Source organism: Oreochromis niloticus, linkage group LG22, assembly GCF_001858045.2.
Source record: "Oreochromis niloticus isolate F11D_XX linkage group LG22, O_niloticus_UMD_NMBU, whole genome shotgun sequence".
Taxonomy (NCBI): Eukaryota; Metazoa; Chordata; class Actinopteri; order Cichliformes; family Cichlidae; genus Oreochromis; species Oreochromis niloticus.
Genome location: NC_031985.2, coordinates 18,004,053 through 18,148,231, shown reverse-complemented (window position 1 = coordinate 18,148,231; position 144,179 = coordinate 18,004,053). Strand labels below are relative to the sequence as shown.

Sequence of the window (144,179 nt, the reverse complement as noted above, 5' to 3'; positions counted from 1 at the left end):
TATATTTTTGGGGGGCTATGACCGAAGTTTGACCCTGTAATTCCCTTCTCCTCTTCCTTCTGAAACAGTCATGACTAATGCTTTAAATCTGGGAGTGAAAACATTCTCAGAGGGATGCATGGCAGGCTTTAAATGGGCGCCTGTCTCCGCGCGCGTGTGTGTGTGCCCCGGCGTGTTTGTGTGTGTAGGTGTGTGACTAACCTTTGTCATGATGATGGAATCGCAGACTGAGCTCTTCTCTTCGGCTGTGACCATACGAGCTCTCCAGCTCGGCAGCCGAATAGTCGTCCAGCTTGACTTTCTTCACTAAGAAAGACCGAGGCATGATGGCTCCTACACTTGCACGACAAACACAGGCTTTTCTATCCCACTTCAGTCTAAACTCACAACCTATGAAACCCCGATCAGCTGATTTTTATTTTAACCGTGTAATTTTATTTATTTATTTTTAATTCATCCACTAACGCTACGCTTGCTCCCTTCCGTCAAACAGCTTGGAAAAGTGGAGACATGGCTTTTAAAGATCAAAGAAACCGAGCTCTCCTCGTGTGCTTCTGCATGTTTACCACACATAATATTAATTTATTATTATTATTTATTTTGCTGTGGTTTGTCAAATACAGGCTATGTCTGCAAGTAATAGCCGGATCTCCTGGAGAAAGCGGTCTGTTTTCATCCCGTTAACTTGCCACTGGAAGACCTGTGGAGTCCTAAAGGCTCAAAAATAAAAGAATATAAGTCAGTTTCTGTATGGCTGCTCCGTTAAAAACGTCCCTCGTGCTGTGCCGTGCTTAAATCCGTTGCTTCTAAAAGAAAGATTATGGTCTCGTTCTAATAAACCGCTGGTCTTCAGCACGCGGACAGCTCCCAACAAACACTTCCTAACGTCCAGGCTCGTGCTTTCAGCACCGGACAGCTCCTCCCGTCGCAAGACTCTATCCTCCCCCCGTCTTTTTTTTTTTGTTTTGTTTTACACAGCCAAGCCGCTACTGCCCCTTCAGCTCCAGAGGGAAAGGAGATAAACAGAAAGGCGAAACGAGCAGTTTTAAGGGGTCTGTCTGCTCAAAAGTGGCAATCCAAACACGGGTGAGTCAACGACTTGACGATTTTTGACCAAAAAACAAACAAACAAACAAATAAACAAACATTTGGGTGCCGGTCAAAGAAGCGGCAAGGAGTATGGCAGCAGAGTTGCAGCGCTTGGTTAAAGGTCGGGACAGTTTAGTCCAAGAAACCTCTCGAGACCTTCGCAGGACTTCAAACCCCAGCTCGAATATCACAGACTCAGCCAAAACGTCATCACAGTTCATTTAAAATAAGTAAATAAAAATAAAATATTGCTCAAATTTGTTTTAAAAACTGCGGCTGGAAGACCAGAACAGCTCTTCTCCGGTCGCTAACTCTTCGTTTCACTCTCTCTCCTCTCTCTCTCCTCTCTCTCTCTTTCTCTCCACTCCTCGCGCGTGCGGAGCTGCGGCTCTCTGTAGTGCACGGGATCAGCTGTTGCGGCTTTATAGGGCGCGAGAAGGAGGGGGTAGGTGAGGTTTGGGAGGGGGAAGCTAAATTTTATTCATCAGGAGAAGAAAAAGAAAAAAAAGAGCATCTTGTCTTGTTGGACCAACAGCAGCGGTGCTCTGTGATAGCCGGGGAGGGTTTTATTTCGATAGTTTCTTGTGCTTGCCCACTCTCACACTCTGATTATGACAGTGAAAGATGTTTGGTTGGATGCACGGATGGGTGGATTATTCCATAAACTGGAAATCAAAGATTGCATCTAGGTAGACAGGAAAGTGCTTAGAAATCTGATTTTTCTTTTCAATCTGTTACACTGTGTTGTTTCTATAGATAATCTTTTGCTTTTGCATGTTAAGCTCATGACGTATAAAAATGTTATGTTATAAAAAGTTCAGTAACTGTTGCTTTAAGGGGAAACCTTTTGTGCCCGCCTGATTTGTAGTCCTTCCTAGGGACCGAAAACCATCAAACCAACGGCTCAACTCCAACTTCTAATGTAGCACCGCACACAGGTCAACGCTTTTACGCTGCGATCAACCAATCAAGCTCCTCTTATGCAAATCAGCACTCCTCTTGACCAATCAGAACCTAGGCGCATAAATCCATAGTCAGCATTAGCCAATGAGTTTGGTTAATGCAGCTGAGGTGAAGGTGTTTTTACTGAATGGTCTTTCAGAGAGACAGAGAAATAGACGGACCTTTTTTTTTAAATACCATGCAAACAGACTTTTCCCTCCAGCTACCAGGCAGAAACAGACTTGCATATATACACACATTGTCATGCAAAGCCCTTCCCCATTCATACACACGCAGGCAGGCTGGCAGGAGGGATGATGGCGTATGATGTAATTCAGTGACGTGTGCATTTATGTAAGTTCTCTTTGGTGAGGTCCTTGGAGTTAACCTATTTTTAAAGTTCATTGATAAATGTTTAAAGGAGACAGAGAGGGTATGTCCTGTGGGTGTGAAAGAGCGTGTCTATTTTAAAACACAGTACAGTATGTGTAAATATGTGTGGATCAAAGTGCAGCAGCATATTCATCAGTGGCCTCAGGATCTATGTGTTGCATAAAAGAGGTTTCTTGCTCATATTTAAGATTTTACAACATTAAATACAAAGAGTAATAGCACGTGTCTGACTATGTAATCTGAGGCTCTGAAAGTATGAAGAATTTCTTAAATAAATCACATTTTTAGTAAAAAACTAACCTATTGATGTTGCACTGAATGAAGTGAGACTCATCACCCATCTTCTTGTGCAGCTCTCAGCCTCTTTTAGTTTCCATCTCATTGTTTTATTGTATTCTGCCCCCCCCCCCCACACACACACACACACACTGTATGTACAAACTGTCTTACATGAAGCATTTCCAGCAGTCACTCTGTGACAAGCCCTTTGTTTGTTTCAGCAAATGCTCCTAAAATGATGCATATTTATCCTCAAGTGACAAAGCCCTCTAGCAGCCATAGAAATGATGACCTGTCATTTGTGCGAATATGTGTAAATCAGCTAACAATGTAATACAGCAATACAGAGCCTGCACAGAGAGGAGGTTGGGTGGATGGATGGGTTAATAAAACAGGAGAGACTGCTGCTGCTCACTTTCAGTTTAAACAAACAGCTTCTCAAACCTCAAAATTGAGGATTGAGAAAACATTTTATAATATGACATTTTCTCATCAATCTCTTCTAGGTACATTGATGAGGAAACCTCAGAACTTGCCAGAGCGCTTTCTCATGACTCCAACAATACGCCTGGCAAGTCTGAAGTATAGCAGTGGCTTCCTTAATTTATCAGCAGGAGAAAGTGAGTAAAGTTATATTCTTCAGAATCGGTTTAAAGAAATTGGGTGGGCTGTACTACTCACCACTATAATTTTAAACTTCTTCAATATTATATTAGTTTTGGAACACTGGGTAAAATATAAGGGCAAAATGCAAACATTTGCAATTATAATAAACTCATATTTTGTTCATAACCAAACATAGAAAACATAGTAAATGTTTAAACTGAGAACATATAACATTTAATTTTAATTTTAATTTTAATTTTTTGGGGACAGGGACAAGAAAATGCTAGAAAAATAAGTGGTGGTAAAAATAAGCAGAGAGAGGAACATTTGGCGTATTAGGTTAACTGGCAGCAGGTAAGTAACATGACTGGGTATAAAAAAAAAGAGTTTCTCAGAAGTTAAGATTGAGAGGAAAATAAACTACAATTTCAGTAATGTTTCTCAAGGAAAAATTGACCTTGAATATCCTATTATGTACTGTAATATATCATCTACAGTACATAATGTTGTCAAAAGATTTTGAGCATCTGGAGAAATCACTGTGCTAAACATGGCCCTGTCCAAACTTTTTTTGAGATGCATGTCTTACTATCTATATTTTATTCCTGCAAAGTTGGTGTGGAGCACCCACACTTTTCTTGTGCACTGCAAAGACAATAACGGGCCCTTTTTCTTTATTCTACTTTCAAATTCAAAATTGATCAGTAAGTTTTCAAAGTTCTATGGTGAATAAAATATTGGTTTTAGAAATTTGCAAACTGTTGCATGCTGTTTTTAGTTGCACTTTATTTACAGTGTCCCAGCATTTTTGGACTCGTAATACACAGTAACTCATAGCTGCACTTGCTGATAGTAGAGCCATATTGTCAGCATACTGTCAGGTGCACAGCTTCCTACTTGTTGAGCATTTTATCTTTCTCTTTTATAAAATGCTTCATCACTGGAGAGAAAGTTTCAGATTCATAAAAAGCAAGACGATCCAAGGAAAAGAAAGCATTCAGTACATATGTGTCAGCGGACCTGTAAGTGTATTTCTCTGTGTCTTTCCGTGCTGATCAGTGACACGCACTGCCCATTTTGTCCCATCTGTTTTTGTGATGGTGAAATTGTCCACTCCTCGTTATTTTCCCTGCTAGCCACGAGTGCAGCTATACTGCTGAGTTCAGCGAAATATGTCTGTGTATATGTGTGTGTGTGTGTGTGCAGAGGCTGTGGGGACATGTGGAGACTGGAGACTCATTAGCATAATAATAGACTCGGATGCATGTAGACAGGCAGGCGTTGTGCATGCATGTGTGTGTGTCTGTGTGCGTGTGTCGGCGAGTTTGCGAGTCCTGTCAGAAAACACAATTGTAGGGTCCTTGTTGACTTTCCATTCCTCTGTCTTTTAAAGAGCTATTTAAATGACAGGGTTTTAAATAAAACTCCATTCAAATAGAGGGGTTTTACATATAAAGCAATATCCAGATGAAAGGGTTTGTAAACAAAAACTGACAGAGAGAGATACAACGCAGGAGGGAGGAAAGAAAACAGAAGGAGGGGGGAAAACAGAAAAACAAAGAGAGAGAGAAAGAGAGGGGAAAAAATAAATAGAGACACATCTTATAGAGGACAAATGGAAGGTCAAATGGGGTTTGAATGTAAAGAAAGAGGGAAGGGGAGCAGCAGAGAGGCAGCTCACAGTGAGCAGATAAAGGTAGTGATGGATGACACTGACGTTGGCTTCAACCAGCACAAATTTGTAGCATTAGCCTAAATCTAGTTGTGCATTTAATTATCTTTTTCTAATAGTACGCTGAGCAAGACTGCTGGGTCTGCTTGTATCGTGCTGGTATTGTGGAATTAAACTCATAAAGGGCAATAATCACAAAACGTAAAGGGGCCACATGAAGATATGGCAAATATGTTGTCATTACTTTTCAAAGTACCTGTATGCGCATTGTCTGATTACATCTTTCCTCCCATAACAGTCATTTTTTATTCTACATGAAATAAATGATCGTTTCATCTACTTTTTTGGGGTAATTTTCCACCACCTTTGAAAAAGCTTAGTTTAGGCACCTCGGTATTGTTAGGTCTTGTTCTCCTTTAAAAATCGAAGCCTTTGTTAAAGTTGGTTGGTATCCATCCTTGTTTGGGGGAAAAATAAAAATACATAATAACAGGCATTTGAGCTAAAGAGATGGCATCATTTCTGTCACGGGGGGGTCTCTCAGTCTGAGGCACTCCACTAGAGGAGTGAATACATTTTTCACAAAAGCTATTCCCTTGTTTGGTGCTTAGATGATAGCGGTGGAGAACACTGTCTAAAGGCTGACACTTCCTCTAATGCAAACAAGCACACAGTCGTTCAGAGTTGTGTGCATGCGTTACTTGTACACCTGTAAGAACTGTGAGTGCGACGTTGACATGCTTTTTGTTTTCCGCTTCGAGCCTGCCTCCAAGGGAGCTGGTTCAATTTATCAGCTTGTTTAACTCTCAGATCCAATTTTTATGTAATTTGGGAGTTGTGCACGCCGGCTTATTCGTGACCCACTGTTACCCATAACACCCTTGTCTTCATAAATTCCTTTGTAGCTTCAGAGTACACCCCCAAGGGGTCCAGAGATAGATCTGAGGGGTCTCAAGATGATTAAAGGAATAAAAAAGAAAAATATCTGTAATATTTCTCTGTCTTTTTCTTACATTTCTGTCTATTTTCTGTCCTGGAATCTCGACAACATTTCCTTGTCTGTTGAGCTGCTCAGATCTTATGACTGCACAAGCTCTGGTTTAAGGAGTTGCAAACCAGCAGCTCGAATCAGTGTAACCCTGTACAATACAATGATGACTGAGTACCACAGAGGCCGTTTGTCATGTTCAGAGCATTAACATGTGTGTGGCACACAGTCTGACAAAAGAAAATACAACAGAAGTACAAAGACCAGCAGATACCTGGCTATCATGACAAAACATAAAAGAAAGGAACTGAAAATCATCTGTAAGCCCATCATGTCCATGTCACTGATACATATATGGCCCTGCATGTGTGCTATGAATATGTATGTTGTATGTATAAGATGTGACCCTCAACATTAATATGTATTGGGCGGTAATGAGGCGAATGGACAGATCAGATGGTTCCCTTTTTAACTGGTCACATGTGGCTCATTAGGGTAGGGCCACACCGAGCACCTGATACCCTCAAGATGACTACCGCACCCCAAGAATTATTTTATGTCATTTTTGTTTTGTTTAGGGAAAAGAGCGGAGCCAAAAGAGAGTTGAGGGGAGAAGTCAAAATTCAGACCAGAAGTCATCTGCTTGAGTGGCCAAGAGGTGCAAAGCAGTAGGGTGAAGTTCATATGTGAATGATAGTGTCCTGGAGCAATGCTTTCTTCAAGCCACAGCTCCTATAATTGACCCTGACCTTTGACCTATTTGTGAACAGGAAAAATCATAAAACATCCTTATTTTCCCAAGAAGATTTATCATCACACGTCACCAGCTTAGTGCAAAGAAACCAAATTACTTGCAGTGTTAGGTAACTGATATCATATTTGCAAACAGCTCCTTTTATAAATAAAGCTGCCAGTCAAATCTGATAAAAACTGCTTTAAACCCTACTTGGCCCCAAAGTAGGGTTGTCTGAGCACCATGTTTGCGTCTTCTATAATAAACAAATCTGTCATTATAGAGGGTGTTGTGTCAATATAGAAAAATGATTCTAGACTTATGGTGTTATCAGGAAACTGATTTGGGGGGTGGGTGGGGGGCTGACAATCTTTAAACTACACTACACTACACTCAGTAAAAATAAATAGGAGTTGTCTGTCTGTGAGTGAAAACAGAAATGATGGAAAGTACAGATTAAATATAATGCTAAATAACTAAAAGCTGCTAGTTTAGGCTGAACAGTGGGGGAGAGACACTTGAATAACTTCCATTAGTGTGACATTATTTTTGTATACTTTGATATTTAACCTTAGTTAACGTTTGGCCATGGTACAGCCACGTCAAGCACAAGTAACTGGGATTCAGAGTCAAGGCATTGATTGTCGATTTGTTAGCATAGCAAGCAGGCAGAGTAAAAATTAGTGTTTACAATATTAACACTTCATAAGCAGTCAGCCTGGTAACATAATGGTGATGAACGCTGGTGAATTTTTGCCCAGGGCCCGAACAGCCTCTAGAATGGCCTGTACAAATGAGCGACAAAAGTCACTGTTTCCCAGCGCAACATGCTGCATGTTACGTTTCCCAGTCCAAAACAAAAGGCCATGTGTATTTAATACATGCTGACACCAGTAAAGCAGGTATGAGAATATTGGCCTCAGCACAAAACCAGTGCTGAGTATATATAAATATATATATATATTACTATAAATAAATAACTTGCTGATGGATAAAAATGTCTTTAGATGCATATAAACAGACTTGCTATGAGGCTGATACTGTGAACTCAACAGCTTAAAAGAATACACTTCCATTTCCTGACCTCTTTTTTTTTTTTAGTTGGAGCCTTCTCTAAGCCATCCTGTGGTGGCAAATTCAATTATACTGGTTAAAAATGTGATAAAATTGTAGTTTCAATAAAACCAATAATACTGCAATATTTGTATCCATGACGACAGAAAACCAATCCAGTCCAAATCTGGGAAATTTGTCTCTGCCTTGATTGTGCAAGGACTGATATTAAACTGGGAATCACATTACCCTTAATGAATCCCATGCTGCATTTGAAAACTTTCTAATATTTGAGAATTATCTTACTCATTGGTTTTTAGTACCAGCTACAACAGCAGAAAACGCAGATCTCCAGTGAAGCTTTTAAACACTCAAACCCCAACTTTCTACTGCATTTAAATTCCTCCACAAATGACCCTAAAACGAAAAATCATAGTAATGCTGTTAAAATAACTGTTCAAAAAACAACTCATGTTGCAACTGCTGTGATGGCAAAGCTTCAGTTAGGTTTAGTCATTTGGTTAATCTTAAATTGTCTAACCTGCTAGAAGCAAGGACTGGCTCAGAATATCAACATTATCATGGCTGATGGTACCTGATGGTACCTGATGAGGGTTTTTACCCTCGAACTGGACAATCACCCTGTTCTCTTGAACTAAATCTCTGAGACTGTCACGGCGGGGTACACCGGTGTGTTTTGTTGATTGGACCCAGAAGCAGACACTGAGAGAGGAGTTGCAGGCAAAACAAAAGGCGAGCCTTTATTTTGGCTGAGGGCACATGAAAAAAATAAGCAAACAGAGAAAACTATGAAAAAACATGAAATACTATGAAACATTATGACTGTGACTGTGATGTGGATAACAGACGACCTGACAAAGACATACAGAAAACATAGGACTTGAATACACACAGGAGGTGAACAGGGGGAAGTGGGAACACATGGGGGAAACAGCTGACTGACATGAACCTAATGACGGGACAGGGGAAGTTAAATTAAATACAATGAACAAAGAACACAAGACTCCTTCAAAATAAAACAGGAAACATGGAGAAAAATACAATAAACAACGAAATAAAACTACAATACACACAACACTGGGTCGCAGACCCAGTACCATGACAGAGACAGGGTGAGGTTTAATTGAGCAAGTCTCTCATGGTTGTCTTTGTCTTTACTCAATTCAATGCAAAGTCCCAAATTTGTCAACCATGCTTTCATGTTCTCCCCACTCAGACTTTGTGACTCTGGCTGCAGCACCTGATTTCTTCCTTTGCTTCTGTCATAGTGACCTTTCCCATTAGAGGGCTCTGTCACTTGAACACAAATCCACTGAATATTCTGACTGTGAACTGGGAATGGACTTCAGCATTCGGCACAGAGCTCTGTGAGCACAGAGGACACGCCCGCCCATTACGTAAACCTTCTGTGCGAGATGGGAAGCCAATGAAACAAATAATGGATTAAAGGGAAGGGGAAATGAACAAAACAGTGCTTGTAGAAGGTAGCATAGTGCTGCAGTGGTTGGACTACTGGTCTGAGTCTCTTGGTTGACTGTTCGCTTTCTGGTTCTCTCTGTGGGTTTCCTCTGGGTACTCTAGCTTCCTCCTGCACTACAAAAGGATACATGTTAGGTCAGGGATGTCGGTCTCATTTTACACTGTGGGCCACATGCAGCCCACTTTGATCTTAAGAAGGCTGGACCAGTAAAGCTCCCCTTTCTGACAGTTTAAAGAACTTTAAGTAAACATTTAAACTCTGAGATATTGTAATAGAAGAAAAAGAATGCAATTTCAGCATAACCTCAATTTTTGCACATGATACAGAAATGCTTTTGTAGTAAGTGAAAGAAATCTGTTTCTAATACTGTTTAAACTGTAAGAAATAAATGTGTAAAATTAGAGGAACTTAGAGAAAGTTCTGGTAGCTCATTTCTCAGACTTTCTTTTAATTATAAAACAGAACATTTCTGTGAATTCACAGAAAATTGACTTTAAAAAAACAAAAAATTCTTCTATAGTAGATGATGGAAAAAGATCAACTTTTTTTAAATTACCTATTTAAATTGTTGAATTATGAATGACCATGATTGAGGTCTTCATCAGTTGAAAAGTTGCAAAATGTAGGAAAATACAATTAAAGTTCACAAATTTATCTTTTCTTTAATTTTTTCAAAAACAGCCAGTGAGCCTGATTGGAGTCTTTTCCTGGCATATTCTGGTTTCCAGGCCTTTTGTTGACCACCCTTGTGTTAGAATAACTATCAATCTTATACAGGCCATGGCTGTGAGGTAGATAAAGAACTTGAAGTGTATAGAATAAAGTGCTTTTTAAATATAAGTTTAAATGTGAGTAGAAAAGCACTATATAATGGTTCTGCCGGAGGTTTTTCCTTCCCACTGTCACCAAGTGTTTGTTCATAGATGGTGGTCTGATTGTTGGGTTTTATCTGTACCAGTGTGGGGTCTTTATCTTACAATGAACACAACTTGACTCAGTAGACACTTTCCAGGTGACTTTATGGGCTTAATCACAGGTTTAGAGTTAATTACAAATACTGGGTATGCTTAGTCAGAGGTTTGTGTCCTCGGTTTCACAGTCAGATCTACCCCTCACTCGCCCGTTTCAATACACCAAGACATCAACAGCGAAAACAGTCAAACCTTCATAACGGGACTTCACAAACCAGTCATTGATGTTATAGTGTATACATCCATCTTGTATACCATTTATAGTTAAAATGGCTTTTTGCAGACAGTGAATGAAGCAAGGGTCCACAGCAAACTACAATTTGAATAACTGTGTTTCTGTAGAGGGAATCATGCAACGCCTCTAGAGTAAAAATGAAAAAATAAAACACAACAATGGCATGTAATATGATCTCTGCACAAACAGCCACTGAGATTGTTTTTTTAAGGGAGGACAGTCTCAGTCATGGCTAACAGAAGAGACCACAGTAGATTTCAGTTGGTATGAAATGTCACCGTGATCCAATATTTTTGAAAAATGTTGAGTAACTTCCTGAAACAAGTGCAAGTAAGAAACAGAAGAAACAATACTGGAAGCAATTATATATTTATATCTAATACAATTAATAGTAGTGTATAAGGGATGATTATAAAGACAAACTGTGAGGCTTGTATGAGAAAGAGATGCATCTGTTACAGTATAACACCACCTTCACGTCCTTCACTTAATATTTCAAGCCTTGGCAATAAAAGAAGAGAAAGTGCAGCTCTCTGTCAGAGAAAAGAATGAACAGCAGAAAATTGAATTACTTTGAACTGTATCAAAGTTTTCTAGCAGCAGTAAGGATTTTGAACAATCTTCTCATTTTTCAAGTCTTTGAACAACTGTGTTTCTTGGATTTTCTGTGTGTCTCAGGTCTCTGCAATTTCATCTTATCTCTTTACACTAAATTGAATTTGCCATTAGACAATGATCCGAACGCCTAATGATATCACTGATCCCTCTCCCCAGCATAATACAGATTCCGACAATTTTTTTCCAGCTTGTCATGGGCAGCTCAGCATGCAAATGAAAAGTTACACGCTGGTACTGCCCTGCTATGAAAGCCTGATATTGTATAAATTTTAATTATAAGCCACCAAAACTGCTTCTTTTTTCTTTTTTTACTGGAAGCTGTACATGCAAATATGTTTCAAGCATAAAGCAGCTGCCTGCTGGAAACAGGGTGGCATCACATGAAGAAAGCTTCTTTATGAAACATCATTTTAACATTTACTTGTGTTTTGTTCCTTTCGGGGTGTGAAAACTACATTTATAAACACAAGTCTGGGGCAACACATTTAGACAGACAGGTTTATGAGTCATTAATTCAAACACAGACGGCTTATTAACCAGTCTGCGTTCACAGCTGGCTCACACCTGATACCTTCAATGGCCCCCAGACACCTTTAACTGTGTGTGTGTGTGTGTGTGTGTGTGTGTGTGTGTGTGTGTGTTGGTGTTTGGTTCTGAGGTGTGGTAAAATGATTAAAGATGCTTTTACTGTTTCCTCCCTGGTACCACTGGAGTCGGAGCATTCAGATGCATTTTAAACAGTGAAAAAATACTTAATGTTTGCTTTATTTCTGCAGTTATTACTTATATTATATTATATGTATGTTAGATATATTACTTGTGTTAATAAGAATCTATTTCCTTGCGAGTCATAATGCATCTGTGTTGATCTGATGATTCATTGTGCTGCCAATTGGCCCTTTAGTTACACGACTGTGTATTAGTTGAACACCTAGCCCTGCGTCACATCATACACTATTTTACATGTTCATGTACTAAGGAAACTGCAAGATGCCGTTTGACTCATTCCAGTGTAAGCTGCTCCACAGGCACATACTCCAACAATCCTCATATGGCGTTGTGAAAAATCCAAAAGAAAAACATTTTAAGTATTTATACATTTTAGAGAAGAAATTATTTGCTGAGGCCAGTGGGCATCACAAATGCAACTCCATCTTCAGCCACTGTGCTCAACCCATTCTTACACCCAGGGTGTCAATATTGGCCTGGCACAAAGTGTCCTCGGGCATCAGCATCATGATGTTCAGAAATTATTAAACACTGAGAGCAAGTAATACAGTGACATTAAGAAGGCTACTTTAATGCAACATTCACAGTAGGACAAACACAGTTAAGCAACAGCCAGGTGTACTCACCTACATTTCCTCAAACCTGCCGTTAGGCTTGCACGTGTGATGATGGTTTATGTAACACATCATTTCAGGACAGTAACAGACCAGTTCACCATCCTTTCTCTGCACACATCGAAACCAAACCTTGCCTCTCTAACTTGGTCTCCAAATTGCTCAGCCTGACCTGTAACTTCTGATGTACTCATTTCAGATCCTTCCACCTCCAGCTCAGCCTCCTGTCTTTTTGTTAGCGCCACAATCTTCACACTCTACATCATAGTAGGTCTCACTACCATCTTCTAATCCTTCTTGCTGCTATCATTCTTTCACAAATCACCACTGACTCTTATCTCCACCCAGTCCACCCTTTGTGCATGCTCCTCTTCACCTCTCTTGTGCACTGTCTATTGAAGTCAGCTTTTGACCTCAGGTATTTAGATTCATCCACTTTTATTTATTTATTTATTCATTTATTTATTTATCTTATCTGTATCTTGCATGTTCAGCTTTACATCTACTGACCTTCATTCTTCTTCTCTCCAGAGAAGAATACCTTCACAACTCCAGGTTTACTTCCACCAGCGCTCTACTCTCATTACAGATCACAGTGTCATCTGCAAACATCATAGTCCACAGAGACTGATGCCAACCTTCATCTGTCAGCCTGTCCATCACCATCGCTAATAAGAAGGGGCTCAGAGCCGATCCCTGATGTAATCCCACCCCAACTTTGAACCCATCTGTCACTCCCACTGCACACCTCACCACTGTATTGCTGTCCTCATACATGTCCCACACCACCATTACATACTTCTCTGCTACTCCTGACTTTGGCCCACAAACTTTATTCCTCTGTTGTTACTACAGCTCTGCTCATTCTCCAAGATTGTGTTAAATAATCTGGTTAAAAAGTCCACTGCTGTCTCTCCTAGACATCTCCGCACCTCCCCAAGGATGTCATCTGGACAACTGCTGCTGTAGCCCATCTGCTTCAAGGTTTGATATGTTGTATGTTGAGCGATGCTTTTCTGCATACCTTGGTTGGAATGAGTGATTACTTTGAGTTACCGTTGGCTTCCTATCACTGCGAAACTCTGATCTCTGGCATCAACAATGCATTTATGCCCAGAGAAGTGCCGCTCACTGGATATTTTCTCTTATATTGATACAAATTTACAAATAAGTAGCTTTTGCAGGTGAAGTGTTAAAAAAAACCTTGTATGTTTGTGTCTTTGTGGCTGGGATGAATGCAACCAGGAGCAGCAGTGATCAATTTCCTGTCAAATTAAGACATCTTCAAAGCGTTTTCTCACAAAGTCAGGTTTATTTAATGTCACATCTTCAGCATTCAAAGAAAACAAGATAAGTGAGTGAAAATCAGCTAAAATTAGAGAGCTGACAGTTTTTACAGTCTGTCATGTACTTGAGATGGAAAGATGTTTAACTTTGATGTTTGCAAACTGATCCACCTCTGATTTGAAGCCACGTGCACATCAATTTTAGGTCAGCACGCCGTACTTGATATGGGGAAAACAGACATTTTCACATGATGCTCAACGTGTCTGTCTTTGAACAATTTGCCTCCGTTTGCCAAATGTGAAAACATTACACCTAAAGCTAGTTATTTAAAACGTCTCTCATTTTGTGCAACAACTCAGCAGAGAGAAGATTTTCATGGGGTTAATTGGGTCTTGGGACACACACACGCGCACATACACACCACCAAATCCTCTTAGCTTTATAATGAAGGAAGTAGAGATGGGTAGAGGGAAAAAGAAGAAGGGAGAGAGAGAGAGAGAAACGCGGTGAAAGGAGAGAGGGAGGAAGAGGAGGGAGAGATGAGAGAAAAGAGGGGGAGAGGCAGAGATGCAGGTCAAGATAAAAGGATAAACACGGGGATAGAAAAAAGGAGGGAGATGCTGTGATGGAAGCAACAGAGAAATATGAGACGGAGGAAAAAGTTGAAGGGGTGACAGTTAAGAGTGGATTGTAAAATAACAATGCTTTGTTGCCATGGAAACAAACATTTTTATCAGCCCAAGAGGCAAGGAAGTAACCTGCTTGTTAAACCTCCTGTGCTATCTTGTTAAGCTGTTGTTGTGTTTGTGTGAGCAACAGTATATTTGCAGTCGCGGCATTCCCTAATGAAACACTGTGGGCACACGCCTAGCTTCGCTCTGTTTTGTTGTCCCCCCCCCCAAAGATTTATATATTAATTACTGTTTTCCTTCTCAAATGAATGTGTGAGATTTGGATATGAGTATGTTGTCTCTAAATAAATAAATATAAAATACAAGTCTTGTTTAGGACACACAGTGGATTAAAGAAGTTGGAGAACTCTTGTTTTTCATTACAAATTCAACTCTCCTGCCACGTTTCGCCTTCATTACTATGGATTGTTATAATCCAACTAAGACTGGAGAATTTTATCCACAAAGTCTTTTACAGCTCTGACCCGAAAACACAAAAATAAAATAGGCTGAGGGGTTTTTGTTGTCTGAGATCAAAACGAGCAATGCAAAAGTCACAGGCAGCCAAAAACACACACAGACTTGGTTTTTAGGAAGCTGCACAGTCTTGAGAGGATTATTCTAACTTTTCTTAAGCATATAATCAAGTGTTCACCCAACACAATATTCAAACATTTTTTAAGAATCATCACAAAAGATTATTGGATGAGATAGAAAAGTCAATGTATCGATAAAAAGCAAATGATTTTTGGTGAACAGGCTGAAGGAGGTCACTCAGGCAAGGAGGTGTTACAATTATATGTAAGCAGAGTAAAAAAAGAGTTTAAAAAAAATGGGATGTTGGCACAGATTTTAACACTACTACCACAAAGTACAACAAAGAAAAATATGTCTGTCTTAACCCTCCGGGGAGCACTGTGATCTCAGACAAAATGTTCAAATCAGGTCAGGTCATATCAGCAGCTCACATACCTCCTTTCATGCTAATTTCGATCATCCCTTTTGAGCACAAAGCAGTGTCAACAAAAAGATCCAATCTAAGTCCTGCACCTGATGATTTGAAGGCAGACTGACAGCTGATGGCCTCTAAACCAAATCTGAGCTGCAGGAGAATCAGCCGTTTTCAGGCTGTGCGAACATACAGTGAAAATCAAATCACCCATCACAGGTTTTCAATCACTTTGTTCCGTCTTTGTGCTACTGAGTGCCACATCTCTCACTGTTTTATGTTTCATTAAAGTTATAATCCCAAAGATTTTATTATACGTATCACTATTTTGGCATTATTTGTAGTCAGCTTTTCTCAATATTGTAAATGTATCATTGCTTGAGGCAGAGTCCACTATTCCAAGGCTGGTGTTGAATTAAGGAAAGCTCATTTATCTCAATAATAGTCTAAAATAAAAGTCTCCATATTTATCATTTTCCCTCTACATCCATATTAGAGCTGCAGTACCAAAGCCCCACATTTCCTACGACCAACAGATGTGCAGTGTGCAGTAACTAAAGTCGAGCCGATAAATACTTCGAACAAGATCAACCGCTCATTCAGTCAAAGCCAAATGTCAGTTTTATACCATCCCAACCAACAGCCATTGAGTCACTTGGGGAATAAAAGTGTCCCAGTACATTGTGCATCTGTAGGGTAACCAAATAGCAACCTCCAGGGCTGAAAAATGAAGCCAGCATGCAAGTGCCGGAACATGCAGTTCCTCTTGTGGCCACTTGAGGCTGTCTCCAAAGCAAGAATCCTCGTAACAACTATCTTTTACTTTTCTGTTTTGTTTATATTGAGGGATTTTTTTATGTGTGTGTATAACAGGATACTGGAGTTTAGGACTTGGCTGCTTTGATTAAAAGGTGTGCCAACTTAGGCAGCTAGAGCCGATCTGTATCTGCTGGATTTCTAATTCACACCAACTATGATGTTTTTCTAAACCTGACCAACTAGTTTTTAATCCCTAAAATTGAGGTATTCTTAATTTTATGCACTGGTCACTATAAAATATAAAAATAGGTACAAATTATAAAAGTAATCAAGTCCTTTGTAGTGCCTAAACCTAACCCAGTTGTTCTCTAACTTACTTCTAAACTGCAACCAAGCTGTTGGTAATCCCTACACTTAGCCAACCAATAATTGCTTAATTAATGACATACTTATAAAAGATTATTAAAAAACTATGCGTGAAACTCTGTCATATTTATGACTTAAACTTGTGTGAGCAACAAAATGGTTTTTTTTCCTTTTAAAAGGGGAAAATATTCATTTTGTGTACATGGACACTAATCAATACATGTGATGAAAAGTTATGTTCAGGGACTTGAAAATAGTGTTGGGAAATTGGTATTTAGGAACAAGAACAAACTGTAAAGTTTATGTCCGGAAACTCAAATCAGTAGATTAAATTTAGTGACTATATTTCACAAACTGCAGTGTCGTCTAATATGAGTCACTGACCTGGCCTTCTCCACTGTGTTTTGTGCTGTTTGTGGTTTTTATTGGAATTATCTGTCAATAACACAGTACAGGACATCCAAGAAGTTTGTGCTTTTGGTGAGTGAATATCTAGTAGTTTATTGGCCTGGCTTAGCACTAATTATCCGAGATTTGTATTTGTGGATTTTATTGGTACCGTTTATTGATGCAGCTTGCTAAGAAAGGCTCCCAAAACACAACGCTGCATGGGGCAAATCGCTAACACTGAAGCCTTAAAGTGTTTAGTTGTGGTTCAAAGGCAATGTATGATGTCACATATGATCGATGGGTGGCACTAACAAACTCAAAGTTGCTGGGTGGTTTTTTTTCTTCATTTTTTAATAGATTTGACTGATGATTCTATAAATGCAGTTTTTATTTTTCTGTGACCATTAAGATTGCAGTTATTACTCTCTCCAATATCCTTTCAAATTGGGGCCTGGTGCTGTTGACCATAATTAGAAGCCCAGGGGCGTTACTGGCAACACCATTACTGACGATCCTGAATGAGATCTTTGCCATAAGGACTTTGCAGAGAAAGTTACAGACAGGGCAGATAGAAGACTTTAAAAATAATTTGGGGTCATACACAAGGCTTGAAAAGTGACTCATCCACACAGAATGATATGATGCAGATGACAGAGTCGTAATATATTCTGTTGTTGTCAATGTCAATTTATTTATAGGGAATTTTAATCTCATATGCAATATAGTGGGTGGATTATTGCACAAAAATGTCTTGGTCAGCTAAGACAGTAAACAGATCAGAGGAGGATATCATATAGAATTTTGGCACAAATACACACACACAGGACAATCGTTCACACTCATTTTTTCCTCATTTCCAGTGAACCTCTTTTTCCCACTGAGTAATACTGCTGATTCCTTTGTCACAGAGTTGCAGAGCCATGCAGTTATTCCACTGAGTTATATCCTCAGCCACTCTCGCAGAGGGCAGCTGCCTCATATCTTGGTTTCCTTCACACAGAAAAAGATGAAAGGAGGAAGTTATGTGTCCAATCAACAGAAACCACACAGACCTCACTGACCGCTTTTCAAAAAGTCCAGACTGGCTGATAAGAGATAGAAGGCTTTGATATCATTATGAAATCAAATAATCTTTTAATTTTTATCATTTTCTTTATACATCAGGGCATAAAAATTGTGTTTCTTTGCCCATGGAAAAGTGAAGAAAAGAGGATTTTAAAAAAAAAATTCTATCTTAAAGATAGGGAGATATTTCTGCCTCTTATTTTCTCTTATTCAACTTTTCATTAAGTGTATAACTGTGTTTTTATACTCACAGATGTCCCTGCTCACTTTTCTGATTGTCAAAAAAAATGTCCAACAAAAGAAGCATCTCTGTTAGATAGATAATGAAACTGCCTAAATAGACTGACTCACTCCATCTGTGTTCATGTGTGTGTGCATGTGTTAAAGGACGCAGGGGGAACAAAGGATTTCCATGACACAAGGGGCCCAGGACAGCACCGAAGGTGGGGGAAGGGGGGAGCTGATATAGGATAAATTAGGAAAAGGGAGCCTAGTAGAGCCGCGGACGGACTTTGGAGGAGTCAAGACAACAGAAGAGGGGATCAGAGGATAAATGAGGAATAAATGACAGGGAAGTTTTAGAAAGACATGCTTTAATGGTTTTAGAGTTGAGTACTTTTGAGGGATTTTTTTTTCTTAGCCCAGACTCATTCAGCTCCGTCTGAAAGCTCAGAGGAAGTCTGGTTAAGTCAGCTTAGGTCAGCTCAGTTAATGGGAGGCCGTGCTGAAGCCAGTGTGGAGAAGTTAACTGAATTTGGGGTGTAAAAAGTCAGCTTCAGCAACCAAAGTCACTCTGACCTTTTTGCTCCATGCAAATGTTTAATCCTAGTCTGAAATGTTGTGCAAAGGACTTTTGTTCTCCACACTGTAGCTCCAAAGGTGAATTAACAAGTAAACAAGTATAATTTTTGACAGCTACTTTGAATTTTAGCCCACAATTGTTATATAGGACCGTAGAGTGACACCTGAGCAAATAATACAACATAATTTCTTAATTATTCAATTCCAATTAGTCTTAAAAATGAACACTGTGATTTACACTGCAGCAACAAATGCTCAGCTCTTTATTGGAAAATAATCTTTACTGGTGGATGTTTTATTTGGTTAAAGCATTTTTCTGCTGCGTGTTTCCAATGTGGTTTGATGTTTTTATTCTGTTGTGTCGAGCTGAAGTAGAGCTTTTCCATGTTGTCACGCTTTTCTAGAAAATGCTTTGTAAAAATCTGGTTTGATGGTTGATTATCAGCGCACACCCAGACGTCTGTTGTTCCCCCAACAATAGACTACCACCACCAGCCCCTCTGCATGTGTGTGTGCGTGGGTTGGTGTGTGCGAGTGTGTGGGTGTTAATCATGCAGCTCTTATCAGCGACCGTCAGACCTGCAGAGACTCCGATGTGCTCCCTGCTGATAGCTGCACACGCAGAGGTCTCCTCCTCCCTTGGGGTTTTAAATAGAGAACTAATAGACCTCAGCTTGGAAAATAAAAGCTGAAGATCATTACCAGGCAAGAACGACAACTCGGCGGAACAGTAACTAGAGTAGCAAACAGCTGATGATACACTGGCCTCTTGACGCACAATCACTGAGTGGGAAGGAGCCGAGAAAGACACCGCTGCACTGAACGCCTCCAATCGACAGTAACCGTGATTTCCACAAATTTGCTGCAATGTCTAATGAAAACTTGCTTCATCAAGCAGAGGATCTCGGCTTCTTTTTCAACCTATCATTTGCATACATTTGATAAAAATAGAGAAAAAGATGGCTCGGAAGGTTTGGAGTTTGGTAATCATAACGAAATATCTATAAATCCAGAAGCGCTTCTCTGATATTAAAGAACATACATTCATTTGATAGTTAAAAACATCCAAAAGATCCAGATTTGTGGATGTATTTAGCAAGACTTTCATGCATCATATCTGATTTGCAACCTGAGGAAAAAAGGGGGTCACACAGAGTCGACTCTGTATGAAACACGTCCTGTAACTCATGACTGTGACTCTAATTTCAGCTTTGATGTTGAGAGAAAGAGACACAGAGACCGGGTGAAAAGATAAAATCAATCATTAGAGTCTATTCACTCTGTCTCTATGGTGCCAATGGAAAGGATCTAAATCTGCTGACACATGCACACAGAAAGAGAGAGTGGGAGCTTTAATGAACAGTCAGGGGAGTCCATCGCCCCTTTCCTTTTCACATTTAGACTCTTGATTGGCCGAGACCTCTGACCATAAAGGTCAAAAGGTCAAAACCGTGACCCTAAGTCTGTCTTGAGTGTGTGTGTGCGTGTGTGAACATGAAGACCAAAGGCGAGCTTCAATATTTGGATAGAAAATTTGAAGTCAAACACTCAGGAGAGGTTACGCTAAATTTCTATGAATAAACATGCTTTAAGTGGGCAGTGTGAGTTGGGGGGTCAGCGGCATGTGAACTCAAGGCCTTTTTGAATGTGTGTGAACTTCAATCTGCAGATGACAGCTCGTTAACTCAGAGAGATTTGACCGCCAAGCTCAATCTTGTGCTTTCTTTTCCCATCCCCCCCTCTGCCCTGCTCCGCAGCAACAAGGTCAAACACAGAGGCAGAGGAGGGAGGTGTGAAACAGTCCGGAGAGGTGCACTGATCCTTTGCTCATAATAATAAAACACTTATAGGTGCATGTAAATGCACATGAATGCGATGACGGATTTAAGAGTCTGTTTATATCTATAGACGCTTCAGTTATAAAAGCGACTCTAAAGCTGCCTGTTGTTTCCTCTTTACTCCTTTTTCACTAATCAGCAGTTTATGAAACCCTGCGGAGTAATGTGAGACGCTCCTTAAAAAAGCCACAGGGAACCAGAAACAGCAGAAACGTACACTGATGGCAAAAGACACTTTTTTTTTTATATAAAGTATGCATCACATTCTGAGTTCAAAATTAACCAATTTATGTTGTTATCTGATAGCTATTTCCATGTTTTAAAAAACTAATTATAATTACATAATGATAATTTTGATCACTTCATTAAATATTATCCACAAAGGCTGGAACAGCCGGCGTAGCCCTGAGGTAGTCAGGGGCTTAGTGGGGTTTTCTGGCTAACATTCTCTGGACAGGCTACAGTAGCTGGGAAATCATTACATAAAACTCATTACCTGCAGATATTAAAGTGGATGAAACTGATAATTTTTAATTCAAGTTGGAATGATTTTTGAAGGTATCAGTCACATGAATAATATGTTTCTCGATAAGGTCTTCCTTTATTTTATTTTATTGTATTTTATTTTTTTGAAAACAAAAAAAATTGTTAGCGACCAAGCAAGTTTCTGGAATCACCAGTCAGTTTTTGCCATCCACAAGTCAAAATTTCTGATTATTAATTTAAAATTTTGATGTAATTCCTTAAAATTTCAGGTTCTCAATTTCAAGATATTTTTCTCAGGATATTGAGTATTAAAGGTAAAACTTTGAGATCGTAAACTCACAGTTTTGAGATAATAAACAGAAATTTTGGCTTATGAAGAACTTGTTTTGTCAGTGACATAAACAAGCTTCGATACAATGAGGTTGATAAAGCTGTTTCCCCTGTTTCCGCTTATACTTCTACTTTGATTGCACACAGTTACACAACATTACAGCTTTATTAATACTACAGTCACACTAAGGGAAATGGTGGTTGGAGACCAAAGCAGCCATGCGCAATGAACTTGCAAACTTGTTTCCTTTGAAATCATTGCATCAAAGACTGGGGTCAGGTCTGTGACCACTCACAGTTAGTTGCCATTTTTAAAGCAACTGGAACTAAAACTGCACTTTTAATTCCGATAGATGTTCCTGTTTACTGTGCTGACCATTTGGTTATGATGTTCCATGTATGCCCTGTCTGCTAGCATCTTTCACCCTTCTGTTATGTGCTGGATTGTCTCAGGGGCATCTTTACACAGACTGCACCTGGGCTCTTCGAGCAATCATTAGCCACCTCCTCTACATGGATGACATCAAGCTGTATGCCAAGAGTGAAAGAGACATCGATTCACTGATCCACACCAGAAGGATCTACAGCAGCGACATCGTCATTCAGACTGGAGAAGTGTAGTTGGATGGTAACAAAGACAGAAAAAGTACTGAGGGGATTGCACTACCAGAAGGCAACATTGCAGCCATAGTACCAAATAGGCCGGTAGGAAAGCTGCAACCACCAGCTACCTGCAGAGGGTCAGGCAAGTCCTGAGAAGTCAGCTGAATGGAAAAAGATCAAGAACAAGATTCTGGTTATCAATGCCAGATGTGGGGAATGCCAAACAGCTAAAACAAGACAGTGAGACAAAGGAAGTAAAACTAAATACATGACACAGGAGACAGGGAACAAATACAAAGGGAGTAAGTGAACAGAGAGCAGGGAGATGAAGGCTTGACAGTATGATACAGGATAGTACAGGGTACAGGGATAAACTAAAATATAAGAAATCGAAAATAATAACTTCAAGAAACAAAAAAAAACATCTAGTTCTCAAATAGTAAAATTCACAGTAAAGAAATAAATAAATAAAACACAAAACAGGAGTTAAACCATTGAGGTATGAACAGAAAGTCAAAATGCTTGGTTTTATATGGAAGTTTAAACAGACGATGGTGTCTTATTTCTCTTCATTGTTCCTCTAGTAAAAATACGTTTTGTAAAGCAGTAATTCTTGGCGGGAATTTGAAACAGGAAACTTTGAAATCCTCTTATTATTATTTTTTATCTTCCTTTGTCAATCTTCAGTCTCCAACCTGCTTACAGTTACAATTCAGAGTAACCTCCAAAAAGTCAATGAAGCTGAATCAAATGACCAATTATTACTACCCAACCAGCTCACCTGCACAAAATCCAACTTTGACTACAACTTGAGGCAACTGGTTGCTGGTTGTGTTTTCATGCTGCTGCACAGTGTGCTCGTTTGTAATGCTCTACTGTATTTTTAAAAACAGGCAGTTGAGAACGCAGGTGCTGCACTTCAGAGAGACAAAATAAAAAAACAAACCAAAATAAGACTAAAACTCAATCCTGCTGGTAGTGAGCATTATTATCTGACAAATACTTGAGGCATTATTAATAAAATCTCATCACACCCTAACTTCTTATCATTTCACTCATTTCTTCATTATCTCCGGCAAATGTGACAGTAATTGTGGGGTGCAGGAGCACATGTCAGCAGCGGATACTACCTGCAGTGAGAAGAAAAGGATGACAAAGAAGAGAGATTAGGCAGGAGAAAATTCTGGAGGTCACAACCCAAATTTAAATACCGAACTGAGTTCTTTTAGTTCCAATCTTTGGTTTAAAAATTAATCAGCCAAAAGCAGGAGTGAATGACAGAATGAAATAATAATCAAATAGTGGGGAAAACGGATGAAAAACAGCACACAGACAGAGTGAGGTAAAGAACTGGGCCAAGCAGGGATCAGCTTCATACCGAGATCACAGACATGGAGCGCTGTCTTCCTATCTCTTATTTCTTCTGTATGTTTACCTCCCCTGCTCCATCTTTACTTCCATCACTGTCTGATTTTTTTTCCTCGTCTGAATCTTTCTGTCTCAGCTTGTCTCAGAGAGAGAGAAAAGGAAAGATAAAAGATAAGGCAGAGAGATAGTGCTTTAAAAAAAAACAGGCTGTTGGAAGAGAGAGGAGGCAGGAGAAAATGCAAACAGATGTTTTATGGGAAGGTCAATGAAAGGAACAATGGCCTCTGCAGGCTTTAGACAGAGCAATAAGGTCAAAGACAGAAAGCTCACACCCTGATCAATAAACATCCACCAAACAACTTTTTCCCCACTGCCTTAAATTGAAAACGGTTTTTCAAATAAATCTAGCGATCTAACTTGATTGCTTGGGTGTGTTTGACTGGGAATTATTTTTAAAATGATGACTAAGAGAGCAAGAGGACATATTTACTGTACACATCGTTTATATGTAAAGAAAAGCAATGTTTTTATCTGCCTCCAGGTATAATGAAAGCTGTCTGTATTGTTAAAGTCCTTCTAAAGTTTCTAAATTGTGGGATGTAACAAATATCAATGTAACATTAACAACTGACAGCATGTCACATAAACCAAAAAAGATGTTTGTAGGAAAGGGGTTTGAATATTATATCAAACCCCTTGTTTCCTTTATGCTGTTGTTTGTCCTGTTTCTTAATCCCTGCCTGAGAGAAGACAGAAGTCATTATACGCAAAGCTTCCTGCCACAGCCACTCAGTCTAATGAAGACTTTGAAAACTTTTTGTCCTTTTCTGTTGGAAATCAGAGTTAATATTAATCCCTCTGTTTTTTCTTCTGTCCCATGTCTCAGCTGGCCATCAATCTCAGAGAAACTCTCAATGCTTTTTTCCAGGACTATCATTAAAAGATCTCATTAGTATGGTTGATAGCTTAAAACCTTTCCTTTGCCCACTTGATATTTTACCAACATCTTTATTCAAGAAGGTTTTCCACAACATTGGGCCACATGTGCTAACAATAATCAACAGTTCACTGATTACCTGCTGTTATTCATTGTCTTTTAAGAAAGGCTGATCCTTCCCTTCCTGGCTTTCATTTCAAAGATTTTAGAAAAACGTCTTGGGCAAAAAAAAACTAATTGATTTTAATTTACATTTTTTAATAATTTCATTCAAAAACATAACTTTTAAATATGGAGAGTGAAACATTTCAAGCCTTTTTGTTTTAATTTTGATGATCATGTCTTACAGCTCATGAAAATCAGAAATTGTAGTCATAGTGGTATTAGATGGCCTCTTTAGTGACTGAGACACCAGTGGGAAGGGTTATGGTTATTTTAAGATTTCAGGAAGTGAATGAAAGTCATTGTAATGTCCTCTGTAGTAACAGAAGAAACTGTGTGTGTGTGAGAGAGATAGAGAGAGGCAGGGGGGGGCAGGCGTTTGGAGATCATGACAAAAAATAACATCCACACACTTAGATATATACACAGGAAAAGGGGGAATGAGAAGTGCAATCTTCTCCAATCAAGATGTTATTGATTTGCTGCTTGATTTCTCTCTTTCTCACTCTCTCTCTCTGTCGCTTGCTCTCCCTCTCCCATCAGCACCTGGCTCTTGTCACAGTAGGACACTGAGGCTCAGTAGCAGCAGAGACAGATATTTACACATCATTATCTTTCCATCTTACATGCGTGCACACACACTTTTTCTTTTGAAATACACACACTCAAACTCTCTCGCTCTCTCTTGCCTGGTCATTGGCTGTGAAACCAAACACAAACAGATGTTTTCTGCTCCCTCCTGCTCTTCAATCATGATTAGCTCCTTCTCAAGAGCCACAACAGCCGCACGTTTAAGTCTTTCATTTGAGATTTTTACAGCATCCACTGTAAAAAAACAAAAAAAGAATCATTTTAAACGTGAATATAATGGCACAAACAGAGCATAACATCCAGATATTTTCTGTTTCATTTCAACAATGCTATGAATGCCATCTCCATGTATAGAAAAAATGTACATTTAACATTAGGATTTGATGTGCACTATTATGAAAGCTAGTTTATGATGAAAAAATATGCACACAATGGTTTGTTGTTTGTTTGTCTTTTTCTTGGTCTTACCACTCGGGTTATTACAATAATCTGTAATATTTCAAAAAGCTGAAAAATGGCACATTTTCTCAGCATCGATTATTCTTTCATTTCTATGTAAGGATGTTCACTGATACCCAAAAATTGAGGAATTTTAAGTTACAGAATTTAAATATAGAATAAGTCTCAAGTCACCCCTCAATTTTGTTTTCCCTGAGATAGATGTCCTCGTAATATTTTAAAGTCTTGAGCAACAGTTCTCAAGTTTTTCTGAAGGTCTTTCAACGTTTTTCTTTGAACACTGGCTACTTTTTTACATATTTCCAAGACAGTATGTCTATACAAACCCTTTCACAAGAATGTTTTTTGTTCATTAAACCACTTAACAGTAACCTATGAATCACTCAAGCATAAAAAGGCATCTAACACAACACAAAAACATATCATTTGTTCTGTTTCTTTAGTGGAATCTATGGAAAATGCCAAAGATGACACAGCTTGACAAGCATGAAATAACATTTTTACATCAACAATGTAATTCTCAAAGATCTACCCACTAAAGACATGCACATCTCTACATGGTGTGAGGACAAAAAACAACTGAGGACACTGGACAAGTGGAGAACAAAAGAAGTGGCAGGCCTAAAAAAAAGCTATTTACAGCAGATGAACAGTATCTAAAAGCCATGTCCTTAAGAAATAGGGAAAAAGCCCAGCAAAGACCTGATACAGAACCTGAGCGAAGCTACTGATCCATCGGCTGTTCACTGAAGCCCCATCAGAAATGGTCTCAGTGGAAGGGTGGCTGTTAGGAAGCCACCTTTCTGTTAGGAAACGGGGAAGAAGCTGAGGTATTGAAAATCAGCAGCAACAGGTCTTATGGAGTAATGAATCCAAATTTTACATTTTGGTTCAAATCATCAACATGTACGGAGTTCAGGAGAGAAGACAGCAAACTGGAAAGTGCCTGAGAGACCAGAACAAAAGGCAGCCTCCATCCAAAGAATAACTTTGAATGTCCTTCAAGAAGAATACTTAAAGAAATTACAAGAAAGCTTGACTAAGAGAGTTCAGGCTGTGTTCAAGAATAAAAGTGGTCATACCCAATATAGATTTTCAAGCTACTTACAATTTTACATACTCTGCTTTTATCTTGAATAAAAGCAGAATATGTAAAGTTGCACACGTTGCCTACATCTGTTTCCTCTTTTCTTTGCAAAATATAAAGAAATGAGAGGTGGCTCAAAATCTTTGATTGCCCAAAAGACTGAGATTTTTCAGTTTTTCTGGAGCTTGTAAATCATTTTGTCAAATTGTAATCCTTATTTTTAAAGCACAATTTCAAGTATTCTTGTGTCTTTAGTGGTTTTTGATCCACTGACTCACAAAATCTGCTTGCAGGCTGTCAGAAAAACAGCTAAAGGCATCACAAGGGATTCCCCAGATGTATGTGTATGCATGCATGTGTGCATGTGTGTGTGCATGTGTGTGTGCGTGTGTGTGTGTGTCTATAGCCGTATGTTAATCAATGCCGTTAATGTAGCAATGAATTAGTAGTTTAGATGTCACGGGATGCTTAACACAGCTGATCCTTACCAGGCACCAACACACACAAACACACACACACTCTGCCCACAGGACCCCGTGGGACCACAGGCGGACATTGTATAGTAGGCTAATTATCCCAAATTGCTAAAGTAGTAGGGAGAGCCTGCGTGTGTGTGTGAATGTGTGTGAATGCGGGTGTGTGCATGCACGCACTCACAGCTGCTCCTGGTGTCAAGCCATTGATAGATGAGAGATAGAGAGAGTGTTCATTTACTGCTCGGAGGCACACACACACACACCTGACTGCTCATTTATTGGTCTAACAGATTGGTCTTTTGTTGCTCGGTCGCTGGTTCATGCTGCAAGAACTGCTGAAGTTCAGACTACGATGCTCCGGGGAAAATGCACCCTGTTGTCAAGCGTAAATGCCTTAAATGCTGCAGCTAGACCTCCTATGAAATTTGTGTTCATAATTAGGAAATAATAGGCATAATAAGATGTAGTTTGACGAGGAACAGACGCAGGGGAGAGCGCCAGGAAGCATGTGTTGGATGGATAAATATGATCGCCTTCAGCTCCAACAACGAGAACTCCCGATCCACTCACAGTAGCGTTGCTGTCGTGGGGAAAGTTTTCACTTTTTGCAGAAGTTTGTTTCAATTAACAACAGCCAAACTTTTATCTGTGGTTATTAAATGATAAGAATGGAAATATTCTAAATTCAATCAACATTCAATCATTTTTAAGATCTTTGTCTTCAGTAGAAACTAATGAACGTGGTGCACATGGGCCGGGACTTGCTGTTGCCCCTTTCACGTGTTTTTGAGACAAGCTTAAGTTGACTTCACCTTATCGATGCGATATATTGGCATTTTTGGGGTCATTGAGGCATGTAAATTTGGGGTATTTAGGAGCATCTTAGCCATTTGCAGGATCCTATACAGCCCATAAGCATTACTTATAACCAGGTTTTTGTAATCTTCGAGCCAAATGCTTTTCATGCTGCAGGATATTTTCTCATTTGTTACACTACCACAAATAACAATTGTGAAAAATTAGCAGGAAAGCTGGTGGCAGAGCTTTTGAGCGTCGCTCAGTGTTAGGCAAATAAAATAAATGGTTTGGTGGAAGCAAGAGACCTGACATCATTATGATCTATCCAACCATAAAAGCACAAAATATAAGAAATAATAACAGAGCACGTTATACGAAAAACAATTTTGTTTTACATTTTTTAAGTTATATATACAATTTAATTTTTTCAGTATGCGCAAGTTGCCATTTTTTCCTTTTCTTTTGGTACATTAAAACGATAAGCCATATCCTCTAAACCTCTATAGCTTTTCAAAGCATAAGTTATGATTATGCTTTAATCGGTAAGTTATACATATTTTAATATCTCAGATAGATTGAGAGATAGAGATAGCCCTTTGTCTTCTTCCCAAGAGACCATTTGTCCCTCCTTTCTTCTCTTTCATCCAGCCATCCTGCTCATTCCTCCGTCCCTCCATCTTTTCGATATTGATGAAGTGACAGGGCCACAGAATGAAAGACACCACCTCATCTGGTTTAAATTACCTCCTAACCACACACACACCTGCACCAGCTCCACCAGCTGTGCGTGGCGGTAGGCGTGGAGGGAGGGGTGAGTGCCTCTGGGATAGGTGGCGAGGGAACGCCCATGACCCCAGCCATACAGATAAACACACACATACATACACACACACACACACACAACAGGAAGAGAGCAACAGAGCGGTTGGGGTGTGAAATGAGCTGTAAGGCAGAGGGGATATTAAGCTGCCACATGTGCTCTGTTTACTATTCTCTAATTAACCCCCAGGCTGTCTTATAGACTACACACACAGAGACACACATACACACACCTTATCTTGTCTGCAAAAAACTGGCTTTGGTGTCATGCAGCCTGAACATTATCAACACTGATATTGCTCTGCACCACAGACACATTTAAAACGAGATAACTAGAGGCACCAAAGACTCTGTGTGAGCATATTAAACATAGTTACCTGCCCGCTGACTGTACATAAAGGATAAGCAGAGATGCTACACACCAAGTTTGACTTGTCACAAGCTTAGCAGCGGGATGAAGTTGTGAAAAAGTAAGTACACTCCACGGTTCAGTAGCTTGTAGAATCACCTTTAGCAGCAATAATTTGAATTCATCATTTTCTGTATTACTTTATCAGTCTCTCACATCATTATGGGGAAATTTTGATCCACTCTTCCTTACAACATTGGCTCTGTTTAATGAAGTATGCAGGCATTCATTTATACAAAGCTCTCTTAAGGTTCCACAAAGCATTTCCATCAGATTGAGGTCTGGGCTATTACAACACCTTGATTCTTTTCTTTTTCAGTCATCCTGTTGTAGATTTGCAACTGTGCTTGGGATCATTGTCCTGTTGTATGACTTAGTTTCTACTAAGCTTTAGCTGTGAGATGGCCTCACCTTTGACTCGTACTTAGTGACTGCTAGGATCCCATGTCCTGGGGCTACAAAGGCAGCCTAAATCCTCACCATCCACCACTGTTTTAGTTACTGTTTCTCTGAACATCGCATGGTCTGACCTCGAGGTGAGTTCAGTGGGACATCCAGTCCGGGGAAGACTGGGAAGTAAACTGCCAAAACTGATTTTATAGAAGTGCTCAGACTTACTGTTGTTCAGTTAATCAAGCCTGTTTGATTAGCACCACTTTACTGCCACTTACCCACTTAAACCCCATAGAAGCAGTAAGAGTGTACAGAGATTTTCAGAGGACTGGATATAAAAGTGCCTGTCGCCTTAACACAGCTGGGATAGGCTCCAGCCACTCCGACCCTGAATTGGATGGATGAGAAAGTCTTGTGAAAACTTTTTGACTATAAGAGCTGGATTCATTCATTCATCTGAATGGTAAACACTCTTTAGAAGAATAAGATTGAAAAAGCTTTCTCACTTTGTTTGGTTCTGTGTCGAGCGGTCCACCACAAATGGACTGACCCTGCCTGTTCTCACACCCACTGACTTTATGCTGGCGTGACATTATCTTTGTAAAGGTATTCTCTAAGTTTATTTAAGAAATTTAAGTTGTGTAAATGTCAGATCTTCATAGTCTAATATTTAATCATATAAAATATTAAAAATAGACCACAGGGGCATTTTACAGTTTTATTTTGTCTTCTGAAACTGGGGACAGAAAATTCAGCTCTCTATACTGTTAGAAAGGATGTGGTTAAAACCAAAAATCCAGGCATTAAAAGTTGTTATACTAGATTTGAGTGAAAATACACAAAATTTCTCATGTATGTGCACAATTGTTATGGAGTAAAATAATAAGAAACAAAAGGTTATCTGGACTTGAAATTTTTCTCTCCCTGTGAATATATGAGCGTGTTTATTTGTGTTTAGGCTATGATGTCACCTATAATGCAATCAGCTGTCAACACTAATGCACTCACACGCTCTAACAGAGTTAGTCAAAGAAGAGAAGAGAAAGTGGGTGGACACTTGCTGCGTTGCAAGCGTTGGAAAATGAGCGGTTTCTTAATAGAATTCACCATGGTGTCCTTTCCTAAGGTGTCACACACTGATACATACACACTGAACACAGGAAAACACACACACACAAACAGAGGGCTGAAATTGAGCAAGTCTAATTGAAAAGAGCCAAGCAGAGAGTAATCTGATAGCTGCAGTTTGGCCTGAAGGGGGAGGAAGAGAGAGAAGTGGGGTGGGCAGGCGATAAGAGATCGGGTGAGGTGACAGGCAGAGAATGAGAGAAAGACAAAAGGAATATCCAGGTTATTAACCTTAAAGTCTGCCTAACTCACACTGAAATAAATGTCAGTTTGTATATTCCCAATAGGCTCATCAGAATCTGTAGCTGTTTCTGGCATGTAGATATATTTACATGTAATATAAAAATGTTTTATCCACTGACTTCTCCTGTATTTCAAATTTTATGTAGTTTAAATCCATGAAATGTGACATCAGAGGAGAATTATAATTGTGACGCATGCATCTCAGGGCACTGCAAATAAAGCATGGATGTACATGCATTACTAATGACCTCAGTCTGTCACACTAAGTACCAAAGTCCCAGTTACTCAGTGTTTTAGTGTACTAGTGGCTCTCTGGACCAAACTGTAGTGTTAAAAACTCTTATTATACTATTGGGTTACAAAGGCTTTGACTTTTTATTTGATGTCTTTTTATTTATCTCTTTGTATGCTGAGAAAGTCATTGAATAAATAATTAGTGTTTCAAGTAATAAACAGTCTGCTTGGTTTTCTATTGAAAAACCAACACACACAACCTTTGTTCATACCCTGAACAATTTCACCATCCGACCACACTTAAAGAACGTTCATCAGAAAGAATCATCAAGAATCAAAAGGCTATTTTTTTAAGTAATGGCATAGAAACTTATGGTGAATTTGAAAGTATATGACTGAATTAAAGTTTTACATACAAAACTTACAATGTTCACAAATGCTCAGTGTGTCCCTCTCTGTCATGGTCTGGGGTCTTTGGCCCAGTATTTTGAGGTTTGTTCTGAGCTTGTTATTTCTTGGAAAGTATAAGATAATTTAGGCTCTAGTTCCTGAGTATGTTATTTCTTTAGTGCCTCTGAGTTTGTTATTTATAGTTCTTGATTTCTTACTTTGTTATGTTCATTCTCTTTTTGTGTCCATTGCGTTTTAGTCTTACCCTTGTCTTAGTCTTGTCCTCACTGTGTCCTTGTTTATTTTACCTCCAGTCTCCCCAGTCGTGTCCCTGTGGCTATCTGCATTCCCTGTCTTGCCTGTTAATTCATTACACCTGCAATCCTGGTTGCTGTGTTAATCTGAGTCTCAGTTTGTGTTACTTCCTGGTTTATTTTGTTAGTCCTCTGATTTGTGTGCATATGTTCAGTTTTGCTTCCCCTGTCTCGTTAGTCAGATTTAGTTCACCTGTGTTCTCCCTATCTCCCTGATTACCCCGTGTGTGTGTGTTTAAGCCTCTGATGATGTGTTCCCTTGAGTCCAGCATTAAAGTGGTTTTAATTTAGTTTTGCATCCAAGTCCTGCATTTGGGTCCTAACCTGCCTGCTCCACAGTATCATGTGACGATGCTTGTCCAACACTTTTGCGAGCATGTCTGGAGTCACTGCAGCCACAATTGTTGAAACTCATGAATCCCCTCTTTCGAACGGTACACGATTTTGATTGGTGCCGGAAAACGACTGCAGAATTAAAGCACTTTAAAATCCGATAATTCCTTTTGATACACCATGCACTTTATATATTTTTTACCCCTCGTTTGTTTTGTTTTTCTTTTACTGTTTTATTGCATTAAATTGCATTACGTGTTCTTCATCCTAACTTTTCCCTCTGAGGACAAACGAGGTTCTGCTTGGCTTGAATTGACCTGACCCGTCTGTGCAGCTGTCACTTTTGCTGTGCTGACTCAAACAGAGCTGTGAGTATTTCCTCGGGCCTTTCACATTTGTTTCATGGTGCTGTAGCTTGTCCATCTAATCAAACTCTGACTGGCAGCTTGTATACAGTACTCTAAGTTATTGATCAAAGCTACATGAGAATAGAATCATTCATAGAATCATTTCTACATTTTTGAAGAGCCTACAAAGGAAAAAACTACAACTGGTGATTGCCAAAAGTTTGTAAATAACTATTCCTAATTTATAAATGCTGACTAAAAAATTTAAAATCCTTCTCCTCAAATACAAAGTCTTGAATAATCAGGTTTTATCTTCTCTTAAAGACCTCATAGTATCATGTCGCTCAAATAGAGCACTTCACTCTCAGCCCGATTCTGCTGGAACTTTCTTCCTATTAAAAGGGAGTTTTTCCTTCCTGCTGTTGTCAAATTCTTGCAATTCTGTTGTGATTTTGCAGTATATAAATAAATAAATAATTGATTGACAGAGGCAACATGATCAACTCTTCTTTGAATGTATAGCACATCTCATTGCAATAGGAAACTCGATTCAGTCCTGTTCCCGATCTTCAAAGCAACCGTTGCAAAGGCAACAAGATCACAAGTTCATTGCGCACAGTGTAATAATTTTGGTCATGCACGGTCACCACGGTTTTCCCCAAGTGTGACTGTAGCATAAAAGGAGCCACTAGCTGTAATGGTCAAAGCTGGTTGACATATAGCTATTTCACATATTCATACACTTTTTATTCCATTAAGTTCAGTTTTTCTGGGCTTTCTTAACCATGAGGATGAAATGATGAGAATTAGGGGTCTTTTAATTTTTTAGATCATCTTTGAACATGTGTTCAATATCTAACCATGTATTTAGCATCTTTTGAGAAGAGAAAAAAAGATATATCGATAATAATAATTTTCTATAACCTGTTTGTGGAGACTGAAAAAAGGAAACGTTTAAAGATTTTAAAACAAGAAAGGAGTCAGATATTGGGATAAAGACGTAAGATTACCACTTAATTTTTTTTTTCTTGCAGCCTCACTGTTGCATTTGATTTAGATTTGGCTTTAATCTGCACTTCTGATGATATTTTCTCCTTTAGTCTGAGTGTATTTCAGCACCATGATAAAACAGAGGGGAGTGCAGAGAAAAAGTAGAGTGCTGCATAATATCCCCTTTGTCCTGCCCACACACACAGACATAATAACACGGACATGCAAAGTTCGGACAGCAGCACGGACTAATGACAGGTAAGAGTAATTTGTGTTACTCAGACATAACAACAGCAAGGACATGAAGTGAAATGTATTAGAACCCAAACAAAGGCCACGTACGTACACGCACACACACCAGCGCGGTCTTTGTCTCGTTTCCACCGTCTTAACTCTCACATGTAATTAGCCTCACTCTCTCTGTCTGTCGCAGATACCGATAGCACACAGGAGGGGGTCAGCGTTTGTGTGTGCGTGCGTGTAGCTGGGTGGGTATTGGGACACGGGGGTCCCAGCGTCTCAAGGGACAGGTTATGACAAATAAGATTAATGTGTCCCCTATTTCCAGACTGGTGCACTGGCCTCTGTTGTGCTCTCACACACACACTCACGTCATAAAAAACACACATACACGCCTCCCTGATAGCTTTTTCTCTCAGGAGAGGGTCCATATGGGGACCAGAGGAGGGTGGGAGTGTCGTGCCACGCTAGGACGTCACCTCCTCTCCTTTTCTTTGTTGTCACATAAAAGTGAGGGACAATTGTATTTAAAGAATCTCATTTTGTCAATAACAACATATGTCTTTTGAGATTGTGTCTCAATTTATCCTTATATCAAAGTTATGAACAAAGAAATCAGAGCTTTAATCAAATAAATGCGTGTATGCAAACAGTCTCTGTGTGGTAAAGTCCAGGAATACAAAGTAAGGCAAAAAGTAGGAAAAAAGACTTGTTTGTTCGGACCACGAAGAAACAAAACTCTAAACTCAGATTTGGATGGCTAGCTGTTTTTTTCCTTTTAATGTCATGAAGGTGTAAAAAAAATAAAACCTCTCTGTGGACTATTAAAGAAAAAAGCGTTAAGTAATGAAATTGCCACAAAATACAAAATAAAGATTTTTTTCATTTCCTCTCCATTCACTGGTCCCACATTTCACCATATTTACATGAAAGGATTACAGGTTTTACTTCTTTTTTTTTTTAGGTAATTGCTATTTTCAATATTAGGTGAAACTTTCTTTAAGCTCTGTGAGACAGTTTATTAAAGGCCGCAGGCTGTAGCTTTTTGGGATGATGGCACACATGCATGTAGGAGACTATGGAAGCAATAGTTCAGTGATACTTGCACACTTTAAAATGGAGTGAATGCATTAAAGAGCTGTTTGGTGATTTAACGGATACGTTATATAAAATTATGAATCTTTGCCTCGTTTGAAAACTCTTTATTTGCATCTTTGTCTCTTGAGTGGTGTTGGGGTCGTAACTCAAAAGAAAAAGTAACAAGTTACACATCTCTCGTTACTTTTATGAAAGTAATGCTGTATGCTACTTAAAAACTCACTGGAGAAAGTATTTTCTCACACTACTTATTACGCTACTTTTGTTACTCGATGGCCGAAACATATTGTCCCATAATTACAAGTTAACAATATAAATATGAGGCTACAGTTCGACACACCAATAAATCCCTGTCCTAATGAGGGCAAACATGCGGTCATTCTTTTAATTTTTACAAACAAAATGATGCAAAATTTGTAAACAGTTTCTACTATAGAAACATGTGATGGTGGCAATGGAGTCTGCAATGCTGCAACCCCTTCCCAAAGAGGAAGTAAAAACTTGCGACTAAGTTCTTAGTCAATTAAACGAGGAATATAATGAGACTAACCCACTAGTCTAAAACTAAGAAACGGTCATATACAAAGTTAAATATGAGAACCATTTAATGCACAATGTCAAAAACTCAATAAAGAAAGGCATTTGAAACCACTAACCATCTTCTTCAACAATGAATCATGCCACGTTACTTTGTGTCTGTCACATCATGCATCATGAAAATTGCATACTGTACTCCAAACAGATCAATGAAGAAGAAAAAAAAGTAAATTTTGTTGTTAAAAATATGTTACCACAAAATTATGTTCACATAATCTTAACAAATTAAAACTTAACATCGGAAAAACTAATAAATTGTACCAAAGAAGTTTGACGCATTGTGCCATGCATTAGGAATGATATACTCGGCTCGAAAATTCATGACAGCCACTCCAATAAATGTTCAAGTCTAATAAAAAAAAACAATAAAGGTGGTGTGTAGAAAAGCCTTTGTAATGCAATTAATTGTAACTAGTGTAATTATTGAATTTATTTTCATTACTGCAAAACGTAATGTGATTACAGTAGTGCGTTACTCTGGAACATTTTGTACCCAACACTGAAGTGTAGCAACAGCAAGTGTGAACATGTGTTGTGACGGCACCTGTCAACATGCTGTGTCACAGTTTAACTCCTTCAGTACAAGAGCCGATCTGAGTTCAGTGCTATTAATGCTGTCAGTATGTCAGCAATCATGCTGATGTCCTCTGTCGAGTGTCGAGACAAAGCTATATATCCACACATACATATACACACACGAACACACCCTCCCTGAGCCTTTTTCACCCTTTGACCTCAGCTCTCTTGGCCCACCATGCTTGAGTGGTCATTAGATTTCACCAAGACAAAGGAATAAAATCTCTCTGTGTCAGAGGCACACACGAGAGATGGATAGAAAGAGAAAGCGAGGCACAATGTGAATTTATATGCATGGAAAATTTCCATAAGGTTGATGAACCTTGCCGCTCCCAGAAAACAATTAAAGTTAAATAAATATTACATGCAAAGACACCACTGAATCCAGACACAGGCGGTTAGACCAAGATTATTTTCTAAATGCAGTAATTTCATTTTATTAGCAAACAATTCTATATTGCCAGCCAGATGATGCTCAATGACTAAAAACTGGTGGGGAGATAAACTCCTGGCAGATGTAGATGTATGGGAAACACACCAAGAAGTCTTGTGGTTATTAACACTCAGTGTGAAGCTAATGGAGGAACATTGTCAGCTGAGATGATGATTTTTTTAAGCATTTCTCCTGATGTAAAACAAGGTGTTAAACTTTTTCATATGGAGACATAGAGTCCCAGAGATATTTCTTATTACTCCTTACAGTGAGTGAAGTACTGATACGATAGGCAATTTTTACAGTATGTAATAGCAGGAAAGGCACAGGTTTATTAATGGTTGTTCTCATTCCTGGGGAGTAAAATAATGTAGTTTTGTTATTATAGTTTGTTGGAAGTAGTGCTCCAGTGGGGTGCTGTATACTTGCAAATACAAGCACATTGTATTTGAAAATAAATAAAGCATAAATAAAAGGTCATCTATCTTATCAAGCATATTAATATTTAGAAATATTCAGAAGCATTCAATTTATAAAAAGAAGAAAAAAGTGAATTCCTTTTGATCATTTCTTTTAAGTCTGAAGTCATAAATACTAAGTCAAAGTCAAGTTGGGTCTTTTACAAATGTTAGTCTAAAAAATCCCCAAATGTGCCATTCAAACCTGGACATAAGTTATCCTCCATTCCTGAGCTACATTTTATCACGGAAAGCTTGGGAATTTGTAAAAACACAATGGTTCTATACCAAGTTTAGGGACCAACAACATGGTGTTGTTAATTGTCATTAATTCTAATGGTTTTGCAAATTACATTTTCCAATTAGAGGGCAGCATGGTGGCATGATGGTTAGCACTGTCACTTACTTGTTGGAATCCATCATCTGCCCAGAAGTTTCCATGTTATTCCCTTGTCTGTGTGGGTTCCCTCCGGGTACTCTGCTTTCTCCCACAGTCCAAAGACATGCAGTTTGTGGGGTTAGGTTAACTGGTGATTCTAAATTGTCCATATGTGTGAAGGTGAGTGTGAATGCTTGTCTGTCTCTCTGTGACGGCCCTGTGATACCCTGGACACTCTGTCAACACTATGGCTGCTGGGATTGGCTCCAGCTTATCCCAGCAGCAGAGAGACAGAGACTGCATGTCCAAGAGTTGAAAAGATTTTTTTTTAAAGAAAAATCATCCCTTTCTTAAAGACTATGGTTCCCGTCTTTATGTACCAGGGAAGAGTTCGTCCTTTAGTTGAACCTGAGATTCTGGAGGAACCATGCAGATTTTGTTCATATCACCTCTGGGATATTAGAGGTCTGGGATTGAGTATGTTTTGTGTACCGTACTTGGAGAAGGCATTTGACCAGGCGTCCTACGGGGTGGGGGGCATCAGGTCTCTTGCACAACAAGTCAGACACTTGTTCCCAGTGAGGACTGGTCTCTGCCAGGGTTTCCCTGTGTCACAGATTCTGTTCATAATTTTCATGAATGGAAAGCCAAGGGCTCCTGTTTAAGTGGTCCCAGGTTCTCAGTTTTTCTTTTTGGTTTGTTTGTTTGTTCCTCTGGCTGGTTTCATCAAGCCATGACCTCCTGCTTGCACTGATTTGCTGTGATTTGCAGCTGAGTGTGAAACAATTGAGAGGCGAATTAGCACCTCCAAGTCTGAGGCAATGGTTCTGGGCTATAACAGGGTGCAGTACCAAATCTTTGAAAAACTGATTTCTTCCCTCAATATTTTTTGAATCGGATTAATATTGTTTTTTTATTTATTTATTAACGCTTGTAATAAAGTTTTCCAGTTAATAGACAAGTTGGTCACACAGTAGAAAAGTGGAATTGAACAGCATTAAAAAGTTTTATGTTAACACTGTTACTGTGAAGTCTTCTGTTTTCCTGCATAAGTCTCACCTCACTGTTCAAAGTTCAGCCTTTGTTTGGTTGTGTGCATTTGTGTGATTTCAGTCTGCGTGTGTGTGTGTGTTTCTGTCTGTATATGAACAACTGTGTGTGTGTATGTGTGTGTGTGTGTGTGTGTGTGTGTGTCAGCCCCAGAGGTATAATCTTTTCCCCTTGTACTCCCGCTGTGCGCCTCTCTCCCCGAGATCTGAGCTGTACCCCCGACTGAGACAATGAGTGTGTGTGTGTGTGTGTGTGTGTGTGTGTGTGTGTGTGTGTGTTGTGTCCTCTGAGTGTGTGCATGCCGCTGAAACCCAGGAGGCACGCACACCATGGGAGCTCTTGACACACATGCCTGAGGGCTTCTGAGGGAGCAAAAAAAGAGCAATGAATGGATAGAAAAATATAGTTTTAAAAAAATCCATCAAACTTGATCTGTGGGTGAGGGTGAGAGTTTAATTGCTGTGTTTTTTGTCAGAAGAAGAAGAAGAAGAGGCAGGCTTTAGTTGAGACACCATAGAAACACTAAAAAGATGTCATGAAACAAAGAACAAGTGGAGAAAACAGATGACGCCCAATCAACAGTTTTTGAGATAATTGGATTAATATGAAGAAAAATTAATGATCTGGCGTGTGAAGTTTTTGTGTGTCTTATCTGTGCACAGCTGACACAAAAACAGATCTATATAGAAAGAAAGAAAGAAAATCCTCTGGGGTAGGAAAGACGGAGAGAAGACATTCCTCCTCTCTGTCCCGGTCTGAAACTAATTGGTCCAGGATTAGAGGAGATTATATATAAAAAAAAATAAATAAAAAAATACACAAAAATCATACAAAGGCCTCCACAGGTCTAGTTACCATGGCAATAGTCTGCTGTGCAACAGTGCAAAAGCAACAGGGAGAAAAAGAAAAACCAGTTGCTGTCTTGATTACCAGAATGACACAGTTACAAACCAGTGGTTTATTTAGATGAACAGTGAAGCTCATTAGGTAGTGAACATGTGGCTTTGCTGCAAGACTTTTAAGAACTTTAACAGCCTGTTGACACCTGCTGATGTAGAAATAGGAATGAAGCGTTTATAATGCTTTTTATGCCACTTAGTGCTTATCTTGGAGAATCTGCAGGAGAAAAAAAACAAGTCAGTTGTCAAGCAGGTAAAGACACAGAGCTAGGCATCATTCAGAGAGAAACCAAAGCTGGTGTAGAATCAGACTGGAGAGGCAATGTGCAGCTGTGGGGATACTCACAAGCCCCTTGCTGATTACTGAGTTCATTTCAGAGGTGTGAGAGGGTTTCCCCTGTAAGACTGTATTTTACTGGGCTTCTAAGCTAAGCAGGAACTGTCTTTAGCAAACACCATGTTTGAGGATGAGGTGGTTTATGAGTGTATTGGTACCAGAGCATCAGAGAGCTGTTTCCTGGTCCAGGAAAAAGAAACTGGGAGGATTTCCAGTTGGCTTCAAGTGCAAAAGTAAAAAGCCAATAATAACATAAACAAATAGCAAACAAATCCAAAGCCAAAAGTGCCTTACACAAAGTTCCCAAATGGTAGACAAGCCTGCACTACAACCATCTCCACCAGTCCTGCTTCCTAATTTGGATTTTTTTTTTTTTTTTTTTTACATTCTAAATTACACAATCAACCAAGCCCACTTAATTTTCTTAAAATTCCTTCAAAATTAGGTAAGGAGAATGAGATTCCAACACTCAGTGAAATACAAGTATTTATTTCTTGGTAAATTACACTTTTGAATCATTATAAAATGTTGTTTCACAGAATTACACATGCTTGTTTTATTGATAGAGTTGGGTTACCTAATCTTACCCAGTGGTACCAATGATACCAGTACCCACTGGTACTGGTATAACTTTAAATGTAAGCAAGTAAAATTTATTTATATAGTATACAGTATTTTACAATACAGAATAAAATTCTATAAATGAAATGGAGTAAAGAGATGTCAGTGTCATCTAGCATAGTGGGGTGGAGGGTCTGTTTCTCTAATGACAACTTATCCAGCACGATAATTAATTACCTGAAGAAGATGTCGATGCAGCTGTCGATATCTCACTAAAAGTTTAATCATTCACAGGTTTAACTTCTTATACCCTGGCAGCATACATGCTAAAGTTAGCTGCAGGTCCTTTAGTGAATTCTACTTTCAGGTGATAAAAACCAGCACGCTCTTTAGCTTGTAGATCTATTTCATGTTTCAGCAGGTGTTTCCTCAGATTAGATGTGTTGCCAAGGGCAGCTTTGCAATTTGCATGAGAAAGGTTGAAGAGAGCGTTGTCTGTGTTAAGTTTTTAAAAGTGTAGCTACCTTAAAAAGTACATAGTTCAGTACCTAACCCTATTTACCGGTAGTTTCACAAGCTACCAAAGCAAACCCCTGAGTTGTTTAAATCAGGGCTGTCTTCATTGTCTACAGCTGCAAGCTCCAGCATTGTATTAAGAGAAGATATAGAAATGGAATAAGCTATTCTACACATATGTCAAACTATTTTTTTAATTAGTTCTCAAAGCCCAACAGTGAATGTGGTTATGTAGTACAGTATGAATACTAATGCAGGCAAAATAAATGGATAACAACAAAATGTGTTGATTTACATTGAAGCTGTTTTATGTTCCTTGTAAATAATAACTAAACTAAAATAAATCAAACTATAAATGAGATGAGTCATGACATATTAGAGAAAACAAATAGAAAAATCTGTTATGCCCTAATATGGCCAAATGCACAAAATGTTTTTGACAACAAATAACTGCACACATACCAAATACATGATAGTTTTTAGAGTAAGTGCTGCCATATAAATCAAATTTAATTGGGAGAAACCTCGTTTCTTTTTTCTCAAGCCAATGCACATTGCAACAAAGCGTTAAAAAATTCTCATGATACACAAAATTTGCAATCACTGGTATTAAGAAAAAAAAAGCTTACATGACTTTGTTGCAATTCACTAAGGCAGGGGTTTGGAGGGAAACACAAAACTCCATCACCAGGAGACACTAGAAGCAAGAATACTTCCCAAAAGTGTTAAACTCTAATTATTCACTGAGGCATCCTGTTGTTACAACACCTAAGAACATCTGCTGTTAATTAAAAACAGGCTTCTACATTTTAAAAAGCAGCTGATATTCTGTCTGATTACGGTTGCTGTTTATAGATCTCAGGTAAAATCCTGACGTGCGATGCTTCAGGCCTCAAAACCAGCTTTGTTTAGGCATTTCAGTGGTTGAACAAAGGCTTTTAGCGTGTCAGCTGTTGTTTTTTCCTTTGGTGTCACAACATCGGTTTGTCTGTGAAATGCACTCGACTCTGAGGCAGCAAGCTTTTCTCCCTGTCAGTCTTAAAAGATGATCAGACTTACTGAGACATCAGTTTTCTCTGTTTTCCGTTTTCCTTTGTTGTTTCTGAAATCTATTCATTAATCTTTACAGAGGATTTGAACACAGCTCTTGTACCTGGAGAAAGAAGATAAACCGTTTTACCTCCAAAACAACAAGAAACTTTAAGCTATTGTTTTTGAAACATGACTGATTTTATCACTCATTAACTGATTAAGAACTAGAAAGTCTGTGTGGATTTTTGACCTCCAGAAACGGTGTGGTGCAGTGCTTTTATGAGTGGTTCCCCATTTTATTTAGATATGCTTATACAATCATGAAGCATGAAGATGCATATCCCTTTAACTCAATATGAATAAGCGCTGGGTGGCTGCAAGTGCGCATGAACAGTATGGGCAACCAGCCTTGACAGAGGGGCATTTGGCTCAAGTCAATTTGTGATTTCGAATTGATGCCAATACAGAAAACTCAGAATAACAAATGTACAGCCATAAAAAAGTATTTGCCCTCTTCCCGATTACTCCATTTCTTCATACAAATGTTATTGTTAGGAAAAGATAACACAATAAAGAAACAAAGATAAACACAATCTAAATACAAAATTAGGTTTTTCATTTCATTTATTAAGGGAAGAAAAGGCCCATCTCTGAACCAATGTGAAAAAGTAATAGTCCACCTCTGAATGGCTCTAAAACACAAAATGAAGGTGTGAAAGTGGCCTCGTCACTAAGTCTGCACTTAAATCACACTGATATTTAAAACAATTCTGCAAAGAAAAGTGGGCCCAAATTCCTCAACAGTCATGTGAAAGACTCATTGCCAGTTAATGCAAATGCTACATTGCAGTTCTTGTTGCCAGGAGTGGCACAACCAGTTATTAGGTTTACGGGGCAATTACTTTTTCACATAAGGCCTCTGGTTATCTTTATTTGTCAAGGTTTCACCAAGAGGACTTAAATGCAGGATACAAATGAGAAGGATTTAATAAATAAACTCAGGGTTACACAACAATGAAAGTTCACCAGGGATATTCTCATCAATATCATCAATATGTTCAGCTCAGACAGGTACTACTGTAACCTCAGGTAAGTCAGGTAAGTCCTTCTTTCTTTTTTAGCTCTTCAGTCCTTTCCACAGGCTCCACCTCCAGTTTTTCAGTTTCCAGAGAGTGCGTTTGAAGTGGGTTAGCCACAGCAAACAAAATTCCCTACAAAGGAGGAGGAGACAAGCTGGAAAGTACGGGTACAGAATTGCAGGGCAAGCAGATTATTAATAAAAACTGCAACGCAGCCTGAGATACACTACCACACTGAGGAGGATAACAGCCTGGCAATGAGAGCCTGGTTGAAGTACTACCAGTGATTGAGACGGACTGGATGACACCCACTCATGGTAGGGAGTGGTTAGTTCCACCCACATGCTCATCCACACTGACAAAGGAGTAAAAAGAGAGAGCGGAAGAAAGAAGGCAAGTCCATACCTGGAGGACATGGGGGACTCCTATAGCAACACCGTGATGAGTGATTTTCTGTCTTGCTTACTGTATTTACTGCATGTGGGTCATGTTCACTAAATGACTCGTGAAGCTGCACCCAGAGACTAACAGCAGATTTAAACGACTTATTTCCAGATAACTTAACGATAAACACTATCAATGAAAACAGGTAATGGGCAGAAGCTAGTTCTAAGCATGAAGAAGACACTAATGATCACTAATGAGGAGATAAGTAAAAAGGTGTCGCAGCTGAGGCTCGGGAAAATCAGACACTTTAGTTTTAGTTTAGAGCTAATCTTACATGTTTCTATAATATCATGAAGAACAATTATAGGCATTTCATGGGATTTAAAGACTTTAATTGGCAATGAGTCCCACCCTTATTCTTCATAACTGTGGCAGGTCTGTATTATATCCTGGATACCAGCTTGAGGGCCTAATCCTGTTTGCAGTTGATTTCTGCATGATCAGGTCATAGTGGCTTCTGCTTGTCTAATCACTTTTTCAGGTCTGCACATAGATTTTCCTGGCCATGGATGTAGAATGTTAATTTAATACTCTTCTGCAATGCTGGAAAATTCTCACCAAATTCCCCTGGATTTTCCAGATTCCCCAGATCACTGGAAGAAGTTAGTCCTTTGGGACATTTTTAGTGTGGTTAGTCCTTAAAAAAGGGAGTGGGCAAGCTGAAGCTAATCAGCTGTGTCAACTTGGTGCACTGATAAGGGGGAATGGATCGCCATTGATCAGGATTTGGTCCAAAAGCAAGGGTCAGCACTGTAAATATGAACTCTTTCCTTCCTTATTTGCACATAAAGACTTTGAAACTTGTAAAATAGAAACACTTGTGCCACTGCAAAAATGTCTGGTCATGACTGTAGTCGTTTCTTAGTTTATTAGTCTTTGTTTTCCTCTGATTACATAACAAAATAATTTAATCAACACAGACACACACACTCTTTCACGCACACACAGACACCTGGTCGTTTCCTCTCTTGATCAGCCAGATGTTAGTGTTGAGGCTGCGATGTAAAATCAAGTGTGAGAAATGTTTTTAATTATCTGGCCACCTGGACGGGGTTGTACAATGCTCACGCATGCACACCCACGCAAACGCACGCACACACATTTGCATACAATGCCACCATGTTTTGATGTACATGGATGTGTCTCATATAACCTTTCGCTTTCCTCGTGAAAAGATGTGGATTTTACTCGCAGAATAAAACCTGTCAATCTTGTCTTGTGATGTGCAAAGACCTCTTGAGGATAGAGCATTAGGCAAACACACACACACACGGTTCCAGGTAACAGATGTTGTCCGTCTTTTAATTAAAGTCAACAAATTAAGACATTGTACTCGCTCACTGCTGCAGAAACAGGCCCCAGACAGTCACGCACACACATTTCTGTCTTCTTCACATTATTCTGTAATTGGCTGGAGGCAAATATTGCAGTTTGCTTAGAAACTCTGTTCACTTTTAATTATTATTCAAGGGCTGCAGCAGACACTCTGGCAGTCTTACAGGCTGATTTCTGACTTTAGACTGGTTTAAAACTTGTACAGAGTGCTTTTGCAAGCACGGGATTGAGTAACACACTCAATCATGATATTGCATCATTAATGAATCTGTGCACTTGTTGTGGTTTTGTACTATATGGCTGTTTGATCATGGTCAAATAAGTTGTATTAAAATTATATATGATACATACTCTACATACATGGGTTATGGTGCCTTCTATCTCCCTCTTCTTTGAGATTTTTGGGGCACCCGTTTGACAAGAGTCATCTGCCCTGGGACAACCTTGGGATTCCCTAAAGGTTCAGGAAGGGGATGTCTGGAATACTCTTTTTAGCCTTCTGCCTCTGAGACCTGACCAAAAAATAGAAATGGATGGATGGACGACACAACTTGATGTGAAAGTGTCACAGCAAACAGTGTTTATTGTGTAGGCAATAGTCAAAATAATATCAAGGATTTATGAAAGCATTAGAGGTCATTTTAGGAAAATATATAATATTAAATTATTCATGCTCCAAATTTATTAAAATCTTAGAATGAAATCATCAAGTCGAAAGAAAATGACCTTTAAAACCAAATATACATTCACCATCCACTTTGTTAGGTATATCTGTTATGCAGATAATTAAAGCAAATATAAAATCAGCCAATCACATGTCAGCAATTCAGTGCATTTAGGCATGTAGGCATGGTGAAACTGAGCATGAGATCGAAAAGAAAGGTGATTTAAGTCAGTCTGAAATTCACTACACAATCATCTGCAAGGTTTATAGACAAAATATCAAGTAAGGTGCAGTTCTCAAGGAGAAAATACCTCATTGATGCCAGAGGTCAGAGAAAAAAGGTTAAACTGCCGATAAAAAGGCAACAGTATCTCAAATAATCACTCATTACAATCAAGGGATACAGAAGAGCATTTATGAACACACACACAAATGTTGGAGCAGTTGCCACTCCTGTCAGCTGAGAAACAGGTTATTCACATCATGGATGTGCAGCCGACAAATCTGCAGCAACAGTGTGATGCTATTATAATAATATGGACCAAATTTTCTGAGGACTGTTTCCAGCACCTTGTTGAATGTGTGCCATGAACAATTAAGATGGTTCTGAGGGTCAAATGTGGCTCCATCTGACAAAGAGCAAGGTGGGAATGTGTGGAAAGTGTGGGAAAGGTCATCAGTCCAGTAATAAAGTGAGAAAACACTTGAATCCTTACCTGAATCTAATGTAAAATCACCCAGTTGATCTAACTTACATTATGTGGGACTATAGAAGGAAGAAAGCCCACACAAGCACAGAGAGAAGATACCAAGGCATCAAAGAAATTCCCCCAGCTGACCAAAAGGTTTGAACTACCAGAAAAAAACCCAACAGTGACAAAAGAAAAGATAGCTTCAAGGACAATTTTCTTCTTGCTTAAATGCAGCTTAATATTCTTTTGGGTGCATTCTAGTCTCCTTTGTTTTTCTTTGTATCAGACAGAAATGAGTTAATGTGCAGAGTATGCAGTGTGGATGAATGTAGAAAGGCATATGGTCTGCGACACACCACACCAGCAGGAATGCACCAGCGAACCTTCCAGTTTCCTCCCCTCTTTGTCCCTGACATGAGATCAGTCAAATGTTAAGATGTTTCATCGCTGCTTTGTTCACCCCAGTGTCTGATCTTAAAAGCGTGCTTCCTACAGAAAGGCAGTGACTGTTTGCAACTCATCCAAAAAGTCCACGTCAAAGTCAGCACACAATTTAAGACTTTATTGTTCAGTCTATAACAATTAGTAACAGCAGCAAAAGAATCAAGTTTTACATAAGAATCAACCTTTTACCCGATTTCTTTCTCTTTTTTTAATCATTTAACCAAAGAAATCTTTCAATTTCTGAAGGAAAGTCTTTTCTTCACCATTGCAGAGTGTTTTCTGACAACAGGAGAAGGTGAAGTCGGGGAGGGAGTATCTGACAGCCAGAGTCATGAAGTCACAGTCTGCATACCGCAAACATTCAGTGTAGGTCTTGCCTGAGGTGAGGCAGTGCGAGGTCAGTATTGTCAGATTAACAAATACATACAACTGTGAATTTTGATTAGAAATAACAGGCACAATAGCCAATTTTAACAGAAAACTAATAAAACTTTGAAAAGAAGCATTTTCCAAATAGAATCTGTGCAGAAAATACATTTTCTTACTTTATAATAAATTGAATTTGTTAATAATTCAAATGAAGTTTTTCAATATTGCTGAAATTTAGTGAAACACAAACAAAATAATGTAAAAACCAGAATTGTTTTTGTGTTTGTTTGCTGATTGTTGTGCATCACCTCGCTGAAGAGTTTAATAATCATATATAAAGCAGAGCATTTTTTAATGTCAGTGGATTACTGTTATTATTATCATTACTGTTAAGAGCAATGTGTCACAGTTTAATGAAAAATGCATTCTTCACCTTATTAGGTAATCCCTTCATTCCATAATAAGTTGTTTAACACGCTCCAGAACAATGCTTACCACCACTGGTGAGTTTGAGGCAGGCGTCCTTCCCCTGGGTACACTCCTGCTTGGCTGCACAGTTCTGGGAGGACCCACCCGGGCAGGAGTAACACTGCAGCGAGAGGCCTGAAGAGGAGTTGCGAGTTCACGTTGTTTAGGTTTAGATTAGATTTAGATTTAGTCAGTGGTTGGGAATTTTATTTATTTATTTTTAATGGTTTTAAAGGATACTCAAGCCTGAGAACAAGCTTTAAGAAAAGACCTCTAAAACAGCTCAAATATTTTTCATAATGATAAAATGCAAAATACTTTTAAACAGAGTGTCTATGGAGGGCCATGAGTGCCAAAATGAATTAAATAAATACATCATTAAATAATGAATAAGATGTGTCAGCATGAAAACTGGAAATAATTAATTCACTAATTATATGATTAATTAAATCTGGCATTAATTGATTAAAAATGGAAATAAATAATGTCTTAAATGTTATCAATAAATGAACTGATATTTATTTAATTAATTAATTACACATTAAATTATTGGATGATGTATTTATTTAAATTCATTTTGGCATACTTTGGCCCTCTGTAATTGGCAACCCCCAGGTCTTATATATAAAACTACCGCTAATGTGCCAAAAACTGCAGTTTCTCTAATGAGCACTAGGCTGTCTCAAAAAGGGAGTGAATCCCAGGGTCTCTCATGTTAATGTTATAGTTTTTTTTTTTTGGTTTTTTTTAAAACATGCCTGCAGACTCAAAGTTAAGAGTGTGGGTCCTTTGACTGACAGCACAAGCACCTGCACCTCATTCATCCGTTCACACACACATTCATACATGTGCTTTTTTCTATATCTAAGCCTTTTGTCTAACATACACACACACTCACACACAAGGTTCAGTATCTTTTTCAAGGATACCTCAATGATACCCCAACATGCATTTGGAGTAGCTGGGGATCAAACCACCAACCTTCCAACTGGTAAATGACCTGTGGTACCTCTTATGTGTTGCATTCATACAGTCTATGGATGTGGCTTTCTAACTAAGTTTAGCTGGATTTATCTCTTGTCTAAATATGGCCACTTTGGGCTCCTGAAAATCAACATGAAGAGAGCCCTAAAGGAAAGTGAAGGCATTTAAACAAGTGACATGAAGGTTGGCACCCCAAATTGCCCCAAAATGCATTAATCGGTTTACGAGTGTGTCCTTGATAGTAAGGAAGTGCTTCAAGGCAGAGAATAAAGTGTTAAACCTAAACTAAAATACACAAACCTACTCTGGAAATTAAGTGACACTAAACTGATAATTCTGGTGTGTTCACACTGATTACATGACTTTGGACGGAGCCCTGTTTGCTGTTTCTGCAGGAAAGCAAATGAGTTTCAACACACATTTCAACACATTTTAAACTTTTTCTTTAAGGCAAAGGCAAAATAAAAGTCTCATGGACTGTAAAAATCTGAAAAACATGTGCAGTAGCCTCATGTTTGCTATATTTCATTAATATTTTCGGAACTTGTCAATAAAAGAAACCCCCCAAAAATAAAGAAAAAAATAGCAATCCAACTTTGCACAAAGCAAACTGCATGTCCAGAGACATGAATTAATATTTATAGTGTGAAGTGGAGGCACATGACATGACAGCAGAACATGCAAACTGCACAGTGATCTGCTAAAAATGTTCCCTCAGGCTGATAATCTCTGTGACTTAGCCCCACTTGGCTGCACTTTTTAGGAAAAAAATAAAATAAAAGAGTTCCTTTTTTTCCCCTTACCAAATCCAAACATGGCAAAGCTGACAGCTAGGCAAAACACCACAGAGCTCCTCATCGTGATTGAAAGGACTGTCACGTCTGAAAACCAAAACAAAAAGCAGAGTTTCCAGCATTGTCACGCCGAGATAAGAGGCAGGGATTTGACTTTGTGCAAATAAAAAAAATGGATAACACGTTCAGGGACTCGAAACAGACACACACACAAAAGAGAAATCGTCACCTCATCTCGTTCTGCAAGTTTGCAGTTCGGACAAGATTTGGGGTATTTTTAATGAAACAAGTCTCCCTGATTTCGGTTCACACTCACTGACTTTACATATTTTTTTTGTTATTTTATCAAAGAAAATTAAAAATAGGTAACAAAATTTTAAGTAATACCAGAAGAAGCTAAAGAGGATAAAACAACAGACAGAAATCAGTTTTAAAAGAATTCAACTGTGAGTACATTAGACATTTTAAAATTATTTCTACCTCGTTATTTTTATCACAAATCCCTGCAGCCACTCACCTGTGAATGTGAAGGAAATGATTCAGCCTGTGAGACGCGAGGAGCTTTTTGTAACAGCACCAACAGAAAAAAGTAAACAACCCATTTGTTTGGTTTCAGAGTCCAGACGTCTGAAATGTTGACCAACATACCGAAGAGTTTATGTAACGGAGATCAATTATTAATAGATTTTAACTTGAAGCTATTATATTTTTCTTGTTGCTTTAGGTGATTTATGCCTGATTTTTCATCTACATGCACAATTTAAAGAATAAAGGTAGGTCAATAACGTTTATTTCGCTGATTATTGATGGCATGCTTAGTGGAAGTAGTACTATTCACATTCAGGTCGACCTTTTTATAATTTATTTTCTTCTTTTGTTCCTGTGGTCATGTGGATATCTTACTACTTACTGCTTCCATAGGAACAGATAATCAAATGCACTTGATTAATTGATCATCAGTGTATAATAGCAAAAGATTTGGCAGTTTGCTGGTCTGGAACATTCAGGTGAGTGTTCAAACAATACAACAACATTTACCGAGGTAGACGTTTCAGCAAATTCACCCCTAGGTCAGACTCCAGAGGCCTTGTTTAACATCTTAAATGTAGAGTATGCTACCAGGATACTTCTCTCTAAGAAAGAACAAAGCAGCACGACTTGGGTTTGCAAAGATACGTATGAGCAAACTACAATACTTCTGGATGTTTAATGCACAGAATCCAAATGAAGAAACCCAAAAACACCACATCAACTGTTAAGCACGGTGGTGGAGGCATGATGATTAGGGCTTGTTGCGGTCATTGAGCCAACCATTTGACTTTGTATACCAAAGTATTCTAAAGTCAAATATGAGGCCATCTGTCTGACACCTGAAGCTCTGCCGAAACTGGATCATGCAAGAGCACAGTAGCAAATCTATAACAGAATGGCTGAGTGAGAAAACAGTCAAGGTGTCACAATGTTCCAGTTAAAGTCCAGACGTGGCTTCCACTCCAGATATGTTTTTTGCAGTATATTGAAAAAGTTATATTTTGATTTAACCTGTAGAGACCAGAGCACTTGTTTGGGATGGATGGCATGCAAAAGGTCTATACTGAACAGAAGGAAGAAAAGCCAAACATATGTCCCTGAAGAATAAAAAAAAAAGAAACAGAAAATTAAAATTAAAATTGGACTTTATCAGTGATATGTGAGACTTTTTCAACTCACACTCAGTGCAAAGACTATAAAAGAAAACTAGTTCTCGTTTTGTCCATTTTTCTACACCCATTAATTCACTTTTTATACCAGTAACTGTTAAAATTGTTCTCAACTGCCAGGTTAACCTGCACTTGACCCATGATGAGAGTCTCCCCTTGCTTCTTTATTGCCACTGGATAAAAACCAGGCTTTATAAAAGTGTGTGTCTCATAGCGTTAACTTTTTAAAACCACAGACGATCAAAATGTGAGACATATTTTTTTAACATGTGCAGTGCATGACGTGGACACTCTATAAGAGGTAGGGAAAATTAAATGTAAGGGCTTAACAGATGAGATATAAAGCAAAGGATATTAGTGAAACAAGTAGAGGAATACTTAAGAACAATAAGAAAAAATGGTGAAAGTTAATCAGTGTGTGGACATTGTTTACAGTGGTTGCAACATAAAAGCAACAGCAGGCAGACTTTTATCCAGTTCATAACACAGCGCCTGTGCCTGAAAGGTGAGCTATGCTGTGAGCTGGAAAACTGTTATTGCTGCAAGATTTGCCCTCAGAGTCAGAGAGGTGTAATATCTCTGTCCATCAAAGGGAGCGAAGACTCAGCACATTTCAGCTGAGGGAAAATGAACCTGTGTAAACTTTTACTGCGTTTATGACAAATGTCATCTGCAGAAGAAAAACAAACAGAAGATGTGAATGACGGCTAACTTTAAATGGAATCGAAAAGATTACATGAGCAAAAGTTATACTTTATATATATGTGTGTGTGTGTGTGTGTGTGTGTGTGTGTGTGTGTGTGTGTGTGTTTGAGAGACAGAGAGAGAGAGAAATTCATAAATCTTAACTGACTTAAATTTGACTGATCTCCTGTTCAAAATCATCTTCTCCTGCATTCCTGGACCATGTTCAGCACAGATGCTATTTTTAGATATCTCACTGGTAGTCCTGTTCTGTCTTTTTCTCTCCTTCCTAGCGTCTTCCCAGCTCGGGGTCCGCTGCGTGTCTTCTCCATTTCCATCGATCTTGGGTGTCCTCTGGGGTGAGAGCCACTGTGCGCATGTCTTCGGTGATTGCGTCCATCCACCACTTCTTCGGCCTTCCGCGCGGTCGGCGGCCTCCAGGGTCGAGTCGGAGGGCTGTTCTTGACACCGAATTCTCCTCACTGCGCATGACGTGTCCATACCACCATAGGCGCACTTCCCTCATCTTCTTTTCCATTGGGGCAAGTCAGAGTCGTTTTTGAACAGCTTCATTCGTCACACGATGCAGCCGGGTCAAGCCCACCATCCACCCGAGCATCTTCATCTCCATAGCACTGATGATCTGCTCGTGTTTCTTAGTGGCTGGCCAGCATTCTGCTCCATCTAGGGCCACTGGCCGTATGACTGTCTTGTAGATCTTATGATGATGGACTATCTTCTTTGGCCTGCTCCGTCTTTGAGCAGATAGCCTTTGTGTATTTCTCACGTTGCTCCGGCGAGGAGGGACGCCCTATCATGTTTTTTTAAAGAGGTGGACAAAGTTACACTCAGGCAAATCTGGCAAGTGAAACAGGTGGTGAGCTAAGCCAAGGCTTTGTTTGAGTGTCAAAAGACATTGTCCCTCGGGTTTGTCAAAACATTATATCAGAACTCCACCTTGATCTTCTTCCTCTGGGGAATGGATTCATGGTGTACAACAATGTGGATGTTGACCAACATGCTCCTGGTCTCGCTGGCTGATATGCTGGAATGCTTGGAAAATGTGGACACTTCAACTGAAAAGTGCCTTCATCACCAGATAGATAGATAGATAGATAGATAGATAGATAGTTTGGCATAATACATAATTTACAGACATAATTTCAATATTACAGTCAAGAAAAAAATCTAAGGAGAATAAGGAATGCGCCTTTCTAAAATTAGACTGAAATGATACCTTGAGTTCCTGCAATTTTTGTAACCTCAGTAGGATTTCGCTCTTTCAGAAGAATAAGCTTGGCAGTAATAACTTTTTTATTGTGAAAAATTTCCCAAAGTCTCACTGTGCCACAGTTCTGCATTGCTGCCCAGAAACTATTCTCCATTATTCTCTGTTCCACAAATATTTCACTCATTACCATGAATACAAGTGAAGACCCACTCCATTCTACCCCACCTTCTTTTCAGCCTATGTTTGTGGCAGTTTGTTTGTTTGTTTGTTTGTTTTTGTTTTTGAGAGAAGGTGTGGCTTGTTTCCAATCATCAGCACTGGCAACAGGCGTGCCCAATGAGCCAGAGCTCTACAAAAGCCTTCATAGCTTAGTTTCTGTGTGAGAACCTTTTAAGGATTCCAGTTGCTGTTTGGTTTGTTTTCTTGCGCTAAACAACATTGCATACAGTATCTTTGCACTCATGCACTCACTCACGCCACTAATACTAATGACTGATGGTTAGTTTAAGGTCTTTCTTTGTTTCTTTAACCCTCTGGACTTGGCTAATGCACTGGCACAGTCAAATCAATCAATTTAAAGTGACGTAGCAGCTTCGCTGAATTTCTATTTCAGCTTGTGTCGAATGTGCAGACTTCAAACTATAAACCAGTTTTTATTCCTAACAATGCAGTTATGTGGACTTTATTGACAGTTTGATGTTCCTACAAACATTTGTGAAAGAACGGGCCACTCTCAGGAGCTTAGTGAATTCCAGCGCTGTAATGTGATTGGATGCCACCTGTGAAACAAGTCCAGTCATGACATTTCCTCACTACTAAATATTCCACAGTCAACAGTCAGTGGTATTATAACAAACTGAAATGATTGGGAACAACAGCAGCAAAACCACGAAGTGGTGGGCCACGAAAAATCACAGAGCGAGTTTAGCGGATACTGAGGTGCAAAGGTTGCCAACTTTCCCCAAAGTCAATTGCTACATACCTGCAAACTGAATGTAGCCTTCATATTAGCTCAGGAACAGTGCATAGAGAGCTTCATAGAATTGGTTTCCATGGCCAAGCAGCTACATCCAAGTCTTGTAAAGCCTGTTGCTACTGGACTCTCTGGATGGACAAGTCTGGGTTTAGCCATTGCCAGGAGAACAGTACTTCTAGGAAAGTTTGATGCAGCAGGGATTATAGTGTAGGGCTGTTTTTCAGGAGTTGGGCCCGGCTTCTTGTTTCCCATGAAAGGAACTCCAAAGAAAATTTTGGACAATTGTATGCACCCAACTTTGTGGGAACAGTTCCTGTTCTAACATGACTGTGCACCGGTGCACAAAGCTAGGTCCATCAAGACATGTATGAGAGAGTTTGGTGTGGGAGAAATTGACTGGCCTGCAAAGACTCCTGACTTCAACTCGACAGAACACCTTTGGGATAAATTAGAGCGGAGACTACTAGCCAGGTCTTCTCGTCCAACCTCGGTGTTGGACCTCATAAATGCACTTCTGAAAGAATTCCGATAAACACACTCTTAAACCTTGAGGAAAGCTTTCCCAGAGGAATTGAAGCCATTATAGCTGCAAAGGGTCGACATGATATTAAAGCCCTTGGTTTAAGAATGGGATGTCACGTAATTTCATATATGTAAAGGCAGACGAGCAAATACTTTTGGTAATATAGTGTGTGATGATTTAGACTTTTTAAATAGGAATTTGCATGTCTCCCTTTTGCTTTGGCAGTATCGTCCGACTTGTGACACACAACCAGAGGGTCAGACTGAAAGTCTCCAGCAACACCTGCTAGACTAACATAAGCTGTTCATGGAGCTCTTGGAAATGAGACACATGTTTTATTTAGTATTTCAATGACTCATTGAAAAGCTTCAAGCAATATTCTGGTGCAGTTTGGAATATTTATGTGCAATGTTGACAGGATTTACTGGCTGAATCAGTTTTATTTTATTTATTTTTAGACCACAGCCAACTAAGATTTTTTGCATTTTAATCAGTAGTAACTGGGCTGGTACTCACATAGCCCTTCTCTACCCTTACTGCGCTCTTTAAAACTACCAGCCAGTACTTCCAGAACCATCTCCATCTTATTTTTTGTTTGTTTTATTTGTTTGTTTTTATAACCCACATGCAGTGTTTTGGTTCTTTTGATTTTTAATGGTGTTAATAAGGAAGCAAAACCTTTGGCTATGAAATCAATACCCAACTGGGTACCAATTCAAGTTACAACTCAACCTGAGATCTGATTTAGACCCATCATCTAAACGAGATCAAACCTTAAATCCCCTTCAAACATATATTTTCATGCTGTTTTTTTCTGTGAATGAAAAGTGCCAGGGGAGCTGTGTGTTATTATGAAATTTTCACTCTCTGAAATGACTCGGCCTCCCAACGCTGTCAGCACTGACACAGGTTTTATGTCAATAAACATTCAATCAGGAATGAAACTCTCCTTCGGCTGTTATGAGTTTTTTATTCCTGGATTCATATTAGGTCCCCTTTCTTCCTCCTCTCCCTCTCTCTCTCTGCTGGAGGCGTAAAATCAGAGTTCAGAGCCAAACTCACTCGCACGCACCACAAGCATGAAATCAAAGTTTGTGTTACAGTTTTTCCTCCCTCTGTATTTTCTTTAATGGCCTGCACCTTTTGGAATCAATTTCGTCCTGCGCGCTTGAAGGAGAGAGATCATTTCACTGTGAATAATATATAACATTATATTATAGTCTGCAACAAAAGTTTAGCATAATAAAACTTTGCAAGCTGAGTCTTTACCGACCGGCATGTAATGATAATCAAACAAAAGGGAGGATTTTATGTGGGAACGCAGGAGGAGTTTGACTTATAATTGTGTAACATTTTCCCAGAAGGAAGCTCAGTGTTTTCTTACAGAGGTTTAAGCATCACCTCCTGAGATCAACACGACTTTCCTTTGCCATTGCAGCTATTTAGGCTAATGACTGACTGTCCTGCTGCTCATTACTTTTTTGTCTCAGGCCCAGCTAAAGGCTGGTGTAATGAGGCAAACCAGAGCCTTCATTTGTATCTGTGGTGGCCTCGGCCTTCAGTGAGGTTTTGTGTGTGTGTATGTGTGTGCTTCAGCTCACCTAAAGTCAATGTTTAATTCAAGGTAAACAGAATTTTGTCCTTATTTAATGCGTGTTGGGAAAACTACTGAACCTTGTTTTTCATTTTCATACAACAGCTGTATTTCTGCAGCTGGGATATATGGTTCTTTTCTAATCTCTATGAAAAAGATTTGGCTTATAAATATGTTAAATCTGTGGACCAACAGACAAGATTTTTGTAGAAAGCTCTTAGTTTTTTATTTAAAGTCCGCTTTCCAATCAATGTGCTACTGAAAACATGTTTCAACATTTTTCTTGCATTTAGGTTAATGCTGAGAGCAAGAGATGGATGGTATTTTAGGAAATGTAACAGCTAACCATTAGCTATGGTCAGACTGATGAAGATTTACCTTTTTCTTAGCTTTATCAAATTTACCTCAATAAGTAAATGATGACAGGCGGATGAAATCCGAAATCTTGGCTCAGATATCTGCAGTCTGCACTGACAGAGCTAAAGAAAAATCAGGCCATTGACCCCAGAGGTAAAGCTTAATTTGTACTTGAGTGTTGAATCTATTTAGAGTCTGCAATGTAGCCTACGGTGATTGATGCTGTTGCAGGTATTTACACTTTGCCCTGGCATGCGTGTGTTTCTCTGCAGTTGGGTGTAGAGTTTGTTTCTTCAAGTTGATCCATTGTCTTGTAGTTGATTCAAAAAATGGCAACTGAAGAAATAGTGGCTGGAACTGAGCAAGAGAAACAAAAGTACCAAACAAGCCAATCACAGTTATTGTGGCCTGCGTCAACACAACTTGTAGTAACATTTGTGGGGAGATCCACATCAGGTTACGGCATGAGATTTTAGAAGGGTTTGATTTTACAACCACACAGTACAAAAGACAGACATGGCTACTGTGACGACATGAGCATTTTCATTGCCACATTGGTGTTTTGAAACCAGATTTTTGATTACTTACCTAATGGCATGTCAATCACATGTCATTAGCCAATGAGCAGACTCATCATCAATGACAACCTTCCAAAATAACCCTCTTTCTAAAACACAGCTGCTTTCACATAGGCTTAAATAGGGTTTGTGCAGTTATACATATAGCCTCATGGTGGCCATTAAAAAGAATGTAGCTTTAACACACTTGCATGTTGGCATAGACTGAAAGTAGTTGCTTAAATCAGCAGACTATTTGATGGGTCGCCAGATTAGGTTTATACCATTACAGTTATGCCATAGCTGGGAGGTGAGTTTATCCACCTTTCTTAAATACTGAAACATATTTTAAAACAAATTTCAAAATATGGAAATATTTCAAGAACTAATGGATTAATTTAGGTTTTGCACAGATTCCCAGAACATGAAACCTAAAGACCAAATTAAATATTGCATCTCAGATGGGTTTATGTTAAATGTGCCGCTGGATTGAGTAGAGTGATGAAAATATGCCAGCAACTGAGTTTATACAGCCAGTGTTTTTTCTGCACAAAGTCCAAAGATGAGAATATTTAAATGGTTAAGTGGTATTTCTGAACTGGCCGTGGATATTAGATAAGTTGCATAAAACAAACTGCTGATTGAGTATGGTCTGTAGTGTAAACTGCTTTGTTTGGTCACTACAAATAAAAAGCCCAACTTTCCACAGAAGGGAAACCTGTGTGATTGTCTTACAATAAAAGAACAGATTTTTCTTTTTGTCCTAGCAGTTTGTCCTACATTTACACTGCAGTGTTAAATATATGCAGATGTTACCTTTAAATTGGTGCAAACTTGGCACCCTGGGTACCCAAAGAATTTAACACAGTAAAAATGTGTATTTTAACCTAAACAACTAAACGAAGTGATGCACCTAAGCCTAAACTGAACTGCAGGGCAAAACTGCTTAAACAGGGTCTGAAAGTAAAGCTTAAACACCATAAATAGACATCATGAACTCCAGGCTGCCCAGTTAGAAACTGGGAATGCTCTTGTCAGCATTTGCCTCTTAAAGTGGGTGACTTTTCATCAAACAGTTCACGGAGGTGGTTTATATATTTATTTCTATATTTATTCAATTTCAAGCACATTATTTTCATCTGTAGTCCCTGCGTGAAGGCCCATATTTAATTAGGTAAGTAAACATTTGAAAAAAAAAGCGCAGGAGTGAAAGTAAACTCTCTAGTCTCCTGCACAGATAGTATTACTGGTTAGCCAGGGTCATTATTGCTACCACACAGGACTGAAAGAAGCATTTAAAAGCTGCTCCGCGTTTAAAATACCTCCAGTGGGGCTGGCACTGATAGCACTGTACCCAGTGGGCTTATCACTGAAGTTCCTCCATCTCTTGATTGTTCATGGAGTAATAAGTGGGTTTCCAAAGTACTTCAAACAACCCAGCCAGTGTTATTTAATCTGTCACAGTTGGTGGTGTTTATTCTGAATATGCTGTATTCTCATTATTATTTTTTAAGACAAACTACAAAATTCTGTACAAATATCAGCATTAAACTGACTTGTAAATCATTACATTTAGCTGAAAATAACCCTCACCCACTCTTTTCTTATTGTATAAAACAAACCTTTTGCTCTTTCTCCTCTTTTCTCCATCCATTGACGGAGTTTTGTTTAATATTCTTTGTTCTCCTTACACCTCCCACCTCTTTTCTCCAGTCGACCACCATTTCTCTCTGTCTTCCTCTCATTTACCAGTCCACTGAGTTAAATATGGGAAAAACCAAACCAATCAGGCCATGACATGGTTATTATTTTTAAGCACTGTTTTTTTTAGTTCTCTCTCTTTCTCTCTTGCTTTATATCACTCATTAGCATTCTTTCACTTTTTCCCTTCTTCCATCTCTCTTTTATTCTCTCTCTCAGTAAGTATTCCATTTCTGCAAGGTTGAAGAATTTAAGCACCAAAAGATTTAAAAATCATTAACATTTCATCAGTGCACTTTTTTCATAACATGCATAAGAAGTTCCAAATGAAAAATGTTTGACAAGAATTTCTAAATACATAGAGATTAAATATATATATATATATATAACTACAGCCAGGGAGTGAAGCACACAGATCTCAGGTAAGCTATGATTACTGAATACTTGGCAGTGATTTCACAAGTTCAGTAAGGAGAAAAAAAGTAAATGATAGAACAAAAAAAAGCATTCCTTAGAAATTTTAGTCCATATTGGTATGATAGCATCACCCAGTTGCTGCTGCGCATCCATGATTTGAATCTCCTGTTTCACTACATCGTAAAGGTCCTCTGTTGGACGGGGATCTGAAGACTGGGGAAGTTATTTGAGTAGAGTGAACTCAATTTCAGGGTCAAGAAACCAATTTGAGATCATTTGAGTTTTTTAAAAATTATTTCTTATTCTGCTGGCAGCAGAAATCAGAAGATGGGTACACTGTGGCCATAAAGGGACAGATATGGTCAACAGTAATATTCAGGTAGGCTGTGGTGTTAAAAATACCGAACTTTTACCCGCCTAACCCAACTGGAAAATATCCCCCACATCATGCCAGGTTCTTACCATTGCACCACCACTAGCAGCCTGATCAATGTATCCAGTTGTCACAAAGCAGGATAGATCTGCGCCTTCATGTTGTTTACTCCAAATTCTCACCTTACAAATCAAGAAAATATTGGACATCTTCTGCTGTCCAGTTTTGGTGAACCTGTGTGACTGTAGCCTCAGTTTCTTGTTCTTAAGTGACAGAATTAGACAGCGACATTACGAAGCAAAATTTTAAACCAGCAATCATCTACCTTAGAAACATGAACAGATAGAAACGGAGCCTTCGGCCTGAATTCCTCATCAGTTTGTTATGTGTTAAAGTTTAGGGTCCTGTTGCTGGGCTGCTCACTCAGCTTTAACATCACTCTGGCTTCTTGGCTACCTTAGCATTAGCATGCTGTCTGTGCTGGCAAAGAGCTGCAGTTATGTTAGCATAATCCAGATGTTTCTATCCTGGATGTAGTTTTCATTTTACCATCATGCTTTCATAAATTTGTGCAATATTGAGAAGAGTTATGTCCACGCTGCAGAGTGAGCCACTATTTTCCTCCTGCACACAAACTAAAATCAGCAGAGTGTAGCTAAAGTAGAACTGATAATCGGGGCTGAAAGGCAAGCAGACTAATAATTCCAAGGAGTTGAACTAGTAGGAACTTGGTTCTCGTTGCCCATCCCTAGTAGTGAGACCTGCTAAGATGTATGGTTTGGAGACGGTGCCACTGACGAAAAGACAGGAGCCAAGGTGAAGGTGCTCAGATCTCAATTGGGAGCGAACAGAATGAGCAGAATTAGAAATGAGAACATCAGAGGGATGGCTCAGGTTGAGCAGTTTGGAGACAAAGTTAGAGAGGAAAGGCTGAGATGGTTTGGACATGTGCAGAGGAGGAATAGTGGATATATAGGACTAAAGGTGTTGAAGATAGAGCTGCCAGGCACGAGCAAAAGAGGAGACTTCAGAGAAGGTTAATGGATATAGTGCTGAGGGTTGATGTAAATCACGCTAGGGACAAGGTGAGAGGAGATGATCTCCTAAAGAAAGATTCCCTTTTTATTAACAATGACAACTCAACGCACTCCAACTTAAAAAAAGAAAGCAGACTAAGTGAACATCAGCATTTTAACAAAAGATGTGCAGAGCTAATAATAAGAGAATGAGAGCATAATATATGAATGCCAATATATTGCTTTTTTAGCAATAGGATTTCTGTCATGGGATGTGCCTCTTGCCATAGATCTGTATTCAGTTTTATTTTCTTACTTTGCTCAATTCCTCTAAATGTTGCATGCATGCAGTTAAATCACTTTCTTTGTTTTTGTGCACTGGTGTTTGTAAGACACACTTACACACAGCGATGCCCGAACACCAAGAAAGGACACTCAGACACTCGTTCATTCACCTGGATCCCGGAGGACAGCTGTTCTCAACTTGCGGTCATTTCCAGGACACTGACAATTAAGTGGTGCAACTACCCTTTAATTAGAACTAGGAATAAATAGCGTCCTCATTAAGGACATAATTAACTCAATCAATGAACGTTAAAGAGCACCGAAACACCAATTAAACTCCATATACACTGTATGTACAGGACCAGAATGGGATATGTGTGTGTTTTGGTGTGTGTGTGTGTGTGTGTGTGTGTGTGTGTGTGTGAGAGAGAGAGAGAGAGAGAGAGAGAGAGAGAGAGAGAAAGAAACTTGGAAGAAACCTGAGGGTTAAACTGAAAAATGCATAAGGGGAGTTAGAGAGAGAGAGACCCTCATTGGTAATATAATTATCTAAAGTGACCTGAGTGTCCATGCATGTAGGACATACCTGCTCTGTGTCTGTCTGCAACTCTGTATTTTTACTTTCTCTCCTCCATTGTTCCTCCAGACAGTAACTCCCTCCTCCCTTAACTATCAGTCTCCACCTATTTGTTCTGCTGTTCCCTTAATCATGCCTCCATCTCTCCACTTTAATGCAAATATCAAAATGAAGTGAGCAAAATCATAAAAACTTTGACAGAAATGAATTTCAATTAAAAACAAAAAGCTTAGGACTTCTCTGAAATCATGTTCTGCTACGAAAAATATATATATAAGTAAATAAATAAAACGAGGGGATGCATGTGCTGATTGTGTCTGATTAATTAGTCATTTTTGTTGTGTTAACAGTTACGGCTTTGAGACATGATTACTTTACAGATGAAGAGAAAACCACCTCACCTTCAGCCTTTACTGAGAAAATAGAACATGAAACTCACCAGGGTAAAAGGCAAACACTGAAAGAGTGGGAAAGCAGCGATGTAGTGATTATAATCTGCTTGAAGGAACACAGTGGATTTTAGCATGAAGTTTTTATACTGTATGTTAAAGTAAAGTAAGTGGTTGATTGGAGCACACAGCATGTGAGCACTGTTACATCAGTTTAATGTCTCTGTGGCTCTGAAGGAGATTTCAAAGCTTTAAAATGTTTAAACTGCACCACCTGGGGTGGAGTGGGGGTCAAGAATGGCTTATATTATGGGCTAAAAGTCATGTTATACATTCTGAAAAAGAAACACACCCTCTTTCAATTCTAAGGTTTTATAAATGTGGAGACAATAAAAAGCATCTGATCCTTACCAGGTTCTAAAATGAGGTAGACATAACTCGGATAAATAACAGCCTATGTCACGTTATGCTGTGTCATTAAGTATTTGAGAAAAACATTAAGCCAAAATGCAGAAACCGTGTGTGAAAAACTAAGCGCACACCATGATTTAACAGCTGTAGAGCCACATTTAGCAGCAATAACTTGAACTTGTATCGTAAATGTTGACACACAATTGTAATAATTGTTTTCTGTAGAACTTTATCTGTGTCTCACGTTGTTGTGGAGGAATTTTGGTTGTTTTAGTTTTATTGTGCCAAATTATAATAACAGTCACCTCAAGGTTCTTTATATTGTAGGGTAAAGATCCTACAATAATACAAAGAAAACCTCAACAATCCGATGAGTTCTTATGAGCAAGCACTTGGAAACAGTGGAAAGGAAAAACTGCCTTTTGATAGGATGAAACTTCCAGTAGATCCAGGAACAGGAAGGGGCAGCCATCTGCCGTGACAGGTTGGGGGTGAGGCTCTAATAGATATAGATAGATATAGATATGCACCCTTCTTTAAACTATTCCTTCAGTTCACTGAGATTAGTGATGGGCTTTAAATTGTGTCTTTATAACCCTTCCCACCTGGCTGCTGCTTAGACTCTTATCATGTACGCCTGATTGCCACAGTCTTCTACCTCCTACTTCAGAATCTCACAGGATCAAAATGACCTGATGAACTCTCAGTGATGTCCTTGATGAATTAAGAAGAGAGAGAAGTGCAGTGAATGGTCTCGGTAGAGGAGATGAGATTCTTTCTCTTTCTTATCCCTACATTTTAACTCCATGGGAAGGATGTACAGCTCAGTGGGAAATTGTCTTGGGAGATTACTATTGTGTGTGTGGGTGTGTGTGTGAGTGTACATGTGTGTGTGGATTACTAGTGTTTGGTATTTATTTCCAGAGCACCGGAAAGCTCTGTTTGACTTTTTCACAACAGGAGGTCTTGCTTCAATCGCATGCCCCCTGTGCATGTGTGTCTGTGCTGGTGTTTATTGCGTGTGCTCCAGCATTTGTCCACTTGTAACATGCACGTACTGTTCGTACTAGCCGTCTTGCGACCAGCGGGTTTGTGCTTGTCCGTATGCATGTGTGTGTTTGCATGCATCATGATCATATGTGTGTGCGTGCGTGTGTATGTGTGGGTGTGTGTGTCGTCCAGGGAACATATAACTGGATTAGCCGTCATGCTTTTATTTCTGTAATGGAAACATCAGCCTGGGAAAGAAAGTAGGGCTGAGGCCAGGCAGACAGAAAGAGAGAGAGAGATCGCTGTAAGTAATGTACTTATACTGCAAGAGGAAATTCTTTATCCAAGACGACCCTCAGCTTTGAGTTTGCTTCAGATCACAGCGTTAAACCGAAAGCCTCGCGTTAAAGAGTCTTTCAACCCAGAACCACAAACTACTACAAAACAGCATCTTAACAGTGAGAGTTTGAAATTAAGCTGAGCAGTTATGATACAATTGCTCTATTAAGGAGTGTTTCTTTGTTTGTTTGTTTGTTTGTTTGTTTGTTTTACATAAAGCAACAATAAAGCAAGATAATGCTACCAAGATTCATGATTTTTTAAAATATTTTTATATTTTGAATATTATAAAATACATATACATATATATGTATATATATATATATATACATATATATATATATATATACATATATATGTATATATACATATATATGTATATATATATATATATATATATATATATATATATATATACATAGACATATATATATATATATATATATATATATACATATATATGTATATATATATATCAAACCTAGAAGGGAAAAATAATATTTTATTATTGCCAATCGTTATGAGACTATTTTATTTATTTATTTATTTATTTATTTATTGTTCAGTACATTAAGTGTTTGCAATATTACACATTTTGTGTAGTTTTTCCTCTCTACACCACCACAGTGGATTTAAAATCACACAATGAATTTGTGGTCGAAGTTCAGACTTTCAGCTTTAATTCAGTAGGTTTAACACAAGTGTTACAGTAACAGACGGTACAAACCACTGGTTACAATCAACAACAAGAAAGTCAGATTCACAGTTCTGCAATAGTATTTAGACAGATGAAGCAAAGATTAACTTGGACCAGAGTGACGGGAAGATAAAACTATCAAGAAGGAGAGCAACACCTCATGATCCGAAGCATTTCACATCATCTTGAAACACGGTGAATGCGATGTTATAGCATGGGCATGTATGGTTGGCAGTGGAACCAGGTCCCTGGTGTTTATTGATAAAGTGAGTCCTGATGACTTCTGAGGTTTGTGAGGCTGTAATCTCTGCTCAGATTCATCCAAATGCTGCAAAAACAACCCAAGAGAATGCCAAGGTAAAGAAATGGGATAATCTTCAATGGCCAAGCCAGTCACCTGATCTCAGCCCAACAGAGCTTATCTGAACGCAGAAAGATCAACAAACAAGCAGCAGCTGAGCAGCAGGAGTGGCAGAGCACCTCAACACAGGACACACAACAGGCTTCAGACGCCAAAGAATATTGCTTTGTCCAAGTATTTTAAATGATCCTTATATCTAATATTATGTTGATTTGTTCAATTATTTATGTGCCTCTAAAAAGGAGAGACTATGTGCAAAATGGTTGCAATTCTTAAACAGTTAATGCTATGTAGTATTTATATTAAACTTATTGAATTAAAGGGTTAAATAAAAATGACGAGAAATCTTTCATTGTCCAAAAATGTTTGGACATAACTGGATTTGACTAAAAGGGACAATCAACCTAACATTGAATTTATTATATGTACATACTGGTGGTTATAAACAATTTCTTTCCTCATTAATTTGCATTTCAGGATTCAATTCAGGATCTGTTTCTGTCTCCATTTCTCCTTTAATTATAAGTTACACTGTTACTGTTTACTTATCTGCATTTCTGTCTTTCGAATATAGTTTTTTTTTTTAAAGGAAAGAGGAGAAGGGAGTGGTTAACAAACATCGTTATGGAAATAATTCAGTTCGTGTTTGAGAAAACGAACAGGGTAATGAGATGTATTTATGCTAGGTGGTAATGTGGTAATGTGCAGCACCCACAAAGTTACTCAGTTACTCACTTGCATGTATGTGTATGTGTGTTAGGTTAATAAAAAAATGAATGTAAGTTAAAGTGATGACGTGTGCGGGGTGGCATAGAGTGTTGCAGTGCTGGACTTGATGAACGTGTGTGCTGAGAACATCTACAGGTTTGTCTGACAGACAACGTAACAGAGAGTGACTCCACGATGGGGGGTTGAGAAAGCAGGTCACTGGACAGTGTGTGGGTTTTGTCAATTAGCAATGGAGGTCACTATGCCTGTGTGTGTGTGTGTGTGTGTGTGTGTGTGTGTGTGTGTGTGTGTGTGTGTGTGTGTGTGTGTGTGTGTGTGTGTGTGTGTGTGTGTGTGTTTGTGTGTATACATATATATATATACAGGGGCAGATGTCCAGGGTCCCATGCCATGGGCGAGCTTGTGTGTGTTGCTGTCTGTTCATGTGTGTGAAGTGATGTGCAGCCAATCAACTCAATCTCCTTCCTTTTCAGTGATTTCTGGGGCCGACAGCGAGTGACTGTTGACATGATTTCAGTTCATGTTTCAGACTTGAAGCAACAGCAGCAAAAGTTGGGATCTGTGACTCTCACTGCCCTCAAAGTAAAAACAAGAACACACACACACAAGGCCACGTTCAAAGAGTAAGAAAGGATTAATAAGATGAGATATTTCTCTGTGTTCTCCTTCTCATTGCTTATTTCAGTCCAAATTTCAACTGCAGCTTATTTGCAGTGCTGCATCAATTCATTTCAGTTTTATTTATATAGTATCAAATCACAACAACAGCTGCTTCAAGGCGCTTTATATTGTAAGGTAAAGACCCTACCGTATAAAAAGAAAACCCACAACAATCACATGACTACAAGAGCAAGCACTTGGTGACAGTGGGAATGAAAAACTGTTTTTAACAGGAAGAGCTTCCAGCAGAACCAGGGTCCTGGATAGCCATCAATCCTCCTATTCCAGCATAACTAAGGGAGGGTTCACAGTCACCTGATCCAGACCTAATTATATTTATCAAAATGGAAAGTTTTAAGGCAAATCTTGAAAGCAGCGCTATCTGTCTCCTGAATCCAAAATGGGAGCTGGTTCCACAGAACAGGAGTCTGAAAGCTGAAGGCTCTGCCTCCCATTCTACTTTTAAATACCCTACAAACTGCAAGTAAGCCTGCAGTTGGAGAACAAATTCATCAAATGGCTAAATATTTTTTTTCTGCAATAATATTTATTTAACAGGGAAAATACATGTAAAGACTGTTATGTTTAAGCAAAATGCAACAGATCCAAGGACAAATGGGACTTTGGTAATGAGCAGATCGTGTCCCTGTTTAAAGCACTCTAATAAAAACATGGATACAAGCACAGTAAACAGCAGCAAACGGTGAATACATTTACAATAATGTGAAATTTCACATCACATCCTAAACAAGAAACAGCCGCCAACAGAACAGCATACAAACATTTTCTTGACTGTACTTCAGCTCATCATGGGAGAAACCCCTGACTGTACATTTTGTATACAGTATATGCATATAACCAGGAGTAGCTGTCTAACTCTGAAGCCATGTATTTTGTTTTATTTTATGTATTTATTTATTTATCTGATATTTATTGAATGACCCTCTGCCTTCCCTGTGCATATCTTCTGTTTTACTCCAGGAGGTGGTCTAATGAGAACGATAAAGTAAATAATTAACTGCTTTGACTAAAATAATAGTTTTTTAAAAAGCTAGGAGGTAGCAGCCTAAATAAAAATGGAACTGGTATAAAAACTGTGATCATTAAAAAAATATTTCACGGTTTTCCTGCAAATGGATTTGCAGCAAATGTTTGAAACTCGTGTTTTGTTGAGATTTTAGACAGAGCATTTGCGCCATCTGGCGGTGATTAGGGGAACATGCTCGCAGAGGAGCGTTAAAATCTACTTGGAGGCCTCTTTGTGTCAGCGTGTTATCAGAGAGTGCTTAATGTTTGCTGATTGCTGCTTTTGAAAAACACAAATGGAAGCATGCGTATGTGGAGATATGCAAATCTACAGTGGGGGTTCCTGCTTTCAGTTGATGCATTCAAATTTTATCTTTTGTCTGGATTTTACTTTGAGTTTTTCTTTTTGTCACTTGCTCAAGAAGACCATGTTGACAGTGGTGAAAAGAAAGTGTACTTTATTGAAGTGAAAGGTAAATTTATAAGCACATGAACATCTGTGGTGATCCAGTTGACAGAAGGAGCAGTTAAGGGTAAACTTGCCTGCAGAAGGAAAATTAATCTAATGTATTGGATTTCACTAAGATATGTGGAAATGTTACTGAAGTGTTACTAAATTCCTTATATCACAAGACATAACTGAGGAAATGGGTGTCCTCAAGCACTCATTTCATTGACCAGTATCTGATGAACATACCATCACAAACCTGTTGAATGTCAGGATGTTTTAGAGTGCAAAATGACATTCATGATGCTTATGTTGAACTTGGTGTACCCGTTCTTGCAAAAGGAATGCCAGGCAGAGTCAGGGAGTCTCTGATTTCTTTGTGGTTTATTCTCGGCCTCAGGACAGGTTGTCACGTCCTGCACTGATGGCAGGTTTTATTGTTAACTCAAGGAGAACACCTGTAAAATGTTGCTCAACTGCAGCAGAGACGAGTGGCGTAAATTAAGATATTTTACAACATTCATGCTTTCCATCTTAAAAGCTTTCATCTTTGCACTTGTCATAAACCTTTTTGCAAAACTACCATGTGTCAGCTCAACATTTGGACCCTATAAACATGCAAACTCTTTAACCTCACTCCCATAGTTTTTATAGCTGACCTTTCAGATCTGTGACCAAGTGTTTCTGCTCATTCTGTGCTACAGAAAAGTATTTGCCCCCTTCCTTTCCTTTCTACATGTGTCAGATCATCAAAAACTTATTCTGTATTAGATAAAGATAACCACAGTAAATACACAAAGCAGTTTTTAAACAATGGTTTCATTTATTAAGAGAAAAACCTGCCTGGCCCTGTGTGGAAAAAGTACTTCCCCCTGCTAACAGACACATTGAATCAAGAAATCACTTAAATAGAGCCTGTCTGATAAAGTGAAGATATCTAAAAGAGCTCAAAGGCGCTTTATATTGTAAGGTAGACCCTACAACAATACATACAGAGAAAAACCCAACAATCATATGAACCCCAATGAGCAAGCACTTTGGCAACAGTGGGAAGGAAAAACTCCCTTTCAACAGAAAGAGACCTGACAGATGACAACTGAAGGCTCTCCCTCCCATTCTACTTTTGAAATACTCTAGGACCCACAAGTAAGACAGCGAAGTGCTCTAATGGGGTGATACGGTACTATAAGGTCATTAAGATAAGATGGGGGCTGGTTATTCAAGACCTTGTATGTGAGGAGAAAGTTTTTGAATTCAATTCTGGATTTAACAGGGAGCCAACGAAGAGAAGGCAATATAGGAAAACTATGTTCTCTCTTTCTAATCCCTGTCAGTACTCTTGCTGCAGCATTTTAGATTAACTGAAGGCTTTCAGGGAGTTTTAAACCTTCCCAGGAGTGGCTGGACTACCAAAATTACTCCAAGAGCGCATCAGTGGCTCATCCAAGAGTTCACAAAAAAAGCCAGGTTTCATGGGTCAACAATAAGAAAGAGACTCAGCCTAAATTCTTGGGAGAGTTCAAAGGTGAAAACCACCACTGATCAAAGAGAACACAAAGGCTCATCTCATATTTGCCAAAAAACATCTTGATGATCCCCAGGACCTTTGGGAAAATATTTGGATGGGTTGAGTCGTGTTATACTTGGTGTGAAACACACAGTATTTCATAAAAAGAACATCAGTCAAACAGTTAAACACAGTGATGGTAGTGTGAGGGTCTGGGGCTGCTTTGCTGCTTCGGAACCTGAACAACAAATTGATGGAACCATGAATTCTGCTCTCTACCAGAAAATCCTGAAAGAGAATGTCCGGTCATCAGATCATGCCCTGAAATTTAAGCACACTTTAGTTACATGGCAGGACAATAATCAGCAAGCCCAGGTTTGAGTGACTCAAAAAAAATAAAAGGAATGTTTGAAGTGACCAAGTCAAAGTCTGACTGAAATTCTTTAGCATAACCTTAAACAGGCTGTGCATGCTTGAAACCCCTCCAGTGTGGCTGAAATAAAACAATTCTGCACATGTGATTGTAGTTCCTGCTGCCGAGGGTGGCACAACCAGTTTTTAGGTTGAGGGGCAATTACTTTATCACACATGACCAGGTAGATGTGGATACCTTTTTTTCTCTGCATCTTGTTTTTACTCGGGTTATCTTTGACTAATATTAAAATTTGTTTGACGATCTGAAACATTTAAATTTTACAATCCTCTGTTTTCAAGCCAACTGTAAGATAAGTTGTTCCACGCATATCTTAGAATGTGCAACAGTCCTGGGGATAATCCCTGACTGACTCCATGATAAGCGATCAGGACTCTGACTGTAATGACTCTGTTTTCTCCTTGTCACTATAGATAGTTGTTTCCGTCTCTGGTCATTTGTTTCGGCTTGCTGTCATGCTGCAGAATTAATCTGGGACCCTGGTGTATATTTAGGTAATTCCCTGAAGCAGGTCAACTCTTTTTACAGCCTGATTTTTCTTTTCCACCTAGTTTAATGTAGAAGTAAAAACTATTTTGAAAAGAGCAGAAATGTGATTCTTTCTTTTTAAGTTTCCTTTGCTAGTTTTTTTTCTCTATTGAGAAAACAAAGGTCTGAAAAAAGATCTCCCAAATGTGAGAAATCTCTTTGTACTTTGGATTAGGAATTCAGTTTTGATGAGTATCTTGGCTGTCTTATTCAGATTTGCCCCTCTAAAATATATTGTGTCTCAATTTGAAATAAAAATGACAATAGCATGCTTTTATTTCACATCTTTGGATCGCTCATAAATGGTCCAGAATGCAGTTGTGAGACTTCTCACCAGCTCCTCTAAAAGAACATGGATTATGTCCTCTTTATACCAGTACCCCATTAAGATTTTACTGAGCTCCTCATGGTCAAATACCTCCTTAAATTAATGGACAAGAGGAAATTGCATTTTTAATTTTGCTGCCTTTAAGTTGTGGAATTTGCTACCATTGAACTTAAGATCTGCGGCCGCTATTTATACCTTTAAAAAGAAGCTTAAGATGAACCTGTGCACACTTGCTTTTAGTTTATGTTTATTTAAAAGGGACAATGCATATTAATTAACATGAGCACTTACATCCATCATATAAATGTGGCAGATTTAGCCACGTTGATTCAATTTCATCAGTAGTCACTGGCAGGTTGATGGCATAACAAATGAGTCAACAAAACCAAACATTCAGAAGCATGTGAACTTAAGTGAAATACAGAAACACATATGAAATAAAGAATAATAATAAATACCCATATACCATATTTAAACACATTAGAATCAATTACCTTCAGTGACATTATTTCACATCAGGACAGCATGTTTGATTATCCAGTAACCACTGTTTTATAGATTTAGAGAAAGAAGTAAAGAATGTTATATTCCTTATTTCTGCGGGTATTGTATTGTACTGTGGGTAAGTATAGCTGATTGCCAAATGCACTTTTCCTGAGGGGTATTTTACAGTCTCCTCTAAAAAATGCTGTGGTAGATACAGCTTAACTTTGATTTTATTTAATGACCTCATTAGAGGAGTCGGGGCCGGTCACTTTTATCTATTTATCCATTTTAATTGTATTGTTATTGTGCTTTATATTGCAGAGCACTTTGTAACTTTTGTTTTTGAAAAGCGCTTTATAAACATATGTTACTGTTTATTTACTTGAAATATTAATTAATTAAGATTTTGTTTACCACTAAGATAAAGGCACCTGACACTGAGTTAAAAAATAAATTCCAGTTTTGTTATGGAAAGGATGTCTGAACATTTAAGCAGGAAACTGTCTATTAAGGGTTTACAAAGTTGGAACGGCCCTTTTTAAAGTATCAAATGGTTTAGTATTTGGTTTGCCAGTATTTTTGCCTGCATAGACAGAAATAGAAACACTTATTTTAAGTAAGATAAATAATAATAATAGCTCTCATATGGTGGTCAGGATTAAAACATCAACATTTTGTATCTTCTTCAGCAGTCAGTGCAAACCAGCCACATAAGCCTTTTATCAAAAAATCCATTTCCTTTACCTGGATTTGTGTTGGTTGAGCCTATCAGCTCCTTTGTGTGATGTGTGATGCCTAAAATAACTTTGGGTTCACTAATATGGGTGAAACCGCTGTTTGGTGTTTTGCTGGTGGTGTGGCGATGCCTGGGAGGCCTGTGGGGTGCCTTTTCTGACCTGTACAGGTAACAGTGGTTATAATAGACAGGTGCAGGACAGCACGAGGCATGTCTCAGCCAATCACAGCCGAGGTCCAGTGAGACTGCAGTGGTTTAAAACTGATAACAGCCGTGAGCTGAGCTCTATGGCTCAATGTGTCTGCAGAAATACCTTGAGACTGTATGAACCTCTGTGTCACACTATTTCTGCATTTTTTTTAGGCTTTTAGTCTTTCCAGATATTTTTTTCTTCAAAGAAAGTTTTAAGATGATTTCCTCTTCGCCGTTTCTTCTGCTGCTTCTCTCCGGGTGGGGTTTGCTCGGTTTTGTGTCGGGTTCCCCCGCTGTGGAGGAAGCTTACGGGGCTGTGGTGAGCATCGTGTCTCCAGGACAGCAGTATCTGACCGGGGAATCCCTTCACTCCCTCTTTAATACACTGGAGAACCGTGTGCAGTGCGGCGAAGTGCCGTGTGAAAAGGTGAGTTTTATTAGGCTAAAGCTGCAACCGAGCTGGAGAGCCTTGAGTCGGGTGCGGTGGAAAAAGGTCGAGGTCCAAAAGCTATTACGCAAGTGATAGATTCGGCTGCTTTCAATTGTAACAAATTTACTAATAATAAAAATAATGTTAAAATAAAAATTTAAATTTTAACATTACTTCTTTTAGATTTAGATTTAAGCACTTATCTGCTGAATAATCATCTGTAAAGTTTACTTACATATTCCAAACTGCTTATTTACTCCTTCTGTAAGAGTGTGCAAAAGTTAACTAAAAGTAAAGTAAGGGTGCTTTCAAATAATGCTGTAAGTACTTTTTTAATCAAAGTGCAGCAAAGCGCAATAAACAGAAAATCCTTAAATCCCTTCAGCATTAAAATAGCACCATTTTTCCACCTTGGCCGGCCAGTTGTTCCGAGCATTTGGTAGTTTCATGATGGGATTTAGGCTCCTATTTGTATTTTTCTATTTAATCCCAGGCTTGTTTAATAAACTGGGCTTGTCAATGGGAATCTTTGAGCTGCTTTTGAAAGGAAAAAATGTCTTAAGTGTAACTTTATTACATAATATTTGCCGTGGATGCACAGAAAAAAAGAAGAAGAAAAAGAAAGAAGTGTCATTTAATTGAACCTAAAAGGAGACAGTAATCTTATGATCATTTACAACATAAAACAGCTATTTGTCGCATTTATGTTTTATAAGTTCAGACCTTTTTCTTTTCTTTCCTCTTCTTTCTTTCTCCTGTGCAGTAAGTTATTAAATAAAGAGTCTCTGGTGGAAGTCTGGCTACTGTAATGCTAAAAGTTTAATGATAAAGTAAGTGAAATAAGCTTTAATCAAGGTTTTATCAAGAAAAACAGTGTTGGACAGCATTTTGCCTTGTATCAATAGGCTTCTTCTTTCAGTCAACAGGAGCCTAAACACCGATCACGGCCTTTAACGGCAGGTGTTTCTCCTGCCTTAGAATTGGCCTTTTTTAAAGGGTGCTGTGTTCACATCCCTATCTGACCATCTAATAAAGATAAAATCTCATTTTTTTTCAGTAAAGGAATCTTCAGCTCATAAAAGCTGGTTTAAAAATAAGTTGTTACAGTGCTGGTGATTTTTCTCCAGCGTTGGCTAAAAGCTCTCTTAGGGGGCACCAAAAATTAAGCAGGAAAAAAAAAACCCAGGCTGGCTGAAACAATTACTCTTCGGTTTCAAGTTCAGTGTGTTAGCACTAATCCATGCTTATTTTATAAGTGTTGCTGTTACTCAAAGTATTTGCAGGCAACTTAGACAAAACCACTTTATCAGTGAGTGAGAGCGAAGTCCTTGGACTTCTTAGATGTCAGCTGAAAACAGCATGAATGTGCAGTGCATGCCTGATAAATGTCCGCTATCAGACAGCTGTGGCAGCCACCAGTGAATGATGGATGAAATAAAAGGGATGAGAAAACTGTAAATGTCATTGTAGGTAAATTATTGTTTGTGAGAACTGATGTAAAAGTCTTAGCAGTAGTGACATCGGCTTGCACTGTAGATTATAAGAGGCAAAATGTGAAAGAGGTTCAATATTGACCCACAATAAAAACGTTTCTATTAGTTCGCTGTCTTAGAGTTCATATACAGTGCTGTGAAAACATATTTGTCCCCGTCTGATTTCTTAGCTTTTTGAATATTTGTCAAACTTAGATGTTTCACATAATCCAACTAATTTTAGCATTAAACAAAGAAAACGCAAGTTGATGCAAAATCCATTTTTTAAATGATCATTTTACTTATAGAAGTAAAGCTATCCAAACCGACCTGGTCTTGAGTGAAAGCCTAAGCCTAACTGGTTGTGCCACCCTTCGCAGCAAGAACTAGTCAAGTGTTTGTATTAACTGGAATTGAGTCTTTCACATCTCTGTGGAGGAATTCCACAGGAAGTCCACTCTTATTTGCAGAATTGCTTTAATTTGGCAACATCGGAGGGTTTTCAGGCATCAACGACCTGTTTAAGGTCATGTCAAAGCATCTCAATAAGATTTCAGTCCAGACTTTGACTAGGCCAGTCCAAAACCTCCACTTTGTCTTTTTTTAACCATTCAGAGTTGGACTTGCTGGTTTGATTCTAATCATTGTCCTGCTGCATAACCCAAGTGCTCTTGAGCTTCAGCCCTCTCTAGTAGAGAGCAGACTTCATGAATCCACCATGTTTGACCCCACCCGGAGAGAAACGTTTTAGGAAATCCCTTGTTAGTTTTACACCAATGTAGCGGGAACAGTCCATAGAATATTTTCTCAAAAGTCTTAGGGATCATCAAGATGTTGTTACTGTTTTTAATATGGCAAATGTGAGACGAGTCATTGTGTTCTTTGCTAGTTTTGCTAGTTTTCACTAGCACTAGTTTTCTCCTTGAGCTCTCCCATGGGTGCCATTTTTCCCAGTCTCTTCCTTATTGCTGAATCATAAACTCTGAGCTTAACTGAGACCTGCAGTTCTTTAGATGTTGTTCTGAGTTCTTTTGTGACTTCCCGAATTAGTCGTCGATGTGCTTTTGGAGTAATTTTGCTAGGCCGGTCACTCCTGGAAAGATTCACCATTGTTCCAAGTTTTCTCCATTTGTGGATAATGGCTCTCACTGTGTTTCACTTTAGAAATGTCTTTCTAACCTTTTCCAGGCTGACAGATGTCAATGACTTTGTTTCTCAGCAGTTGCTTTAGATAATGGCATGATGTGCTGCTTTTTTAGATCGTCTAGCCTACTTTAATTTATCAGACAGGTTCTATTTAAGTGATTTCTTCATTCAACAGGTCTACCATTAGGGGTAGACGGGGGCAAATACTTTTTTACAGCATTGCGAAAGGAGAAACACTTTTCATGATACTGTAGGTTCTCTTAGGAGTTATTATTATAATCACAGCAATGTACTGCTTCTATAAGAGTTTAAAGGGCCAGTTCACTCAAAATACAATTTAGTCAACAACAACACATAGTTGGATTTTTGCTTTGTACCAATCTGCTGTAAAATATAGTCGTATGATTCTTTACCATCCAATCAGTCATTCGTGACCCAACTTTTAGGTCAAGATTGGTGGATGTCAGTATTTTATGATATCCACCAATCTTGATGCTTACATCATCTCTAATAAAAGACAATAAAAGTGCTGATATTGTTGAGATTATGGATTAGATTAGATTAGATTATAGGTTTCTGATAATTCTGGATAATTCTGTATAAATGGACCAATAAAGCAATCAATTTATGACCTCTTTGCAGTAGCATCGTTTATGTTCATATACACTTTATTAGATACACCATGCCAGTACCAGATTCGACCCCTTTTAACTCCAGAGCTGTTTTAGCTCATCATAGCACAGATTTAACAAGGAGCTGGAAACATTCCTCTGGGTGTTTGGTCCATATTGACAGCATCACACAGTTGCTGCAGATTTGTAGGCTGCATATTGTTAAAATCTCCCAATTCTTTTGATCTTTGGGCTGAAGGAAGGACAATACTCGGTGTATAAATGCTCAATCAACAATTATTTATTTCCATACAATTTAACACTTATGAGCACAAACCATCCGGATGGGGAGACATGCATGAAGAGGGTCACAGCAAATCTCAGAATGGTGGAGGGTTACTCAGCCTCTTATAGCCTCTAGTGGCCCCCAACTAGTCGTAAAAACCTAAACATTCACATTCTTTCTCTCTTACCCTTCAGCATTAAAATAGCAGGTGACGGCCTTGGCTCCCTGTTTTATCTCCTTCCAACAAGGGTGGGGGTGAAGCTCCCGTGGAATGTGCTCTGTCCTCTCTACTATCTTAACAGCAAGGCCCTAACTCTCTGAACACAATATTCTCTTCATGATTCAGCAGTATGAAATGTCTAGAAACAGTGTTACACATTCAACAGTGTCGAGTAATACAGGTCAATCCAATAGATCTAATGATTTTCACACTCTTTTAAGTCAGAAGTATAATGCAAACTAAACTACATACACATCACACAATCTAGACTAAGGGGTATAATATGACCTACAGCAGTATCATAATTCACCTACTTTGATTACAGATATAAGGTAACATATGATAGCATAATAATCTCACAATTCCCCCTTTTGATCTCTTAAAAAAGAGATCACTTACAACATACACTCCAGTGTTGCAAGGTCCAGTTCTTCTTGGTCCTGAGGCCCTCTGTCCCCCTTTAACGGGTCGACCATACGTGGGATGACCGCTGTGTTTACGCAGTTCAGATGCAAGAAAAACTAGATTTACAACAATAACAGTAGTTACAGTGACACTCCCATCGCTCTCCAGTTCTCCCACAGCTTTATTTTGGTGCTCCAGTTTCCCACCCCCATTTTGGTGCCACCTTATACCTTTCAAATGTACTCAGACTAGAACCTCTGTCCGAGGAGCTTTTAACCTTTATTTTATTGCTGCAGCTACCAGTATCTTCCAGTTGGGTGATTTGCTGCTCCTCTTCCTTCTTTGACCTCAGGGGTTAGACCACCCTTTAGTCGGTGCACAGATCAGGGGATTATTCTGCCCCTATTTTCAAGCAACGATCTGTGTATTTTGGGGTCACAGCCGTGTCCCCCATCTCGAACCTCGTTGGTCCAGTGTTCCTGGATTTTTCGCCAACCCCTTCATGGTTATTGCTGTGCTTCTGGGATCCATCCTCTCGAGGTGACTAGCCGGAGCCCAAACTGCATGACCCTTGACTCCAGTTGCTGTCTTGGCAGTCTCTATGTCTGTCTCTGCTGCGAACGATCGTCATATCTCTGTGACCTCGTCTGGTGTCTGTTCCTTTCTCTGTACGAGACAGAAAACCAAAACACCTCTCTGCCTAGCCTTGATAATCTAATGTTGTTATCCATCGTTCTTCTAGTGATTCAAATTTGGTTTAGAATAACATGTTTAGGACTCTCTGACCCAGGGACTTATTCTAATCATAATCTATGTGTGTGTAAGCGTGTTTGCATCCTCTGCACTCAAAGTCAATACCTACAATATATCAGTCCGGACATCACGCCGAACGAAGCTTATGACCTTCAAAAGACTGAGTGCCAACTCATTATGAGCACATTTGCAATGTGTGTATGAAAATGATTATACCTGCTTATTTTAGTCAAATAAATCAAAAACAAATTAACCATTTTTAATTCTAACACATTATAAACTTAAGTTTTACCATACCTAAATTATTAAACACACAAATAAGGTCATAAAATGTTCATAAAACCATTATTTGATGTTTAAACTCAACTTCCCCCTTTTTGACACACTCCCATGTGTCAATTCACCGGAGCTAGAAAATTAAAAGAAAAGGTTAGTGATATCATATCTCAGAAAGTATCAGAAATTCTTCTCTCGAGTACCGTTGCTCCAGCCTTGTCATCCTGTGTTAGGGAATAAAATCAATTTAATTATCATGTTAGATCTGTTACACTCCTGGCTCCACCCAGAGCCTGCATCCGCCGAACTGCCTATAAACAAAACCTGTATTAATATGAACTTCACATTTGCAACTCCGTTTTTTCCCACTGTTTTTCCCTCATTGTCCACAGCAGGAGAATTTATGTCTTGATTCAGCCATGAATCCAGCTCACCTAATTCATCACTGAGCCCAACCATCACTCGCATCTGATAGTGTGGCACTGCATATTCTTCTCTTAGTGTCACTGTTTTCAATCTGTTAATTAGAGTCCTTAAACATGAAGTAGACTGCGTCCCCAACAAGTCAATACAGCTGTTAATGTGGCTAATTATCAATCTATTACCAATCAATAACAAAATGATAGCTTTTATTTTATGCATACTTTAGTCAACCACTTACCCAGAGGATCTTCAATCCCAGAAAATTCCTTCTCCTCATTTAATAAAGTTTGTCATCCTTCCATGCCCTGGTAACAGGCCCATCCAGAGCTGTATCACTTTGAAATGTACAGGGTGGGCCATTTATATGGATACACCGTAATAACATGGGAATGGTTGGTGATATTAAAGTCCTGTTTGTGGCACATTAGTATATGTGAGGGGGCAAACTCCTCAAGATGGGTGGTGACCATGGTGGCCATTTAGAAGTCGGCCATCTTGGATACAACTTTTGTTTTTTCAATAGGAAGAGGGCCATGTGACACATCAAATTTATTGGTAATGTCACAAGAAAAACAATGGTGTGCTTGGTTTCAACCTAACTTTATTCTTTCATGAGTTATTTACAAGTTTCTGACCACTTATAAAATGTGTTCAATGTGCTGCCCATTGTGTTGGATTGTCAATGCAACCCTCTTCTCCCACTCTTCACACACTGATAGCAACACCGCAGGAGAAATGCCAGCACAGGCATCCAGTATCCATAGTTTCAGGTGCTGTACATCTCGTATCTTCACACCATAGACAATTGCCTTCAGATGACCCCAAAGATAAAAGTCTAAGGGGGTCAGATCGGGAGACCTTGGGGGCCCACGACAACCAATCCACTTTCCAGGAAACTGTTCATCTAGGAATGCTCGGACCTGGCACCCATACTGTGGTGGTGCATCATCTTGCTGGAAAAACTCAGGGAACGTGCCAGCTTCAGTGCATAAAGAGGGAAACACATCATCATGTAGCAATTTCAAATATCCAGTGGCCTTGAGGTTTCCATTGATGAAGAATGGACCCACTATCGTTGTACCCCATATACCACACCAAACCATCACTTTTGTTGTTCCAACAGTCTTGGAGGGATCCATCCAATGTGGGTTAGTGTCAGACCAATAGCGGTGGTTTTGTTTGTTAACTTCACCATTCACATAAAAGTTTGCCTCAACACTGAACAAAATCTTCTGTGTGAACTGAGGGTCCTGTTCCAATTTGTGTTGCCCATTCTGCAAATTCTGTGCGCCGATCTGGGTCATCCTCGTTGAGATGCTGCAGTAGCTGGAGTTTGTAAGGGTGCCATTTGTGAGTAGCTAATATCCGCCGAAGGGATGTTCGACTAATGCCACTCTCCAGTGACATGCGGCGAGTGCTACGCTGTGGGCTCTTGCTGAATGAAGCTAGGACAGCCACTGATGTTTCTTCATTAGTGACAGTTTTCTTGCGTCCACATTTTGGCAAATCCAACACTGAACCAGTTTCACAAAACTTAGCAAGCAGTTTGCTAACTGTAGCATGGGAGATGGGTGGTCTCGTAGGGTGTCTTGCATTGAAATCTGCTGCAATGACCCGGACTGCATTCACCAGATATCAACACAATTTCGATCCGCTCCTCACGTGTTAACCTCTTCGACATGTCAATGGCTGTGAACAAAGAGAAACTTGTAAATAACTCATGAAAGAATAAAGTTAGGTTGAAACCAAGCACATCATTGTTTTTCTTGTGACATTACCAATAAGTTTGATGTGTCACATGGCCCTCTTCCTATTGAAAAAATAAAAGTTGTATCCAAGATGGCCGACTTCTAAATGACACACCTTGGTCACACCAACCCTTTTCCACCCTGAGGATGTCCAACGCCATCCCAGTCTGGACTGTGAAAGGTGACTTTAACGCTGACTGTTCTGACATTCCTGTTTATTACATTTCCTGGTCAGATTAGCCAACCCTTCCATACTAGAATAAACATAATCAACATGGTCAGCATTATATTGAGTGTTATTTCAAAATATTATAGATTCAAACCCTCCATCCTTACGTGGTTTGCCAAATTATGTTTATCCAGAACTCCGTTCTGTCTCTAAGTTTTGGAAAATTTTATGCTTGTTGTCAAAATTTGAAGAATTTTGACCATAAGTAAATTTTATGGTGTTATCACCCCCATCGGGGCTTACCTTTCCCACTTTTGGTGATACTCCTCCCTCGAATATTGGCAATTACCCTCCTTTGGTGGCGAAAAACTGTTGGTGTGGTCAAGTGGGTGCTACAGGAAACAAAAGCTCAGGACAGAACAGCTATCAGTCATGTGCTTCATACAGAATTTGCATATTTTATGATTTCATATTGATCCTCTGAGTGTAATGGTACATATTAATTTGAATTGATCAAAACTAGGTTTTCTTTCTTTACTTTACTCTTGTTCTTTTGCAGTACCACATCCTATCACATGTCCCTGTCGGTTGTATTCTACTTTTAATAATTTACTATTTAATGGGAAAAAACTTCGGTCACGCAGCCCAGTGTCTGTTATTACATAACTCTATTTTGAACATAAAAATTTACCTTTCCCGTTTATTTCACAAATATTGTTTTGATTTTGGCTATTTTCCTCTATGAAATTTAATTGACTTTTTACAGTGGCCTGCTATGGTTAATAGTAACATATTCCAGTCATGAGTGAAATCAAACGTTTTCTCCACTGTAGCATTTGACATTCCCAACAATATAATGTGATACCTTAATCAAAACACAGCTAATAAAACACAATTTTGTTAATGCAAACATCAGTAACTCAAAATTAGGAACCAAAGGGTTAAGTCTCCAGCTCCACACTCTCATGTGAAGCGACACTCTCCCCCTCTGGTCTCTCTTATCCTCCTGCTCCTGCAAAAACAAAACAAAGTGTCCACCCTTCTCTTACAGGCTGGGTGAATTGTTTGTCGACATTTACTAATCCTAAAGTTGGTGCAGTCTTTGTCTCAGTATCAAGTCAGTCCATCACAGTCCAGTCACTTGCATTCATTCACACACATTCATACCAGATATTGCTGATAATGGAGTCTCACACGCGACCTATTCGAGCATCCATCACCAGCAAGATGACGTCATCATTTTAAGGAAAACAATTCCTTGTTATTTTGGACTGGATTGACTCGTGCAATCCTTTTAGACTCAGGACTTAGCCTCTCGTGTGGTCAGTGTCCACTATAAGTGAATTTCTCCCAAGCCCTTTATAATCATGGAGAAGCACACTTTGCAACTATTTTCAGTAAGAATATTTCATAACACTTTAGATTTCAATTTTTCAGGCCTGGTTTAAAGAGCTGATTGTTAAATCATGAACTCACAAAATATCAAAATATCACCACCGGTGGATCACACCTCTCCGATTTTCTTATCTCAGTGCACTGTAACAAAAGCGAACACAAGCGTAACCAATAAAATACTAACAGAATAACACATACTAGGGCCCGTTGCAGACATGTCAAAGCATAAAACCATCTCTCTCTCGCTTAGAGAAAGAAAACAACCCAAACCTCACTAAAAAAAAATCAAACTAGTGCTAAGCAAAACCCAAAAATCAGCCAGAAATTCACAGGAAAGTTTTTGCTTCTCCTGGGACAATATTGTGTGGGAATGAGAACCTCAGGTGGCGTAACACCTTTTGTTCCTCCTTGAATTAAATTTCAATCACAGAAAAGGCGGCGCTCCGAAATAAAACTTACACCGTTAGTTCATCATTTTCACTCTGTGCCACTGTTCCTCATCAGGCTGTGTGAAGCACAGCAAACAATTCAGTCGAGGCCTTGAGCCATAAACAGACATCACGCACAGACATTGTTTTCATAACCAAACTGTTTTAGACCTTGTTCCTTAAATCTACATAAATGCCCTCTGGGTGACATAAAACGCATTTAACCAATAAGTAATCAATGGCTTCTTATAACAAATTCTGTATTTGGATGTTTGTGTGCAGCATTTTGCATATCAGCATAAGCATTTGTTAGCAAAGCATTCTTCATTGCATCAGCATGGGTGTGTGTGTGCGTCACTCCTCATTGCACAAGCGTGTGCATGTGTATGTGTGTGGATCACTTCTCAGTGAAACAGCATTTCGAGTTAGGTATGTCTGTCATTTCTCACTCAATCAACGTGTGCACATGTATTTATGTGTGTACTTCACTTCAAGCAAATAGTGTGTGTGTAAACGTGTGTGTGTGTGTTCATCACTTTCCTGTTCTGGTGTTTTGGGTAAACCACGGCCTGAAGCGTACCCTGGGGTCCTGCCCTCCTCCTTTTCAGTCTGTTTGCGACCATTGCTGCTGCTGTTCAAAGTTCAGTCCGTCCTGGTTCTGACCCCAGCTGGGGCAGTCCTTTCTCCAATGTCCATACTCACTGCAGGTGAAACCTGCATCTTCTTCTGTATTTTGTCCGTTCTGAGGTGCCTTTTGACCTCAGTAGCTCTTTCTGTCTCTGTCATGCCCTTTTCTCTGCTGCCCTATCATCCGTGTTGGTCCGTCACTGTCCTGCACAGTGTTAATGCAGAGTTATCAAGGTCAACATTATGTTGCTCGGCCTCACTTTTCATTCAGGCTTGGCGGGCATCTCGTCACAGCTCTGTCAGCTGAAGCTGTCTGGGAATTTCCCCCGTGTAGTGAAACGGGCCTTAGGTTTAGCGCTCCTCCATCTCAGTTGCATGAGATCGCTTTCCTGCAGCACTGTAGACATTTTCAGGTTGTTGTTGTGGGTCCAGCTGCTGCAGCGTTTGGTCAGGGTCACGTCAAAGATGGTAGAGGGGAGAGCAGGGGTCCAGGTCAGCCTCGGCTTCCAGGGCCGGCAAAGCAGCCTGTAATTAAGCATAAAAAGAAAAAAAAAGAAAAAAGAAAACCAAAACAGACGAACAGGAAAATGATGTTGTGTTGGCTGTGTTACAAAGAGAGGGGAGAAACACCGGGCCGGGCCCTGTGTCAGCCTTCTCTCCCCCTTTTTTTGTTTTTCTCTTTTTTTTCTTTTTTCTCACGATATAATCAACTCATAGCCCACCAAGTTGACAGGACAACATGCACCTGTTCAAATTCTTAAGATCATCTTTAAACTCACCAAGGAGAATTTCCTTCCTTCAGTAAATCACTAGTGTTGTTCAATCAGCAGAAAACATCTCACAATTTGACTCTTAACCACTAAATTTGTTGTTTCATCACTGGTTGGTCATACCAGTCTCTTTATTTTCTTTTTCTTTGAAGTTAAGTTGTTGTCCTGCAACCCAGAGAGTTTATTTGTTAGTAATAGATAAACTTCACCATTTAACAACAGGTGTATGTTAAGTTTCCCTGCCTTAACCTTACTGAAAAAGCTTCACGTGTTAATGAGTGTAAGCTGCTTTTCATTGCGTGTGTGTGCATTTGTAGGCGGGTTAATTTTAACTTTTTTTTTTTTCTCAAACAAGGCGTTTCCTTAAAAGGGTCCTTTCTCTAACATTTCTCTGCTTGTGTGTGTGTTTTTGTTTCACCTTTTGTTGCGGTGCTCCGGACGCCTTCCCAACCTCCACAGGTCCGTTGGCCCCAAATTTCAACCCAATTTTATGTGTTACAGCTTCTCCTAGTTTCTCCTCTAATTCTCTCCTCGCTGCTGTCGGTTCCACAGCTGCTGATTCTTGCTGGGTGTGGTTCCCATTACTATAATTTTGCTGTGCTTGTGGTGGGCGGTTGGTCCAGGTCCATAGCCACCTGTATTAACACACTAAGAGATTTATTTAATATCATTTTCATCACTGTTAAATAGACAAGCAGGCAACACGCCCACCTTTACAGCGCAAACTGCACGCCAGTCTCCCAACACATTCCTCTCTCTGCTTCTCAATAATTCTCCACTCTCCCTTTATTTCTCCTTTCTCTACATCAGATTTAAACCCCAACATATTTCACACCCCTACTCACCTCTTACTATCTTTCTCTCTCCTTTTTTTTTTTTCTTACACCACAGAGTAATACACCCAATTAAGCCCGTCTATCTCTATGTGGCTCCAAATTACCCTCTTTACTCTCTTATTTTAATTTTACACACTCGTCAGGGGACAGGCACAAAGCAATCAACAATTTTAACCACTGAAACGAGGAATTCAACCTTTTTGACTAATATAGAACTCAACCTTGGATCTCAAAATGTGTCTTGTTCTAGTCCAGAATAAATGTAAACCCATGATTACACGGCCGTTTCAGTGTTATTCTGTTATCGTTTGAGGGCCCTCAGCTCTCAGGTGATAAGCCTGGACGCCGCTGGTCCGTATGCCGCGTCCAACGTACGGTGGGGGAGCCAACCCCAGGGCAAAATTAATTTCCACAGGTACACTAGGCATCAACCTTTGATCCTAAAATGTGTCTTTGCTCTAGTGTCCTCCAATTCACACATCAACCGTCACTGTCACCATGTTCATATTTCACACACAGAAACACACAGAGAGCGCGTCTCTCACACAGAAACACACACAGAAACCTCTGAGCTCACCTTTGAAACCCAAGCGCACCACAAGCCAGACTCTATTTCACCTCTATTTCATATGCTAACCTTTGGCCGCGTCTTAGAAATTTTCCCCCTTTTCTTGCAACAGAAGCCAGTCATAGACAAAGTTAAATGTGGAAGGTAACGTGGGCTGCAACTCTAGACTCAACGTAGTATGTTATTAGTTTCTTGTAGTTCCTATGTCACACTGGAATTCAGCCTCAACTTATGATGTTAGTATCTCGTGCCGAAAACCAGACACCGACAATTTAATGTGAAAAATAATTAATTTAAAATGTCCAATATGCACATTTGGCATTTATAATACAACAGGCTGTGCTTACCTATTTATATTTGGACCGGTCCTCTGTTCGCCTCGCCTCACGCTCTCACCACAGGCCAAATCTGCCCCTCCTCAGCACACCAAAGATCCAGGTCACCAGGCACCAAGTTGTTAAAATCTCCCAATTCTTTTGATCTTTGGGCTGAAGGAAGGACAATACTCGGTGTATAAATGCTCAATCAACAATTATTTATTTCCATACAATTTAACACTTATGAGCACAAACCATCCGGATGGGGAGACATGCATGAAGAGGGTCACAGCAAATCTCAAAATGGTGGAGGGTTACTCAGTCTCTTATAGCCTCTAGTGGCCCCCAACTAGTCGTAAAAACCTAAACATTCACATTCTTTCTCTCTTACGGCGCCTAAGTGATGGCCTTGGCTCCCTGTTTTATCTCCTTCCAACAAGGGTGGGGGTGAAGCTCCCGTGGAAGGTGCTCTGTCCTCTCTACTATCAGAACAGCAAGGCCCTAACTCTCTGCACACAATATTCTCTTCATGATTCAGCAGTATGAAATGTCACAGTATGAAGTGTCACATTCAACAGTGTCGAGTATCAATCCAATAGATCTAATGATTTTCACACTCTTTTAATTCAGAAGTATAATGCAAACTAAACTGCATACACATCACACAATCTAGACTAAAGGGTATAATATGACCTACAGCAGTATCATAATTCAACTACTTTGATTACAGATATAAGGTAACATATGATAGCATAATAATCTCACAATATCCAACAAATCTGCTGGACTGAGTTTTGGTGACTGTGGTGGTCGTTTGAGTACAGTGGACTCACTGTTCAAGAAACCACTTTGAGATTATTTAAGCTTTGTCGATGGTGTGTCATGATGTGTGGTTAGAAGATGGATACACTGTGGTTGTAAAGGGATGGAACAATACTCACGTAGGATGTGGGGTTTAAACAATGCTCAGATAGTAATAGGGGGCCCTAAAAATCTCCTATAATATTAAATTACCAGCCACACCTTCAGCCATTGATACAAGTAGGATGGATCAATGCTTTCAAGTTGTTCATTCCAAATTCAAGGGTAGTCAAACAAAGCACTGTTTTTCCAGTCTTCTATCAGGAAGTGTGGCTCCAAGTCTGGTCTTCTGCTGCTTTAGTCAACGTGCTGTGCAGTTAGAGACGCTCTCCTGCATACTTTGGTTGTAATAAGTAGTTATTTGAGTTACCGTTGCCTTCCTGTCAGTTCCAAGGAGTCTGATCATTCTCCTCTGACCTCTGGCATCAACACAGTGTTTTCACCCAGAAAACTTCTGTTCACTCGATATTTTCTCTTTTTCAAACAGTTTCTGAAATACTCCATGCAACATTTAAAGTCACTTCAATCACTTTTCTTCTCTTCTGGTGATCAAATTGTATTTCAGTAGGTCATCTTGACTTGACTTTCTACATGTCTAAATGCATTGAGTTCCTGTAATGGGCTGCACTTGTACCTTCTATAGATAAATTTCATGAGATTGAAATGACTATTTAATCTTTTTATCCCCTCTTTTTACTCTCTGGACACAAAGTGTGATCTTGCAGATGCCGTTCATCAGCTCATAAGCAATCCCGCCGTCCAAAATGAGGAAGAAACAAGAAGAAGCAGAGTAAATGTGGCTGTCACTGTATCTCAGTTCACGGCTCTCGCCTCCGGCTGCGTCCTTTACCTTTCTTCTCCTGGCCTGGTCTGCACAGCGATAAAAACAGGAACATGGGGAGAAGAGACTGAAAATTTCCTGCACAAATTCACACATAATGATCCCCATGAACACAACAGTGAGGCGAACCATGACCACGAACACATAGACGTCCATGGATTAGAAGGTGTCATTCAAGAGCTTCAAAGCCACTACGAGCCCACAGAAAGTGAGGTAAGCACAAGCCAATACTCAACCTTCAGTAAATAGTTAGTATTTATTGCTCTCTTTTAACCAAATTCATTATAAACTGGATAGCGACAAGATAAGAAGAGTGTAAAATATATTGGCCTTCGAGTTTCCAAAAACTTTTTTTTTCCTAAAATATTGGAGCTTTTAATTCACCAGCACACTTCAACTAAAGGAGTCACGAGTAAAACAGCTGGGAAATTAAACACATGCGGGGAGATCCCTTCCCCATTACAGTCACAGTTATGCATTTCTTTTATGCAGTATAACATGAGAAAAAAGTGAGCATGTAGATGTTCACAGATCAAATAACTAGTAAATAACTAATAATAACTAATAAATAAAACACTCTTGCAGGGTGTGTTTTATTTGATTGCTGTGGAAGCTTGCATACAGATTTATATTACAGCTGGGTTTTGCCCTGTATTTAGCCACATCACCATACCACCTGATCATGATTAAAAGTGCTCTTTGTATCTGTTTCATTTTACTGGCTTGATTATGTAATTTATTTATTAGAATAGAATAGTTCACAAAAGCTGGACTTGATGTCGGACTGTAACGTTCAGTGAAAAGTTGCTTTTGTTTTTTCTGATTTACTTCCGTAAGACAAAAGTTTTGTCAGATTTGCAAACATTTAGCTGTGCTTCTTTTTGTATTTTATAGTATGTATGTGCAGTGTTGACAGCATGTTCTAGTAGTTTTATTATTATTATTATTTGTTTTTTATTTTATTTTGTGTTTTCAAATTTATTTATTTTTTTTGTAATTTTATCTAGTGCTGATAGTTTTTCACAGACAGACAGTTTTTACACAACAATGTCCTCATATAACAGAGTTCCCCTCTGTGTAAAATTCTTACATATTAATATTTAACAGACTAAGTTAAGGAAAGTTAATACAACACTAAAAAATCAATAAGGAACAATAACAGTCCATAATAATGGTGGAAAACAATAATGCAGGAAAACAATAATGAATCAGGGAGAGTTGAGTGTTAAGTATATTGCCGGGATTTTCACCTGCCAGCCATATTATTTTACCCACAGACAGGTGAAATTCAAATCTGGCTGGCTGTTTATACAGTCATCATCATCGTGCTAATTTACAGCCTTATATGGTAAATGGTAAATGGCCTGTATTTGTATAGCGCTTTATTTAGTCCCTAAGGACCCCAAAGCGCTTTACACTACATTCAGTCATCCACCCATTCACACACACATTCACACACTGGTGATGGCAAGCTACATTGTAGCCACAGCTGCCCTGGGGTGCACTGACAGAGGCGAGGCTGCCGGACACTGGCGCCACCGGGCCCTCTGACAACCACCAGTAGGCAACGGGTGAAGTGTCTTGCCCAAGGACACAACGACCGAGACTGTCGGAGCCGGGGCTCGAACCGGCAACCTTCCGATTACAAGACAAACTGCCAACTCTTGAGCCACGATGTATCCACATACATACACCCCATCTCATATTTGGTTAAATATCCCTTATCAGGTTGCATCTGCAGATATTTTTGTAGCAATCAAAAGGTTTCTGGCATAATTCAGGCTGGATATTTGACCACTCGTCTTGGCAGAACTGGTAGGCTTCATTTAAATCGGCTTGCTCATGTGGACAGCTGCATATTTTGGTCAAACTTGAAGGTGTGGATTTTGGAGCATGAGCTTTTTTCTTGGTCAGCACCATCCCAGTGATGCTGGGATGTATGTCTTAAAATCTTTCCATCCTGGAAAAATAACACTTCAAAGAAAATGTTAAAAGTCCAAAACTACCATAACATGATGAGTGTATGCATACATCTAAACAACTGTGCAATGAGCATAGGATCATCAGATCTGATAGCCTGGTCTGATGAACCACATTTTGTATTGCTTGATATGAATGGCCCTATTAAAATCCCTTGAATGTGTAAGAGATAGTGATAGCAATAAAAAGGTGTGTTAGCTGATGGACTGGGGAGTGCTTTGCTGGGAAACCTTAGATTCTGGAATTTATGTGGACTTTAATTTTCATATACAACCTATCTGTGGACATTGTTGCACACCACATACTCCCTTTTATGGCAACATTATTTCCCCGATGGCCTCTTTAAGCATGATAATACGCCCTCCCAAATTACAACACCTTTATGTAAACAGTAAAGGCCGCTGAGGGGTCATTTAACAATGAATTTATGGAATACTTAAAAAACAAAGAGAATAAATCTAACAACAATAAAATTGTTAAATATTAGTTTAAAGAAAGGACATGCATTCACACTGTTCAATGTCCACTACAAGGGATTAAAAGGGATTAGCTTATCTAATTTTACAAGCTTTTGTGTTGTGTTTCACTTGTGTGGAGCACAGTCATTAAAACCCTTTGTCCAGTCTCAGTATTCACATGTTGATTCATAAGGACCAAAAAGTAAGGAAGGCTAGTGCAGTTTGAAAATAATCTGTAATGGCTTTAAGAATCTAAGGAAGACCTAGAAAAACAATAACTCCACTCCATGTAGAGTCCATGCTTTGACAATTCAGGCGTCCCATGTGCATTATGTATTAACTGACCATTGCTCAAAAGTGTTCAAAATGTCAACTGTGTTTAAATGTGTCGCCGTTCTAAAACACTCAGCCCGTTTTCTGTTTCTTATCACCATGGTAACTAGAACTGTATAAGCGCTGATGACATCATGGCACAGGTCAACGCATCATCAGGAGACCAGAAACAGGAAGTGGGTGCGGTTTTGGGATATGTGCTGTATCACGCCCTGCAAGGTCACTGCTTCACTGATCAATCCCTGCCTGATGAAAGCTTCTTCGTGAACTACATCATGGAGCAACTCGGCTCAGAAAATTTCACTGTCCTGGGTAAATGTGCATACACACAAAAAACATATGAGCATTAATATATGTGCAATCACTCAAAAACCCACAGCCCGTAAAACACTAAATCTGCAGGGCACTTTACAGGAACTGCTTTATTTATAAATCAGTGATTGTTGTGGTCACTCCTTTGTAGTAACATAGGGAAAATGTAGTGCTATTAGCCTGTTATGTCTTGCTAACAGATAATTATGTGAATCCTGAGGCCATTTTGTTCAGTTACTTTGTGTATGTGTGACTATAGACCTAAAGGCTCTCATGAAGAGCCTGAATATCGGACCTAGCTCGGAGGAAGACCATGGACATGCGCACACAGCAGATGAACACGCCGATCATGATGACGGTGTCCAGAGATGGAGGAAGAGAAGCAGTGACAGTGTTGAGGGACGTGAAAGTAATAACACTTGGGAACAGGTACCAACGTAGAAACACAAGAAAACGCCAATTGGTTGACCTCATCATTTAAATACCAGCAAGGTGTAAGTTATGTAATGGATGTCTGTGCTTTGTTTTTCCCAGCGTTGTTTCTCAGCTGAACAACTGGTCCAGATCTATGGCCTGGCGGAGAATAGCTCAGCCTCCTCCGGTCTGGGTCGGCCTGGCTTGGCTCAGCTCAGCCCTGCGCTTGTCCAGCAGATCCTGAGCGGAGCCTGTGCAGATATTACAGATCCAGAAAAACCAGATGGGCTCTCCAAGGCTGAGAGTAAGTGTCGCTGTGGACTCAAGTAACAAATAGTTCTACAAATTGACAGGTTTGGCATGTCGCAAAGGCTGGGAAACGTGCATTACTTATAGCTAACAGTTGGTCTCTAATGGACATTCCAGGCACTATTTTTTTGGCTGTTTTCACTTGAATGTCACTGCTTGTTGTTTCCTGCACACATATAGACTTGATTCACAAATTTGAATTCTTGATTGTGCCTGAAGAACTTATTTCCAATTGCAGATTTTCAGTTACAACATAAAGGCTGGTAGATGTCAAAGAATATGCACATCCTTTAGGGATTTTCACTTTTTAAGAACACGTAGTAGGAGATATAAAGTGGAAATCTCGAGGGCTGAAAAATGCAGTTTCTCTAGGCTCCTGTTGGTGCCTTTTGGAGCATTTTAAGTAGAGATCTCTGGTTTCTAGCATTTTATTTTTAAGTTACTTAGCAATCATTAGCAGTGCTTAGTGGGTACGAATGCATTCGTACAGTCTTTAGCTGTAACTAAGCTTGCTACCATTAGCTGTTAACTTAGTATTCCACCCTTTTAATTACGGTCACTTCTGTGCTCAAAAAGACTAAGATGGTACTGATGACATTAAAAGAGTTAAGGCTTCAAAATGCATCCACTTTTCAGTGAGCAGAATCACATTTAATATACATGCTATCATTTGTCTCTTTCTCATGTAGGATACCTGTATGCAACCATCGCCAATTTGCTGATAACAGTGATATCCATGTTTGGCATTGTGGTGTTGCTGTGTGCCACCTGTACCAGTGTTTTCCAGATGTGCATCCAGTTTTGCATCAGCCTGGCAGTCGGTTCACTGACTGGAGATGCCCTACTGCACCTGATGCCAACAGTGAGGGATTTTAAAGCTTTTAGAGAGGAATCATAAGGCATTTACTAAAATTGTAATGGGAGATATGCTAGCACAGTGATACTATGTAAAAACTGATTAGTCTTTTCATATATTAACATTAATGATATACTCATGTTGTCTTTCTCCTGCGTTCTTTATGTAGTTTCTGGGTTTGCACGTGCACTCAGACAACGGTGGCAGCAGCGAAGATTCAAGTCACAGTCATGAGGAAGAAACTCCGGACTACATATACAAGATGCTGGTACTGATTGCAGGGATCTACTGCTTTTACCTGATGGAAGTTTCCTTCTCTCTGATCACATATGGTGATAAGCATCACGACCATAAACATCACCATGGGGTAAGAAGAAAACAAGAAAAATCCTCATACAGAACACATTGTGTAATGTGTAATGTTAAACTTGTCATCCATTTACAACCAAAGTTGGTTATAAATATTGTGACAGACACATGTAATGACATTTAAAAACTTTAAAAAATATATATATATCTTTTTAAGTATTTGTCCTTCTTTGTCTCAAGTTCTTTCCTTCTATCTTAGACTTTAGGCCTCATTTCTGAACAGTTTTGCCTCTCTCTCCTTTCAGGAAGAATCTGAGCCTCATCACTGTGACCATGGGAGAGTTTTAGAGATGTATCAACAGGAACAGAAACAAAAAGACAAGTCCACATCCAAAGCAGACCTGGTAAGAGATATGTGGTCATGTGAAAGTTTTCATAAGACTGTGCGGTCATAAGTCCCCACTTTTTGTGCACTTGTACCCCATAATACTATGGCTTAGTAGCCTGTAGGACCACCTTTAGCAGGAATAACTTGAGGTTATCATTTTCTATATGACTTTGTTAGTCTCTCACATCATTGTGGAAAAATCTTGAGTATAGCTTGAGAAAAAGTCAGCTCAAAAGACTGACTGAATTCAGCACCCAGAGTTTAAACTAAATCATCATTAGTTACACGTTGCATAATGCATTTGTTTTAGGTAAGCTGTGAGGACAATGAGAAACCGCTTCCAGAGCCAAAAGAGCGCACCAGAGGTAAGTAAAGTTACATGTAACAAAAAAAAGTTATATCATCAAACAGAGAGAACTGGTTACTATAACTTTGCCTCCTCCTGCGTTCACAGAGCAGCGTCTGCTGCCTTATATGATTACGATCGGTGACACGATCCACAACTTTGCAGACGGATTAGCGCTAGGTGCAGCTTTCGCCCTGTCCTGGAAGTCTGGTCTGGCCACGTCACTGGCTGTACTCTGCCATGAGTTACCGCATGAGCTCGGTAATTATCATACAAAACACAAAAAAAGTGCCTAACCTAATCTTTTTTTTTCAGTATTCATGCATTAAATCACCTTATTTTCCTCCCCAGGTGATTTTGCCATTTTGCTCCACTGTGGCCTGTCTGTCCGCAAGGCCTTAGCTCTAAACATCGCCAGCACCCTGACCTCGTTCATCGGCATGTACATCGCTCTGTCTGTAGCCACTGACCTCGCTACCAAGCAGTGGATAGGTGCCATTACTGCAGGGCTCTTTCTCTACGTGGGACTCGCTGATATGGTGAGTGTTACCTCTCACAAATCTGACTCTTTCACAGAAGCAGCACAATCTGATGACTGTTGTTTAATTATCATCTTCATCCTTTTTTATTGTAGCTGCCCACCATGATCCATGTCAACAACAAGAGACCCTGGCTGACATTTCTGCTGCAGAATGTCGGCCTTTTGACAGGGTGGGGTATTTTGTTGTTGTTATCTCTTTATGAAGAGAAGATAAGTTTTTAATGCACAGTCTGGCAAGTGATCGGTCTCTCTGCGAGCTTATGAGAGTTTATGAATGTTGCTGACAGGTTGCTGTAAGACCTAATTTATACTTGATTAGCGAGATATCATAATTCCTTTCTTAAGGACTTCCTAATGAAGGCACGGTGTACCAGACACACAAAACCCACTTGTGCAATCTGCCAAGGTGAAGAATGTCTCTGCAAACCATTTGTTTCAGCATATTTGTTAGGGATTAGAAAAGAGAGCAAGTGTTAATATTGAAGATTACAAGGAATGTAGTACCACAGATAACCCAGAGACCACAATAACCCGTTAAATTATTTGTGTGTGTTTAGTTAAAAGTTTCTTTTATTTGTTGCACTGATAACGTTTCACTGACAGCAAATACCGGAATGTGCTGCTCTGCTGTATTAGATGGATTTATACAGATTCAGAGTATGTTTTGTGCTTGTGTGCTTTGATCTTAAACCAAATTTGCCAAAGATAAAAGTACAGTAAATAAAGGCTTGTGCAAAAATACCAATTACACACTTGAAATGTAAACCGAAGGGAAATGTGACATTCAACATGTCTTTTTCTAATTCTAAATAAAAAATAATAATATAATTATCTGGATTTTTTTTTTTCATTGGTGGGAAAAATAAGTAAAATATTTTTTCTTTGTACCTTTTAAGAAACTGAAATATTATTACGTACTTGCTGTAGTGGTTTGGGCCTTTTAGGATTTGTGAACTCTTTCTATAAAATCTGGTTTAAGAGTGTCACACTGAGACAGCATATAATGGAAAGTTAAAGAAGTAACCCACAAGAATTCAACCAAACAAAGGGAAATCTCTCTGCTTCCTTCTGTTCTGCTACACAATCCCAAAACATGTAGCCTCTCTTGCATTGGTCCACTTGCACAGCTAAAGAAGGGTGCTCTATAACCAAAATACACAAATAACCAAAATAAATAATAAATGAACACAAAATCAGAGGAAACCTGTTGCTCCTGACAGGAAATAGGCGGCAAGGTGGTTAACACAGTAGGAAGGTCCTGGGTTTGAACCAAGCCAATGGCTGGGGCCAATTAAATGTTCTCCCCCGTGGACCATGTGGCCACTCCACAGTCCACAGTGGTTCTAAATTGCCTGTAGCTGTGAACGTCAACATAAACCATAATGTCTCACTCCATAACCCTCTGAGAGACTTGTGATCTCTCCAGGGTATATCTCGCCTTTTTCCCTATGACAGCTGCCATAGGCTCCAGTTCTTACCCACCATGTATTTTATGAAATTTGAGTTCATATTCTGCATTTTGACCTTTAACCTTTAATAAATCGTTCACCTGTGCTTTTGCATTAGATAAGAAGTTATAAGTGGAGAAGACAGGTCAGGTCTTTAATCTGCGTGAGTGAAGTCATGGAGTTTAGGCGACAACTGCTCTTTATCTCGCTTTATGCTCTAATCTCCTAAACTTAGAGCTCATATGAACATCCTCATTAGGGACAAAGTCCACTGACAACACATCACATGCAGACACAGAAGGATGTTTATTACTTTACACTCCATATGTATGCATGTAAGCATGCAGACTGCCCTCGAGGATGACCAGCCTCTAACTTCCTCTCAGACGCGGTGACGCACTTGATTGTAACAGCTGAGGGTTGTACGCTGATACTTTAAGAACACACTTTAAAAGCAAATTACAGAGCTGCTGACACACACACACACACACACACACACACACACAAAGCTCATCCCCCTGATGTCAGCTTTCCAAACTGGTATCCATAATTTTGAACCCTGACTGAATGTTTTTAGCGATTTTATGAGCCCACGGAGTCCTCTAACCTGATGTGCCAATAAAACACTCAAATTTAATTATGTCTCAGATTGGACCTTTGAGCATCTCATATATTACACTGCACAGTGCATCTTTTACAGTAGTGCTGGAAGACACCAGACAGTTTTACAGGCAGAAAATAAAGACGGGATTATATGGTAACTGAAATAAAAGACCACGTGAAGGAGCTATAAAAGCTGGATCAAATATAAAAACAGGCTTCCACTGTTACTGGAAAGCAATGGGACACATATACGTGTTAATATAAAGGCAGTGGTGAACACGAAGAGCCTTTTTTGCAATTATATTCACATAGGTGAAATTACAGCCATAAGTGTTTAACTGAATGACTGTTATCAAATGGAGATGATGAGTGGAAGACCAGGACAGTCTGAGATCATTACTGTTATTGGCTGAGTGGTCATATGACTAACATGCAAGGAGCTAAAGCATGCGAGTGCTGTCAGTGAGGGCATGTCTGCTACTTAAGCTTCAAACTTCCTCCACAAGGCCAGTAGCGCAGCTGCAAACATGTTGCCTCCTGTAGAAAGAGAAACTGAATGGTTGTAGTTTTAAATTATTAGGTTGGACTCCCTGCTGCCCTCCACACTTTTGTCACACCTACCTTAATTCTTCATGGCTCAAATTCAACAAGATGCTGGAAACATTTCACAGAGTTTTTGGTAGATATAACATGGTAGCATTAACATATATTCTCTTTATTGCACGAGGATGTTACTGTCAGTATCCCTATGTCTTCCACTTCCAGCCGTTTCATTTTGTACAGTTCCTACCAGCTCTTCAAAGTCTGTGTTTTTTTCCTTCTGACCAGATCCAGCTTTTTGCACAATCTTTTCAGCACCCTTAATCTTATCAGCACACTGTGTTTATGTGCTAAAAGTAATAATTTCCTTGTAAGTAAAATCAATTCTGATGTACAATTTCACTACTTATCTACACAAGGCACTTTGTAGAGGGTATAGCAGCCGTGATCGTTTGTCTTGAGAACTGTTTGACCAGAGTCCTTCTGCAATCAAATCTCGTAAACTTGGCGGCCATTTTCAAATTCTGCCAGGTATTTATTGGGCAGGTGTTTCAGAGGTCACACAAAAACTGTATGACTAGAATAAAATAGGATTTTTGACTTTGTTTTTTTAAAGGAGTCGCCCACAGATTTAAATTTAGGATCTCTAAAGTAAAGTGTGTTATGTAAGTATAACGCCTCGCCTGCGTCAGCTAGCTTGCAGGCTTTGCTCCATTTAGCAGGTTGGTTATTTAATGGTAATAGCTTTGCTATCAGTTTGTTATAAGTAGTGCCAAACATTGTGATTCAAATGGCCATTTAATGGGAATAAAATGCTATTATCAGCAGCCTGGTGTCTTCATAATCTTCAACACACACTGAGAGATGATGGGCATTTACTCTGTAATGAGCACCGGCTAAACAGAAAACCTGTCATGCATTCTGTCTCACCTCATTTAACAAATGTATGCCTGGCACTGCGGCATCTTTTAAACCTGAGATCCTACAAGTCACAATTAAAGAATACAGTGTTTGTTTTCATCTTTTGGACCGTTTGACATCGTGTGACAGCTTTTCCATAGAGTGCAGCAGCATGTGGTTCGAGGTATGAAGCCTTTTGGCTAAAGGTAATCTATAAATGGAATACAACTGAGTGCTACAGCCTGGTCAGTATCACCAGAGAAACCTGATGATAATAACCTTATAGTGAAATGCTTTGGCAGTTTTTTAATGCTCAGATAAGATGTTGCTGATGTTTATCCATTAACTGCAGTTGAAGTACTCACTCTCCTGAATTTTAATGTGTTTATTCTGTATCAGCTCATTGGGTGGCTGCTGATTTACTAGGGAGAATAGAAAAAAAGTCTAATTTATATTCAGTTATACTCTGCCAAACCTCTTATTACATTACCTTATCAGTCTATCGTGAAGCTGCCAAAGGCCGTGTTTGATAATGGACAATTTCCTAGGTGTGACCGAGCATTGACACTGTGATTAGCCACTTTCCCAAAAAAGCCCAACTTAACGACATTGTTTTTGTGCGTTTTACACACAGGAATTTATGTCATCACATGGAAGCAAAGTCTATTTAGCTTAATCTTCAAGTGCTGGGTGCTGTGCGAAACTCATACAGAAAAAAAATCACAAATATTTTAAATAAAAATACACCGGACACACTGAAATGCTCAGAGGTTAAAGAACGGCTGTGTCTGAAATTACAGAAAGCTCTGGGAAGACGTCAGAGTGAAACGTGAGAAGTCCCAAAGTTATTTCCACTTGGTTTGTAGAATACAGTCAGAAGAGGATTGAACAATAATTAACCAGGTTTCCAAATACCAAAAAGGTAACTGCACTGATTTGGGGGGAAAAAACAAAAAACTCATTGTAGAATAAATTTTCCACCCTGATGTCAAACAGTCTTCTAGAAAGAGCATTTATAAAAGACCTAAAAGAAACAATCTTAATAACTGATTATAGTGTTGGATTTGTCATATCCTTTTGAAGTGTCAAAAATATTGGTAATAATATTAACTAAAATTTTATAGAATAGAAGTCCGAATGTGTGATCTTTCAAAGCTTTTTGTTCTTCAGCTGGCCAGAGTACGCTCTCTTTGAAGAATGTTCCAGATTGTTGAACTGGCCACTCCTAAAGCCTCTGGTATCAATCCGATAGGTTTATTTTGGTTTTTCAGCATAATGGTCTCCCCCCCTCAAACTCTTTAAGTCACACATTTAAACAGTGAAAAGCTACAAAATACAATTTCAACACTTTTAATCAACTTCACATATTACGTCTGCTTCATTTGTCAGGAAACAGCAAGAGAACAGGTGTCACCTGGCCATTCTCAAATTACTTTTGACCTGCTGGAAAAAGAGTGTGTGTAATTTGTAAACCCCACAAAGGAAAGCTGAACGCCTGCACGTCAATCACATCTTGATTGTTTTGGTTAGTACAGAGGCAAAACTACAAAAACTGCATCTTTTTCGTGCAAGATATCGAGTTAAATCAGGTACGTGCACGGTGGAAGTACAATGAATAAAGAAACCCAAGCACTGCTGGCTCTGTTTCACTTACCTCACTCTAACAAGCACTCTTGAGCTTTCAGCTTGCTTTTTTTTTTTTTTTTTTTAAATTACACCAACACAGATTCACTTGCTCACCAAGTGGTTCATGAGAAGGCCGGTACATCTCTGATGCCTATAGATTAAGCAGCAGGTAGGAAAAATTAAGCTTTAAAAAGAGACTTAAATACTTTACCTTGTTGCTATTTACAGTAAAAACGGTAAAAAAAATAAAAAATTAAACCAAAAACAAGTCCACTAACTAGGTGGACTTGTTTACAGCTGAAAAGCTTTACTCCTCTTCAGGAGACGCACATAAAGTTTTAACAATGGCAATAAAAAACTGGGGAAAAAGGAACACAAGTTCAGAAAGTGGCTCACCTTTTCACTAATCCTCTTAAATTTGGGTCATAATAAATTCCAGTCAAGTAAATAATTGCTTTCTTATCATGCTTAAAATTTTTGTTCAGTAATATTGATGCACACAGAGCACAAAATCCCACACTTTAAGTTTTACTTCCTTATGTCAGTTCATTTCTGGGTCAGGGATTTTTTCCCCTCACCTGTGAGGTTTTATGTTTACTGACCACAGATTTGTTCTCGTCCTGAGATTTTATTTTCTAAATAAATGTATCTCAAAGACCAAGATACAAAAATAGATTTTATTTAGCTTTTGTATACAAACAAATTATGAAACATACGTATAAAAAAATAATAATAATGTTGGACCATCTGGTCGATCACTTGAAGCGAATGATCTCTTGAGTGGCCAGTCTGATGAGCTGGTTGAAGTCAAACTGGATGTACTTCCTCCAGTAACGTCTGTCTTTGCCGTAGGTTTGAGCCGGATAACACGGACTGCCTGAAACACAGATTGGATTAATTTAGCTTTAGTTTATAGAAGTTTTTACTTCAACATCCACAGCTGATGGAGGAAAGGCCAAACAGTGAAATTCATACATGAAAAATTAAGCACACTGTCAACTTCTCCTTAGTTAAATATTAATGTAAAATTACTATTATTAGCTGTGTTTAACTGTGGCTAATAAAAAAAGGAAGGCTAAAGATCAAGGTCTATGATTCTGGAAGGTGCTGGATAAAATTTATTGTAAAAAAAAAAAAAAAAAACGTGCCACCCTAACCTTTTTTCAGGTTGGCAGCCAAAGAATCCCAAAAGATTAAAATAAAATTCAAATGTAGGAAAACGTGAGAGCGATTATCCACGTATCTGCGGTTACTACACTCTTGCATAAATCCAGATTCAGGTTAGTCTCCGTCTGCACAGCTGAAACCCTCATTGAGGTCTGCATAACTTTCTCGTCTACATCACTGCACTGGTGTCCTCTTCAGTATGTTCAGAAGTCAGCTGCCAGAGATCTTACCTGCACTAAGTCCTGGCAACACAACACCCCCACCTGGTCAGATCCTACATCTTCTTTAAAAATCCTTCTCCTCACTTATCAGACCTTCTCCTCTCCTACACCCCATCCCAGACTCCGAATTCCCCAGATAAAGTCCCCACATGAAGGCTTCAGTCCTTATGTGGGGACTGTTCCCCTCTGGGATTTGTAACACCCCAGCTTGCAAGTTGTTAAAATGTCATCTGTTCACAAGGCTTTTTGTGTAAAGAAACTTAGGGTTAAAATCACTTAATTTTCTTTCTGAGAACTTATATAAATTAAAGATAAAAGAGGATAAAAGATTATAAAAGTGTAAGGAGGGAGTTAGACTTTTAAAATAAAGAGTTTATTGGTCAGCTGAGAAGTGAACATGTGATTAGCTGAGCACAGTGGATCTCAAACTGTTTGGCACTTCCAACGCAAGCCATCTCCCGAGCCCCCAAAACTTTTCAGCTCCTTATTTTCTTAGCTATTGATCCCAATTTACAGTTGTAGGGAGGATGGAGCCCATCACAGTACAACATACAGCCTGAACACACTGACAGGTCAACACAAAGGCCTCCCAAAACCTTTTTTTCTCTGTTTTTTTACATAACACATAAGTAATCAACTTAATTTCGTTCCATGCCTTGACAGATAATCTATAGCAACAATTTTCTGATGCTATCTAGCTTAGGTTTGTAAACTTTGAGCTATTAAAATCTCAGCAAAACTGAAAAGTCCTAAATTAGCTCTCTAACGACCTCTAGAGGTTTATAGGTTCACTGCTTTGGAGTTGATGTTCTGACAAACACAAAAAATCTGTGACCAACTATTCACAGCAGACAGGCTTCGGCAGACTTTTTTAAGTTGGATAATTTGGTGCCATTTAAAAGGATGCATTCTGAATATGTGTAAAGGTGAATGTAAACATGCAAACACCTCCAGCATTAAGTACTTCAGTGAGAAAGGTTGGAGAGAAAATTGTTTTGGTCTAAAAACACCTACCTGTGCTTATGCAGGTAAATGTGTGTGTGTGCATGTGTGTCCTCACCTATCCCATGGAAGATACGAGCGACAGCCCTTCCAGAAAACTTCTCGTCACTTCGGTTGGAGAGGAAACTTCTGATGTCGGCTCTGATTTGATCCTCCCAGTCCAACAGCTAAAACATACAGAGGTACGCCGAAATGTTCACAGACTTCACGTTAGCTACAACTCCTGAAAAATTTTCTACGTAATTATTTGTCTTTGTAAAACCTTATATTTGTCGAGCTCCTCGAGGTCAAAAGGTTTGAGAGCGTGGTCTCCGTCCCGCCTCTTATCAAAGTACTCGGACAGAAGGCTTTTTAACTGCAAACTGCGGCTCTCATCCAGATCGTCTATACAGGACAGTATGCTGCAATAGGCAACACTGAAGCACAGCAAACAAAGTCAAACACCAAAGCAGACAGAGGGTAATTACACAGAAAAACAAAAAAAGACAAACGGTCAAAGCTGGCCAATACTGGAAAACAGGCTAGATCTTATTTAAGAATAAGTTTTTGTTTTTTTATTAAATTAATGGATAATCCATAAAATCAGCGGATAATCAAAAAAGCTTACTGTACCTCTTGAAGGCCTTAAAACATGCCGTCAGCTGGTACAGCTGCGTTCTCTCTTGGTCCTGCACTCGTTTATGGAGGAACTGACAGACTCTGTCCATCTCCTCATCGCTCAGGTCGCCATAGGAACGAAAGTAGAACGAAGGACTGGAGAATTCGACGAGAACGCCGCTACGTCCGCCGGCTGAAACAAAAGCATTTTTGACTGATTATTTCTACTGCAGCCCAGCAGGAAATGAAGGGAAACATCCAACAAGCATCTCACAGAACTAAATTTAGACTCAAGGTTAGACCCTAAAACCACAGAGGGACAATCAGACTGTGACACTGACGTTAGAAGGCAACAGGGCATCCCTACACGTATAAGCAAGTTGTACTTTTTAAGAGCTTTTAGTAAAACTTTAAACTCCAAACTACACTTCCAAGGAAAATACATATAAAAAGTCAAATTGTCTTAAGAATGCAAACTGATGTCAGGAAAATGTCAAAGGTAGGTACAGTAAAAGTATCTGGTTTGTTCTCAGAAGGCTAAACACCTTTGAGACACATGTTCAGACAATCGTAACATTTATTCTTTCCTTGTAAATAAACTTGAATGACAGAAGTTTACTGTAAACCGAAGTACAGGCTACCAACGCCTTCTTCTTTATCAACATCAGTGGGCTGTCAGTGAGGCTTAAGCATCAGGGATTTCGTGGGGTTTTAATATCCGTTTTCATTTGGACAGGTTTTCGGGGATGCTAACATGGGTTCAGATTTAGCTATCAAGTTGATCAATTGTCACATATGTCACAAGGCTAAACGCAGCAGCCTGACTTCAACCCCAACCCGAGGCCCCGAGTCTTCCCTCACTCTCCCTTTCTCTGCTTCCCTGTCTCCTCTTCACTTGACTGTCTAACAAAGGTAACAATAATTAAAAGATAGCAGCAGACTGAGAAGATGCATCAAAGCTAACGGTTTCTACATGTATAAAAACAAAAACAAAACAAAAGAAACAACCCTGAAAAAGTTAAACAGACCACAGAGCACAGCCTTAAAGATGCAATGCCGAAATGCCAGACGGGTTAAAAGCAGCAGCAATGTGTGCTGAAAATACTCACAGTGATGTGAGACCCTTCTGAACTGAATTCAAGGCATTTTAATACTTTTTAAGTCCTTCTATTACTAAATGTATTTTAAAGACATTTTCAGACTTTATAAGGGCTAAGAGCCTCCCTGCAACTACCTGTGATCAAGAGTAAACTGGTCCATTTTCCATGGGGACTCCCTGGATTGTTATTGCTGTGAATTAGGGCTGTCACGATTAGTCGACGAGTCACGATTACGTTGACTATCAAAATCGTCGACGACTAATTTAATAGTCGACGCGTCGTTTGAAGCTTTGTAAGATCCCAAAAGACGCAGGAATAAGTAGTAGGATTTAAGAGTGCAATAACGGACTGAAACACAAGATGGCAGCACTTCATGCAGCACTTCATGCAGCACTTCAACCCCGAAGAAGAAGAAGCTGTGTCCCAGAATTCATAGCGTGGCCCTGCTCAGTTTCCAACAATGGCGGCCGCTAGTTAGTTTTAATATTACTCTTATTAATCTTTCTGGGTCACAAAATAAACATTTAACATATTTTCAGGCGAGAATGTAGCTGTGTAAACCTCAAATATCTGCTCAGTTTATCAAGACACCACATATTTTCAAAAGCGCTCCGACGTTTTCGGAGATGTCTGTTACCCACCAGCTCGATAGCTAGCCGGGGTTCAAGGCTCATTGAAGCCAGTGAGAGCACCAGATTCCCGGCAAATCGTTTTCAAACATCACCACCGTCTTTCGCTACTCAGGTTAAACACGATATATAAGTCACTCTGAAAACTTAAAAATGTTATTGTTTGGCTTTTTTCAGTATTTTATTTGTTCCTGAGTAAATCGGTTTGGCTGAGATGAAAGTTATAGTTTTTACACAGCTGAATAAACGTCAAGCAAACAACTGATTATCAGAAGTGTGAGATGGTCGAGAATATACTCCGGTGTCCTGTTATATTTTAGATAGCAAGGAGCAGACGGCTGCGTTTATTAAACTTCACCGAAACAATCTGCAAATTTCACTAAAATTTAATAAACTATCATCTTGTCTTTATTTTTAGTTAGTACGTACCTTAAACACTTAAAGCTGTAAGCTAATGATAGTCATATAAGAGCAGATGCATGCTAGTGCGTTGTACGTCCAACGGATGCATGATCTGATTAGTCGACTAATCGCAAAAATAATCGGTGACTAGTCGACTATCAAAATAATCGTTTGTGGCAGCCCTACTGTGAATGTGTGGATACTAAATCGATACTAAATGAAAAAAAATAAAACATGAACTCATGAACAAACCTCTATCGGTGCTCCACTGCAGCTGCCTGAGTCCTCTCTTCACGAGAGGGAGCTGCCATCCCATAGTGTCCGCGACCTCGACAACATCAAACTCAAGCTGGTCGCACTGCTCCACCCGCTCACCCGCCATCCGCCTCCTGGCCAACACCACAGCGATCGGAGGGCAACTGCGGAGAAGAGACAAGTTTAGGACGTCTTAACAGTAACATTCCAATCACAGACGCACACCTGGCCAACATTGTCATACATTTTAGTGATTTTCTGGAGCTGCCTTGGCCCATCGTAGCAGCTGACTTTGCACACAGACAGAGTGGGGTGGAGGAGCTCCACGAAGCGCTGTGGGTGCAGCTCCAGATAGCAGAGCAGCGTTTCCACACCTGGAAAAAATAAACATTTTTAAAATTTAAAAAACACTAATAGTAAATCATTTTTTAATGTTTTTGTTGTTTGCTGGATTTTAGAGTGTTTCTTGGGAAATTTAGGATGAATTTCTGTAATCTACACGATTTGTTTTCTTCTGTTAAACTAGATAAGAATAAATACAAGTGATTTTATTAGATGGTTTTCTTATTTTAATGCAACGTTTGTTCCAGTTTTGTATCATATTATTTGTTTTCTAAATTAATCTGTTTGAGCGTAATCTGGTGATCAAACTGTTTTGGCTTTACTTCTCCAAAAAGTTGATTCTGTTCATCTGGACGTAGCGTTTTGTTCCTTCAGTGGGTTGGTTTCAGTCATTATGCAAATGTACTGTTTATAAGATTGGGGAAACCTGCAGTCAGCTGAGACTGAAGAAGTCACTTGGATGAGTGACGAAATGTTTCTCCCACAAAACGCTACGTCCAGATGAACAGGATCAATTTTTTGGAGATTTACTTTCCTGGATGATTGAGAATGCATCAAGGTGTTTTGGCTTTAGCTGTTTGGCCTTTTGCTTTCACTGGATTTAGCGCACAAGCCACTAAATAACTTGTGTGGTTGAGATTAGGCTTAAATTGTGTCTTAACCTCAAGTCAGAAATAATTTTTAAAATGTTTAAAGATTTATGCTAATGTGCTTTCCATGTACAAACCAGTCTACATCTGTTCATTTTACTTTGTCTTATCAATCAATGTGATTTTCTTAGTGTACGTTTCCACTCACCTTCCTCCGTAATGTCCAGAGCCTCGACGGTCTCTTGGATGGGAATCGCTCGTTCGTGCGTGTGACAGACTCGCTCCCTGGGCCAATCACTGCTCTCCTCTTCCTGGTCCCTCTCCCGGTTATCTCTCTGGTCTTCTGTCTGTTTTTTCATCTCATCCTCATTTCGTTCCTGTCTTTTATCGTTGTCTTCTCGGATGGCTAGCCCAGCAGAACTGAGATCGGATTCCTTGCAGTAAAAAAAGTCATATTACAAAAAAAATTCATGTACTAAAAAAGTAATTATGAAATTAGCATTTAATTATTTTTTTGTTTTAATTTCTCCATTGTGTGAAGCGATCAGAGACCAGTTCCCACTTTACTTACAGGTGCAGCAGCAGGTTGTGATTCATCTTTGTCTGACATGTCTTGCTGAGCAGAAGAATTCATGCTGCTCTCCTGATCACACACATCCATCACCTCCAACAGCTCAGAGTCTTCAACATCCTACACAAACACACAGACACACAGTTCTTTACTTCATAGAAAGTTTGAGCTCTACAGACAAAGACATTTCTTCAGGCTAAAGCACACTCACAGACAGATGAAGGAGGAGTTACCTTGAAGAGTTCCTGCTGTTTCTGGTGTATCTGTTTACATTTGCATGCTGGGAAAACTTTCTGCACCAGTCTTTTCACCGTATAGTAGTCCACTGTGTCTGCGTAGATATGGCGACGGAGCTCATGGAGGTCTCCGCCCTACAATCACAACACAGAATGACATGATATTATTCATATATGCAATATACACTCACTGGTCACTTTATTAGGTTCACCTGTTCAGCTCCTTGTCAGTTCAAATATCTCATGATCAGACAATCACACTCAACACGACAGCAACTCTATGCATTTTTCGCATGCAGACGTTCAGTTGGAACCTGCTGAAGTTCAAACCGAGCACCAGAATGAAGAAGAAAGATGACTGGTGGTGGTGTAACAGTGTGATACTTTCATGGCACATTTTGGACCTCTCAGTACCCACTGAGAATCATTTAAACACTACAGTCTACATGAGTATTGTTGCTGACCATGTCCATCCCTTTATGACCGGGAGCATCTCAACTCCTCTCTCTTACACTTACACAAACATTTTATTACAAAATGATTGTGCATATGCCAGAAAGTTCATGATTCCTCTTTCTCTCTGGTTTATTTGGGGTCATGTTATGTACACTGACACAGAACCCCCTCAAAGATAATTATTTATAAAGTATTTAGAACAGGATTTGTTTGAAATTCCCAGCTGACATTGAGGAAGTTCATTTCTTAAGCACAGTCAACCATCACAACAAATGTGTACTAAGCCCTTTTTTTTTTTTTCAAGAACTGCGATCCCACCGCATCAATACTGCTTTCTGTAACTACATCATTAATATCAGTAATATCACAATTTTAAGACTCACCTCTGGGTCCAGGAAAAGGTGACAGTGAGCCGGCTCTCCATCTCTTCCTGCCCTCCCAATTTCCTGAACGTAACTCTCAAAGCTCTGTCAATAAGAAAAACAGGATAAGATGGCCCAAAACAGACTAAAAGCGAAAGTTAAAAAAATATTTCATGTATTTTCAAGTCCAGTATGAGGAGACATGAGTCAGGATAGATCCGAGCACTGCCCACCTTAGGCATGTTGTAATGGATGATACCACGGACATCAGATTTATCCAGGCCCATGCCAAATGCCACTGTGGCCACCACGATTCTGAGCTCTCCGCACATGAAGTTGTTCTGCACGCGTCGCCGCTCTGACCCCGACAAGCCGGCGTGGTACGATTCAGCCTGCCATTTCAGCGGTTTACGAATTTTCTTCCGAGCTAAATACATAAAGGACAAAACAACAAAGTCAAGGAGACCGAAGGAAAGAGATTTCACCTGTAATTAATGTCATCTTAAGTTATGTACCACAGATTTCTATAACACAGCATAGGCTCCATATACATATTTCACTTGTTCCCCCGCTGTATCAACTCTCTCCTTACTGGTTTTTAATTAATCAAATTTTTTTTTTTTTTTTTTTTAAAACACTTACCCAGTTCTTTCTTTCTCTGCCCTACTGGGTTGTTTTCTGACTGGCTGCTGCTGGTGCTCTTCTTGTTTTCTTTTAACAGCACCCCTTGAAGGCAGGTTCGGAGAAGTGCCGCCACACGCACCGTCTCCTCTCTTCTGGTGCAGTAGACGATGATCGAGTCAAGACAACCAAACCGATCACCTTTCAATAAGGAGACTAAAGCCTAAAGACGACAATTGCACACATTGCAAAATAACTTTAGTAAGAGAAAGACTCTTGGATCTAGAATTACTGAAAATCCACAAATAAATGTCAGACAAGGACACAAAAACAGTCATTTGACCTGATCCTTTTCTCTATCCGTGGACACAGAAAGATTCAGGTTTGGAGGCACAGCTGCAGATCTGACAGCAATGCCGTCTTGATCACTGATTTCCAGATGTTTAGCGATGTCCAGAGCAGTGGACAGAGTGGCTGTAGCTGTGAGTCCTAGCAAGCATCGTACTCCCAGACGCTCTCGTAACACCTACAAACAAGCACTGTATTAAAGACTTAAAGATATAATCGAGAGTGATACAAAAAAAAAAAAAAAAACTGTAGAAGCCAATTTACATACATTTTATAGAACTTTTTACTTGTTTCAAACTGGAAAGTTCAACACAGTGAGTTGTTTGAACAAGTAGCAGAATTAACATCACTTGTGTTAGAGTATGATGATCTCCAGGAATCATCATCAACCCACCTTGCAGAGTCTTAGGTAGCAGGGTCTGAAGTTGTGGGACCACTCTGAGACACAATGAGCTTCATCTATACAGGCAAAGGCCACAGGAGGGAGCTCCTGAGCAGAAGGAAGACACCCTGAACCTGAACCTCCTCCCCCAACTAGGGCTTCTGGAGAGAGCAGCAGCAGACATACCTGGCCTGACTTCACCTGGAAAAATAGCCAGAAGTGATATAGTCAAGTTTCAAATAAGCATAGAAGTCAATTAATTCATGTCTTAAATTATAAGATAAGGTTCTGTAGAAGTCAGCAAATCACAAGCAGAAAGATGAGGAGGGACAAACTTCACATTTTGGCTTTTTGTGGAGAAAACAGCTGTTACTTCTGTGTGGAGGTGTATGGAGCTGGGACCACATCTGCACCCACCTTGATCTGACTGATTTGAAATTCCAACTATATCTGATTAAAGACCATATATGGATATTTGTATTTAAACTGGCATAAAAAAGGGCATCTGAGTGTCACAGAATACTTATTGCAAAAAATAAAATAAAACTCAGTTCAGCACCAAATACTTATCTGATCCTGGTTTTTTTTTTTCTCACTTTCAAAATCTGTCTGTATGACTAACTATGTGAAACCATTTATTTGCATCCCAGCCAAAGAACTGGGACTGCAGGAGAAGTAAGACTTGCATCTAATGTGATTGGATTCATGGATCCAATAAGAGGCTGTTCATTTTTCAATGACATTAACAAAGAAGCTGTAATCAACGTGGCTCAGTCTCACTCATATCTGATTCTTGATGCACTTCCTTTTACCTTTTCTATCGCTGCTTCTCGCTGTTTCATCGTCATGTTGGAGTGGATACAGGCTGCCTTCAGCTTGGCTGGCAGGCCAGAGAGCTGCACAGAAACACAAAAAGATATTCAGCAAATACATTCTCAACTCTATCATTAGTTTAGAGAAATTAGATTTGCTCTTTGCCTATCTACAGCCAGGTTTACAAGTATTTACCTGGTCGTCCATTAGAGAGACGAGAGGTGATATGACCAAAGTGATGCATTTGGATCTCTGAGCATAGAGGTAAGCTGGGAGCTGGTAGCATAACGATTTGCCCATCCCTGTTGATAGCACTACAAGGGTAGACAGACCTAAAGGTGGAAACACACAAACATGTACAGAGAGATTGTAAATTAGCAAATGAGTGTGTGCAGATGAGCTTATGAGTGTGCACACTACATACCCGACAGGATCCTCATGATGGCTTCCTCCTGTCCTGGTCGAAATGACTGATAGCCAAGATCTCTTAGAGCCGAATAAACATCTTCAGGTGTTTCTAAACATAAAGAGAAAAATCAGTTCTTAGGCCAGTGTACTGTATGTCTATTTTTCAGCTTTCATGAGATCAGTGTGCAGTCGTTACCCTGGACTTTTCCATCCTCTGTGAGCTCATAAAGCGGCTCCATGGGTGGTGGAGGAGGAGGTCGTTCATAATCTGGGCGAATCACATTCAGCAGCACTTCATCTTTACGCTTACTGTCCACTTCCTTTTCCTGATCATGCTGCTCCTCTTTAAAAGTGGATGATGCCACTGGAACACACAAACGCATCAGGGTCAAAACACGCACGACTTAGGAACACAAAACATCTGTATTTGACAGCTTCGTTACTTAAAACAGCTCAAATTTAAGCTCTAAAAATAAATGTGCACAAATTTACATGAACAAAGTGTTAAAAACTTTTTTCCATTAATGAGCAGATTATAGACCTCCAGTCTATGTGTTAGCTGTAGAAAACATAAGGTTAATAACTGTTCTTACTGTAAAGTAAGAACAGTTATTAACAAGACAAAAGATAAAACTAAGTTTCACATAATGTCATTAATATGATGCACAAAGTAAAACTTAAACAGTGCATTTATGACACTGAAACTGTGCAGTCAGGCACAAGCCGACTAGCTCTGTCAGAGAGCTGCATGCAATCAGGTCAACAGATGTACCCTGTGGCTGAGGTTGTAGCGTCCCAGTTGCCCTGGCAACTTCCTCCAGGGTGGGCAATTCAAACGGCTCCTCCTCAGCCGCCTTATCGTCAGCAACAGGAGGTGGAGGGGCTGCAAAACATATCAAAGCTTTTAACAGACCTGTGATGCTGATTTCCAGCTCTGAAACTTTATTTTTGGACTCTACTAGAGTAACTCCATCATCCTTCAGATAAAAGAAATGAAGGGCCTCGCTCAAGCTTTGAAGAGGGCTCTTCTCTCTTTACAGCCACCCTCCCTACAAGTAATCTTTTTGCTAACTGGCTTCCTCTTACTGTGTGTGTGGCTGCTGTGTTGACGATAGTAAGGACTGTCTAGAGCATTCTGAAGGGATAACAGCAAGGGCAGATACGCATTTAATAATATTTATTGTTATTGTTGTTCCTGCATCACCTCGTCCTTTGCAGTCAATAGCCCAGTGTCCGGTCCCTCCACATTTGTAGCAGGTGTCACCCTGTCGACTGAGGCCCCCTCTGAAACCCCCTCTGAAGCCCCCCCATCTTCCTCTGCCAAAATATCCACCACCTCCACCGAAACGCTCTCCCTTCAGCTGGAACTTCTGCATGTACAACTGCAACACCAAGAAGACATTTATGGCACCAAAAAAATATAAGAATGCATTTTTATTACTCAGGATAAAGTTTGTATTATAACATGGACGTGTTATACATGATATAAGCATAAAATCTTTGAGAAAGTGTGCACTTCTTCCCACTCCCTTTTTGATATGTAACCGAAAAAAAAAATTAACTAAAAAAAAAAATTGTGAATTTATACGATTTTGAGTAACTGAAGTAAAGTAACTGAATCATTTTTATTAAAATGCATTTTAGCACTTTGATCTTATTATACAACTTGTAAGAAATAGGCCTTAACTTTGCATGCACAATGATAACCACACACACACACACACACACACAAAACAAGCAAATAAATGTAATATACCTGTCTGCGCAGAGCAATCCCTCTCAGGGCATAGCCTTTGACATGAGATTTCTTCTTCAGGTTTATTTTCACAAAGTTACCCTCGGCTCCTTTTGTGACTCTGTTAAAACAGGAAAAAAAACGCATGTAGAAACCTTTCAAAGACATTCTGCTTTCCTCACATGCACTTTGTCCTACCTGGCTCTAGCAGACTGTGTCCGATAGATTTTGTTAACTCCAAATTCTTCTTCTATGTCTCCAAACAAGTTCTCTTGGGGCATCTGGACAGAAGCAAAGCTACATCAGATAATCTCATATAACCTTAAAATAAGACATACAATGCACCCTCCAAATCCCCCCTTACCTTTTTTGGTCCCTTGGTTTCTTCCCCTCCTTCATCCTCTCCATCACCTTCTCCTTTTTTCTTGCTTCTCTTTTTCTTTCCTGCTCCTCCGTGAGCTGAGCTGGGACTAACGTCAGAGCTCTCCTCTTTCTTTCTACCACCCCTCCGCCTCTTTTTTACTCCTTCTTCTGTAGTGTCTCCCTCCGTGTCACCCACTTCTCGCTGTCTCTTCCTCCCCCTATTTTTTGAAGCTTTAGTTTTTGGACTGCTCTCATTGTCATCATCAGCAGTTATATGTGACGTCTGTCCTCTTTCCATCTCCTCCTGTCCCTTCCTTTTCTCTTTGCCAACCCCTTCTTTTTTGCTTTTTCCAGAGTTTGCAGCACTAGTAGTGACTATTTTATCCCCTGTTACACTCTCAGACTTTTTACCTCTTCCTATTTCTAATGACTCCTGTCTTTCTCTCTCTACATCTATCTCTTCTTTTGCTTCTCTTTCGACTCCTTGCATTTCCCCTTTTAATTTTTCTCCCCTTTCTGCCATCCCTCGTTGCTCCATATTCATCTCCTGGTTGCCTGCTCCAGGCTTCTCCTCTGCTCCCATCTCTCCAAACACCTGACACCTCTCTAGCCACTTCCTGTCAAGAAGGCTCAGCCTGCTGACAGGAGAAGGCCTTGCACCAAGGCCTCTGCCTCCTCTGAAACCTCCATGAATCTGTGGACTTCCGTTAAAGCCAATTACAGTTTCACCACCTGCAGAATCGATACCTCTATTCTGAGTTTTTGATGTTTCAGCATTTTCTTTTACATCTCCTAAAATGCCTTTAGTTTCACTTCCTATAGTTCTAGCTCCTACTTTTGAAGCCCCTAAATTTCGCTCAGGGGATAAGGATGACAACAGGGTGGAGGATCTGATGGGAGAAGGACTTAAAGTAGAGGTAGTGGACTGTGAACTAATGTCTTTGCTAATGCTACAGCTACCAGCAGCATCTGCAGCTTCATCATTGTCCTGTCTGAACGTTTCAAATGGTTGAAACGGCTCGTCAGGCTCTGCTGACTGGAGCGTCTTCGAAGCCAGAGATTCCAGGCAAGGATTCATTCTGTAAGCAAAGACGTGATAACAAGGAGGGCTCACATAAATCATCACAAAGTCACATTATTCAAGCTTTTTAACTAGCTTTTTAAAGTGACACAAGCAAAACAACTACTTAGTAACCGTTTTGCTTGAACACTCAAAAGTAAAAGACGATATTGGATTCTCCGATATCCAAACTGCTCTATTTTGCAATTCATTCATCCTAATAGTAGCTTTAAGCTTTTAGCTTTGAATATACTTAGAAGCTATATATTACTATATTTTTGATAGTTTTTTTTAGCTGCTAAACAAAGGGAATACACCAATGCCAAGAAAAGGATAATAACTATTATCTTCTTCTCTGACTCAAGCAAAACGACTTTGGTCGTAAAGTAAAGTAAATTAGCATCTATGCTCAGAAAATAATTTATTTATCACTGAATAAAACTTGTTATGTGTTAACATGAAATGAAATTCTTTTCCTTGATCTAATTACCTTGGTGAAAAGGGGCTGAATTCAGAGTCAGCGGTTGTGGTCTTGGCAGTGGCAGCAGGAGAAGTTATGCTCTTTGTTCTTATACTTTGTTCATCTTTCAAGGAGTCCAGAGGTAGCCGACCAGGACGGTGCATTTTCTTCAGTGAGACAGGCCTCTCCTTCATTAATAATAAATAAATAACAGCAGAACAAACACATTATCATATAATGGCTACTTTGGTAATTTCCTGATTTCAATATCTCATTAGTTTATTTTATTGTTTTCTGTCCACATGTATCCCCCCACCCCCACCCCCCTTTTAATCCAGGGAAATGAAAAAAATCATTGAAATAATTAGCCTTAAATTCTTTCTATCATTTGCATTATCTTTGTATCACTAAACAACACAACATGTAGCGAAAACGAAATTAAACTGAGTCGCTCAGCAGCTACCGCTGGTTAATGTCATCATCCTCACAGATGGTCATCAACAAGTGAATATTGTCCTTTTGCAGGCAAATCAGTCTTAGCACAACAAGTTGAATTAGGTGTGGTGATTCTCACCTTACTGAGTGAAGCCAAGTTGTTTTTAAGCTTTAGGCCATAATACTGAGAAGACGCCTTCAGACTGTCTCTGTCCTGGGATGTCAGTTTGGGAGATGATACCGGCAGTGCACTGCGGTTCAAGTGGGAACCCCAAGAGTCTGACTCCTTCATAGACAGAGACAGAAAACAAAGCAACAGCCTCACTGAGAGATTTGTTCAGATATGTTAGATATTTATTACATTTGAGATTAAAACACAAACGTTAGACAGCGATGGACACAAACAGAGCCTCTTCATTACCTTTTTGCTGTGAGTATGCCCGTTGGCGGCCTCATGGCTGTTCTCTTTGGCTTGTTTTAAGCTGCGGTATTCTTTATACAAATCTGCAAGGAAGACACACCAAATAAATCATAATCTTCTTCGCTTATTTACACTACAGCTGGACATTCATACTGATAGTGAGCACTCACTTCTGGTCTCCTCTGGAGCCTGATCAATGTCCTCCTGAAAAATGTACCATTCAGCGTTCATAAACAATAATACTAAAACAGGTAGCATGCTAACAAAGCACGTTGTTGTTAACGCTTAACTCACCTTGTTGGGTTTTCTCTTGTGCTCTTTGACAAACCCCTGCTCCCAGTTTTTCAGCAAAACTTTCACGTCATTGTAGCGATCCATGCTGAGGTGGACAGGGCTGTTTTCAAACTGCTGTCGGGCGATTTTCTGTTATAACATTGGCGTTATTGTTCTTTTTTTCAAAAACACTTAGCAGCGTAAGCTTATATGTTTACCCTCTATTAGCTGCTTTTGCTTCTTCTCACTCCAATTAACATCTCTGCGAGTCTGGCAGATGACAAGAAGACATTTTTGTGAAGTATACAGTAACTATCAAAGCTCCTTCCGCCGTGTTGTTTACGATTTTCCCGCGCCGGAAAGTCAGCTTGTGTTGCCAGGTTCTTTCCTGTATCCTCCGATCTCACGAAATTGCTTTTGTGGTGTCAAACGATTGAGTTCAAGTATTTAAAAAAAAAAATCATTAACGATGAAATAAAAAGTATAGCAATGAAACAACAGAGCCTTTAGTACATAGCTGTGAAGCACGTAAATTTATCTTGCAAGACGTCAAATTTCTTAAAACTCGTCACCTCATTTGTCAAGCAGGCACTTCCGCTTAGTTTTGACCCGCCTTCATTAAAGAGACACGGACAGTTTAAAAGGACTCAGCTCTTTGATCTGTGCCTGTATATGGGACAAATTGTAGTGTAAACATGAAATTCGTATAAGATGTGCATTTTGTTATTACAATTGTCAGGACTCCAGGCATTAAAAAAATAATAGTAATAATGAATTACTGTGACGTCTCAAAGCAGACATCAAGTGCTACATGTTTAAGGCTATGTCCACACGTACCCGGGTATTTTTGAAAACGCAGATTTTTCTATGCGTTTGCACCTTTCGTCCACACGTAAACGGCGTTTTCGGTCAGTGAAAACGGAGATTTCTAAAAACTCCGGCCAGGGTGGATATTTTCTAAAACTCCGTTTTTGCATTTACGTGTGGACGAGAAAAACGGAGAAAACGCAGCGTCAAAGGTGTGCGCCTTTTTTGACGTCACAGTGTGCGCCACGTTGTTGTTTCGATGAAATGAATTTCTACAATACTGTTACTGTTAATTGTCCTCTCTGCAGTGTTTAAATGCTTACATATACACACACAGTTACTGTCCCTCCACACATACGACTCGGTTCTGCTTCTATGCCCCAGCTTTGTTTACTATTTCCCACCGAGGCTTCTAGACTTCTGATTGGCCAACATTTCTACAAGGTTAGGAATATAGCGCCACCTGCTGCTTTGGCATGTTCCTAGCAGCGTTTTCCTTCATTTCTGCCTTTACGTGTGGACGGGATTATTTTTTAAAACGAAAACGGAAAATCTCCGTTTTCAAAAATACCCGTGTACGTGTGGACATAGCCTAAGTAACTGAGCCTTGTTTGTTTCACAAGTCGTTTCACCACAGTGGCGAGTTCATTTTTATTATTCATCTATAGCTAATATATCAGACTGAATTAAAGAATATAAAAGAACATATGTCTGAACGTCTTCATAAGTTCTTGTATAATGTTGACAACGCTCTCCTTCCTATTTCATTACTTCATTACAAACAGCTCACCTCCTCTGTGTCCAGAAGAACACAAAACACTGCTTTACCATCAGATCCTGACCACATGCTTAACAACTAGAGTCCAGATAGATAGGCAGATTTATTTTTTGTTTGTTTTTTTTGGGGGGGGGGGTTGTGGACCTTATTGTCACATTGTATGATGAACCATATCTGAGGTCTAACATTATTCCTCCTGCCTGGCAGCTCCATTTCTCATTTCTTCTCTCTCTCTTGCTGCCTTCTAACATGCTTTCCACCTTCTCTTTCCTCTTGTCTTTGGCCAACAGCAGCACAGTTTCCATGGACACCCTACTGGCCAATAGCACCAAGGTGGTTGTTGTTAATCCTAAATGATCCAATATGGAAGTCTCATTATTTATGAGCTGGATATTTCCTGACACAACTATCTCCATCTCCAAATAGTACCAGCCTTTGGTCATGCTGCTATCACTGATGCCTCAATCACATTTGACAGCTTCTAAAATAAGCTTATCAACATTTTACCCTATTATTGTCAGTTATGACGGTAAGCAGTGCACTGTATCAAAAGTAAATCCTGTTACATCATGAAATGACAAGAAAAACAACTCAAATAAAATAAGAAAGACACATTTATTATCAGCAGGGCGTATAAAACCGTTCATTGTGAAAGGTAAACCCACAAAGTTTATGGTCTGACATGAAGGATGAGCATATTTTACACCTGTCATTATGAGACACCATCAAATCACTCCAGCAGAGAGACCTCATGGAAGTATGCTCCCAGCAGCTTGACTCCCTGAATGTAGTTTGATCTGAAAATGGAGAAATAAAGCCATGGTAACAGTTTGCAATTAAAAAGCTCACTTTACCTGTGATTAAGTTTTAGCGTAGAAATAATTTGGAGATGATAAACATGATCCTCTCCTTTTACCGCAATATTTCGTCAGTTTTATCTACTTGTTCCACATTTCAAAAGAAGTGAAACTGTGTGAGCTGTGACCAACCTGTTGATCTTTTCATTCTGAGAGTGAGCTCCATCATCAGAGGACCCTACAGGAAGCAGCATGACATTACGGCCTGTGGCCTCCTGGAAGGTCAGGGTGACCGGGATGCTGCCGCCCTCGCGAGTCAGATCAGGCTCAACCCCGAAGACTACAGCACAGCGAGGAGGATAAGAAAAGAAAAACAGTAAAAATGTAATAATGACAATACTAATAATAACATCCTTGCTGTCCCTGCATAGGTACAACAAAACTGGACACAATCCTATCAGTGAAAATATCTGAAAAAGGCTTAAAAATATGTCCACAAAAATATGCATAAAAGAATGTCCTTGTACCTGTCTTTATGGCCTTTCTCCCTGCCATGTAGTGTGGGTGGTTGAAGTCTGAGACCCAGGCTTTGGCCCCACTGTCCCCTGACACTTTCAGTTTATTGGGGCTTCCCAGTTCAGCAAACTTCTTTTGCAGATGGTTGATGACCTTGAAGAGGGAAAAATAACAGACTTGTTGGAGCTTTAATGTAGAAATAAATTGAAGTTGATCTTTAGCTATTTCCAAGTCCAGGCTGAGATTCATTTACTAAAACCTAACAAAACCTCCTTGTTACTCAGTCATTTGTGATAAAATCATTATGTCTGCTTGATTGTTTGGCCTGGTTTTCTGCAGATGTATTTTAATGCCGTAACCTGGGACTTAGTTTTTTTCTCTGAATAAAATCGTCTGCATTCACTTTATCTCACAAAAAAAAGCATGGCTGAGCAAATCATCTGAGCAACAAACTACCAATAAGTGGCAGAGATACAGAGCGACTTCTGCTACATTGTAACTACTTAATTATAAAAAGATGACTTGGGTTAAGTGAGTGTTATATGTCATCATTGTGACCTATCACAATGTTCACCTGCTTCTTCACTACTTTGGGATCCATGTCAGGCACAAGGCGGATAGAAAACTTGCCGATGACCTTGCGAGGAATAACCGTCTTGGCTCCTGCTTCAGAGAAAGCCCCCTCAATACCATGAAGGGAAAGAGAAGGATATCTCCAACGGTGCATGAGGATTTGCTCCTACGGTGAAAGAAATAAAAAATACTAGGTTCAAAAACTGTGAATGACCCCAAATAATACAGCACATTTCCACCAATGAGTGATGCAAACATAAATAATTTCTTTGCCTTTGTGTCATGCAGCAGCCGGCCAACCCCCACATCTTTACAGTACTCATCCAAGTCAAAGTCGATCTTCTCGTACAGCTTTTGCTCCTCTGCTGTCAGAGGCGCCACACTGTCATAGATCCCAGGAACCAAAATCTTACCCCTTTTGTCAACCAGGGAGCCTGTGCAGGAAGTCACAAACACATGATTAAAACTCTAAACTGGCGTAAAATAAGGTCGGTGAGACTAAAAATCACAATTATCAGCTTCACTTGCCCATAAGTGCGATGAGGTCAGTCATGGCCTCATGAACAGAGCCACCAAACACCCCTGAGTGCAAGTCCTTTTCAGCGCACTCCACCTTGAGGTTGGAACACAAGATGTTATTTTAAAATACACGAAAAGCTCAAGTATGCCCCTCTTATAATGAAGAACTGCATTAAATTAGGATTAGGCTTGTGTGTGCCCGCCCCCAACACTAATCCAACAGGACTTCACCTCAATGAAGAAATAGCAGATTCCTCTCAGACCGTAGGTGATGCAGGGTTTGTTCTTGCCCAGCCAGTAGTTGTCAGAGATGCAGATGTAGTCCACGTCTTTAAAGAAAGTGTCCTTTCTAGAAAACACAAGATCATCCAGACCCTCAGATTCAGATTCCTCCATCCCCTCAAAGCAGAATTTGATGTTGATGGGAAGGTCCTGCAACAAGAAGAGTGATACATAAGAAAAAAACAAAAAATCAGCAGAATAAAATTTGGTCACTGGTTCAAGTTTTTCTCATTTTCTAGAGTTAAAACATATGAAATAATCTTACATTTTTAACAACAAATGATCTGCAAATCAGTGGTGGATGCTCCACACCAACTGTGCCAGAATAAATATAAATAGTAGACAATAGGAATGCATGTTTCACATTTCTCACAATGAGTTTTAATAACAAAGCTGAGCATCAGTCCAGACTAAGGATATGACTGACGATTATATGTGTGATAATTATTATGCAGCTAAAAACTAATACAGTACATTACCCAGCTGGGATTAACTGTTTCCAACTAAACAAGTATTTACTGCAATTTCATTTGAAGATCCAGAGAGCCATAGCAGACTCCACCAACTAAAGACAGATAAGGTTACATTTTTGTACACAGGCCAAAATTATATTTTTAAAATAGTACAAATGACCTGCATATCTTTTTAGAATACGGTGCTGTAGTAGCTATTCTGCTTTATCATCATTGTACAAAAACAAAAGAAAAACCTTAACATTTTAAGTAGCCGTGTACATTTACAGATTCTGAATTATACCATCACACCTCAATATACTCCTGTCACTAATTTCAGTTCAGTGCTCAAACACACCCAACTTAGCATGTTAAGCCACTTCAGGGCTGTTTAGGACACACTAAAATATCATATCATCTTTAAACTATCTGAACTTGAAACACCTTTTGTTGGCCAGCTTAAATCTGGCAGTAACTGTACCTTTCCAATCTTCTGATACGCTTCAATGCAGTTAAACCAGGCCAACACTGGACCCTTATCATCAGTAGATCCTCGTCCATAGAGCTTACCTACCAAAAGAAAACTTTCTTTCAGTTTCAAGGTTCTAATGAGAAGCTATTGGTGTAGAGAAATGTTACTAAGGCTATGTTTATTACATAGTCAGCGCATTGAATTTTGTAGCTCAAAAAACCTACCCAAAGGAACCACAACTTTAGGGAAGCAAAAACATCTAAGTTTGTTTAAATGCAAATGTGTAGGGCAATAATTCAACTCCAGGAATGCTGCAGTGACTTAGTTGTGCAAAAAACAAATGCAGAATCTGTGAAGTAGAGGACCAGTCATGACTCACAAAGGAAAACGTCTCAATTGAACCTTTTTGCCTTTTCACAATCCAAGTGTGTTCCAAAAGCTTCTAATAATACCTTTACTGGTTCAACTTAACCTGAGAAGACTGTTGATAAGAATGCAGTTCTATCAAAAGATGACTGGGCTGGACTTTGGAAACATGCTGCTACCTGTTACTGCAAGCGTTGAGAGCATTTAAATAAGAGATAATGAGAGTTTGATTTTATTTGATTTTTTTCTTTTATTCATGTTGCAGTGAGACATTCTGTCATGTGACCTGCTGAGGTTACCTGAGGCAAGGTGTGAGTGGAGACTGAAGTGCATAAATAGCATCTCAAGTCTGCATTATAGGTGGCTGACAGCTGGCATTGTAATCCACCACCTCCGTTCAACGATGGTCTTTCACGGTGGCAACCTTTAAACAACCTAAAGTGTTGGGGCAAGGTCTCAACTTTAACCTCATATAATGGTAAAGACTTAGATCTTTTCTTTCTTCACACCTTGGCTAATGTGATGACTCACATGATCAACAACCCTCAGAACCACCTGAGAAAAACTATTAGGGGGTAAATACCTGAGACATACAACCATTTGTTTTAGAACTGAAGGAGCCTCTTGGATGAGAGGTGAAACATCTTCACAAACTAAATACAGCCTTCTTTTTTCAAGCTCTCAAGATGCACCTGTGACCTGTTTTGTGTTTCTTATCTTTGCCTGTTAAAAATACATTCACCCAGTGTTCCCAGTCTACATAGTTAAGCTTGTTGATAGCATGGCTTCTCTTAGCTATGCTACCTTACAGGAATTACACACCTCAGTCCACACGTCCTCATCCTGCATTACCTACCTGCTGATAGGTTTTGTTTTTTGTTTTCAGTAATCTCAGTTAAGACCACTAAAACACTGTGTCCTCACCGGGTTATGACAATGTTAGAGCTCATACAAAAACAGCTCCAGGGTTGTTTTGTGCAGGACGCAGGCCAAAAGTATTCTCCTCTCACCGTCTTTCTCCACCAGAGTGAAAGGCTCTGTGTCCCAGCCGTCACTGATGTTGGCTGGCTGAACATCAAGGTGCCCGTAAATACACACCGTCTTCTTGGCTGGGTCTGATCCTAACTGCCCCAGGATGATAGGAGGCAGGGGGATCTCCTCTCCTGAGGGAAGCTGCATGAATCATGAATTATGGTGAAATTTAAGTAAAGAAAGGTAATGTAATATACAAATCATTAATGCATTAACAAATGTAACCAGTGCAAGACCTTCTGCTTGCCAACGTCCACCAACTCCACAGTCCCTCCCAGCCTCTCGATGTCCTTGGCTGCCATCTCCATCATTTTTTTGATCTCCCCGCGCTTCTCAGGCCAAGCAGACACGCTCTGGACACCCACCCACTCAGCCAGGCGCTGACAACAATTATGAAAAAGTGATTTAAAGAAATTAAAATGGGTTTTTTATATATATTGCATCCTTTTTTCATTTTTTTAACTATTTCATGCAGTTACTCATTGCAAAAGAATGAGCCACAGTGAGTGACTCTCAGGACATTAGACCCACAAAATTTGATTCAAGCAGCAGTTACAGTATTACTGAATCTTCTCCTGAAAACTGGTTTTCACTTAGCTCAATAAGCCATTAAATCAAGTGACAATCATAAAAAACAACTGAATGATTAAGCAACTGCACTGTATTATTTTTTTCTGAGGGATCTTACCTGCACATACAGGTCCTGGTGGTCGTCCACATACTTGAAAAGTTCTGTGAGATGAGCCATTTTTGCCAGCAACGAGAGCTGAGGGCTAAACAAGCAGACTGGTGTGAGTACACCTCTGGGTTCGTGCAATCTTAAGAGAGGACAAATCCTTCATGCACGCATGCACTTCACGTAAATGATGAGATTTCCAGACAAACTCGTTTCACTTCATAATTTTGCAGAACTATAGCTGCAGCCGTTTGGGGCTTTAATGCCAGGTTTTCAGAACAAAACAGTGAGAAAAAAGCCAACACGTATGAGGCTTACATTACAAATGTTTACCATAAAATGACAATAAAAGAGAAATCTCATTTCAGATCTGCACAAAAGGTTAAATGTGGAGTTTATTTTTTATTATTTCTTAGAATAAAACAGCAGTAGTCTGGTCGATAACCTTTTTGAGGTAAAATGTCCATTCATTGTGTGAAGAAAGCCATAAATGACGATTTAATTGTGTCATGCTGAGGGAGAATCTGAGAATAAGCCATGAAAATTTCACATGGAAGTTATTTTTCACGGGTGTGCACTGAATGCCAACAATGGCAAGTGAAGTGAAAGTCTGTCGGGTGTAATCGCTAAGTAAAGCGAAAGCAAAACGGTTAGGTAACACAGAGATGCTGGCTTAAGGCTGAGACCTAATCTAGCCCTCTCTGACAAATACTTTTCCTGGGCATGTCTGAACTGCAAAGAGAACCATTAAAATCCCGTTAAACAGACGTACTTTGTTTTTGTTCCGGTGTTTCAGATTAACGGGTGTCACAGATTCACTACTGTTAATCAAAGATATGTGTGCTAGACTTGCTTTTCAGGAGCCGCTAACAAACCAGGAAATGAACGCAGTCAATATTTCATCTTTAAACATGCATTCATGTGCTTGTTTTTGTTTTGTTTTAGATTTGAAAAAAAGAGTAAAGAGCACGTGATTTTACCGGGCGACGCTAAACGCCGAAGATCAGGCTGAAGGTGTGTGCGCTGATAGGTTAAAGCAGTGGTTCCCAAACTTTTTTTGCTAGGCGCCCTTTATTTTACAAGAATATCTTCGCGCCTCCCACCCGTCCCCCACACACACCCATATTTTGTTTTCAAACTCCATTGCAGTTTATTCAACACCCCAAACCTTTTGTAAACAATTAAACAAATAAACTAAACTGCAATAAATTACAGGTTGCAATAAAATAAACAACTGTGAGATACTGTTTGTCCTTGATTTGGACAGGGGGGACAAATTGTGGCAGTATCAGCCTAATATTATTTGTATCCCACTGTAACTTAACTGTATAAAGAGCTAAAATCGCCAAACACTAAAGTGTTTGTGAACTAAAAATCAAGAATATGGGATACTGGTTGTCTGTGATTTGGACAGCCCAGCGTCCGCTGGGGAAACAAATTCTGTCGGGGATACCTACCTTGGCACCGCAGTTGTGCAGGTGAAGCCAAAGGCAAGATATGCGTCATCATATTTTTTTAGTCTTTGGCTTGGAAGGAAGCTGGTTTGGAAGCATATTTGGCGATACTTCATCCTGTACTTTGCTTTTGGGTGGGAGCCCAGTCAAAAACCTGTCCATTATGCTATAAGTGTCCAAGCAGTCTTTCTTTCTTTTTTTAAATTCATACTGCCCCACACGGCACATCAAACTGTAACTATCACCAGTTAACGTGGGTATGTTTCCCAAATTAGAAACAGGTGTTAAACAGCTGAAGGAGTGAACAGCTGTGTACAGGAAAGTCGACCTTTTGTCGAGGTGATCGATGGTGGGGAAAAATGTTGGCTCCTGATTTATGTTACAGAATCAGAGATTCAAGATCAGGCACAACGCCTTTTATGTTTTAATTACAATTGTTTTATTGTTGTCTGAAGATAATATTGATACTAGTGATGGTGAGATGAAGCCTCAAAGCTTTCCATCCAATTGGTTAAAAAAAAGGTTTCATTTCTCGAGACTTTATGTTCACACACACACACACCCCCGTGCTGGTCGAAACCTTTGTCATTTCAACTATTTATCTTTACTCTTGACTGTCTTACAGCAGTGTCGGTGAGAATAATTATAGCCAAGTATAGAAATAAAAAACACTTTAATAATCTAATCCTTCTGTGCGTATGGTTCATTCATTTATTAATCTAGTAAGATCTCAGGTGTTGTTCCTGGGATCTGCTGGAGCCACTCACCCAGCTTGGGGGTCTGTTGCCTTCACCTTCAACCTGGACAGTGGTTTTGACACTCCCTACTCCTCAGTGTCCTTCCTTCCACTTAGCGTATAGTTTCAGGGTGCTGGATTTGGGGTGAAACCCTCCATGCATGCTCAGGAGCTTCCTTTTCTGGATGTTAGTTGCTTCTGTCTCCTTCTTAGGTCAGTTTATTATCCCAGCAGGGTATCTGATCAACGGTAGAGTGTAGGTGTTAATTGCCCAGACCTCCTCCTACCCATTCAGCTGACTTTTCAGGACTTACCTTACTATGTGGAAGTCCCAGGTACTTATAACTGTCCTCGATGTCTGCAATGTTGCCTTCTGGTTGTATAATCCCCTCAGTTCTAACTACCTTCCCTCTCTTTGTTACCATCCAAATACACTTGTCCAATGTCCGAATCACATTCCAATGTCATTGCTGTAGATCCTAGTGGTGTGGATCAGTGAATCGATGTCTCGTTCACTCCTGGAATACAGCTTGCTGTCATTCATGTAGAGGATTTGCTGATGATTTCGCATTTCTGTAGTTGGCATCCCTAGCCAGTCTTGTCAATGATCTCACTGAGGGGGTTCAGGCCTATGTGGAACAGCAGTGCGGACAGACCACCTCCTTGTTAAATCAATTGGCTTGAAGTTGGACTGATGTTCGCCACAACGCCATCAAATTTCTGATGGATCCTGTTAATCTTGTATAGTTCAAGGCATTCCAGGATCCAGGTGTGGGGCATCGAGTCATAGGATTTATGTAGTCAATCCAGGTGATGCACAAGTTTGTGAGCCTGATCTTGCAGTCTCGGGTGACTGCACTTTCTACCAGTTCCTTTCTGTGCCCCGCTCAAGTATTGAGCCATATACCCGTTCATCTTAGCTGCTATGATGCCAGACAGGAGCTTCCATATGGTACTGAGGCAGGTCATTGACCGGTAGTTGGATGGGACCAGTCCCTTATGGGGATCCTTAGGAATCAGGACTGTCTTCAGTGAGCCATTTCGGATGGGTCTCATCTACTAGCTGCTGTTTATTTGTGCTGCCAGACATTCAAGGAGTGCAGCCAGTAGACGTGAATCATGTTCAGTCCTGGTGCTGTCCAACTCTTCATACTGAACACCTTTTCTTGTAGATCTGCCACTGTGATTGTTACTGGATCCTGTTCAGGCAGGGAGGCTGCTGTGCAGAAGAACACTAAATATGACTTTACCATTAGATCCTGACCACAGGCGTAACAACTACGGCCCAGGGCAGATTTTTTTGGGACCTTAGTGTCACATTGTACAATGAACCTCATCTGAGGTCTAACTTTATTCCTCCTCCCTGGCAGGATTCTTTTTCTCTCTCACTGCCTCCTAACACGCCTTCCCTCTTTCTTCTGTGTCCTTACTTGTCTTTGGCCAACTGTAGCAGTTTCCACAGGAACCCTACTGGCCAACAGCACCAGAGGTGATTGTTGTTAACCCGGGCCCTAAACGATCCGGTATGGAAATCTCATTCTTTATGAGCTGCATTTTTGATTTGGCCAAGCTTTGACACTCTTCCTGACACAACCATCTCCAATTATCCGGGGTTGGGACTGGTACTAAAAGTACAAGTCTTCATAGACTATCGACACACTCAAACTACACTATGAATGCAAGACTGATTGAAGTGGTTGTTATGCTGTGATGTGGAAAACGCTAAAACAGTAACAGTATTTGGTCATGCTGCTATCACTGATGCCTCAAACACATTTGACAGCTTCTAAATTAAGCTTACCAACATTTTACCATATTATTGTCGGTTATGACGGTAAGCAGTGCACTATGTCAAAAGTAAATCCTGTTACATCATGAAAAGTACAAAAAAAAAAAACAAGACAACTCAAAGAAAGCAAGAAACACACTCTTTTATTATCAGCAGGGTGTATAAAACCGTTCATTGTGAAAGGTAAATCCACAAAGTTTATGGTCTGACATGAAGGATGAGCATATTTTACACCTGTCATTATGAGACACCATCAAATCACTCCAGCAGAGAGACCTCATGGAAGTATGCTCCCAGCAGCTTGACTCCCTGAATGTAGTTTGATCTGAAAATGGAGAAATAAAGCCATGGCAACGGTTTATAATTAAAAAAAACTCACTTTACCTGTGATTACGTTTTAGCATGATAAACATGATCCTCTTCTTTTACTGCAAGATTTCATCCATTTTATCAATAGTTCCTACTTGTTCCACATTTCAAAAGAAGTGAAACGTGTGAGCTGTGACCAACCTGTTGATCTTTTCATTCTGAGAGTGAGCTCCATCATCAGACGACCCTATAGGAAGCAGCATGACATTACGGCCTGTGGCCTCCTGGAAGGTCAGGGTGACCGGGATGCTGCCACCCTCGCGCGTCAGATCAGGCTCGACCCCGAAGACTACAGCACAACGAGGAGGAAAAAACAATGCGAAAAGCAATAACAATTCTATTAGTAATAATAATAATAATAATAATAATAATAATAATAATAATAATAATAATAATAATAATAATAATAATGATAATAATAATAATAATAATAATAATGATAATAATATCTTTGTTGTCAGATCAAAACTGGATATAATCCTATCAGTGAAAATAGGTGAAAAAGACTTAAAAATTGCCACAAAAATATGCATATAATAAAAAAGCTTATGAAGATATTGTAGCAGGCTAGGGGGAGGGGCCACTGGCCCGAGGACTTATGGACTTTGCTGTATACCTGATGTTAACGTGTTCTAAGTTGTAGTGTTAGTAGTGCCACAATATGTACAAGGCTTTTGGATAAAAAAAAAATTGCTTGTCCTTGTGTTTAATGTTCTGAAACATCTGCCCGAGGGCAGGAGCTGAAACATGACTCTCTTAAAGAAAAAGCATCAAAAAGTAAACTGTAATAAAATCTGTTGTACCATGGCAGGAGAAAGTGCTTTACACTTTTTTAATACAATACACAACTGATTTCAGCTTTGTAGCAAAGTAACAGAAATGGGTGAGATTGAGTGAACTCCCCCTTTAAACTAAGAGCTTTTATCATTAAGTCCTCGTACCTGTCTTTATGGCCTTTCTCCCTGCCATGTAGTGTGGGTGGTTGAAGTCTGAGACCCAGGCTTTGGCCCCGTGGCCCATGTTCACTTTCAGTTTATTGGGGCTTCCCAGTTCAGCAAACTTCTTCTGCAGATGATCGATGACCTTGAAGAGGGAAAAATAACTTAGACTTGTTGGAGCTTTTATGCAGAAACAAACTGAAGCTAATCATGTGGCTACTTCCTAGTGGCCCACAGTCAGTCCAGGCTCAGATTTAGGTAGTAAAACTTAACTACATCTCTTTGTCATGTTAATTCAGAGTCAGTTCTAAAAAACTCACTATGTGTGCAAAGGGTTGAAGTGTATTAGGGAAGGCAAAAGAAAATGACTTGATTGGTTGGTTTTCCTAATTTTATGTAGGTATATTTTAATTCTATGACCTGTGACATTGGCTTTCTGACTAAATAAAGTTACCTTCATTCAGATTAAATCACTCCACAGTTTTTTACGTCATAATATAATATATTCATAATATTTCTCATTTTCATGCATTGCAGTTTCTTTTAATGTGCTTCTTTAAAAAAAAAGCATGGCTGAGCAAATCATCTGAGCAACAAACTACCAATAAGCGGCAGAGATACAGAGCAACCTCTGCTACATTGTAACTGCTTGATTATAAAAAGATGACTTGGGTTAGGTGAGTGTTATATGTCATCATTGTGACCTATCACAGTGTTTACCTGCTTTTTCACTACTTTGGGGTCCATATCAGGCACAAGGCGGATGGAAAACTTGCCAATGACCTTGCGAGGAATAACCGTCTTGGCTCCTGCTTCAGAGAAAGCCCCCTCAATACCATGAAGGGAAAGAGAAGGATATCTCCAACAGTGCATGAGGATTTGCTCCTACGGTGAAAGAAATAAAGAACACTAGGTTCAAAAAGTGTGAATGACCCCAAATAATACAGCACATTTCCACCAATATGTGATGCGAACATCATAAATAATTTCTTTGCCTTTGTGTCATGCAGCAGCCGGCCAACTCCACCATCTTTACAGTACTCATCCAAGTCAAAGTCGATCTTCTCGTACAGCTTTTTCTCCTCTTCTGTCAGAGGAGCCACACTGTCATAGATCCCAGGAATCAAAATCTTACCCCTTTTGTCAACCAGGGAGCCTGTGCAGGAAGTCACAAACACATGATTAAAACTCTAAACTGGCATAAAATAAGGTTGGTGAGACTAAAAATCACAATTATCAGCTTCACTTGCCCATAAGTGCGATGAGGTCAGTCATGGCCTCATGAACAGAGCCACCAAACACCCCTGAGTGCAAGTCCTTTTCAGCGCACTCCACCTTGAGGTTGGAACATAAAACATTATTTTAAAAACACGAAAAGCTTGTTTGCCCCTCTGAAGTTGAAATACAGTAATCCAACAGGACTTCACCTCAATGAAGAAATAGCAGATTCCTCTCAGACCGTAGGTGATGCAGGGTTTGTTCTTGCCCAGCCAGTCGTTATCAGAGATACAGACGTAGTCCACGTCTTTAAAGAAAGTGTCCTTTCTAGAAAACACAAGATCATCCAGACCCTCAGATCCAGATTCCTCCATCCCCTCGAAGCAGAATTTGATGTTGATGGGAAGGTCCTGCAACAAGAAGAGAGATGCATAAGAAAACAACAAAAAATCAGAAGACTAAAATTCAGGCTCATTTTTTAGAGTTGAAATAATCTCTTAACAACCAACAATCTGCCAATCAGTGGTGTACTTTAATACAGAAATAGAATAGAATAGCACTTTATTGTCATTGTACATGTACAATGAATTTGTGGGTGCTCCACTGAATTAATGTAAATAGTAGACAGCAGGAATGCATGTTTCACATTTCTCACAATGAGTTTTAATTGTTTTTAAAAAGCTGGACATGAGTCCAGACTAAGGACATAATTCACAATCTTATGTGTGAAAATTATTATGTAGATATAAACAAATACTGTACATTCACCAGCTCGGATTTACTTTTTCTGACTAAACACCCATTAATGAAATTCCTAACTAAGGATATACTCTAATTTCATCTGATGAGCCAGAGAGTCATATCAGAAAGCACCAAGTAAGGATAGATATGGTCGAACTTTTTTAAATAGGCCAAAATAATATTTTTTAAAATCGTACAAATGATCCACATATCTTTTTAGAATACAGTGCTGTAGTAGCTATTCTGCTTTATCATCATTGTACAAAAACAAAAGAAAAACCTTAACATTTTAAGTAGCCGTGTACATTTACAGATTCTGAATTATACCATCACACCTCAATATATTTCTGTCACTAATTTCAGTTCAGTGTTCAAACACAGCCAACTTAGCATTCAAGCAACTTCAGGGCTGTTTGTTTAGGACACACTAAAATATCATATCATCTTTAAACTATCTGAACTTGAAACACCTTTTGTTGGCCAGCTTAAATCTGGCAGTAACTGTACCTTTCCAATCTTCTGATACGCTTCAATGCCGTTAAACCAGGCCAACACTGGACCCTTGTCATCATTAGATCCTCTTCCATAGAGCTTACCTACAAAAAGGAAACTTCAGTTTCAAGGTTCTAATGAGAAGATAGTGGCATTGAAAAATGTTACTAAGGTTATGTTTATTACATAGTCAGCAGACCACAGTGCCCCATTTTAAGCTTGTTTAAATCATGACTAAGATTATGTGTAATGATATGAAATCCTTGTTCATGATACAAAAAATGATCTGCAGCAGGTTTTTGTAAAATGTGACTTAAGCAGCACTAACACAACTGAGCAGGCAGGAATGAAACAGGGGGAGGAGGATGTGGCATTTTGTGTCAGCTGACTCAAAACACACAAGACCACGCGTGCTCAATTTTGTGGCTCAAAAAAAAAACAAAAAACAATGTCCTACCTGTCCCATCGAAAAAGTTTGTTTAAATGCAAACATCTAGGGTAGAGCAGCAAAAATTATTAGATTACCTTGTGCTACACAGTATTAAAGAGTCTGTAAGATCGTGCACAACAGAGTCAATCTGTGTTGTTTAACACAAAACAAAGAAGCCTTAAAGGATTAAAATTATTCAGGTGCAGCTTTTGCATTACTGTGTGGAGCATAACAAAGCATAGACACCAATTCAGGAATGCTGCAGTTACTTAGTTATGTGCACAAACAAATGCAGAGTCTATGAAATAAAGGACCAGTCATGACTCACAAGGGAAAACGCCTCACTTGAGCCTTTTTGCCTTTTCACAAGCCAAGTCTGTTTCACCATTCTGTCATGTGACCTGCTGAGGTAAGGTGTGAGTGGAGGTTGAAGTGCCTGAATAGGATCTCAAGTGTAGGTGGCTGACAGCTGGTGTTCTATTCCACTACTTCCGTTCTTCGATGGTCTTTCACGGTAACAACCTTTGCACAATCTTTGAACCTTTGCTAAATGGAATTGCTCGGGCAAGGTCTCAACCTTAAACTCAAATGACGGTAATGGCCCACATCTTGTTTTCTTCACACCTTGGCTAATGTGATGACTCGTGTGATCAACAACACTCAGGACCACCTGAGAAAAACTATTAGGGGTCAAATACCTGAGACATACAACCATTTGTTTTTAGAACTGAAGAAGTCTCTTGGATGAGAGTTTCAAACTTAAAGGCCAACACCATTCTTTTTTCAAGCTCTCAATATAGTTCTGTGACTTGTTTTGTGTTTCTTATCTTTACCTGTTAAAAATACATTCACCCAGTGTTCCCAGTCTACATAGTTAAGCTTGTTGATAGCATGTTTTCTCTTAGTTATGCTACCTTACAGGAATTACACACCCCAGTCCATACGTCCTCATCCTGCATTACCTACCTGCTGATTGGATTTGTATTTGTTTTCAGTAATCTCAGTTAAGACCATTAAAACACTGTCCTCACCGGGTTGTGACAATGTTAGAGCTCATACAAAAACAGCTCCAGGGTTGTTTTGTGCACGACGCAGGCCAAAAGTATTCTCCTCTTACCGTCTTTCTCCACCAGAGTGAAAGGCTCTGTGTCCCAGCCGTCACTGATGTTGGCTGGCTGAACATCAAGGTGCCCATAAATACACACCGTCTTCTTGGCTGGGTCTGATCCTAACTGCCCCAGGATGATAGGAGGCAGGGGGATCTCCTCTCCTGAGGGAAGCTGCGTGAATGAAACTTAATCTGAGTGACCATTTAAAAACAAGGTCCATTTATGGTGAAATTTAAGTAAAGAAAGATCATGCAATATACAAATTATAAACCCATTAAGAAATGTAACCTTCTGCTTGCCAACGTCCACCAACTCCACAGTCCCTCCCAGCCTCTCGATGTCCTTGGCTGCCATCTCCATCATTTTTTTGATCTCCCCGCGCTTCTCAGGCAAAGCAGACACACTCTGGACACCCACCCACTCAGCCAGGCGCTGACAACAATTATGAAAAAAAGTTTTTCAAAGAAATTAAAATTAGTTTTTTTTATACATTTTATCATTTTTTCTTTTCTTTTTACTATTTCATGCAGTTACTTATTGCACAAGAATGAGCCACAGTGAGTGATTTTTAGGACATCAGACCCACAAAATTTAACTCGAGCAGCAGTTATAATATCACTGAATCTTATCAGGAAAACTGGTTTTACAGTTGGAACCTACTATAATCCCAGCTTAAGTGAATGAGTTGCAAATCTGTCCAGTTTTCAGTTAGCTCAATAAGCCATTAAATCAAGTGACAATCACACAAAAAACTGAATGATTAAGCAGCTGCACTATATAGTTTTTCTTACTTTTTCTTTCTCTGATCTTACCTGCACATACAGGTCCTGGTGGTCGTCCACATACTTGAAAAGTTCAGTGAGATGAGCCATTTTTGGTAGTGATGGGAGCTAAGGGTTAAACAAGCAGACTGGTGTGAGTACACCTCTGGGTTTGAGTGATCTTATGAGAGGACAAATCCTTCATGCACGCATGCACTTCACGTAAATGATGAGATTTCCAGACAAACTCGTTTCACTTCATAATTTTGCAGAACTATAGCTGCAGCTGATTGGGGCTTTAATGCTAGGTTTTCAGGACAAAACAGTGAGAAAAAAGCCAAAAAGTGTGAGGCTTACAAATGTTTACCGTGAAATGACAATATAAGAGTAATCTCACTTCAGATCTGCACAAAAGGAATTTATTTTTTATTATTTGTTAGTATAAAACAAGAGGAGGTAAAATATCACTTAATTGTGTAAAGAAAGCCATAAATGATGATTTAATTGTGTCATGCTGAGTGAGAATCTGAAAATAAGCCATGAAATACTCACATCAGGGTAATTTTCCACAGGTGTGCACTGAATGCAAACAATGGCAAGTGAAGTGAAAGTATGTTGGGTGTAATCGCTAAGTAAAGATAGGTAACACGTCATAGTGGTGTTGTTCCTGGGATCTGCTGGAGCCACTGGGCAAGATTGGGGTTGCTGCACCGAGTGCTCGGATTACCACTGTAATCTTCACCTTCAACCTGGACAGTGGTTTTGACACTCACTAGTCCTCAGAGTGCTTCCTTCCACTTAGCGTATAGTTTCAGGGTGCTGGATTTGGGTTGAAACCCTCCATGCATGCTCAGGAGCTTCCTTTTCTGGATGTTAGTTGCTTCTGTCTCCTTCTTAGGTCAGTTTATTATCCCAGCAGGGTATCTGATCACCGGTAGAGCGTAGGTGTTAATTGCCCGGACATTCTTCTACCCATTTAGTTGACTTTTCAGGGCTTGCCTTACTATGTGGATGTCCCAGGTACTTATAGCTGTCCTCGATGTCTGCAATGTTGCCTTCTGGTGTGAATCAGTGAATCGATGTCTCGTTCACTCCTGGTATACAGCTTGATATCATTCATGTAGAGGATTTGCTGATGATTTCTCCTTTCTGTAGACTGCAGCCAGTTTTGTGAATGATCTCACTGAGGGGGTTCAGGACTATTTAGAACAGCAGTGGGGACAGACCACCTCCTTGATAAATCCCACACTTCATGGAAACTTGTGCAATTGGCTTGAAGTTGGACTCTAGTGATGTTCGCCACATCGCCATCGAATCCAGATGAAGGCCCTTAGGATCCTGTTAATCTTGTATAGTTCAAGGCATTCCAGGATCCAGGTGTGGGGCATCGAGTCATAGGATTTCTGTAGTCAATCCAGGCGATGCACAAGTTGGTGAGCCTGATCTTGCAGTCTCGGGCAACTGTGCTTTCTATCATTAGCTGGTGTTTCACCTCTCTGGTGTTCCTGCCAATTCCTTCCTGTGCCCCGCTCAAGTATTGAGCCATATGCCTGTTCATCTTAGCCGCTATGATGCCAGACAGAAGCTTCCATATGGTACTGAGGCAGGTCTTTGGCTGGTCCTTGGATGGGACCAGTCCCTTATGGGGATCCTTTGGAATCAGGACTGTCTTCAGTGAGCCATTTCGGATGTGTCTCATCTACTAGCTGCCACATAGTGATTGTTACTGGATCCTGTTCAGGGGTCAGCATTTAGATCCACTAGCTCATGTTGTTGTCTCCAGCTGTGAGTTTTTGTTTGCAGTTTCCAAGGCCTCAGGTATGGACAGCTCGCTGCACTTCCTAAGTACTCTTTCTTCATTGCACCTTTTTGTAGCTCCAATACTTGGGGAACTTCCCTCCATTCTGCCATGATCTTGGCCTCTAATCTCCTTCTCCATGGAGAGAAATGGTCCTTGCAACTGTTCATTTGTAAACATGCATCTCAGTGACCACTGCTGCCTTAATGTAGATCTGCTGATTCTTTCTGTAACGGTCGTAGTAGAGATTTTCCATAATGCTTTAAAGGGTAATTCATGTAGTCTTGTAATTTCAACCCAGCTTGAAGGATATATAGTGAAACGTGTGCAAGTTAGCTACCTGGGATGAGAGAAATAATACCTATCCAGTTCACCTATTAACGAGATGGACCGATCCTATATTACGTATCGGTCCGATACTGACCTAAATTACTGGATCGGATATCGGAGAGAAATAAAAAATGTAATCTGAAGTATCTCAAAATCACCTCACAAAACACGCTACTTGGCGTAACCCAGCTCGGTGCATTGGAGCAGTATGTGTCACGTGATAGAGCGGCTATTGTCTGCGAGACCTCTGTTGGAGCATTTGGAGCCTTGCTACATGCTTCCTAACCGCGGCATTTCATCTCGGCGAAAACTATCCCAGAGAAGTAAAGCAAGTGTGTAAGTTCATCCCTGAATGTTTGCATAGTATTTCCACGTTAAGCTTAACTGATATATTGAGCCACAGCTGGACTGGCCATCGGAGTTCCATATTGAGGTGAAAAGGAAGCGATTTGTCCCGTACTTCAGCCAGAATTAAAAAATAGACACAAAGCTGGAGTTATTCTGTCTTTGCTGCGCAGTTGCATCTACTTCTCTCATTCACTCCCCCTTATTCTCCTGTTATTACTTCAATCATGAAACTGATCAATGATCAGCTGATCGGCTTTTCTGCAGCAAGTCCCGTGTTTCTTATTTGTTTATCGCCCACTTTGCGCTAGAAAGAGGAGACCAGCGGATAAACAATAGCAGCACGTTTAAGCGTGATCAGCTGTTGTTAGAATGTATTTAATATTACTTTCTAGTATCAGCTGAGGTTTCACTCTAAAAAGTAATTCATCAGGCCTTTTACCACCACTTGATTAAATCCATGGCTGCAAGATAAAAATTCTAATTTATTGATTAAGATAGACCTTCCAAGTTGCAAACTTAATTTTTTTGGGTTGTGTTGAATTAATAATGTTGATAATTACATTAAATTAATTTTGTATGCAATCTGAAATTAAATCCCAATGTTAGTGGGTTCAAAAAAAATTCAAGTTATAATTACTTAAAGAAATTGAATAGATTACTTATTTTTTCTCCACTGTAACTTCTGATTTCAAGTTCCCTTTCCTCTACCCACTTAACTTGCCTGGGCAAATTCACATATTAAGATGGTGCGTTGCATGGTGGACTTGCAAGCTTATGTAAAAGACATTTCAAGGTAAGTAACATTTCATTTACAAATAGCAGTTCTACCGAAGCAAAGCATTTGTGCTTGTCACTTGTAGTGGATTTGTGTACGATGTTACGCTCATACAGTTCAGGAAATATTTTGCAATACCACGTGTAGCTAATGCTAGCCATTCTAAACTTTAGCACAGGAGTGGATAAGACTTATAAAGTTTCATTTGACAAAAGTTTTCAGCTAGAGAGTGCTGCTGTGGCTAGGAAAAGCATGGTTAAAGTTTTGCTACATAATGCAATCTAATTTCGATCACAGGCTGATTTTGTTTTTCTTTTGACCACAATTAGAAGCCTTTAAGCTCTGAATAGTTTTGTCAGAGGGATAACCTAGAGGCTTCTTTTTTCTGTCTGGCTCACCTATTTTATGTCTTTATAAAACTTGCATGACCTATAGATAATATTACATTGTAAATGATTTTGGTTACTATTGTGATATAGCTTAAAGTATTGTTCTTGATCTTAAGAGCTGTAGCTATCTTTATTTCTTTTTTTAAACACATCAGGTTGTGTGAAATATTGTTAATGTGATTCCGACAGCATCATTCTGGCATAGGCTACGTGAATCTACTTAACATTAAGACTTTATGTAAGCAGTTAGTATATAGATAGTGTGATAATCTAGGGTCATTAGTGCTTTGTTAAGTTGGGACACATTTTTTACAAAATGGGCTGGGAGTGAACAATGTGTAAATTTGAAACCTCTACAAATACAGGGTTGCTGAAACATTACAGATTACACCATGGTTATGGTGGGGAATGTCTCCCTTGTCTTCACCAAGATTGTTTTTGTTCCCTCAAAACTTGGGGTAGCCTTAGATCACATCTATCCTCTTTAACTAATGTATTAGAGCATTCATTAATGCATGTGATGGCTGCACTTACAGCCACACAGTGGTAATACCCACCATGTTAGTGTAGAGGCTTATAAGTAACATTGCATTCACATTTGTCTTTCTTTAAATATAGGAATTAATTTACAGGACAATAAATAACTGGTTTTGGTTTAGAATTAATTCCCATATCCACATAACACTGCATTCTAAAATAAGTGTGCACATTTTAGTTTACACTGTTATGTATGATTAATCTTTTGTTTTCTGAGTTACCTTAGTGGCAGCTGTTCCAGTCCCTTGATTAAGGTGCCAAGACATGGAAAAGGGGCGGAGCGAGCTTTAAAGGAAGACTGCAAATTGGTTCATGCCATAACTCGGGACCATGGGGGGAATTGGAGTTCATTATGTTAGGTTTAGTTAGGTTTTGTGTGTTTTACCCCTTCTCGTGTTTTTTGTGGGCTGATCAGCCACTATTTAAGTTTCCCCTTTGTCTCGTTAGTTAGGTCAGTTTGTTTGAGTTATCAGTAGTAGTGTTGTGAACTTTGAGTAGAGTGCTGTTATTTTGATCTCTTTTATGGACTCAAGATTTTGATTCTTTTTGCATGATTTAACCAAATATGTTTTTGGGTTAAAAAAATAATAATTTTTTTGGACTTTAACCTGTGCCTAAGTTTCCTTCACTGCTCGGTCCATCACAATGCAATATAGCTAATAGTCTGTAAAATTTAATTACTCTGTTTGTGTGGTCTACAGATAAAGGAGGAGTTCAAGAAAATAACCACTGTAAGCCCTGAATCTACCTTTATGGCTACATTTGACCATTCCACCCCAAAACTGATGGGTGTTGTTTTATCAAGGGGAGGAGCTAAAGGAGTGAGAATCAGGCAGATGAAGGACATTCTTCTTGAGGTATGTTAACTATTTAGACTTTAGGTAGCTTTGAAATGCACTTTGTTGGCTGTCACCCATGTAGTTTATACTCATACTACTAACTCTTTTACGCTACGTCCACACCTACACGGGTACTTTTGAAAACTCAGCTGTTTCTATGCGTTTGGGCTTTTCGTCAACACGTAAACGGCGTTGCGATTCACCGAAAACGAAGATTATTTAAAACTCCTTTTTTGCGTTTACGTGTGGACGAGGATTACAGAGTTCGTCACGCAACGTCACAGGTATGTGCCTCTTTTCACGTCACGCTGTGCGCCACGTTATTGTTTACATGAGATGAATTGCAGAATGGCAGATAGAGACAAAATACTGTTAATCTGACTATCTTCAGGTTTTACACGCTTACATATACACACGCAGTTACTGTCCCTCCATTTAGAAAGGCAGAGGCGTCACGGTGTGATTATTTTACGTGTAGTTGTTTTTTTCCTGTGTAATAATATTCAACAGTGCTATCAATACATTTTTCAAAAAATGTCTCTCTGTGCAAAATGGGTTTAAACACATAAACAGCTGTGGGATACTATTTGTCCGTGATTTGAACCGGGGGAACAAATTACGGCAGGATCAGCCTGATATTATTTGTATCCCACTGTAACTTTACTGCATAAAGAGCTAACATGTCCAACATGTCAGGAGTAGTTAGTTAATACAAGAAGTGTTTGTGAACTAAAAATCAAGAATGTGGGATACTGTTTGTCCGTGATTTGGAGAGCCCAGCGCGTGCTCCCGACGCAGGGAAACTAGGGGAGACCTACCTTGGCACTTGTGCAGGTGAAGCCAAAGGGAAGATATGCTTCACCATATTTTCCTGTCTTTGGCTTGGAAGGAAGTTGGTTTGGAAACATATTTGGCGATGCTTCATCTCCTGCTTTGCGTTTGTGTGGGAGCCCCGTCAAAAACCTGTCCACAGTGTCCAAGCGCTCTTTTTTTTTCATACCACGCCCCCCTGCAATGGCTCTGCGCCCCCCCTAGGGGCGGGCCCCACACTTTGGGAACCTCTGGTTTAGACTAAGCAAATGCACCTTGTTTCCTTAGAAGCTCCAGCAGCTCTGTGCTATTTACCCTCAGAGTAACTTATCTGATTTAAAATTGTAAAACGGGATCTAAAGGAGACGGGAAGGATTCATCCAGAGGAGGGCTGCTACGTTACAAACTATTTCAGCGACTAAAAATGTGAAATCTGTGTGCAAAAGCTCACCTGTTCTGTGTCAAAAAGACCTCTAAACAATAATAATAATGGATTGCATTTATATAGCGCTTTTCGAGACGCTCAAAGCGCTTTACAATTCCACTATTCATTCACTCTCACATTCACACACTGGTGGAGGCAAGCTACAGTTGTAGCCACAGCTGCCCTGGGGCAGACTGACAGAAGCGAGGCTGCCATATCACGCCATCGGCCCCTGGCCATCACCAGTAGGCAGTAGGTGAAGTGTCTTGCCCAAGGACACAACAACCAAGACAGACAGAGCTGGACATCGAATCGGCAACCTTCCGGTTACAAGATGAGCTTCCCATCCCCCTGAACCACAGTCGCCCCAAACAAGACTTTACCATTAGATTCTGGCTACAGGTTTTGGGACCGGTACCAAAAGTACACTGGTTTGTTGGAAGCCCCCATGGCTGGGTTATGAACTAGTAAATATAATAGCATACAGTAAATGAATAAATAGTGGTATGTAGCATCATTACACCTTTTGATTAACACCATGGACTGCAATCACAATACCTGGTGGTATTTTCATCCTACTCTCAGGAAATGATTTATCTTTCCTAAAGTAACATAAAGTCAATAAATGTCAGAAATCACAGAACAAAAGGGCTGACTAGACCGGTTACATATAACAAGCACACTCATTTGTAGAATTGGACATTCAACATCTGTTTACATTGGGCAAGCTTCGACATATATCGACACATTCAAATTACACTATGAATGCAAGACTGATTGTAGTTTTTTAATGCTGTGATGTGGAAAACACTAATACAATAACAGCATTTGGTCATGCTGCTATCACTGATGCCTCAAACACATTTGACAGCTTCTAAATTAAGCGTACCAACATTATTATTATTATTGTTTTTTATTAGTCCTTTATTTATCCAGGTAAAAATCTCATTGAGGTTAAAAATCTCAGTTCCAAGAGAGACCTGGCAGTATTATTGTGGGTTATGACCCACATGGTAAGCAGTAAATCCTGTTACATCATGAAAAGAACAAAAACAAAAGAGGACAACTCAAACAAAGTAAGAAAAACACTTTTATTATCGGCAGGGTGTATAAAACCGTTCATTGTGAAAGGTAAACCCACAAAGTTTATGGTCTGATATGAAGGATGAGCATATTTTACACCTGTCATTATGAGACACCATCAAATCACTCCAGCAGAGAGACCTCATGGAAGTATGCTCCCAGCAGCTTGACTCCCTGAATGTAGTTTGATCTGAAAATGGAGAAATAAAGCCATGATAACGGTTTATAATTAAAAAACTCACTTTACCTGTCATTAAGTTCTAGCATCAAAATAATTTGGAGATGATAAAGACGATCCTCTTCGTTTACTTCAAGATTTCATCCGTTTTATCAATAGTTCCTACTTGTTACACATTTCAAAGGAAGTGAAACTGAGTGAGCTGTGACCAACCTGTTGATCTTTTCATTCTGAGAGTGAGCTCCATCATCAGAGGACCCTACAGGAAGCAGCATGACATTACGGCCTGTGGCCTCCTGGAAGGTCAGGGTGACCGGGATGCTGCCGCCCTCACGAGTCAGATCAGGCTCGACCCCGAAGACTACAGCACAGCGAGGAGGAAAAACAATGCGAAAAGCAGTCAAAATGTAATAGGAATAAGAATGAAAATAAGATTTATTTTTTTTTGATCATAACAAAACTTCCTATCAGTGAAAATGTCTGAAAAAGACTTTAAAATGTTCACAAAAACATACATATAACAAAGAATTTATAAAGATATGTACAAGGCTTTTGGATAAAACAATTTACTTGTCTTTGTTTGTCATGTCCTGAAACATCTGCCAGGAGCTGAAACATGACAAAATGTCTGATTTCTCTTAAAGAAAAAGCATCACAATGTAAACTGTAATAAAGTCAGTTGTATCATAGCAGGAGAAAGTGTTTTACACTTTTGTAATATAATAAACACAACTGATTTCGACCTTTAAGCAAAATAACAGAAATGGGTGAGATGGAGTGAACTCCCTCTTTAATCTAACAGCTTTTATCATTAAGTCCTCGTACCTGTCTTCATGGCCTTTCTCCCTGCCATGTAGTGTGGGTGGTTGAAGTCTGAGACCCAGGCCTTTGCCCCGTGGCCCATGTTCACTTTCAGTTTATTGGGGCTTCCCAGTTCAGCAAACTTCTTCTGCAGATGATCGATGACCTTGAAGAGGGGAAGATAACTTGTTGGAGCTTTTATGCAGAAACAACCTGGTACTCACTATGTGTGCAAAGGGTTGAACTGTATTAGGTGAGGCAAAAGAAACTGACTTGATTGGTTGGTTTTCCTAATTTTATGCAGGTATATTCTAATTCCTGTGTATTTTATGACCTGTGACATTGGTTTTCTGTCTAAATAAAGTTACCTTCATTCAAATTAAATCACTCCACATTTTTTTTACTTCATAATTTAATATATTCATAATATTTCTCATTTTTATACATTGCAATTTCTTTTACACACTTCTTTAAAAAAACAAAACAATGCATGGCTGAGCAAATTACCTGAGCAACAAACTACCAATAAGTGGCAGAGATACAGAGCGACTTCTGCTACATTGTAACTGTTTGATTGTAAAAAGATAACTTGATTTAGGTGAGTGTTGTATGCCATCATTGTGACATATCACAATGTTCACCTGCTTCTTCACTACTTTGGGATCCATGTCAGGCACAAGGCGGATGGAAAACTTGCCAATGACCTTGCGAGGAATAACCGTCTTGGCTCCTGCTTCAGAGAAAGCCCCCTCAATACCATGAAGGGAAAGAGAAGGATATCTCCAACGGTGCATGAGGATTTGCTCCTACGGTGAAAGAAATAAAGAACACTAGGTTCAAAAAGTGTGAATGACCCAAAATTATACAGCACATTTCCACCAATGAGTGATGCAAACAACATAAATAATTTCTTTGCCTTTGTGTCATGCAGCAGCCGGCCAACCCCCACATCTTTACAGTACTCATCCAAGTCAAAGTCGATCTTCTCGTACAGCTTTTTCTCCTCTTCTGTCAGAGGAGCCACACTGTCACAGATCCCAGGAACCAAAATCTTACCCCTTTTGTCAACCAGGGAGCCTGTGCAGGAAGTCACAAACACATGATTAAAACTCTAAACTGGCATAAAATAAGGTCAGTGAGACTAAAAATCACAATTATCAGCTTCACTTGCCCATAAGTGCGATGAGGTCAGTCATGGCCTCATGAACAGAGCCACCAAACACCCCTGAGTGCAAGTCCTTTTCAGCGCACTCCACCTTGAGGTTGGAACATAAAACATTATTTTAAAAACACGAAAAGCTTGTTTGCCCCTCTGATAATGAAACACTGTCCCCACCCCCCACCAACAGTAATCCAACAGGACACCACCTCAAGGAAGAAATAGCAGATTCCTCTCAGACCGTAGGTGATGCAGGGTTTGTTCTTGCCCAGCCAGTAGTTGTCAGAGATGCAGACGTAGTCCACGTCTTTAAAGAAAGTGTCCTTTCTAGAAAACACAAGATCATCCAGACCCTCAGATCCAGATTCCTCCATCCCTTCGAAGCAGAATTTGATGTTGATGGGAAGGTCCTGCAACAAGAAGAGAGATACATAAGAAAACAACAAAAAATCAGAAGACTAAAATTCAGGCTCATTTTCTAGAGTTGAAATAATCTCTTAACAACCAACAATCTGCCAATCAGTGGTGTACTTTAATACAGAAATAGAATAGAATAGAATAGAATAGAATAGAATAGCATTTTATTGTCATTGTACATGTACAATGAATTTGTGGGTACTCCACTGAATAAATGTAAATAGTAGGCAGCAGGAATGCATGTTTTACATTTCTCACAATGAGCTAACAAAGCTGAACATTAGTCCAGACTAAGGAAATAATTTATGAGTTTATGTGTGATAATTATTATTTAGATAAAAACAAATACTGTACATTCACCAGCTGGGATTTATTTTTTCTGACTAAACACCCATTAATGAAATTCCTGCTAAGGATTTACTCTAATTTTATCAGAAGATCCAGAGAGCCATATCAGAAAGCAGCAAGTTAGGAAAAACTGCCTTTTAACTGCATTCAACAGATCAGGCTAAAATAATATTTTTAAAATGATACAAATGACCCACATATCCTTTTAGAATAGTGCTGTATAGTAGCTATTCTGCTTTATCATCACTGTACAAAAACAAAAGAAAAACCTTGATAAGATTCTATGTAATGGTATACAATTTCAGATACTCGAATAAAAATTCACACCTCAATATACTCCTGTCAGTAATTTCAATTTAGTGTTCAAACACACCCAGCTTAGCATGTCAAGCCACAGGGTTGATTTTTTAGGACACACTAAAATATCATATCATCTTTAAACTATCTGAACTTGAAACACCTTTTGCTGGCCAGCTTAAATCTGGCAGTAACTGTACCTTTCCGATCTTCTGATACGCTTCAATGCAGTTAAACCAGGCCAACACTGGACCCTTGTCATCAGTAGATCCTCTTCCATAGAGCTTACCTACAAAAAGAAAACTTTATTTCAGTTTCAAGGTTCTAATGAGAAATTATTGGCATTGAAAAATGTTACTAAGGTTATGTTTATTACATAGTCAGCACACCACAGGCCTTGATTTTAAACTTGGAGGTTAGGGTTAGGGTTAATGATATGAAATCCTTGTTTATGATACAAAAAAAGGTCTGCAGCAGGTTTTGTAAAATGTGACATAAGCAGCCCTAACACAACTGAGCAGACTCTTACCAGAAAACACACAAGACCACGCGTGCTCAATTTTGTAGCTCAAAAAAAAAACCTGTCCTACCTGTCCCATCGAAAAAGTTTGTTTAAATGCAAATATGTACTGTATTGATGCAACATAAAGAAGCTCTAAAAGAGCAGCAAAAACTGGTTAGGTCTGTAAGATCGTACACAACAGAGTCAATCTGTGTTGTTTAACATAAAACAAAGAAGCCTTAAAGGGTTAAAATTATTCAGGTGCAGCTTTGGCATTACTGTGTGGAGCATAACAAAGCATAGACACCAATTCAGGAATGCTGCAGTTACTTAGTTATGTCCACAAACAAATGCAGAGTCTGTGAAATAAAGGACCAGTCATGACTCACAAGGGAAAACGCCTCACTTGAGCCTTTTTGCCTTTTCACAAGCCAAGTCTGTTTCACCATTCTGTCATGTGACCTGCTGAGGTTACCTGAAGCAAGGTGTGAGTGGAGGTTGAAGTGCCTGAATAGGATCTCAAGTGTAGGTGGCTGACAGCTGGTGTTCTATTCCACCACCTCCGTTCTTCGATGGTCTTTCACGGTAACAACCTTTGCACAATCTTTGAACCTTTGCTAAATGGAAGTGTTCGGGCAAGGTCTCAACTTTAAACTCAAATGACGGTAATGGCCCACATCTTTTGTTTTCTTCACACCTTGGCTAATGTGATGACTCGCGTGATCAACAACACTCAGGACCACCCGAGAAAAACTATTAGGGGTTAAATACCTGGGACACACAACTGAAGAAGTCTCAACAGCATTCTTTTTTCATGTTCTCAAGACCCTTCTGTGACTTGTTTGGTGTTTCTTATCTTTGCCTGTTAAAAATACATTCACCCAGTGTTCCCAGTCTACATAGTTAAGCTTGTTGATACCGTGTTTTCTCTTAGTTATGCTACCTTACAGGATTCACGCACCTCACTCCACACTTCGTCATCCTGCACTACCAACCTGCTGACTGGATTTCTTTTTTTGTTTTCTGTAATCTCAGTTAAGACCACTAAAACACTGAGTCCTCATCAGGTTATTACAATGTTCTGATAGTAACAAACTACCTTTATGCTGCTCTGAAAATTAATTCTTCTTCTTCTTCTTCTTTTAGTTTTGCCATCTATTCTATCTACAGGACAGTACTGTAGCTCATTTTTCATTTTTGATATTATAACTTTGCTAAACCAAAAAACTGGTTGGTGTAACATACAAACAGCTGAATACAGTAGCCTTAAAGTTTTAATTCTCATCTATTTTTACAAGCCCAAAGTGCGTTCCAGCTGACTTCAGTTACTCACATAACTTTCCAGCTCATACAGAAACAGCTCCAGTGTTGTGTTGTACAAGACGCAGGCCAAAAGTATTCTCCTCTTACCGTCTTTCTCCACCAGAGTGAAAGGCTCTGTGTCCCAGCCGTCACTGATGTTGGCTGGCTGAACATCAAGGTGCCCGTAAATACACACCGTCTTCTTGGCTGGGTCTGATCCTAAGTAAAAAAGATAATGTAATATACAAATCATTAATGCATTAACAAATGTAACCAGTGCAAGACCTTCTGCTTGCCAACGTCCACCAACTCCACAGTCCCTCCCAGCCTCTCGATGTCCTTGGCTGCCATCTCCATCATTTTTTTGATCTCCCCGCGCTTCTCAGGCCAAGCAGAAACACTCTGGACACCCACCCACTCAGCCAGGCGCTGAGGACAATTATGAAAAAGTGATTTAAAGAAATTAAAATGGGTTTTTTATATAGATTTTATCTTTTTTTCCTTTTCTTTTCTTTTTTTTTACTATTTCATGCAGTTACTTATTGCACAAGAACGAGCCACAATGAGTTATTCTTAGGACATCAGACCCACAAAATTTGACTCAAGCAGCAGTTAAAATATAACCGAATCTTATCAGGAAAACTGGTTTTACAGCTGGAACCTACTAGAATCCCAGTTTAAGTGCAGGAGTTGCAAATCTGTCCAGTTTTCAGTTAGCTCAATAAGCCATTAAAACAAGTGACAATCATGCAAAAAACGGAATGATTAAGCAGCTGCACTATATTGTTTTTTCTTACTTTTTCTTTCTCTGATCTTACCTGCACATACAGGTCCTGGTGGTCGTCCACATACTTGAAAAGTTCAGTGAGATGAGCCATTTTTGGTAGTGATGGGAGCTAAGGGTTAAACAAGCAGACTGGTTTGAGTCCACGACTGGGTTTGAGCGATCTTATGAGAGGACAAATCCTTCATGCACGCATGCACTGCATGTAAATGATGAGATTTCCAGCCAAACTCGTTTCACTTCAGAATTTTGTTGAACTATCGCTGCAGCTGATTGGAGCTGCGGGCTTTCAGGACAAAACAGTGAGAAAAAAGCCAACACGTATGAGGCTTACGTTACAAAGCTTTACCATAAAATGACAATAAAAGAGAATTCTCATTTCAGATCTGCACAAAAGGTTAAATATGGAATTTATTTTTTTATTATTTGTTAGTACAAACAGCAGTTAGCGTGGGATGATTGATAACCTTTTTGACGAGGTCAAATGTCATTTAATTGCGTCAAGAAAGCCATAAATGACGATTAAATTGTGTCATGCTGAGTGAGAATCTGAAAATAAACTATGAAATACTCACATCGGGGTAATTTTCCACAGGTGTGCACTGAATGCCAACAATGGCAAGTGAAGTGAAAGTATCTTGGGTGTAATCGCTAAGCAAAGCGAAAGCAAATCAGGTAGGTAACATGCCATAGCTGTTGGATTAACCTTATCTAGCCCTCTCTGACAAATAAGTTTCCTGGGCATGTCTGAACTGCAAAGGGAACCATTAAAATCTACCTGTCACATAAAACAGACTTAATTTGTTTTTATTCCGGTGTTTCAGATTAACTGGGGTCGCAGATTCACTACTGTTGGTCAAAGATATGTGTGCTAGACTTGCTTTTCAGGAGCCGCTAACATACCAGGAGAACGCAGTCATTTGTTTTAGATTTGAAAAAAGAGTAAAGAGCACGTGATTTTATCGGGCGACGCTAAACCCCAAAGACCAGGCTGAAGGTGTGTGCGCTGATAGGTTAAACGTGGTTCCCAAACTTCTTTTGCTAGCCCCCCTTTATTTTACAAGAATCTTGTCCCCCCGACACAAACACATCCTCCAACCACACACACCCATATTTTGCTTTCAAACTCTATTGTAGTTTATTCCACACCTCAAACCTTTGTAAACTTAGACTTTGATTTAGAGCTTTTATTGTCATTGGGCGGTTTCTTGCACAGCGAAATTAGGTAGCTGAACCACATGTGCAAAAGTAAAGAAAACAACGAGGAAGGGGGGGGGGGGACAATTAAACAAATAAAAATAAACTGCAATAAATTACAGGTTGCAATAAAATAAACCACTAAACAAACCATCTTTATGGTGTAATTATTTTATTTTACGCGCCCCCTCCACTTTCGGAACCACTGGGT

At 39.5% G+C, this 144,179-nt stretch overlaps 6 protein-coding genes, 1 long non-coding RNA gene and 1 pseudogene across 13 annotated transcripts in view; 2 read left to right on the top strand and 6 right to left on the bottom strand.

Annotated features, from left to right (window-relative positions):
• LOC100692824 (transcriptional repressor scratch 1) overlaps positions 1-1,499 on the bottom strand; it is a 9,720-nt gene extending 8,221 nt beyond the window's left edge. The window contains exon 1 of the mRNA XM_003452512.5: positions 202-1,499. Within this exon, the coding sequence (XP_003452560.1) occupies positions 202-325 (124 nt within the window). The 5' untranslated portion in view covers positions 326-1,499. The remainder of the gene's footprint in view (positions 1-201) is intronic.
• Positions 1,500-46,379: 44,880 nt separating this feature from the next.
• Positions 46,380-49,487, bottom strand: LOC100703096 (CD59 glycoprotein). The gene is made up of 4 exons (XM_005457279.3): positions 49,416-49,487; positions 48,908-48,985; positions 47,148-47,255; positions 46,380-46,660 (listed from the first exon to the last, which is right to left on the bottom strand). The coding sequence occupies exons 2-4, from the start codon at positions 48,960-48,962 to the stop codon at positions 46,500-46,502; spliced, it is 324 nt and encodes a 107-aa protein (XP_005457336.1). The 5' UTR covers positions 48,963-48,985; positions 49,416-49,487; the 3' UTR covers positions 46,380-46,499.
• A 44-nt stretch (positions 49,488-49,531) lies between these two features.
• LOC112843536 (uncharacterized) lies at positions 49,532-54,679 on the top strand. Its single transcript, XR_003215958.1, has 2 exons — positions 49,532-49,671; positions 51,576-54,679. It is a non-coding gene; the product is annotated as an uncharacterized LOC112843536 (long non-coding RNA).
• A 16,532-nt stretch (positions 54,680-71,211) lies between these two features.
• slc39a4 (solute carrier family 39 member 4) lies at positions 71,212-92,744 on the top strand. Its single transcript, XM_003452511.5, has 12 exons — positions 71,212-71,576; positions 85,603-85,944; positions 88,613-88,814; positions 89,074-89,243; positions 89,349-89,532; positions 90,227-90,399; positions 90,563-90,760; positions 91,008-91,106; positions 91,401-91,455; positions 91,545-91,697; positions 91,788-91,975; positions 92,071-92,744. Exons 1-12 carry the CDS (start codon positions 71,367-71,369, stop codon positions 92,197-92,199), a joined length of 2,103 nt encoding a protein of 700 aa, XP_003452559.2. The 5' UTR covers positions 71,212-71,366; the 3' UTR covers positions 92,200-92,744.
• A 5,013-nt stretch (positions 92,745-97,757) lies between these two features.
• recql4 (RecQ helicase-like 4) lies at positions 97,758-112,931 on the bottom strand. Of its 6 annotated transcripts, none has more exons than XM_005457276.4 (29): positions 112,562-112,929; positions 112,365-112,493; positions 112,241-112,274; positions 112,071-112,153; positions 111,789-111,935; positions 111,245-111,402; positions 109,696-110,773; positions 109,530-109,612; positions 109,353-109,452; positions 108,801-108,978; positions 108,369-108,479; positions 107,793-107,960; positions 107,613-107,705; positions 107,384-107,520; positions 107,188-107,271; positions 106,388-106,576; positions 105,989-106,171; positions 105,667-105,868; positions 105,258-105,451; positions 105,046-105,129; positions 104,204-104,341; positions 103,971-104,090; positions 103,608-103,833; positions 102,712-102,841; positions 102,465-102,631; positions 100,097-100,274; positions 99,747-99,900; positions 99,543-99,651; positions 97,758-97,971 (listed from the first exon to the last, which is right to left on the bottom strand). In XM_005457276.4, exons 2-29 carry the CDS (start codon positions 112,446-112,448, stop codon positions 97,850-97,852), a joined length of 4,734 nt encoding a protein of 1,577 aa, XP_005457333.1. In that variant the 5' UTR covers positions 112,449-112,493; positions 112,562-112,929; the 3' UTR covers positions 97,758-97,849. The 6 variants fall into 6 exon arrangements, with proteins under 6 accessions (XP_005457333.1, XP_005457334.1, XP_005457335.1 ...); XM_005457277.4 differs by having other exon boundaries at positions 112,365-112,478; XM_005457278.4 differs by having other exon boundaries at positions 112,365-112,475.
• A 1,680-nt stretch (positions 112,932-114,611) lies between these two features.
• LOC109196322 (cytosolic non-specific dipeptidase-like) lies at positions 114,612-120,696 on the bottom strand. Of its 2 annotated transcripts, XM_019350287.2 has the most exons (12): positions 120,594-120,696; positions 119,626-119,710; positions 119,174-119,317; positions 118,916-119,078; positions 117,549-117,637; positions 116,565-116,765; positions 116,343-116,427; positions 116,088-116,248; positions 115,816-115,980; positions 115,253-115,394; positions 114,918-115,065; positions 114,659-114,725 (listed from the first exon to the last, which is right to left on the bottom strand). In XM_019350287.2, exons 2-12 carry the CDS (start codon positions 119,683-119,685, stop codon positions 114,659-114,661), a joined length of 1,425 nt encoding a protein of 474 aa, XP_019205832.1. In that variant the 5' UTR covers positions 119,686-119,710; positions 120,594-120,696. The 2 variants fall into 2 exon arrangements, with proteins under 2 accessions (XP_019205831.1, XP_019205832.1); XM_019350286.2 differs by lacking the exon at positions 120,594-120,696 and having other exon boundaries at positions 114,612-114,725; positions 119,626-119,685.
• Positions 120,697-123,749: 3,053 nt separating this feature from the next.
• LOC109196637 (cytosolic non-specific dipeptidase) lies at positions 123,750-134,150 on the bottom strand. The gene is made up of 12 exons (XM_019350927.2): positions 134,049-134,150; positions 129,702-129,779; positions 129,178-129,321; positions 128,898-129,060; positions 127,366-127,454; positions 126,327-126,527; positions 126,150-126,234; positions 125,895-126,055; positions 125,620-125,784; positions 124,903-125,044; positions 124,103-124,250; positions 123,750-123,917 (listed from the first exon to the last, which is right to left on the bottom strand). The coding sequence occupies exons 1-12, from the start codon at positions 134,091-134,093 to the stop codon at positions 123,851-123,853; spliced, it is 1,488 nt and encodes a 495-aa protein (XP_019206472.1). The 5' UTR covers positions 134,094-134,150; the 3' UTR covers positions 123,750-123,850.
• A 2,827-nt stretch (positions 134,151-136,977) lies between these two features.
• Positions 136,978-143,453, bottom strand: LOC109196638 (cytosolic non-specific dipeptidase-like; annotated as a pseudogene).
• Positions 143,454-144,179: the final 726 nt, after the last annotated feature.

Bases quoted from the DNA above. Each gene is read 5' to 3' on its own strand.
- recql4 (XM_025902527.1), bottom strand. From the start codon at position 112,448: ATGGATCGCTACAATGACGTGAAAGTTTTGCTGAAAAACTGGGAGCAG. The intron at 105,452-105,666 runs GTAAGTGTTTTA...TTATGTATTTAG, and splicing joins GCAGAGAAAGAAAGAACTGG to CTCGGAAGAAAATTCGTAAA. The intron at 104,342-105,045 runs GTGAGTCTTAAA...TTGTGATTGTAG, and splicing joins ACCTTTTCCTGGACCCAGAG to GGCGGAGACCTCCATGAGCT.
- slc39a4 (XM_003452511.5), top strand. From the start codon at position 71,367: ATGATTTCCTCTTCGCCGTTTCTTCTGCTGCTTCTCTCCGGGTGGGGT. The intron at 90,761-91,007 runs GTAAGAAGAAAA...CTCTCCTTTCAG, and splicing joins ACCATAAACATCACCATGGG to GAAGAATCTGAGCCTCATCA. The intron at 91,698-91,787 runs GTAATTATCATA...TTTCCTCCCCAG, and splicing joins TGAGTTACCGCATGAGCTCG to GTGATTTTGCCATTTTGCTC.
- LOC109196637 (XM_019350927.2), bottom strand. From the start codon at position 134,093: ATGTCTTGGCACCTTAATCAAGGGACTGGAACAGCTGCCACTAAG. The intron at 126,056-126,149 runs GCAAGTGAAGCT...CTTCCTGCACAG, and splicing joins TGACCTCATCGCACTTATGG to GCTCCCTGGTTGACAAAAGG. The intron at 124,251-124,902 runs GTACGAGGACTT...GTTGTGCTGTAG, and splicing joins GAGAAAGGCCATAAAGACAG to TCTTCGGGGTCGAGCCTGAT.
- LOC100703096 (XM_005457279.3), bottom strand. From the start codon at position 48,962: ATGAGGAGCTCTGTGGTGTTTTGCCTAGCTGTCAGCTTTGCCATGTTT. The intron at 47,256-48,907 runs GTAAGGGGAAAA...ACTCCTCTTCAG, and splicing joins CTTTGCCATGTTTGGATTTG to GCCTCTCGCTGCAGTGTTAC. The intron at 46,661-47,147 runs GTAAGCATTGTT...GCCTCACCTCAG, and splicing joins CCTCAAACTCACCAGTGGTG to GCAAGACCTACACTGAATGT.
- LOC109196322 (XM_019350287.2), bottom strand. From the start codon at position 119,685: ATGGCTCATCTCACAGAACTTTTCAAGTATGTGGACGACCACCAGGAC. The intron at 119,318-119,625 runs GTAAGATCCCTC...AATTGTTGTCAG, and splicing joins ACCAGGACCTGTATGTGCAG to CGCCTGGCTGAGTGGGTGGG. The intron at 115,066-115,252 runs GTACAAGGACAT...GCTGTGCTGTAG, and splicing joins GAGAAAGGCCATAAAGACAG to TCTTCGGGGTTGAGCCTGAT.